This window comes from Monodelphis domestica, chromosome 7, assembly GCF_027887165.1.
Source record: "Monodelphis domestica isolate mMonDom1 chromosome 7, mMonDom1.pri, whole genome shotgun sequence".
Classification (NCBI taxonomy): Eukaryota; Metazoa; Chordata; class Mammalia; order Didelphimorphia; family Didelphidae; genus Monodelphis; species Monodelphis domestica.
In genome coordinates this window covers 168,269,367-168,413,545 of record NC_077233.1, presented here as the reverse complement: position 1 = coordinate 168,413,545, position 144,179 = coordinate 168,269,367, and the positions used below count along the sequence as shown (strand labels likewise).

The 144,179-nt window shown below is 40.3% G+C and overlaps 1 protein-coding gene across 1 annotated transcript; it reads left to right on the top strand.

Annotated features, from left to right (window-relative positions):
• The first annotated feature begins 38,135 nt into the window (after window positions 1–38,135).
• On the top strand, window positions 38,136–135,638 carry GOLM1 (golgi membrane protein 1). Its single transcript, XM_001378946.4, has 11 exons — window positions 38,136–38,899; window positions 79,957–80,106; window positions 82,030–82,209; window positions 107,815–107,869; window positions 112,404–112,506; window positions 119,176–119,305; window positions 121,915–122,062; window positions 123,274–123,552; window positions 127,114–127,224; window positions 131,939–132,065; window positions 132,770–135,638. Exons 2-10 carry the CDS (start codon window positions 79,978–79,980, stop codon window positions 132,019–132,021), a joined length of 1,218 nt encoding a protein of 405 aa, XP_001378983.2. The 5' UTR covers window positions 38,136–38,899; window positions 79,957–79,977; the 3' UTR covers window positions 132,022–132,065; window positions 132,770–135,638.
• Window positions 135,639–144,179: the final 8,541 nt, after the last annotated feature.

Here is a 144,179-nt window from a genome sequence, read left to right as displayed (position 1 = left end):
TTTCCCTTCTCAGAGGAGTCCTAACCACAGGAAAGATGGTGGCATGAGTCTAGACGCCTGCATAGCATTCTGGAAGGGAAAAGGGGAGACAGAGACAGAGACAGACAGAAACAGAAACAGAGAGACACAGATAGACAGAGACAGAGGGAGGGAGAGGGAGAGAGAGAGAGACAGAGAGAGAGAGACAGAGAGAGAGAGAGAGAGAGAGAGAGAGAGAGAGAGAGAGAGAGAGAGAGAGAGAGAGAGAGAGAGAGAGAGAGAGAGAGGATGAGAGAAAAGAGTTAAATTGTTTGGGAGCATGAGTCCTTTATGTGTTTTCTATATTTGCAATGGAGTGAAATAAAGGCTGTCGTATGCCTGATATACATCATCACTTCGAGCGACTGTCTGCGATATGGGATCCAGGAAGTTCTCCTTGAGGGTACTCTCTCATTTGTCTTTGCATCATAAGGGCCTCACAAAGTACCTGGCACACAGCTGACACAATATATGCTTGTGTGTTGAGAAACTGATCTGTGTAGACCTAGGCATGGGCTATATACACGTTGTGTTTGGAGATTTCTCAGAGGCAATATTGGTAGGAGAGAATGATTTGGAGAGGAGGAGGGAATTGCCGCCCAGATCCAATGCAGATCTTGGGCTGCTGGACCATGGATTCCATTGTTTGTTGATTTTGTTGGTGGGCACACTTTACTGAGCTCCTAAGAAGCTTGCAGGAGTTGGGGGAGGGGGACTGCTAATTGAAGCATCTCCTTAGACTTGGAGGGGACCTTCTAATTAGTTGTAAAGCATCTAGCAAGTCATTTCAGTCTCTAAACTTAAGTGACTCTATGGAGAGTGTAGGGTTTGGAGTGAGAAAGACACCTTCCTGAGTTCAAATGTGACCTCAGACGTTAGCTGTGTGACCTTGGGCAAGTCACTTAACCCTATTTACCTCAGTTTCCTCATCTGTAAAATGAACTGGAGTAGGAAATGGCAAACCACTTCAGTATCTTTGTCAAGGAAATCCCAATCAGGGTCATGAAGATTCTGAACCAACAACAAACAAACAAAACTCAGTTTCCTCATTTGCAAAATAAGGGGCAGGAGAGGAGTAAGACTAATGATCTTCAAGATCCCTTCCATAGCCAGAGCCATAATGCCATGTCCTTAGGGATCATTTTTTAGAACCCCCAATTCCAGTGGATGTTGCCTGAAAAGGAGCCTGATGATTATGCCATTAAATGAGAGCCCAAAGGATGACTAAGTTGTCTTTGCATCTAGTGACAACGAGAGTAAACACTTCTCCTCTGAGACACCAAACAGGGCCCAGCAAATAAAGGCCAACAGCAAAACCATAAATCATGTATTTAACAAAGCAATTTCTTCAGGCTAGACATTGCAGGCTTGCATCCGCACGGATGGTTAAGCCTTACAACCAAACCACTGGCTTCCTGCAAAGCGTGGCAGGCAGCTTCCGAGTCCCAGTGCAAGAAGTCACAGCCTGCTTCCTCCGCCCAGGTGGCCGCAGGTGAGGGGACTCTAGGCAAAAAGGCGCGCACAGGGTGATGGCACCTGGCAGCGACAGCCCACCGCCAACACTCCAGCCTGGAGGAGGCCACCAGTGAGCTGTGGTTGTTATGGAGACAGGCCGTGTTCCCCATGAATGAACAGCTGCTCCAATCCGTCAATGCATAGAGAAGGGTTGCTGGAGTCAGTCCGTGGGGGCAGCCCCGGCTTTACACAAAGGCAGCCATACAAAATCCTCCCACAGTGAGTAGGGGAGAGAGAACAAGGGAAGAGGCTGGGGCTGGTGGAAGAGCGCTTTGTACTAATATTTGCAAAACAGCGAGCTTGGTTACCGGATAAAGGAGAGAGCGCTGGAAGAGACTTGAAAATCCAGCTCCCTCTCTGACAGATGGCAAAACGGAGAAACAGAGAAGGGAAAAGACGTACCCTTTGTCCCCGCTCACACTAAAGGAAGACGTTTGCGCTAAGACTTTCTCCAGGCCCCTCTTAAGTGGGGCTAAAGCAGACAGGAAGGATACAAGCAGGTTTTCTCCCCGTTCACTGGCTGTACCCTGGCTTTGCCCCAAAGTCTATAAAGACAACATCTTCTGAAGGGGATCTCAAGGGAGCAGGTTCCAGAAGAAAATCCATTTCCTACTGAACCTTGACAGCTCCAACCAGCAGAGTATGTCCTTTCCAAGCACCGGGCAGATTATTAATTATGCAGAGCCCTTCCAAAGGATCCACCTTCTCATTAATCAAAAGATATCATCGGACTCCCTCCCTTTGTCTGCCTCTCTTTTGCTTACTACCCACTGAACTACATGAGGCTGGAGCAACTCAGAAATCTTTGAATGGTGCCAGAAAGGAATTTCCTTCTTTCCCAATCCTACTCCCACTCCCAAAGTCCTGGGCGCTGCATCGGGATACAGATCTTTGTTGTTCTCTATCCTTGCCATTCATCCACCCAGTCCTTCAACTAATATTTATTGAGGGCGGATGATAAGCATGGCCCCCAATTTCTAATAGAAAGGTGGTAGATTCAAGGGGCAGAATGAGAGACTTATTTTGAACGTGGATTCTACTAGAGTTGGTTTTGCTTGACTATAATCATTATTATAAAGATTTTGTCTTTTTTCATTTTTCATTTTTTTTGTTCAATGGTGAGGAAGGGAAAAAATTTGAAATAAAAAACATATTTTGGGTACCAGTTATGTGCAAGACACTGGTGCCAGGGATTAAGTAAGATATAAAGATGAATGGAAGATGGTTCTTACTCTCAAAGAGCCTTCCAGACTTCACCAAAAATAAATTATCCTTTTGTTATTGTGGATATGTGTATACACAGAATATGATCACATAATCTCTTTGTTGATATGTGAATGCTTATTATATATCAGATGCCAACAGAATAATAATTTGAGTCTAGGTGAAGGATTAAAAAAGTACATATAGTTTTTCATATTAGGCAATATTTACACACAGTCGGTTTGGATCCCTGAATGGTATTTATGCTACCTAGAAAGGTAATTCATAATTCTGCATTGTTTGTGTCGATCAAGCCTTAAAGCTTCTGCAAGTGTTTTCAGTCCATATGACCAAATGGAAATTTGGGGGCAGTATGCTTCTGGTCATGTGGGACTGGGGGGCTAGGACTCTGTAATGATGAAGGCTTTTAACTGACTCTAAGAACAAAACTGGTGATCGTGGAATTTCTGAATCAGAACTCAGTGGGGACTCAGCCCCTCCACCTCAAAAATGAGGGAGCTGACCATCTTTCTCTCTCTTTACTTCTCAGTTTTGAAGCTCAAGGGCTGCTTTGAGCTGTTCCCTGGGTGGACAGATGGCTGCCTTCTCCCACACCAATCAATGGTGACCAGGAACACTCTCTATCTTTAGTGTTTACTTCTCTAAACTGGTGACTAAGTAATAGCCTTGAGGGGAATGCCTTCAGGCAGTGACCTTATGAGGTTTAGTGATCCATACATTCCATCAGAAGTATCTTCGGCAATCAACTAAATGGCAGGAGTAGCAGTGTCCCCCAGAGGAAGTAGTAGCTAACATTAGTAGAAATGCCTGTTGTGTAAGAGGGAAAAACAGTTCTTCAAGGTTGGTGGTAGTTTCAGGAAGTGTGACCCTGGGAGGTCTCTATGAAGGCTAGTAGAGAACTACACCTAAGAAGAACTTCATGAGGATTCCATTAAGAAAGACGACTTCCAGAGATAGGATCTGGGAGATACTCCTTTGCCACACGTGTTCTCACATATGTACCTCATCATCATCATCATTGTACTTTAAATTTAATCCCACTCTCCCCACAAACTCGATCTGTATTTGTGGGAAGGTATGTTTCAAGTTTGGGGGGAAATAATTTACAACTAGTGTTCTTGCTAGCTATTTTAGTAAATGTCTTTTCTAAAAACTAATTGAATTTACTGTCTGTTTTAAAAGAGGGAGTATACCAGTAGGGGCTCATAAGCTACAGTGTTATAAGGATAGCTACTCCCTGGATTATCCCTAGAACCTAAAGGAGCAGTCATCTCTCTGGGGATCTAAACCACCAGTATCAGAGTTAGTTGAAGGAATGAGCCCAAAGGGGGTGCTAAATTTATAATATATTTCTTTTTGTCTTATGATTGGAACTGGACTAATGGACAATAGTAACAATTTTATTAATAATTATAGGACTTGGAGGCCCCACAAATATGGGTCCCCTTATAAGCTTCCCAAAGTTTTGGCCAGGATGTGGATCAGTATCCATTCAAAATCAAGAAGCCTCATTCAATATTTTTCTTTTATGAGTCAACCAAAGGACATACTAGTTCTGAGTAGGAGAAACTGAATCAAATAGAATAGCAAAATAGGTGACTAGAAAAATCGCTCATGTACATATAAGGATTACACTCTCCCAAAGGTTCCTATACTATCAATGGGAAAGGTGACATGAGGGGAACATATATGGTCAGGGTACATACATGTCCAGAAAAATTCATGGAGAGGCATTTATGTAGGAAAATACTTATGACGGGATAGACATAGCCAGGACAGCTCATATTCTTAATGTGGTATACCCAATAGGATTACTTTTTGCTTCTTGCCCCCCAAAAGAGCTGCTGGTCTTTTGGTAATGTCATTGGACTGTGACCTCTTTTTCTGTGGAATTGGGGTCGTTTGATGATCTGTTCTTGCTGCCATGTTGTTTTCTCTTGTCTTTGGGGAGATGTTTCCTCCACTGAACCTCTCCAATGAATAACTGCTTTTCTCGGCTACCATCTATTTGTCTTCTTATTTCTCTTGGTGGCCTCTTACTCCTCTTGGCAAAAACCTTTCACATCAGAATTCTTAAGTCTATTTTAGCTCTTTCGTAATTTAGATCACAAAGTGGCAAACCCAGTCAACTAACCATTTAGAAGCATTTGAGTTAGTTCTGTGAATTGAATTCCAACGCAGCATGGCCTCTTCATTCAAACTATTATTTATGTGAGTTTTAGTCATAACACTCCTTTAATTTGTCTTATTTCTTGCTGCTAATCTGAATCTCGGTGTCTATGAATTATCTCAGGAGTTTCATTCAGCAAAACTATAAAAAACTTGGGTGGAATTGTGGAAAGGAAATCCCACTCCACCCTTCTCATGCCCCTGGTTTGCAAGGAGCAAGACCAGGAACTGTGAGAAACTGAAGGGATTAAGACAGCAAGTGGTTAATTGTGGGAACTGAATGAACCACACAAACTCCATTTTGTGACTCCATTCTGGAGCTAGCTTAGTTCCCTTTCTTTTCAATTATGGATCTAGTCCAAATTCTGTCTCATGAGAAAAGTTTATTCAATTGTGGCAATTGGGAGAAAAACTTCTTTTGTTTGAAGCTAGCCCTGTGTGGTTGGGAAACTGAACCCTGTTACCTGCTATTTAGATCCCTAACCAAGGACCTAGGCTGTGTTGACCAGAAACATGGTCAGATCTTAAGAATGATGTAAGGAGTTCCCTCATAACTGCACATCTCAAGCAACCCATATGTCTTATCTGAAAAATGGCCCCACACTGATCAATCAGTTATTGTTTCCATATTTCTTTGTTGGGGAGGAATGAGACATTTCTTTTTCTGAATTCAGGAAATTACACCTGTTCATTCTCCTCCTGGCAAATTGGAAGGTCCCTAACCTTTCCTCCAATTAAAAATTAGATTGCCTAATGTTGTATTGTTTCCTTTTAATTAATTGGTTTTATCTGATTAATTGTTTTTAATGTACAAAAGTCTCCAAAAATATTCATAGCTGCACTCTTTATGGTGGTAAAAAATTGGAAAATGAGGGGATGCCCTTTGATTGGGGAATGGCTGAACAAATTGTGGTATATGTTGGTGATGGAGTACTATTGTGCTAAAAGGAATAATGAACTGGAGGAATTCCATGGAGACTGGAACAACCTCCAGGAAGTGATGCAGAGTGAGAGGACTCTGTGGTACAATTGAATGTAATGGGCTTCTCTACTAGTAGCAATGCAATGATCCAGAACAATTCTGAGGGACTTAAGAGAAAGAACACTATCCACATCCAGAAAAGAACTGTGGGAGCAGAAACACAGAAGAAAAACATATAATTGATCATGTGGTTTGGTGGAGATATGGTTGGGGATGTAGACTAAATGATCACTCTAGTGCAAATATTAATAACATGGAAATAGGTCTTGATCAATGACACATGTAAAACCCAGTGGAATTGCGTGTTGGCTATGGGAGGGGGTGAGAAGAGGGGAAGGAAAAACATGAATCACGCTACCATGGAAAAATATTCTAAATCAATTAATTAAACAAAAATTTTCAAATAAAAAAAAAGTCTACCTACTCCTTTATGAGGAGTCTAGCCCTAAACTGAGGAAGGGACATAGTTCTGTTTTGTTAAGCAATAATAAATCTATATGGGGCAAGCTGGGTAAGCCAGGCCTAGAGATGGGAAGTCCTGGGTTCAAATCTAACCTCAGACACTTCCTAGCTGGGTGACCCTGGGCAAGTCATTTAACCTCCATTGCCTATCTCTTACCACTCTTCTGTCTTGGAACCAATTCACAGTATTGATTCTAAGATGAAAGTTAAGGGTTTTAAAAAAATAATAAATCTAAATGCTCATAAGATAAAACCTGTTTCCCCAGTCATTTCAACTTTTGCTCATTACTGAAGATCAAGAGAACTAGTGAAGAAGTAAGGTTTTTTGTTGTTTTTTTTCCCAGCAAAAAAAAATTGCTGTGGCTGTTGAAATGGAGACTTCTATCCTGCTTCTCCCACAGCAAACCAAATCACAATACTTCCTACATAATAATAATGTTTGTTGAATTGAATCAAAGTGATTAATAATGATAATTATCCTCCACTTAAGTTCTACTTCACCATCCCATTATGCTGTAAATGTGACCTGGGTTCTCAAAGGCAATGGCAGTAGAAGGCAAGGTCTGGCAGATTCTAGCAAACTAGAAAGGCTTGAAGTGCCAGCTCAGTGTCAGATTTTTTCGTCTATTGTCTAGTGATGGGTCTACCTAAGTTCAGAGATGCTCATCACTAGGTTTGCCATAGCACCTCTCTAAAGTTATGGGTTAGATCAGAGAGGCTGTGATTCACTCAGTCATTTATTCAATAGGCCTAGCTGGGTGCCATGGGACCCAGGGTTTCCCTCTGGACACCCCAAACTCCAGAAGTGTTCCAGGTCCAAAAGGGCATAGGAAATTCCTTTCTGCCCCTTGGACTTGCCCCTAGATCTTTGATCCACATAGATGTGCTTCTCCCCCTTCCACCTTGATAATTGGGTGGTATCTAATCTAATCATCCCTAGAACTGCATAGGTCATTCCTTGGGCTCTCAGGACACAAACCATCACCAGACAGCCCTTATGCCCCCAAACATTACCTCATTCCTTATCCCCCCACCCCCTACCCCCATCATGTAACCCCTGTTGTCAAGAGGGTATAAGAAGCCAAGACCTCATCTCCCCAGGGAGGCAGTTTTCCATCTGCTCCTGCCTCCCTCCACCATTTAGCCTAATTTTTCAACTTACATTCAATTTAACAAATCCCTTTTATCTTTAAGCTAACTATTGGAGTCTGTTGTCCCTGACTAAGGTCCCTGTCCTGATCCAGGAGTTTACTTCAAAGCTCTCCCACATCATTTATTTGCACAGTGGTTGGCACATAGTAGATGCTTAATAAGTGTTTGTTGACCTATTAAGCACCTGTTATCATCTACATTTACTAAGGCTTGTTGGATTGGATTTAGAAGACAAAAATGATAGTCCCTGCCCTCAAAGAAATGAAACACTGTTGTATTTATAACCAGTGAAATTACAGATGCTTAAACTCTTCAAAGATTTCTTGGAATCCTTGGTTTTCTTTATGTCTCAGGTCAAAAGGTTTAAAAACAAAACAAAACAAAACTCAACTCTATCTTGGAATCAGTACTAAGTATTTGTTCCAAGGCAGAAGAGTGTTAAGGGGTAGGCAGGGTTAAGTGACTTGCCCAGGGTCACACAGCTGGGAAGTATCTGAGGACATATTTGAACCCAGGACCTCCCATCTCCTGGTCAGGTTCTCTATCCACTGAGTCACCCAGCTGCCCCAAAAGGTACTTTCTGCAGAAAGTCTTTCCTGGTTTTCCTCCTCACCCCCAGTTACTAATGCCTTCTCCATCATTATTTTGTTCCTGCTTTGCATATATGTATATCTATGTAAGCACACATATCCATGTGTATAGTATCATTTGTACACATCCATGTTGTTTTCCATGTTAATATAAGCTCCTTGAGTGCAAGGAGTGTTTTACTTATTCTCTGTATACCTAGCACAGTACCTGGCACATACTAGATGTATAACAAATGCTGGTTGATTGATTGAATTGAATTAAAATTTCTTATACTAGGACCAGCTGGGTGGCTGAGTGGATGGAGAGCCAGGCCTAGAGATGGGAGGTTCTGAGTTTAAATCTGCCCTCAAACACTTCCCAGCTGTGTGACCTTGGACAAGTCACTTAACCCCCATTGTCCAGCCCTTCCCACTCTTCTGCCTTGGAACTGATAGTATGGATTCTAAGACAAAAGACACCGGTTTAAAAAAAAAATTCTTATTCTAGAAAAAAAAATCCTTGTCACCCAGTGATCAAATAGTGACCACTAGTTGAATATTCTCCCTTTAATTTAAAGCTTTAATGCTTTTAAAGATGAAAACCCTTCTTGGAGAGGTCAAACACTCAGCCGGTGTTCACCAGTCTTTTTCTGATGGAGAGTTTCTTTTGATTCATCTACACGTTTTATAGACTCTTTTTAAATGTTGGCTAGAAGTGAGACTTGCTATTGATGAGATGCTCACTACCATTTGGCAGTGGCCAGCTCATAAAAGGGTTGTGTGTACATGATGACAGTATCAGGAAGAGGATGGAGATAAAGGAAAAGGGAGAAGAAGAAAAGGAGAGGGGGAGGATATCCATAGCCACCTCCCTCTCTCTCTTCCTGCCTTCCAGGCGAGCCAGGATAAGCTCCCAGACTTATTCCTGCCTCTCTCAGATGCTCAGTGAGCCATGGAGTGAGGCTTGGAAAGGGGTCAGGAGCCCAGCCTAACTGGACTGGGGGAAAGAGGCGCTGCTTTGAAATGGGATTTCAGGGGATCTGTGGTTCTTTGGGGCAGATGAGATCTTAAAGCCGGTGGTTGTAGTCTATTTTAAGATCAACAGTCATGTTTGCCTTGGTTTGAACAGGAGGCATTGTGGTATAGTTGGTGAGTCAAGAAACATTTATGGAGTGGCCACTATGTGCCGGCCAAGGAGGACATTCAAAGAAAGGCAAAAAGGTACAGCTACAAACTCAGTGAAGAGAGATGGAAAGTCTTGGGTTCAAATTTGACCTCAGAAATTTCCTGGATGTGTGACTCTGGGCAAGTTGCTTATCCCTTAACACTCTGTCTTGCAACCAATACATAGTGTCAATTCTAAGACAGAAGGTAAGGGCTTTAAAAAATTGCCAACAAGGCAGCTGGATGGCTCAGTGGATTGAGAGTCAAGCTAGAGACAGGAGGTCCTGGGTTCAAATCTGGTCTCAGACACTTCCTAACTGGGTGACCTTGGGCAAGTTGCTTAACCTTCATTGCCTAGTTCTTACCAATCTTCTGTCTTGGAACTAATACACAGTATTGATTCTAAGATGGAAGATAAGGGTAAGGGTTTAAAAAAAAATTGCCCAGCCCTTAACCTTCTTTTTCCTTGCAATCAGTATTTAGCATCAATTCTAAGACAGAAGGTGAGAGCTTAAAAAAAATTCCCTGGGCCTTAACCCTCTTTTTCCTTGCAATCAGTATTTAGCATCAATTCTAAGGCAGAAGGTGAGAGCTTAAAAAAAATTAGACAGAGGCAGCTAGATAGTTCAGTAAATAGAGAGCCAGGCCTGGAGACAGAAGGTCCTAAGTTCAAATCTACCCTCAGACACTTCCTAACTGTGTGACCCTGGAAAGGTCATTTTACCTCCATTGCCTAGCCCTACCATTCTTCTGTCTTGGAACCAATACACAATATTGATTCTAAGAGAGGAGGTAAGGATTTTTTTAAAAAAGGGTAAAAGATAGTCTCATTCCTTGCCCAGCTCATCATCTAATGGGGAAGAAAACACACAAACAACTTTGTACAAAGAAGCTAGATAGAAGATAAATAGGAAATCTCTAACCAAGGAAAGTGCTGGAATTGAGAGGGATTGGGATGGTAGAAATTCCATTCAATTTGTCAAAGATTTATTTTACGCTAACTCTGCAAGGCCCTGCCATGGTCAGGATACAAAAAATGAAGTAATTCTTGCCTTCAAGTAGCTTATATTCAAGAGAGAGGAATATAGCACAATAGAGTAAATGTTCGGCAATCTGAGGCGAGAGGGTACTATTTTTGTCCATTGGGTTGACAGCTCTGGTCCTGAGCCTAACCTCAGGATTGTGTGGTAACCAGGCTCTACTAGCAGCTGGCCAGAATGGTCCAACCTTGCGTTAAGGTGACACCAAAAAAAGAAGATGTTCTGGTGCTCAGTCAATTTCTTGACAAAGAGGAATTTGAAGATCTGCATTCTTATTCTGACCCTGCTGCTTACCAGCTGTGTAGTAAGCCTCTATGAATCTCTATTCCATTATCCCTAAAATGGGGGCTGAAAATACTTGTCACACACACTTCATTGTGTGAGGATCAAAGGATATACTGAATATATAGCTCATTGTCCTCTCATCCTATCATCTCTATTACTTGTTTGCTTCTAGAACTGTAATGAGAAGAGACAGAGAAAGAGTCAGAGAGAGAGGAAAGAGGGACAGAGACAGAGAGGCAGAGGGAGACAGAAACAGAGATAGAGAGCAAAGCAGTGTCTTTTTCTCTCTAACCTAATTTATCTGGACTATTGGCCAATTTCCAAGCTTTACTCCATGGCTCACTGAGTAGAGCACACCCTCTGAGAGAGGCAGGAATAAGTCTGGGAGTTTATCCTGACTCACCTGGAAGGCAGGAAGAGAGAGAGGGAGGTGGCTATGGATATCCCCCCTCCCTGTCTCCTTTTCTTCTTCTCCCTTTTCTTTTATCTCCATCCTCTTCCTGAGTGTCTCTATGATACTGTCATCATGTACACACAACCCTTTTATAAGCTGGCCACTGCCAAATGGTAGTGAGCCTCTTATCAATAGTAAGTCTCATTTATAGCCAACATTTTATTTTATTTGACTTTTTTTTCAAATTTTTCTTTTTTTATTTGAAAATTTTTATTTAATTAATTGATTTAGAATATTTTTCCATGGTTACATGATTCATGTTCTTTCCCTCCCCTCCTCCCACCCCCCTCCTGTAGCCAATGAGCAGTTCCACTGGATTTTACATGTCATTGAACAAGACCTATCTCCATATTATTAATATCTGCAATAGAGCGATCATTTAGAGTCTACATCCCCAATCATATCCCCATCGAACCATGTGATCAAGCAGTTGTTTTTCTTCTGTGTTTCTACTCCCACAGTTCTTCCTCTGAATGTGGATGGTGTTCTTTCTCATAGGTCCCTCTGAATTGTCCTGGATCATTGCACTGCTGCTAGTAAAGAAGTCCATTACATTTGATTGTGCCACAGTATATCCGTCTCTGTGTACAATGTTCTCCTAGTTCTGCTCCTTTCACTCTGCATCAATTCCTGGAGGTCATTCTAGTTCACATGGAATTCCTCCAATTCATTATTTCTTTTTAGCACAATAGTGTTCCATCACCAACATATACCACAATTTGTCCAGCCATTTCCCAATTGAAGGGCATCCCCTCATTTTCTAATTTTTTGCCACCACAAAGAACACAGTATAGCCAATATTTTAAAATTATTTTGTCAGCTCTAAAAATTTAGATCAAGCAAAAGAGAGGGAAAGGAGAAAGAGAGAAATGGGGAAGAAGAGAAGAGACAGAAAGAGAGGAGGGGGAGTAAGGGAAGAGAGAGAGAAAGATGGAAAGAAAGAGGAGAGAGAGAGAGTAGGGGTATGGGAGGGAGTGAGGGAGGCAGGAAGGAAGGGAGAAAAGGAGGAGAAACAGAAAGAGACTGACAGAGCAATTTCTGATGTTCCTCACTGAAAAATGGTGATCATCCCTCCCTCCTCATCTGGGTTTCAGTGGGCCTTATGGTCAAGGCAGAATTTATACAATAGAACAAAGAAATGTTATCTCTCTGCTTTACATTATGCTCTTTTTGCTTCTTCCTTCCTTCCTTTAACCTTGTTATTTTGCATTTTTTAGAAAGAAGAAAAAAAAGAAAAAGAAAGATGGGAGGCAGGAGCAAAATGGATAATTGAGAACCACGTGGAAAGGGATGGACAACACCATAATCAATTTTAGGGAGCAGCAACTGTTGTCCAGTAGCTTCCATGACTACTGCATGCTATGAAGAGGGAGGGAGGGGACTCTGACAAAGCTTGGAGAACTTCCAAAGTAGATCTGGCAACCTGGATTCCTAAAGAGCAGAGATCCAAAGTTGCTGAGATTGCGGCTGTTATGAACTGTGTTCAGCTGGTGAGTTTGGGGAATCTGATTTCTCTTTGTAGTTCATAATCCTGAGGCAGGGATTCTCTCCATGCCTCTTCAGAGATAAGGGTTTGTGTAGTTGGGATTTCTCCCAACATAAGGACCTGGTGGGAAACAGAAAGGAGATGATTGGGAGTACCAGTGTCTCCAAAGGAATGTTTGGCCCAATTCCTTTTTCACTTTATACTTTGTATAATTAAATATGTCATCAGAGCAGTCTATGTGTTATTCTATGAAAGCATTTAGAAATAACCTGAAAGAGGGGAATCTCCTACAGAGTAAAAGGACCAGAGCTAGACGTAGAGAGCAGATTTCACATTTTATTGTTGAGCAATATCCCATTTCATCTCAGACTACACAGGAGACCATCCAACAAGGTATTAATTGCAGCTGCCTCAGTGCCCCATTTCTGTGGATCTGCAAGTTGGGGAATCAGTCTAAGTGTTTTCAGGCTAAGAACTCTCTTGTGGCTAGAAGGCATACCCTAAATCCATTAGGGAAGAGACATCTCTGGCACTTTGAAAAATAGAGTAACTGACAAACTATAGACTGGCAGTGTAAGTAGATTAGTACCTGATAGGCAATTTGGATATTGCACTCACTTAACCAAACTCTCTTGCTAAATAATTAACACAGAGACACTCTGTTTTCTCATAGACTTAAGGAAGGCAGAACCAGAATGGAAGTTCCACAACTGGGAGGCCCCAAAGAGACTAGTGACACCTCCATAAGACTTAGAAAAGTGTAACGTGGTATACACATGTAAGGGATTAGCTAAAGACTGTAGTAAGTAAGTTTTGATAAGGAAGAAGGAGAAAGTAAGTGGGAGCCAAGTGCCAGAAGGAAGAAGACATCTCTGAGTGCTTCATAAATTTGCCTGAAATAAGGTAGGTTTTAAAAACAGTTGTTAACTAAGTTTGTCTTAGCATGACGGCTTTAAAAATACCTACTTAAGATTGCTCCTTTCGTTTGATGTAAGTCAAATAAATGTGAATTTAAGTGCTTACTGTGTGCCAAGCACTGGGCTGGGCTCTGGGGATACAAAGAAAAGATCAAATACTTCCTGCCCTCAGAAAGCTTACACTTCTCTGCTGGCAGAGACACCAAGCAAACAGCTGTGTACAAACAAGATATATACATACTAAATTGGAAAGAATATCAGAGAATAATAGAAATAGTATACGATGATCAACTGTGAAGGACTAAACCATTATCAGCAAAACAAGATCCCAAGATAACCTCAAGGGACTCATGCTAAACAATGCTATCCACAGCCAAAGAAGGAACTGTTGGAATCTGATAGGTATGCCATCTTTCTTGTATCTTTTGTCATGATATGGGAAATATGGAAATGTATATTGCAAGAAAGCACTGGTATAAACTACAACCGACCATTTACCACCTGGGGATGGAGGGGAAGAGAGAGGGAGAGAATCTGAATCACAAAATGTAAAAAATAATTATAAAAATTAGTTTTACATGTAATTTTTAAAAAGTCTACAAGGAAAAAAGAAAAAACAAATAATATCAGAGAGAAAGGTATTAAGGAAGACCAGGAGAGGTTTCTTGCAGAAGGTGGAATTTGGGGTGAGATTTGAAGAAAGCCAGGAGGTAGAGGAGGAGGGAGAGCATTCCAGGCAGAAGCAACAGCCATTGAAAATTCATGAATGTAGGAGCTAGAGTGTCCCTGGTGAGGAAAGCAAGAAGACCAGTGTCACAGAATTCTGGAAGACATGATAGAGGGTAAAAAAGTTTTTGTTTGTTTTTTTTTTATGTCTTTTTAAAAAATTTTAATTTAATTTTTTTGGTTACAATACTCACTTTATTTCCCTCCCTCACCTCCACTCATCCTTCCTTCAGCGATGCGCAATTTCATTGGGTATTACATGTGTTCTTGATCAGAATCTATTTCCATGTTGGTGTTTACACAAGGATATTCATTTAGAGTCTACATCCCCAACCATATCCCTTCAACCCATGCATTCAAGCAGTTATTTTTCTTTGGTGTTTTTACTCCCACAGTGTTTCCTCTGAATGTGGATAGTGGTTTTTCTCATAGATTCTAGAGGGTAAAATTTAAGAAGACTGAAAAAGAGCCAAAAGATGAAGGGCTTTAAAAGCCAAACAGAAGATTTTATACTTGATCCTGCGAACATAATACTAGGTAGTTAGTTGATGCAGTAGATAGAGCACCTGGCCTGAAGTCAGGAAGATCTGAATTCAAATTCCACCTCCCATTTACTAGCTGTGTGTCCCTGGGTCAGTCACTGTTTGCCTCAGGCTCCTCACCTGTAAAATGAGCTGGAGAAGGAAACCATTCCAGTATCTTTGCCAAGAAAACCCCAAATGGGGTTATGAAGAGTTGGAAATGACTGAATAACAACAACAATATAATATTAGTTTAAATGTGCAGAGTTATCACCTTCTGAAGAGACAAAAATACTACTACAAAGAACAGTTTAATTTACCCTTATCCTTGCTTCCATTATCCAAGTTGTGGGACAACTTTAACATCATGGAATTGCCATTTTTTTCTGTCTTCTAATGACTATAATACTATGATTCTGAGATTGTCTAGGAAACACGCACACAACTATACACAAATTTTACTAAACAAAACCTGGGGCAACATGACCACAATAAAATACAGCATCAAAGTCAGTACAATCATGGAATAAAATTGACTCCTTCCTCTTATCTTTCTGCACTCTACCCTTCCAATAAGGTTCAGCTCCTCTAAGAACACTCAACCAGGGGATACAAGTACTTGCTTTCTGATGTTATAGTCATGACACTGTCTACAGGAAAGTTTCTTTTATGCCTTCATGAAAACATTGTGTTTTTCCCTCTGTGTTTTAATCATTCTGAAAGCCTCAGACTTGGAATTTGTAGACTCGTGGGGTTTAGACTAAGAAGGGACTGTAAAGATCACTCTGGGCCAACCTCTACAGTTTACAAGTAAAGAGCCCAAGAACTTCAATTAATCCTTGCATAAGGTCATGGAAGCTCGGTGTATCCAAACTGGGATGGGAATCCAGTTTCCCAGAGTCTCATTTGATATACCAGTGCAATTACAGAAAGCCTGCAATTCTTGATAGGAGCAATCAATCAGAGATATGAACTGGGTTATGAATAAAGCCTTACACATACCTATTGAATCAATCAAAGACTTTATTCTGGGGGGGGGGGCAAGTCTTGATTTAGTAGTCTTTAAAAGATATTAGATAAAGTGGAGTGATATTGCATGGGAAGTTCCTTTGGATTGTTTAAGGATATTTGGTCATGCCCTGAGATTAAATAAAATAGAAAAACATTCCAGAACCAGAGATGAGAGTATCTGGCAGGTTAGGGTTAGAAGCCTTCTAGTCAAGCCCCTGAGAAGGAATCACTTGGGAGAGGGGAGAGAAGAACACTTGGCTTTGACCCTAGTCTTGTTCCTTTCCCACTGATCCTGAGCAGGAGGAGCATTCTGTGAGCCTCCAAGAGTCCAGAGGATTTTGAGCTTCTTATTGACTTTCTCAGTGTCCTCAGACTAGCTGATGGCAAAGTCTGTATTGGAACCAATGACAGGGGAACAGAGCGGATTTGAGTAGGGAAGGTAGCTTCAAGGCTCTATAAGGAACAGAGCAAAAAAAAGGTTACAACATACCTAATGGGAACACTTTGAGGTCCTCACCAAAAAGACTTCTAGAAACTGAATTTGTTTTCATTCATTCATTCATTATTCATTCATTTCTTTGTTTGTGTATTTATTCATTTATTGCCATGACAGCTAAGCTTGAGCTGGTTTTCCCTGAGGATTTGTTTGTATTTATAGGACATATTTGGGGGTGGGGTTTTGTACCAATTAGACCATGGTAAAAAATACCCATTTCTAGAAGTTAATTAAGTCTGTGAAGTGAGCAGAACAAGAACAATTTATACAATGATATTAGTATTTTAAAAATGAACAATTTTTAAAGACTTGAGAACTGATCAATTAAATGATTGATCATAATCCCAGAAGACTGATAAAAGATAATGTTACCAATTTCATGACAGAGAGATGATGGACTAATGTGCAGAATAAGAAATAAATTCTTGGATGTGATCAGTGTAGGAATTTATTTTGCTTGACTATGTTTAAATGAGATTTCTTTTTCTTTCTTTCTTTCTTTCTTTCTTTCTTTCTTTCTTTCTTTCTTTCTTTCTTTCTTTCTTTCTTTCTTTCTTTCTTTCTTTCTTTCTTTCTTTCTTTCTTTCTTTCTTTCTTTCTTTCTTTCTTTCTTTCTTTCTTTCTTTCTTTCTTTCTTTCTTTCTCTCTCTCTCTCTCTCTCTCTCTCTCTCTCTCTCTCTCTCTCTCTCTCTCTCTCTCTCTCTTTCTTTCTTCCTGCCTTCCTGCCTTCCTGCCTTCCTTCCTTCACATGTATAAAGGGGACTCATATTGCTTGCTTTCTCAATGGAATAGGAGAGACTGGAGGCAGTGAGAGAATTTGGAATTCAAATTTTAAAAAATAAATATATTTTTAAAAAGCTAATTAATATTTCTAAAGGGCTTTAAAAGAATGCATACCTTTTGATCCAGCAATACCATTACTAGGTCTGTACCCCAAGAGATTAAAAAAATGGGAATGGACCTGTCTATGCAAAAATATTTATTGCTGCGCTTTTTGTAGTGGCAAAAAATTGGAAACTGAGGGGATGTCCCTCTTTTGGGGAATGACTGAACAAATTATGGCATATGATGGTGATGGAATGTGCTGTAAGGAATGATGAACTGAATGACTTCAGAAAGAGCTGGAAAGAAGGACAGCTCAGTGGATTGAGAGCCAGGCCTAGAGATGGGAGGTCCTGGGTTCAAATATGACCTCAGACACTTCCTAGCTGAGTGACTGGGCAGATCACCTAACCCCCATTGCCTAGCCCTTACCACTCTTCTGCCTTAGAACCAATATACAGTATTGATTCTAAGATGGAAGGTAAGGGTTTAAACATTTTTTTAAAAAGAAAAAGAGCTGAAAAGACCTATATGAACTGATGTGGAGTGAAATAAGCAGAACAGGAGAACATTATATAGTAACTGAAACATTGTCAGACAATTGAATGTGATAGACTTTGCTACTAAAGGCAATACAATGATCCAGGACAATTCTGAGGGACTTGTGAAAAGGACGCTATCAACATCTAGAGAAAGACCTGTGGGAGTAGAGATGCAAAAGAAAATATGTGCTTTATCACTTGTTTATTTGGGTATATGACTTGGGTTTTGGTTTTAAAAGATTATTGCAAAAATGAATTATATGGAAAGAGATTTTGAGTAATAATACATGTATGACAGTGGAACTGCTTGTCAGCTCTGGGAGTGGGGAGGGAGGAGGGGCGGGAGACAACAAGAATCATGTAACCTTGGAAAACTGTAAATTATGTGTAAATTTATTACTGGAATAAAATGAAAAAATTTAAAAATAAAAATAAAAAAGCTTATTAAGTCTGATTGGCTAAAATCACTGATATTCATTGTGGAAAAACACAATAATGGAAGTTTGTGAGCTAAACTACTAGAAAACCATCCCCCAATTCTCTGAAGACTAATCTTTAGATTTTGAGGGGACAAGCAGAAGCTAAACTCTGATCTATTCCTCCAAGTGGGGATTGGGAGAATAGCTCCAGGGGAGATGCCAACAACGTCATGCTACTCAAAATCTATCATTTACCAAATCACAATCATACTGACCCTTGGTTCTGAGTTCCTTGTCCTTAACCCCCAGTATGTTCTTTTTGCTATATGGAGATTTCTGAGGGCTCAGAACTATGCAACTCAGATATAGGATTGGTAAGGGTGATTTTTTTACCCAGGACTGTTTTCAGAGATAGATTATTCTGTAGAGATGGTTCTAGGACCTAACATACTCAGCCTTGTCAGCTAACTACAGAGCCCATTTTTGCTCTGTGCGCCCGATTCCTCATTTTTCCCATGCTCCTACAAATCAAGGTACATTCTTGGGGTGAACCCAAATAAGAGAGATCTGTTCTCAAAGTTGCCCATTCTGGTGATTCAGACCTGGAAACATCCACAAATACATTGACTTTATTCTTGTTTAGTTGTTTTTCAGTTGTTCCCAATTCTTCATGACCTCATTTGGGATTTTCTTGGCAGAGATACTAGGGTAGTTTGCTATTTCCTTTCCTGGTTCATTTTACAGATGAGGAAACTGAGGCAATCAGGGTTAAGTGACTTGCTCAGGGTCACACTGCTAGTAAGTATCTGAGGCCAGATTTGAACTCAGGAATATGAGTCTTTCTGACTCCAGACACTCCACTGTGCCACCCAACTGCCCACACTGAAAAGCTACTATGAATCTCTTTAAGCATAATCTAATATTCTCTCCATAATCCATTATTCCTTATTCCATATCCATAAGGACAAATTTCCTAACTATTCTTACTCCACTGATTGCCAGAGTCAGAAGAATATCCTGAGTATAATAGCTCTTTGTGACTTGGTTACACGAATTGCTACCTCTTCAGAATTTGTCTAAAAGATTTCTGCAGAGGCAGGGAGGTGACTCAGTGGATTAGAGAGCTGGGGAGGGGAGGTCCTGGGTTCATATCTACCCTCAAATACTTTCTAGCTGTGTGACCCTGGGCAAGTCACTTAACCCCAATTGCCTAGTCTGCCTTGGAGTCAATACTTGGTATCAATTCCAAGCTAGAAGGTAAGGATTTTAAAAAAATGATTACTGCAGCAATCCTGCTATTAAAAATGCAGCAAAGTCCCTGAATAAAATGATTTATCCTACCTTGGATCCAGCAAAAGACCATGTTCTTTTCCAAGACGTTTAGTTCTTTTATGAGCAGTAGATGGAAATTCACATTTTAGCAGAAAGCATGGAAGTTAAGCATCTGTTTAATACTAAACTATAAAAGGGCCATTTAAAAACATCTTCTGCCAATTGTGACTCTCATGAGATTAGGGTATTCCTTGATTTGCAGTCACAGAGCATCACTGGGAGAATACTGATGTTAAAAAAAAGAAAAGAAGATGGGCTTTGCAGCAGTGAGCAGCTTGGGATCATTGTGCACCCGGTGCAATTTCTCAAACACCATCCAGCCCAGAATCTTCCTTCTAGTTGCTAGCTAATCCTGGTAGGGCTGGCTCTTTTTTTTTTTTGCGTCAATGGGCTGTCCATCCAGGAGAATATCGGAGCCTGAGCAAAAAGGCTTTTTCACTGTTTGGTGTCTTCTGTGTATGTGACTGGACTAATTTTCTTTGTGTAATGATGGGCCTCACCAAGGAAGCCCCGCAGTGTTCCAGGGCTTGAGGTAATTAGAATAATGCCCTCAAAAAGGCAAGAGTATCTATAAAACCTTTTGGTCAACAGGGAATCCTTCTATTTGGGTTCTGAGCCGGGCATCCCCCATGAACTGGCCAAATACTTTAGGTATACTTTTCTCTTGCAGTTTCGTTCATGTTCAGTGATCATATAAAGTTATCTGTGGTCTCCTCAGACATGGGATCTTTCAAAGCCTTAAATCGTGCATGGGACTACTACCTTTTAGTTCTCAAAAATGGGAAAATGTTCATCGCTTTCTCAGCCTCCGTTACAAGTGAAGCATAAACAGGGCTAGACCTTCATGTGGCATTCTGTTTATTACTACAAAATCTCCTAGAAATCCCTGAAGCATCCAACTAAGGAAACTCAAAGGGAAGAAAATGCTAATTAGAAGTTCAAAGAAATAAAAACACGAACATCTTGACATAGTATTCCCTGGCATCAATGTAAAACATTCATTTAAAAAAAGGTGGGGGGTGTGAGCAATCTCATCTCTAGCTCTGATCTTGCTATATGTGATAAGAGCCCAGATCCATCAGCTAATAGAATTGATGCTTAGGGATCACCATTTCCATTTTTGCCCCAAACAACCAGTCCTTTGGCCCCTTCTACCAAGGTTTTAGCTTCATAGTCAGCTTTGTGTTTCTGTATGATTTTGTTTGCAAGTGTTGTTGCTCAGTAGTTTCGGTTGTGTCCAGCTCTTCTTGACCCCATTTGGCGTGTTCTTGGCAACAATACTGGAGTGGTTAGCAATTTCCTTCTCCAGTTCATTTTATCGATGAGGAAACTGAGGCAAACAGAGTTAAGTGACTTGCCCAGGATCACACAGCCAGTAAGCGTCTGAGTTTATATTTGAACTCAGGTCTTCCTGACTCCAGGATAGGTGCTCTATCCATTGTGCCATCTTGCTGCCCCAGTTCACAAGTAGGATATTTCTTATATAGCTTGCTATTATCTTCTAGATTAGCTTCTAGAATATCTGCCACCTCTGACTTTCCATGAAGCTTTTTATTTGTCATGTAATCAATCAGGAAGAGTGTATGCTTCCTTCTTTTTACTGTGTACTTAGTAACCACATATATCTATTCTCTATTTTTCATTATAGACTAACATTTCAATGCAAGGTTCTGGTCAGACTGTGTCTCTCACCAAAGAGAGATTTCACACAAAATAGAATCATCCAGAATGGCTGATGGGTCCATAAATATAGCCCCTGCACCTCAAAGGGGTTTTATCTTTTCCTATTTTCCTGCTTATCTAATCTGCTCATGATTGATGTGTTTAAGAGTGTCTGGGGTTTGCTTATCCCAAACAGTACACTTATAAATTCCCTTCTGAGCACAAAAAAAGATGCTATTCCCATCCAACATGGGGTATTCAGAATTAGCCTATAGTTCTGGGTATGCCTGGTTGCTTTATTTCTCAGGACCAGAAGGATATTGGTGGCAGAGAAGTAGATTAGTAACACATCTTTATAGCCTTTTCATTTTTGTGTATTTATTTCTTTTAACCCATACCTTCCATCTTAGATTCAATACTGTGTATTGGTTCCAAAGCAGTAGAGCAGTAAGGGCTAGGCAGTGGGGGTTAAGTGACTTGCCCAGGGTCACACAGCTGGGAAGTGTCTGAGACCAGATCTGAAACCCGGGACCTCCCATCTCTAAGCCTGGCAAGCTGTCCCCTTCTAAATCCTTTTTAATATGTGTTTGTACCACCAGGAGTTTGCCTAGTGAGATCAATGGAATACAGATAGGGTTGTCTCTCTTCCTCCAAATCCCATACTAGAATGGTTCAACCCACAATATTGGCACAGGAGTTATACCTTCTTAGCTTGATCTTCCCTCCATACCTCACCCCTGGCTAACATGCAGATGGGTTTGAAACTATCTCAGGGCTGCATTACATTTTTCAATTCATCCTCTGTCCATGTCGCTGTTTTGCTGAAATTGGTGAGTTGGGAAACATAGTTTGATCGCTTTAAAGCTTTCAAATCCACCCAATATCTTCGTGCACTCCTTGCACAATCACTTTGTGAGTTCATTTCTATGCCAGTCAGCTTAGATAGCCTTGGTAGCTACTTGTCTTTTCCTGGGGCTGTGAGATATCACTTGAGAAGCAGATGTTCCCTGTTGTCGTTGAACTCAGTTTTCCAAGTGAGATGCCAGCTGAGATACCAGGGTACCTCCAACAAAGAGCTGATGGAGGAAGGTGGGTGAGGGAATGGGATGGGGCAGCGTATCCTTCAGCCGACTGCTTTGTGGATATTGATCTGGCATCATTTGCTGAACAACTTGATTTCTATTCTGCATCTGGTATTTAACACCCCCCCCCCCAACCAAAGATGTTGCTATTTGCCATGTTTACTCCATGGTCTTCCATGCAGTCAGCCACTACTATTATTTCCCTGAGTTGAGCATTGTTTTTTGAGATCCACAAACATAGTTCAAGGGAACATTATATTCTTAATACAAGAGAGTGGGTGTGTGACAGATTTTTGAAAGGTCACTAGGAAAACCTGCTTGTCAGTGACTGACAGCATTCTCTAGCTTTCTCTTGATCCATAAAATAGTGCATGGGAAAAGCTTGTGGAGTTGTGAAAGGAGGGGTGGGCCACCAATAGCCAAGAGTTTTCTAGTTATCTTTTTTTCCCCTAGAAGCAAGATGGTCTATCATATTTTCTGTAGCTATGGACCTGACTTTCTCTTTTTTATTGAAACATTTTATTTAATTAATTAATTTAGAATATTTTCCCATGGTTACATGATTCATGTTCTTTCCCTCCCCTCTCCTCACCATGGCCAACAAGCAATTCCACTGGGTTTTACATGTGTCATTGATCAAGTCCTATTTCCATATTATTGACATTTGCACTAGGGTGATCGTTTAGAGTCTACATCCCCAATCATATCCCCATCAAACCATGTGATCAAAAGGTTGTTTTTCTTCTGTGTTTCTACTCCCACAGTTCTTCCTCTGGATGTGGATAGTGTTCTTTCTCATAAGTCCCTCAGAATTACCCTGGATCACTGCATTGCTGCTAGTAGAGAAGTCTATTACATTTGATTGTGCCACAGTGTGTCAGTCTTTGTGTACAATGTTCTCCTGGTTCTGCTCCTTTCACTCTGCATCACTTCCTGGAGGTTGTTCCAGTCCCCATGGAATTTCTCCACTTCATTATTCCTTTGAGCATAATAGTGTTCCATCACCAACATATACCACAATGTGTCCAGCCATTCCCCAATTGAAGGGCATCCCCTCATTTTCCAATTTTTTGCCACCACAAAGAACACAGCTATGAATATTCTTGTACAAGTCTTTTTCCTTGTTATCTCTTTGGGGTACAAACGCAGCAGTGCTATGGCTGGATCAAAGGGCAGACAATCTTTTATCACCCTTTGGGCATAGTTCCAAATTGCTCTCCAGAATGGTTGGATCAATTCATAACTCCACCAGCAATGCATTAGTGTATGGACCTGACTTTCTATGAAGTAAGGTGTGACTGCTGTGGACTCTTTGGATTGATTCCATTCTCCCTAAGATGCTCAGAACAAATTCTGTCCTCTAAAGAGCACTCTCCTTTTTAAAAAATCTGTTTAAATACCAACGCCATTTAAATCTACATAATATGAGGAACAAGTGATTAAACAGAGAGCACTATGACATTATCATCATCATCACCATAGATACTCTTTATACAAGCTTTAAGATTGACAAAATGCTTTATCTACATTATATCATTGACTCAAAAACCCTGTGAGATAGGTGCTATTATTATCCTCATTTTATGGAAGGGAAAATGAGGGGTGAAAAGAAGATAAGTGACTTGTCTAGGGTGACATAGGTAGGCAGTGTCTAAATTCAAACTCGGGTCCAAGTCTAATCCTCTGTCCATGATGCCACCCCATAGTCTTTAAGAGTCAGGAAGATCTGAATTAAATTCTGCCTCTGACACATGACAGCTGTGTGACCACCAACTATCAATGCACCTCTCTAATCAATCAACAAAGATTTCTTTAAAACCAACTGAGGAAGCAAAGTAAAGGAAATACTTTTTTTAAAATTTCAATAAATATGTTAATAATATGAATAGCCAGGAACTAGAGACACAAAACCAAAAATAAAATAACCCTCAATTTCACGGGGCTTACAATTTAGCCAAGAGATACGACCTGTATATTTCTAGGAATACACAAAATAGGTAAGATGATGCTGAGAGGAAGGCACAAGCTTCAGGAGGTGGGGAGGCAATCATGAGAGCTTCCTGTAGAAGGTGGAATTTGAGCTGAATCCTGAAGGAACCTGGATTGTAAGAAGCAGAGGTGAATAGGAAGTCTATTCTAGGCTTGGACTGGAGTCTGGGGATGGGGTACCCGGATGGGGTGGAAAGCGGTGCATCTTTCCAAGCAGAAACAAAGAATACTTTCCTTCCCAAACCTCTCTGGCAAACTGCATCCCTTAGCACAGGCATGCAGTAGTCGTTCTGCTCTCCGCTCTGCAGTTGTCTTAATCACAGCACACAAAACACCCTTGGGCAGCTCACGTTCCAATTGGAAAGATATGTTGGGGCCAGATTGTTAAGCCTTTTCAACGCCAGCGGAGTTGATACTAGATCCGACAGGTAAGAAGGAGCCGATGGAGTTCACTGAGTAGGGCATGATATGGAGTTTAGGCAAATCACTTTGGCAATTGATAGAATTAATAAGTTAAAAGACTCTAAATATCTCACAGGACTATACGTTATGGACAAGTTGCCGGGCGACATCCATTTAAGGAATTCTCTTTACCGGTCTGGGCCAAAAAATGATTAGCCGGGGCTTTAGCTCCAAAATATCCCCAGGCTATGTAAAAGAGGATGCCTTCATTGCATTGAAAATGGAACTAGTTCTTGCTATTTTATAAATAAAGAACAAGCTGCAAGGCAAAACTTGATTCACCGTGCCATGGTTCGTATTTCATGCTTTTAATTGACATGCCAAACAGTGCCGTTGGTTGGCACCCAGTGCGCTGTATCGGATCTACCAAGGAGGTGCTGCTGGGCTGCCCTTAAATTCAATCACTGAAAATCTAATCTCGCCTTGGAATACTTTCAAGAACGAAATTTCCATTCCAGGTTTCAAAATAACTGCATTGTGTGGCTTCCAGAGCAGAGCAGAGCAGAGCAGAGGATGGGATTTGGGAGGCTGCAGCTCAATCCCAAGGCATTTATAACTAGTGAAATCCTGGAGGAAGGAGGGAGGAGGAAGGAGGTGGAAAGACAGTCTCCCACACGCAGATATTTCTTTTCAGTGGAGTGTTATTTTCTATCCCGCCAAAAACAGACAAACAAACAAAAACCAGCTCCAGAAAAACTTGTCTCTCCCTCCGAGAGCTAACTGATAAGTCTCAGGGACACTAGAAGGTTGTAGAATTCTTTTAATATAAATCTTCCCTTAAGATTCCTGAAATTCTCACTTGGAACTTCATTCCTCCCTTTGAAGGTTTTAATTGCTAGAATAGCCTTATTGCTGGAGGTGAGGCAGTCAGGTAAACACTTGTTAATCATTTATATTTACTTATTTATTTTTAAAACCCTTACCTTTCTGAACTCTAAGCCAGGCCAGTGGGGACTCCCTTCTCTGGGCTCCCTAGCTGCCTCTCCTTTTTATCTTGAATGAAGTTCCTGAGAATAAGTTTTGTTGAAAGAAAAAGGGAGAGGAGAGACTGTGAAGCTAGGAGTCCCCCCTGGGTTAGTGAATGACATCAACCTATTGTTCTTGATCTAGGATCTCCCCAATTCTACTAGCAGAACAGCACCTCTCCCTTTGGGAGAATACTGAAACTTGTAGCTTTGTGTTTTGGGTCAGCAATTCAGAAGGAAGGAAAGGTATTATTCCTTTCATTTTCCTGGTAGGAGCTATAGAAGAGGAAGACCAGTGGTCCATCAAGCCTATCTGGTACTGTTGTTATAGCTGCACTTAGGGGTGGGAGGATGTGGGTAATCTCCAGTTATGTCATTGACAGGAATCACTATGTAAAAGAAACTGGGGAGATAGGAAGGATCCAAGAGGCCACCAGTTTCAGAGGCACCAAAGTTGGTAGCCAGATGGAGTATAGTAGTAGAAGTCTCTCGGTAACCGAGGATGACGATTGTCTTTGTGCATTTATGTGCACAAAGACACTTGTGGCGTGAAGATTTGAGTGGAAAAGTCGATGCACAGAGACAGTCCCACTCTCTCGGCGTTGGAAGCCTGGGTCCAGTGGCACGAAAAGTCGTTACACCTGGAGACTTCCTCAGCTGCATTGGATGGCTGTGTTGTCCTTTGTGCTCCATCATGCCCTGAGCACTCCACAGTGCTTTGCTGTGTCGCCATCTCAGCCGTTGAAACTTGTTGTTGGTTTCTTCCACCTGTTCCGCCGAAACAGTCTTCACATGCTGGGTGAGCAAAGCCCTGGTTCACCAGGGGTCCACGACTACCCGATGGCTACCCTCACAAGGTTTGGCCGGCCTGTCGAAGCCGTTCCCCGGGGTGTGCCGCTGCCACATGCTAGCAGCTACTGGGAGCCACAAGTGAGAGCTGGGTATCAGGTGGGGGTCAGAGGCTGGAGAGCTGCCCTAGGAGGGCACGACAAGCCCTCCATACCAGAGATACTACCCCTCCCTGAGCACCCCATACACCCCTAGATGGAGTATGAGAAGACCCAAAGGGCACAAGTGCTAAGAGGAGTCAAGTTGGAGGGGGAATACATAGATTTTAATGGGTAGAAATTAGTGGTCTGTAGTTCATGAAAACCTATACCATGACCATTCACAATGGATTGTGAGCCATTGACTGTTCAAGCTCCTGTGATCTACAGGGAACTTATCTGCTGCTGCTGCTGAGAAAGGATGCAATAATAGGGTAAGGAACAGAACAGTGGACTTGATCCAAGTTGGTTCAAGTCTTGCCTCTGACACTTGTGTGATATGGGGAAATTCATTTAAGACTCAGTACTCTGGGCAACTTTCTGTTACTATAAATAATAGTAAATAATAAATAAATAAATAAAATAGACCATTTGCAAATGCGTATAAGTGGAAAGAGATTCCTCATCACTGGACATTCCCTATACCAATGAGGTCCTTCATTGGTTTGGGGAAGATGGTCTAACACTGAAGGTGAAGGAAAGGTAATGCTAGCAAGGTAGGGAAAAGAAGGATGACCAAAGTCACTTGTCCCATATAAATTGTCAACTTTGGGACTGGTATTTTGATCTTACCTTAAACATTTCTCTTTGGTTCTCTTGGCTGATTTGAAGAGTCTTTAGGTTGGTAACCTTGGATTTTTATTAGTGACTCAGAGCAAAATTTAAAAGAATCTAAAACCAACTCTGAAAATAAAATTTATTTAGTTGTAGAACATTAAAACCCTAATATATATCATACAGAATATAATATAACATCATTCAAACTTTTTCCAGTTCACAAAAAAGTTAGTGTCCCTGTGATAGAGTAGATAAGAAATTCTAATTGTACTTTAACCCCTGCTAGCCCTTAAAAAATTTTTTTTTAAACCCTTACCCCTTGTCTTAGAATCAATACTATGTATTGATATTTGAACCTAGGATCTCTTGTTTCTGGGCCTGGGGCCTGGCTCTCTATCCACTGAGCTACCCAGCTGTCCCCATTACTTTCTAGGTTATTAAGCAATATGTGTAATAGCTAAATGAATGGAGATAAGGCAGCTCCTATCCCTCCTTCCTTCTCTTCTTTCCTTCCTTTTTCCTTCTTCATTTCTTTTTCTCTTTCTCCTCTTCCCTTTCTCCTTTCCTCCCTTCTTTCTTCCTTCTCTCCCTTCTATTCCTTCTTTTCTCCTCCCCTTCCTTCTTTCCATTCCTTCCTTCTTTCCATTCCTTCCTTCCTTCCTTCCTTTCTTCCTTCCTTCCTTCCTTCCTTCCTTCCTTCCTTCCTTCCTTCCTTCCTTCCTTCCTTCCTTCCTTCCTTCCTTCCTTCCTTCCTTCCTTCCTTCCTTCCTTCCTTCCTTCCTTCCTCCCTCCCTCCCTCCCCCCTCCTTCCTTCTTTGCTTTCTTTGAGTGAGGTCAAATCCAGTCCATGTCAGTCAATCACCGAACATTTATCAAATGTTTACCATTTGTTAGGTATTGTGACAAGCATTGGAGTTACAATGAAAGGCAGAAATAGTCTCTGTACTCAAGAAGTCCACATTTTAATGAAAGAGATGGCATGACATGTGAATAACTATGTATGTACATATGTACAGAGTGGATGGAAAATTAGCTCAGAAGAGAAAGAACTAGAACCTGGGGATTGGAAAAGATCACAGAAAGTGGGATTTAAGTTAAATCTTTTTTTTTTAAACTGGTAGGAACTATTTTAGGAAGATTTGAATTTTATTTTTTTCTTAATTACACATAATAAAAAAAATTAACATCCATTATAATTTTTTTGAGAGGACAGCTAAGTGACTCAGTGGATAGAGAGTGAGGCCTGGGCAGGGAAGGTCCTCAGTTCAAATCTGGCTTCACACCACTTCCTAGTTGTGTGATCCTGGGCAAGTCACTTACCCCCCCCCCCCATTACCTAGCCCTTCCCTCTCTTCTGCCTTTAAGACAGAAGGTGGGGGTTTAAATAAGATGGAGTTTCAAATTTTCTCCCTTCCTTTGTCTTCTCCTCCCTCCTTGAGAAAGCAAGAAATTTGATTTAGATTATACATATGGAATCATGCAAAACAATTCCACATTAGCCATGCTTCAAAAGAAAACACAGACCAAAAGAAAAAACAAAACAACCCAGACTAAATAAAGTAAGAAAAATAACGAATGCTTCAATCTGCATATCGATTCCATTAGCTCTTTCTCTGGAGGAGGTTAACATTTTTTCATCATAAGCACTTCTGAACTGTCTTGGATTATTGTATTGCTGAGAACAGCTAGATTTAAGCTGAGTCTTGAAGAAAGTTAGAGAAATAGGTGGCTATGAGAAGGGAGAACATTCTAGCGTGTAAGAGAGCCAGTGCAAGGACACAGAGATGGGCAATGAAGGCTTCTGCCTGAGAAACAGCTCGTAAGCCATATGGCTGGATGATGTGGAGGGAAGTGAAGAACAAGAAAATTGGTAAGGTAGGAAGATGTGACCCTGAGTTTTCAGAGGCTAGTCCAATGGGGCACAAGCTGGGACAGATCCCACTGGTATGGAGTGGCTCCAAACACAAGCACAAGCCCAAGGGAACATATAGTGACTGTTTGAGAACCAGCCTAGTTGACCTTTATGTTAAACCTTTACCTTCTGTCTTGGGTTGATATTTAGTATTCATTCCAAGGCTAAATAGTGGTAAGGGTTAAGTAAATGAGGTTAAGTGACTTGTCCAAGATCACTCAGCTAGGAAGTATCTGAGACCACATTTGAACCCAGGACCTCCCATTTCCAAGCCTGGCTCTTAAACTGATTTCTGAGAGGTTCACACCAAGTTTGCTTCAGGGTGAGGAGCAATTCTTAAAGACCATTTATCAAGGCATTTGTGCCCATGGTTGTCAGGGGGAGCTACCACCTCAGAAAAATAATACATCCTAGAAGTATTGAAATCTTTCTCCCATTCTGTCCCACCTTTGCCTCTTTAGTTGTTGTTGTTGTTTTGAAATGGACAGACAAAGACTAGAAAGGAGTAGATTTCTCAGTTATTTGGTGGAGGAGTAAGAAAAGTCATTTATGCTTTTTGACAGAAATTTTTAAAAAAGTTTTTATAGTTTTTATAAAGATAGTTTTCAGAGTCCTTTCACATCCATTGTTTTTGCTCACTCATTTCAGTCATGTTCAACTCTTCATGACCTTTCTTTGGGGTTTTCTTGGCAAAGATACTGGTGATTAGCCATTTCCTTCTCTAACTCATTTTACAGATGAGGAATAGAGATAAACAGCGTTAAATTACTGGCCCAGGGTCACAAAGTTAGTAAGTTTCTGAGTCCACATTTAAATTCAGGAAGATGAATCTTCCTGACTATCAGTCTGGCACACTATCCACTGTGCCACCCATCTGCCCATTATTTTATTTGAAATCTCTATGAAGTAGACAGAGCAGATATGGCTGCTGACATTTTACAAATGAATAAACTGGAGAAGGAAGGAAGGAGAGAAGAAGGATGGTAGGAAAGGAGGGGGGAAGGAAGGAGGAAGGGAGGGGGGGAAGGAAGGAAGGAAAAAAGGAGGAAGGGAGGGGGGAAGGAAAAAAGGAAAAAAAGGAGGAAGGGAGGGGGAAGGAAAAAAGGAAGGAAGGAAGGAAAAAAGAAGGAAGGAAGGGAGGCAAGGAGGGAGGAAGGAAAGGAGGGAGGTGAGTAAAGAAGTATTTATTAAGTGTTTACTATGTGCCAAGCATACTAATACCAGCAAAAAGAAAGCTCTTTGTCCTCGAAGCACATGATTTTAATGGGAAAAGGCAACATATGATCGAGAACTAAAAAGCAATGGCTAGTGTGGGGTGAGAGGCAGAGATGATGGTACTCTGCATGATATGGCTTTGGATTCAGGAGGTCAAGAATAGGACCAAGAGGGAAATGAAGTCTGGTTTGGGTCTCTCCACAAAATAGAGGTCCTATGAAGAATTCACCATTGGGAGAAGGGGGTAGGCCATGTAGGAGGACATTTCTGGTTGAGAAGGTTACAGGAATAATTGAATGTTCCAGGATGAACAAGTTCTAAGGAAAGGTCCAGGATAAGGCAGCAACAAAGGCATTATTTGACCTGGAAGTCAGGAACACAGTGAGGAGACCCTCTGTGATTCAGAGAGGTTAAGTTACTTGCCTAAGGTCACACAGCTTATACCAGGCAAGTCCAGGACTAGGATCCAGATCTTCTGATTGCTACAACAATTCCCTTTACTCATGAAGTTCCTGTTTTCCTTACACTACAACCAGATTATACAAAGCTGCCAGACTATTAAAAAAACCCAACAGAATGACCCCAAATCTATGGCACCCTTCCCTAGTTCTAAATAAATGTAAATACAAAATGGTAATAACTTTATTGGGTACTCACAAAAATTCCAAATTGGGTCACATCGCTTTTCAAGACTTTTCCCAAGAAAGGAAAAATAGAATTAAGTAGCTAAGGGCAGATGGGTGGCATAGTAGATAGAAAGGCAAGCTTGGAAACTGGAGATCCTGGGTTCAAATGTGACCTCAGACAATTCACCCCAACTCTCTATCCCTTGCTGCTTTTCTGTCTTTGTATCAATTCTAAGGCAGAAGGTCAAGGTTAGAGACAGACAGACAGACAGACAGACAGAGGGAGAGACAGACAGACAGAGGGAGGGAGAGAGAGAGAGAGAGAAATAGAGAGAGAGAGAGAGACAGACAGACAGACAGACAGACAGACAGACAGACAGACAGACAGACAGACAGAGAGACAGACAGAGACAGAGAGGAGAACTAATTCTACCTGTCTAGGAACTGGGCATACCAACCTTTTATATGTGGTACCTAAGAATTAATTTCTTAGCTACCAACTAATTGGACACTGATAAATGAGAGAAACTAATAGAGTTGTACCTAGAGGCAAATTAGATGGAAGTTATGGTTCATCAGTCTGCAAATGCAAAACTTAACTAAAAACATGAAGGAATAATTATTAAGAGTGTTGGTTTACTGTTCTGTCCAAATCTCCTGAACCCTGTCATTTTAGGGCAAAAGGCTTAGAGACTAGAAGCATTCCACAGAGGTAAGCTATTCCTGCCAGAATTTTCCATCTTCTAAATATTTGGTTTCAACCCTGTTATTAAATATCAGGCACTGAAATGATTACTTTTAAATATTAAAAAAAAACATTAAAATAGTGATGTTTGCTGTTACTTTATAACCTCGAGTTTGTAGTTTCAGGTTTTTAAAATAAAATATTCTATACTTTTCTTGTAATTACGGTATACTGGCATCAAGTACTGGTAGGTGTCTTAGTCACATGGATTGAGACATATTTTGCAGGAAATTCAGATTGGGGTGGGTCATTTCTATTTTGCTTAAGTCTTTATCAACTCCGTTTGAGAGATTTTCAAGTAGGAATTTTCCACTTTTTAGGTCTTTAAAAAACCTCTTTTAACTTCAGTCTTAGTATCAGTTCTAAGACAGAAGAAGAAGCAATGGCTATGCCTTGCTCAGAGCTACATAGTTAGGAAGTATCTGAGGTCAATTTGAACCCAGGTCCTCCTGACAACCCCAGGACTGGTGGTGTATCCACTGTGTAACCTAGCTGCTCCTTAAGTAATGTTTAAAGACCTTAAATTGTAGGCAATTTAAAAATATTATTAATTCTCACAAATTCCTTTTAAGCAGGTTTACAAGTAGGTATCACCCACTTTTTAAGAAGCTCCTTTTGACCTTAAATTGCAGACTATCAGTTGTACAATAAGTGTAGATTGGTATTGATGGAGGGAATTTCCTCACTAAGAATTTCTTACATCACCAATTCACCAAAAAAAAAAAGATTTAAAAGTAACTATTAAGACAGTTAAATATTAGAACAGTTTATAAAGAAATAATTACCTAGAACCATTTGGCACTCTTCCTATTAATATCTTTCAATCAGTCAGTCAGTCAGTCATTAAGTGCTTATGATATGCCAAGTAGTGTACTAAATGCTGGGAATACAAAGGAAGGTGACCAAGGGACCTGCTCCCTTAACTGTTAGCATCTATTCTGATCCTAATCTCTTACATTTTTGTTGTCATTCAGTCATTTATGTCACATCCGACTCTTCAAGACCTCATTTGAGGTTTTCTTGGCAATGATACTGTAGTGGTTTTCTGTTTCCTCCTCCAGCTCATTTCACAGATGAGGAAAGTGAGGCAAACAAAGTTAAGTGATTTACCCAGAGTCACCCATCTAGTAAATGTCCGAGGCCAGGTTTGAACTCAGGAAGATGAGTCTTCCTGATTTCAGGCCCAGTTTTCTATCCACTGTGCCACCTAGTTGCTTCAGTCTCATAAATAAAACTGATTAAACTTTGCTTTTGTAACTCACTTTCTTGCTCTCATTTTTCCTTTCTGAATATGGAGCCAAACATTCACTTCAAATAACTGGCCTTTGGATGCTTGACATCAAAGCCTCTCTGAATCTCCTTATCTCTCAGAGGCCTAGAAAGCTTTCTCCAACTTCAAACTACTGCAAAGGAAAATGGTGGTTTGCCTTTCTAATTCTCATTTCTCAGAACATCTGATATCCCTTTCCACAACAGAAGCTGAAAGAGAATGAGCCAGTGAGCAAGAGTTCCTTATTGATGTCACTAAGAGCTAAAAACATCATAAATTCTCCACTAAACTTACTTTATAAATAATGGGTCCCGTGATGAATGCAGAATGTTAATACTAGACTCAGGAGAGCAATCATTTTGCCTTAGATCAGTAGTGTTAAACTCAAATAGAAATGTGGTCTGTACATAAGGATCTCTACTGGCGCCATATTGATTTAGTTTTGAACTGTAATGTTATTTATGTTTCACCGTATTTTTATTTATTTTGTAAATACTTTCCAATTATATTTTAATCTGTTTCTGCTTGAATTGGGAGTGTTTCTACAGCAAAGGGCCTGGGACATATTTGACACCTGCCTTACATCAGGGGGGCCCTGAGCTAAATGGCTTCCAGAAAGCAGGACAAAAGATAATTGGATAATCAGGAATAATCTGAAATACTCTTAGGAAGAAAACCAGAAATGAAGAGATTATTTGCATTTTGAACATCCCAAACAACAGAAAGGCAGTAGTGAATAAATTAGGTAAGGGCAGCAACAGCAACAGAGAGCAGAAAGACATCAATAAGAGAGTTCTTTCTAAGTGTATACAGAGACAGGAGTGAGGGCAGGAATCTGGTAGACTTGACATTGAAGAGAGGGACAGGACAGAACCTGGTGAAACCCAGATACAGGTGAATCTTCTGAGAACATATTACTACATGGTAGGACAAATATAAGGGAGAGAGCGGGACAGGGATATAGATCAGATCAAGGGTTAGCAGTAAGGGGAAGATGACTTCTGGAACTTAGACCAAGAAGAGCTTAAAGTCAAGTGGGAGGAAAGATCAAAAAGGGAAGGGAAAGGAGAGAGACCTTATTTGGAAGTTCCACTAATGAATGCTCCTGTGGGTAAAGAGAGATGGTGAAGGAAGATGAGGACCTTATGCAGAATGAGAACTGGGGGGGGGGGGGTTGGAGCTTGAAAAGTAGGACAAAAGATGGATGTTGGACAATGAGGAATAATGTGAAATATTTTAAAGAAGAAAACCAGAAATGAGGAGATTATTTGCATTTTGAACAACCCAAACAACAGAAAGGCAGGATAATAAAATAATAAAAAGGATAATAAAAAGGCAGGAGTGAATAAATTAGTATTCTTGTCCTTAGAAGGGGAAAGCTGGAACCTTTAGGGACAACTGGCACCTGGAGTAGTTGGACACAGGGAGGAGATTTCTAGGCAAAATTTTAGGCAAATGACAACAAGAGAGGGTATAGATGAGTGGTGGGCCATATAACAGAGACGTGGTGGGGAAGGACACAGTAGAGAAGAGGAATCCATGATGCAAATCCTACAAAGGCAGTGGCAGAAAGCAAATAGAGGAAGCCTAGAATGGAAACCTTGGAAATTTTTATTGCACCATAAATACAAAGAAAAGAAAGAGACCAGATAATTATAGGACTCATGAATCAGAATGAAAGTCTAGAATAAACAGAAATAGAAGATGAATAATGTAGGGACTGAAAGATAATCCTTTTTGGAAAGTGGAGCAAAAAACCTGAATTTTCAAATTCCAATTCCAAATAAAGAGAAGAAAGCCAATATGAACAGGGTCACCTCAAAAAAAAAAGATTAAAGTAATGGAACATAATATTGTGTTTACAGCAGAAGGCAGATATTGAAACTGAAAAGTTTCAATACCAACACTGATGTATTGAGGATAAGGATGGAAATGGAACAAAATATATAAAAATTAATAAATATATAATACCCAAATAGACAAATGGTTATTGGATAGGAACAATTTTCAAAAGAATTGCAAAATATTTACAATCACATGAAAAAATGTTCCAAATCACTAATAAAAAGAGAAATGCCAATCAAATCAACTCTTGAGATTCTGCCTCACAACTGAAAAATTAGTGAAAATGACAAAAAAAAATGGCAAGTCGATGATGGAGGGGTTGTAGAAAGATAGGCACACCAATACATTATTGGTGGAGTTTTGATGTAGTACAAATATTTTGGAAAGCAATTTGGAATTATGCAAATAAAATGATCAAAATGTCCATACCCTTTGAACTAAAGACTCCATCCCTGGGCTTATACCCTAAGGAAGTTATCAATAAGAAAAAAAATCCCCATGTACTCCCAAATATTTATATCAGCACTTTTTTGACACCTAATAATTAGAAGCAAAGTTGATGCCTATCAATTGGGTAATGGCTAAACAAATTGTGGTATATGACTGTAATGGAATTTTACTATGCTATAAGAATCAAAGAATGTGATGAATACAGAAAAACATGGAAAGAGCTATATGAATTGGTGCAGAATGAAAAACAGAGCCAAGAAAGCAATATATGCAATGATTACAACAATGTAAATTGAAAAAGCACATAAAAAATCAAAAGTAAATAAAAGAAAATTATAAAGATAAAGCAGGACTCAAAGGAAGTAATGGAGGCGGGAGGTCTATAGATGTTTTTAGACTTTTTCAATGTATTGGTTTTCTCTTCTCTCACCCTCCCAAAATACTATTTGTCATCTTGGATATGATTAATCTCAAAATGGGGCAGGAGATATATGAGATTCTATGGTAAAGTAAGAAAAAATCAATAAACACATTTTTAAAAAGAAAAGAAAGTGCTGTCAAGATTGGGGGTTCCCATACACATGTATGCCTTTTCCTTCCCTGGCACTTTGTTCCCACTTAAGTGCAATCTAGCATCTATAGTATCTGGCATTCTACCAGAGGTAGTTAATTCTTCTTAAAAGCACTCAGGATCACAAGGCTTCAAATTATAAAATGTTTTTATTTACATAAAAAATACAGAGAAAGGTACTCCCTCCTTTGTGGGCTACTTACTATTCCCCAGAGACCTCTATATTCTCTATGATTTATAGTATTGCACTGGAGGGAGAGGGGTAAGGCTACTGGTGACTTTTTTCACAATGGTATTCCCATCCAAGATCCTTTTGTACCACATTGTTCTCCTCTAGTCTGAACACAATTTACCTTCGGTCCATGTTCTCTGGGGCTCCATTCTCTCCAGCAGATGGTGCTCATTATTTTATCTCTAGGAGACCAGCTCTGAAGTAGCTAGCTTGGGGTTTTGGTCCTTTCATGTCTGCAGGTCACATTCCCTCCAGCCTTTTGCAACCTTGGTGGTTTATACCATATACATGTATATGTGTGTAAATGTAAGTCTGTGCACATAAACCCACTTGAGTTCCATAGCCTCACTCACCACATAAAGGGTCTTTGGGTGGTCTTAGTTTAAATGACTATTTTCCAAAACCTCCATGAACTGAGAAATGAGCAGAACCAGAATATCATACTCAGAGACTGTAATATTGTGGGATGATCAAATGTAATTGACTTTGCTGCTAATAGCAATGCAAGGATCCAGGACAATTCTGAGGGACTTATGAGAAAGAATGCTATCCACATCTAGAGGAAGTGTGATTTATTACTTGTTTATATGGGTCTATGATTTGGGGTTTTGGTTTTATAGGATTGCTCTTTTACAAAAATTAATAATATGGAAATAGGTTCAAGTGATTATATATATATATAACCCAGTGGAATTGCTTGTCAATTCCAGGATGGGGAAGGGATGAGGGGAGGGAGGAAACATGAATTATGGAACCATGGAAAAAATGTTTAAATTAAAAAAAATTTTAATGAATATTTTCCACTTCTGAGTAGGTTCATGATCATTTATCTTAATGAATTGATATTTGATAGCAATGATATGATATTGATGTTTGATAACAATGCTATGATAATGAAATGATAATTCATGTTCATAATATCAGTGCTTCCTGCTAGTATCAGCACCAATACCTTCCACTGAATCTTGGGGTTAAGGAAACTAGCATGCTTTCTTAAGTTTCTTTTCATCTCCCATCTTCCTTTAGAGCAAATGGGCTAGATTATGCAGATTATCTTCAGCTGATTCTCCAATGCTATTAAAAAAAAAAAAGAATTGGCTAAGTGGCTCTGGCTATTTGCCCCAAGAGTAAAGATTTATGTTCTTAATACAGACAGATCCAAGGGTCACAAGAACAACTTCTAGGTGAACTGAAATACTCCCTGTTTTGCCAAACTGAATCCATTAACTAGAAACAGAGATGGTGCTGGCATGATTCATAATTCAGGATGGATATGACCTTTATGGTTCCTTCCAGTTCTGAAATTCTATTGTTCTAAGATTTAAATATTTTTAAAAGAATCAACTTAAACCTAGTGTTCCCATTCAGGATTTTTATATTTTAAATAACTGTTTTAAATCAAAGACTGCGATATGCTAGACAGGAATACATTAGGCACAAGTCCCGGGCAAATTTGTGACTAGTTCGTCTTTGGAAATCCAGGGGTATTTCTTCTACCCTTTCCTTTTCATTTGTGCTTTGAGGCACTAGGTATCCACCTTCCTGTCTGGGGGACTGATCTGAAGATGAGGCTTTCATTTAGCCTGAAGAATTGAGTTACTTCTCCCAGGGGCATTTGCATATTAAGACTTATCTCTCATTTTGGAACAAGACTTTGTCCAGAATTAAAAGAATGTTAGGCATCAGGAAGCAGGTAGTGAAGGTATTTTGATTTTCCCCAACAAGGGCTTCTGAAATCCCAACAAAAGTCAAAGACGAGGCCTTAAGTCCAGGGCAAGCTTATGGAGGCAGAGGGCTCCTCTTTAATTTGAAAGGACCGTGTAATGCAAAGGCTGTTTGGATGGCAGTGTGCCATTTCCAGAAAATACAGCTTAGCCTAACAGCTTGAGAGAAAACAGCAGTGCAAAATTAACACCAACTGGTGATGCCTTGGGGGGAAATCTTGCTAAGTGTAAAAACCCTCCAACCTGCACTCCCCCCCCCCCCCCCCCCTTTCTTTCTCTCTCAGGACTTTTATTGAAGGTAGGGATAGGGCTGCTAAGGAAGCAATGCTCAGGAGGGGAGGGTTTGCGTGTAGTCTATAATTAAGGGGCCCTTTCTATAGGGTCAAGGTCACTCTGACCATAGCTCTGTGAAAGTACTCCCCCTCCCCGCCTTTTTACCCCAATTTTGCTGCCCTAGCGGTGATGCAATCAAATTCCTAAGGACTAGGTGCAATCAGATTCCGCTGGATCCAGAGGTGGAGGCTGGGGGCTGGGAAGGAAGGAAGGGAGGGGCTCAGCTTGGCACAGGATGGGTGGGTGAGAAACTTGTTTTTCCGGAAGAGGGTCTGCGCTCTTGCAGAGCTGCAGAGGGGGTGACCGACCGAGCTGGAAGGAGAAAGGGGGCTACACCAGCAGCAGAGCACGCGCGGGTTCTTGGCTGCAGCCCCTGGCCGCAGCGCGTCCCGTTCTTCTCGCGCCGCCCCCCTCCCTCACCTCGGCCCTCTCAGTGATAGCTCTCCCCCGACACCTCTCACTTACTCCCCTCCCCCTCCTCATTGCCCTGCCCAGTCCAGCTAGCTGAGCTGAGCTGCGCTTGCGGTTGCGGCTTGGGCGCAAAGCTTTGCAGCCCTTTTTCTCCCCGCTCCACCTTTCCCTCTCCAGGCTGCAGACGCGTCCGGCCAGCTGCGCGGTTCAGCCCCGGAGGGCGGAGATTTTGCTTCTGGCGGCAGCAGCTGGGCTGGGGTTTGAGTCAAAGGGCGCAGGCTCCCTCCGGGGTGGACCGACAGGGGAGGGGGTGGCCGCTGAGCTCTAGAGACTAAGCTAGGGCGTAGAGGAAGAGGAGGAGGAAGGTTTGCAGGAGAACGAAGAGGTCGTGGAGCTGGGGGCGGGGAAGGTACAGCTGCGGAGGCCCGCAGAGCTCTAGCTCTGGAGTGAGAGGGCCCGAGGAGCTACGATCCACCCGATCCAAGAGGGAAGAAGGTGAGTCCGAGGAGTAGTACTAGCCGGTTTCCTGGGCGCCCTCTGCCCTTCCCTCCTTCCTTGCCTTTGCTCATTCCCCTTCTTTCCTTCTCTTCCTCTCCCTTTCCTCTACTGGAGTAACTTAGACCTGAGAAGAAGCTCTACGCTCCTTTCCTTTGGGGACTCCCCGCGCTGTTCGCCTCCCCTCTTCCAATTCAGCCCCCTCCCCCCTTCCCTCGTGTATTTCTGTCTTTTACAGGCTTCTTGTTGTCTTTTCTGCTTTGTTTTCTTTTCATTTGAGTTACGGGATCCATGCCCGGGTTTTACGATTGGGAATAGCCTTCACTTCACTTCTGTGCCTTATGCTGGGGTTTTAGATTAATATCACTGGAAGAAGAGATTGCTTGCCGTCTTGGTGCCCCTCCTCCCCTGCCGTATCCCGTTTCCATTTCCCCCTGGAGGGGTCTGGCGTTCTCGTGGTAATGTTTTTTTGTTTGTTTTTCCTCTTGTTCCTCATTAGCATGCTTGAGGTTTACGAATTCTTTTACGTTCTTGGGACCCGTCATGCATATTAATGTCAAAAAATAAAATACATCCTCTTTCGGAAAATGAACCTGTTCCTGGTCTAATTGTGTACGTCTGTGAGCTCAGCTGATCTAGGAAGGTGGGAGAAGACCGAGTTATTCACTTCTTCCTGTATCCCTTAAGCTGGCTGTCTTCATTTTCTCTCTATGGTATCACCGGGCCGGGGTTGAGTCGGGGCAGGCACCCTTGGGGAAGATGAACGTGGGCCGTCCGCTGGCACCTTGCTGGCTGCGAGGCTGCCTCCTTGTCCCGCCTGCCCCCGGGGTCTCCCTTAAGCTAATCTCCAGAAAAAGGAGGTAGCATTTCTCCGAGGAAACCGAATGGGTTACACCATCTGGAAAGCACGGTGGATGGTGTTGGGGTCAGGCAAAACTTTAGCGCTGCTGAAGTGGAAACCTTCCTCTAACGGCACTTTTTTTTTTCCTGGAACGCGTCGTAAAGTGTCCAGTGTTACAATGACTTAATAGCGAACGTGTGATAGAGCCAAGGGTTTTAATAAAAACTATCTTCATTGACGTTATTGGTGGCGTTATCTTGGTTTCGCCGGGAAGCGGAAAGCCTGCTTTTACAAAGCTTCATTACAATTTTCAGTTCGAGAAAACCTCTTTCTGGGGCTTTATCCTTGGAGAATGCCCCTGTTGTCCTGGGAGGATTCCCTTTTAACTTAAAGGAAAGTTAACGTCAAAGAAAACAGAAGAGGTCGTGGGTGAACCCCGGAAAGGTCCACAGAATATTCAGCAGCTTCATTTGGAGTTCTAGTACTTAGTTTAAGCATCCCAGGTGGGTACCAATTTAGGCCTCTGCCATGTGTGGGAAGTAGATAGCATGCCAAAGCCTTAAGTTAGGAAGACTCAACTTCCTGAGTTCAAATCTAGGCTTAGACTTGTAAGAACTGTGTGACCCTGGGCAAGTCAGTTAGCCCTGTTTGTTTCAGTTTCCTCCTCTGTAAAATGAACTGGAGAAGGAAATGGCAAACTGCTCCAATAGCTTTGCCAAGAAAGTGCCCAATGGGGCCATGAAGAGTGGGGCACGACTAAACCTATTTCTGAACTTTTCCAAACTGCTGTCCTTAGAGATATACCCAGGCAATGGTTATCCTTTTGATTCTTTCACAGAATCATCATCCATGCTCTTCTACCTGGTCTTATTTTTTTTTAAAATCCTTTCTGTCATAGAATTAATTAGATTGGTTCCAAGGCAGAAGAGTAATAAGGGCTAGGCAGTTGGGATTAGGTGACTGGTTTAGGCACACAACTAGGAAGTAAATTGCCAAGGCCAGATTTGAACTGAAGACCTTCTGTCTCCAGTTCTGACTCTATCCACTGAACTACCTAGCCCTCCCAATTTATTTTATTTTCTTATAATTAATTAATTTTTCATGTTTTCTCCCTCTTTCCCCTCCTGGGATTGACAAACAATTCCACTGTAACCCTCCCAATTGATATGACTCTTATATACAGTAATTCTTGGCTTCAGCAAAGAGATACATTGAATGGTGAAATATCATGGTTAAAAAGTAGATACAGGGAGGGCAGCTGAATGGCTCAGTGGATTGAGAGCCAGACCTAAAGACTGGAGGTCCTGGGTTCAAATGTGGCCTCAGACACTTCCTAGCTGTGTGACCCTGGGCAAGTCACTTAACCCCCATTGCCTATCCCTTACTGTTCTTCTTTCAAACCAATACACAATATTGATTCTAAGATGGAAGATAAGGATTAAAAAAAAAGTACAGAAGTTTTAAAACAATTTTGAATTTTTGTGAAGAGTATTGGGTCCTTGCTAGGTACCTACATTTTGCTTAAAGGAATGAGAGATTATTTACAAGGCAAAAAAAAAGTCATGGGGAAGGGTTGTCCTTATAATATTGCAAGGGATATAGAGCAAAAGCGATATATACATTTTCATTTGACCCCTTATCTGTAAGACTGGTATAAAAAAATAACAATCCCCTTGAAGCCGGTACAAGAAAGGCTTTGACAGCCTTAAAGCATGATATAACTGTTAGGTGCAATAATTTTTATTATTTTTCTCATTATCTTATATGCAATGGAATTCAAATAGAAATTAATCTGGAACAGACTACTATTCTATAGGCCGTTTTTTGGGGTTTGTTTAATGCTTGCATTAGTGCAGAGGTGAATAAAATGGTTGCTTTTTGTAATTGAATAAAATTGTTGGCATATAAGTTCATCATTGTAGGTTAATTGAAAATTATCTTTGGGGAAACCCTAGTAGCAGGCATAATGATAGAGATGAAATACCCTTCATCTTGTATACATAGAGTTTTTATTTTTTCCATTGAGCCCATGTAATTATTCTAAATAGTTTTTATAATTTTAAACTTAAACTCCAAATAAAATGGGCATTCCATTCCAATATTCAGCATGGCAATATCTATTGAAAATGTTTTTAGATTTTTGTATGGGTCACTGTTATGCTCAATAAATATCGTTATGCCCATAGTATATAACAAAAGAAAAGAGCTATCTATACTTAAAGGTATATCTCTGTGATGTAAAACTTGCATTTCTTTAAATACACAGAGTTCAATTTGTGACTTTCAAGGCTGGCCTATGTGTCTGTGATTCTTCCTGGTCTTCCTTCTGTTCTGAGCATTTAAAAGGAGGTGCTTCAGGAGCAGCTAGGTGGCTCAGTGGATAGAGAACTAGGCTTGGAAATGGAAGGTCCTGGGTTCAAATGTGACCTCATACATTTCCTCCCTGAGCAAGATACTTAACCCAAACTGCCTAGCCATTACTACTCTTCTGCCTTGGAACCAATACTTAATATTGATTCTAAGACAGAAGAGAAGGGTTAAAAAAAAAAGGAAATGCTTCAATCCCCTCTCTGTCTTCCCTCTCTTCTCCCCTTCTCTCCTTCTTTTCCTTCCTCTCTCACTTCCTTCAGTCATTTCTTCCCTACTGTCCCACTCCCTCTTTGGGGAAAAAAAAAGAAAAATTAAAACAAAGCCCTTGTAAAAATATGCCTAGTAAACAAAACAGTGCTCTACATTGGCCCTATCTAAAAATGTGAGTCTCTGCATCTTAGGTCCGTGTTCTTTCTGTCAGGCAGTGTGTAGCAAGCTTCATCATCAATCTTTCATTCCCCTCAGCCTGGAGGTTATACATATTTAGTGTGGTAACATCTATTAAAATGTTTTTAGATTTTTTGGGGGGGTCACTTATGCCCAGTTGATTATGGGCACACTATTCAGGGATGATGCTCTGGTGCTAATACAGTTTATTTGTTGAATTCTCTTTTGAGATTTGTCTTTGCAGCACGGGGGTTTGTCATTTGTTGGTTTATAAAAGAATGTGAGCTAGTATATTGTTTTTATTCCTCTTATTCTTTGATGGAGTTCAAATAAAAATGGTTCTGGGAAAGGTCGTTATCCTGCTATTATTCTTTTGTAGTTAATGGTCTGCATACTGTTGCACAGATGGATACAATAACTACTTTTCTACAATTGAATGGAAGTATTGGGACATGAAGGCTCACTGAAAAGCATCTTTGGGACAAATCCAGGAGTAGACAGTAGGACAAGAAGGATATATGCCTCTCAGATTCTATTTTTAGGGGTTTTCATGTCTTTTGCACCGCTTGATATTTTGAAAAGCTTTTGTTCTATATAGTAGTGTGGAGATTATGATGATTGTTATCTATTCATTCTTGATATATATTAATATTCTTGAGTTTTTATAGTTCAGTATTATGCCTAGGTAAGTGTGGGCAACAGTTCTGTCTATGACAGTGGTCTGGTCAAATTCAAGCTAATTGTTTGATTTTCAGGGTTATTTTTGAAGTCTGTATTTGTGAAATGGGGATTTGTTGCCCATTAGTTTATGCAAGAAAGGCAGCTTCTGATGCAAGTTGATAGCTTCCAGGTCATGTATTGCTAGGGGTAGTTAGTGGCTCAGAGTGCTGCTCTACGCTGGAGAGAGGGTTGGCAGCCACTTGGGTTTGACTTCCCCTCAAGCCATTCCTCAAACCTCTTTCCCTTTAGGAGTAGCTTTCCCCTTCAACCAAGCCCAGGAAGATATCTGTGGCCCAGGCTCAGTGCCAGCCTAGCCCGTCATAGCCCTCCCAGCCACGCTTGATTCATTGTCCAGAGGGACCCAGTTAAGTATTCTTTCTGCCTTGGGAAGTTGTAAAAATGAATCACAACTTGATAATTCTGGGTCCCGAGCTAGAGATAGTGCTCTCACCAAGAGGGCTTTAGATCTCTGCTCCCAAGGAGCTCTCTCCCAACTCCAGATTTGAAGGACTTCCCTAAATTGGGGAAATGAGTAATTGACAGCATTTGTCAAAATTGAAGATTTAAAAGAAAAAGTGAATGTTTTAAACAAACTTTTTAAGAAATGTACTCTCCTGTGCTGAAGAGGGTTTGCCTAGGAGGAAGAGGGGCAAAGCGCGGCCTTTGCTGTAGTCCAAAGGAGCTTCAGTGATTATCCATCCTTACATTCTTTAATCACGTTATCAGAATTGTGCAATACTGGGATCCCTTTCCCCCAAGCCCTGTAGTGGTTTACTGGCTCCTGTGTGCTCTTTCTCTCCTAGATTCTCTGTATCTTTTCTTCTTAGAATCCCCTAAAATGGTAGGACTTAGCCCCATTAAACTCAGAGTCTGTGCAAAACTCTGGGGGGGTGAAAGAGGGGGTCGAATGGGGGCATCCCAATCTCCTTGGAGACTCCTAGGCAGGAGTCCTACATAGGTATTTCATAAGTGCTAAATTTTTGCAACTTGTAGTAATATGTTGCAGTTTTTGCCATTTCCTGGCATAATCTGCATTGATCAGTACTGTAAGTCTGGGCTCCCAAATTTAATCTAGCTCTAATGTCTAATGTCACTAGCCTAATTCTGAATTGCTTTCATATAACTGCTGTTTCCATTTAAAAAATCTGTGTGACAGCTTATTAAGGGTTTCTTTCACGTATTATTGGATGAGTTTATGTGAATATCATGCATGGGAAGGTCTTTTGATTAATGATAATATTCATGAGGGCTTCTTTCACGTATTATTGGATAAGTATGTGAATATCATGCATGGGAGTAGCTTGAAGGTCTCTTGGTTAATAACAATATAATATTATTAATTATTAAGGATAATGTTATCCTCAGGCAAATCCTGTGAAGTATGAACTACAAGCATTATCCCCATTTTACAGATGAGAAACAGAATTGAGAGGAGGTTAAGTAGAATGTAAATTCTTAGAAGACAGAGATTTTTTTCATTTTTGTTTTTGCATCCCAAGTAGCTAAAAAACTGCTTAGAGCATAGTAGAAGCTTAATAAATCCTTGTTGAATTAAAGTAAGAGACTTGCCTGTGGTTAAGTGTCAGTGGTAGGAATTGAACCAAAGACTTAATGTCTCCAAGAACAGTGCACCCTTTAGGATATCATGCCATCTCTCTAATATTGTTCATAACAATTTAAAATGCTGCCTGTTGTCTATAATTTCACTTTTATGCCAAGTCTGTAGTAGCTGATTTCATAGTATAGTTAGCATTTATTTAGTGCTAGAATGTTTGCAAAGCGCTTTTCAAATGTTAACTCATTCGATCCTTACAACAACCCTGTGAAATGGGTGCTGTTGTATCCCCATTTTATAGCTGAAGAAACCAGGAAGGCATTTAAGTGGTTTGTTCAGGTAACTCAGGTTACTCTATGGTAAGTGTTTGAGGTAGGATTTGAATGAATATCTTTCTGATTCTGAATCCCAGACTTTGTTCCACTGTTTAATATCATTGTGCCTACTTTTTTCATTAACATCATAACCCTTCCCTACTTGAAATTTTGTAATCTGGTTGTGATGGAAGGCTTCACACCTTACTAGGATCTGCTAGAGATTGTTATTCCCTTGACATAGCCCTCAAGAATCCATGGTTTCCTTCAAGTCAAGATGTGACTTGTTGTTGGAGTAGGGTTTAATTCATTTCTAAGAGAGAAAGTTTATATTTAGAGCAAATAACCGATATTTTGTAGGAAAATTGGCAGAACCAAGAAAATCATGAAATTAATTGATCATGTTTGATAAATGGTTTGGGGTCTGAAGACCAGACTAAAGTCCTGGCTCGCCAACATTTAATAACTTTTGACCTTAGACTAGTGATTTCTCTTTCCAGTGCCTCATCTATTAAAGGAGAGGGTTGTATTAATTTCTCAAGCTGTGCTGCATGGAGTCCTGAAACACTTCAGTTTTTAAAAAATGAGCCTTATAAGGCATTTCATTACAAATATTAATTTTAGAGACTTTTACTATAAGTCTTCTGCCAAAGTTTTGTTTAAACCCAAGGGTTCTACCATTGGAAAAGGTTGAGAAACTTTGTATTAATTGATCTCTAAGGTCCCCTTAATTGATAACATTCTATGAGTCTGGCTCAATTTTTATTTAATTTTTAGATGATTAAAAAATCATATAGTTTGTATAGTATATGCCCCATTTCTGTCATTATCATTTTGGGCAAGTCTTGATAATCTTAGTTTCCTCATCTGTAAAGTGAGAAGATGGGACTAAACATTCTTTAAGAACCATTTCTGAGTTAGCAATTACATTAGGCTTTTTCCTTTAACAATCACAAATACAAATAAAAAGGAATAAATTTCCAAATAAAATCTTAAGATCAAAACTCTTTACAATTTTATTGGGAAAATGTTAGTAGTAACCACATCTGATTCATTGTGTCCTGTCTGAATTCCTTTGGATACTTAGAAAATTTTTTACCTTTTTTATATGATCCTGGTCAACATTAATAATCACAGAATGATAGAACTGGAAAGAGGTCAGTGCCCTTATTTTAGGGGCCCAGTGCAGAAACCCAGGGAAGAGAAGTGACTTGCCCAAGGTCACATGGCAAACAAGCAGTAGAGTCAGAGCTCAAACTCAGGTCTTCTGAGTTTTGACTCCAAGTCCAATTCTCCATTCATTAGATTATGTTATATTGTTATTCTGGTGGACATTGCTTTGCATTACTTTGCATAGAGGCAGCAAGATGGTTAAGTGGATAGGATGCTGGGCTTGGAAGTAGGAAAAATTGAATTCAAATTCTGCCTCAGACTCTTGGCTTAGCCACTTAACTGCTTCCTGCCTTAGTTTCCTCATCTGTCAAATGGTGTTAAGAATAACAGCACTTAGCCCTCCTACCCCTGTTATCGTGAGGATAAATTCAGATAATATTCATAAAAAGCTTTATAAAACCATAACCTGTTATATATAAATGATAGATTTTGTTTCTTTTCAGAGGGTTCTATTATTGAAATTTTACAATGTAAGAACTTTCCATTGTTATATAAAGGTGTCATCATTTATTTAGCTATTTCCTTTTAATAAATTGTTTTCAGTTTTTCTCTATTGCAAACAGAACAGTTATGAATATTTTAATTATTTTATTTTTTTTTGTAAAATAACATCCTTAAGAGAGAGTCTCAGAAATGTCATCTCTGGATCAAAGGGGTATAATCAAGCTTTTTTTGCTGGATTTCCTTCCTCCAAATGTAGATGAGAACTACGAATATATATAGTAATATATAATCTAATGTATAGTTATATTTGTGTAGTCTTACCTATGAATTCCACTAACATAGTCTTATCAAAAAAATGTCAATTTTAGCACTACCTTTAATTTACTTTATAAGTGGTAATTAATATGTATTTCCACCTTCAAAAGAGTTATGTCTTTCGTCACTTCCCTGTTGGGAAATAAGTATTATTCTTATGGGTATATACATTTTTAATAGGCTCTGGATTTTAGATTTGTATTAAGTATTTTTACAGCTACTTTTCCCCAATTTGTTTTTATTCTTTTTTGTTTTGTGGACATTTGGTTTGCAAAACCCATCAGTTGGGGCCCAAGTAATTGCGTTTGGTATATGCTAGGGGCCCTATGTTTACAAATATAGATGTGGGTTAGTGCCTGCTGTCCAGGAGCTTACATTCTTGGGAGAAGAAAGCAGTGGAGTTATTAGCATATATACAAAACAAAGCCATAGTGATTGGGGGAGTGGGGATCCCCCACATGGAGACTTGAAAATTCTTTTTAAGGAGTGGTATTTAATTTCACTTGAAACTTGAAGATTTTTTAAATTATGAAAAAAATTTAGAACATTGATTCAGTTTGAATTAATATTTTAAAATGTGAGATGTGAATCAACTTATTTTTCTCTAGTGGCTATCCAACTTGCCCAGCAGTTCGTGTTAATGATTTCTTTCCCTGACTCATTTTTACAAATGTGTTAAGTGACACATTTTCCCAGGAGCCATATTTGAATAGAATGATTGGATCTATAGCTAATATAAATAACTAAAACATATACTTTATAAAAGATATAGTTGGGGTGTGCTGGAGCCAGCTCAAACTGGCTCTTAAGAGCCATTTTTTGAGAGTTAATTTTTCAGTATGAGCGTTTACATCTTGGAAATCAGCAGACTCTACAAATCAGTGCTTGATTTCTTGTTTTGTTGATCTAATGGATTTAATCAAGTGATGGAGAAAATGTTAATAATGCAAATTAAACTTTAAAATGTTTTCTTTGCACATTTCCCACATCCTACCAGCAAATGTTAAACATTAACTAGGAAAATATTTGCCATAACTAAATAAGAGTTGTATCAAAGCTTTCCTTTGTGTTAGTCGTAGGAGTAAAAGTCAAAATGGGAAATCTATATTGGATTAATTACATGGAAATCTCTTTGGTAATATTGGCATAAAACTACAGTGGATGCTGCTGAAAAAGATTCTTATTGCAGGATTGATAAAAGATATAAAATATCTGAGACTGTGGGACATAGAAAGGAAGGAATCTTCTCACCTTTGGACGTTTGCACATGCTGGCCCTTCTTTCTGGAACAGAATCCCTTCTCATCTTGAACTCTTACACTCCCTATCTTTCCCTTAAAGAAAAACTGAGGGTGTCATTAATTTCCTGTAATCTTATCTCAATTTTATTTAATTTTTACATGATTAAAAATTATAAAGTTAGCAGTATCTCTTGTTCCTAACTTTGTAATCTTTTAAGTTACATATAATTTATTCAAAGAAAGGAAATTGCTAAATAAATGATGGCATACTTATGTAATGGAAAGCTATTACTTTGTAAAGTTTCAATAATAGAGCCCTCTGAAAAGAAACAAAGGCATTTTGAATTGGTATTCATTTCAGTTTTATTCATTTTTCCTTTATTCTCCCCTTAAATAGGGTATTGAGATTAGAATGTTGCATTGAAGTCAGGGCAATAGTTAAAAAAAGCTGTCCTATTTTTTTCTGGCAAACTGAACAAGTTTTCTTCATGGTTATAATCTTTGGTGAACCCTGCTTCCCATTTATGAAAACATGTTAAGAAAAAAACCTCATTTTTCTACATAAAAGGCTTTTCCCCCATTACATAAACCATCACACAGTTTGGAAGTGTTGTTTAGTTCCTCAGGACTTCTTTCCCTTTTTAAATTTTTTTAAATAAAAGATGGTTTCTGGAGTAGAGGAGGTGTGTGTGTGTGGATATATTTGTAAATGAAGGGGATATAAAAACAAAAAAATCAATAAAAATAATTTTATTTCTGGAAATTTTTCCTGTGGTTATGATTTTTCCACAAGAGGTTTTGTCTACTTTTAGAAAGAAAAAGCATGTAAATCTCTTTTGTGAAACATCCATTTTTTTTAAAGGGCAATCTTGTTAGAGTGTTCCATTTTTTAATCTTTATAAAGGGATATCAAAACAAGCAGGTTACATTTTTAAAAAAGGAAGTTAGTAGTTCTAAAAAGAGCAACTTAGAACTATTATCTAAATATGCCATCAAATATTTTTTTGTTTTGTTTTGGATCAGGAAGGGGCCTTACCTTCTTCAATTGTCTTTAGTAGTGCTAGAATCATGCAGCCTTGTTTTTAATAATGCTCATGTTAGAGGTGTGGTAGAGAAGAAGAGGGAGTTTGGATTTAGACAGAAAGGATGTCTCGGTTGGACTGTTCCACCTTCTTCAAAGGGTTGTTTTTTTTAGATCAAAATAATGTCATTAGATCACAGATCTATATTGAAAGGGACTTTAGAGTTCCTCTGTTTTTGTGTCTTGTAGACCCCTTTGGCAATCTGGTTAAGCCTATCGCCCTTTTCTCAAAGTAATCTTAAATTGTTTTTCTTTTTAAAAGTTTTTTCAATTATTTGTAGAAACAATTTTTTTCTAACATTTTGTGATCCAGATTCTCTCTCTGCCTTTCTTCCCTTCCTTCTCTCTGAGATGGTAAATAGTCTAATATTGGTTATATCAGTGCCGTTATACAATACACATTTCTATATTCCTCATGCTGTGAAAGAAGATGCACATTGCACATATAAGAAAAAACGCATGAAGGAAATATAGAGAAAAATGGCATTTTGATTTGCATTCAGAATCTGGGCACATTAATACAACTGGTCAGTTCCATCAGCCTAATCCAGTTAATCAGTTGAGCAGAGAAGAAGCTCCTTCAGAGCAGATAATCAGAGGAGCAAGAATAAAGCCAGTAAGGAGGTGGAAAGAAGGGAAAAAATGAGTAAACAACAACAACAAAGAAATTACAATCAACACCTTCTATTCAGGTAATGAATAAAGAACAAATAGAATAGAGGAGGACCAAGGAACACCAAGCAAAAACTTGGGAACTCCAGCGAATTGGACTCGGGCTCTAGAAGAATTCAAAACACAATTCAAAAAACTATTGAGATGTTGAAGAAAATTTGGAAAAGAACTTAAAATAGATCATCTGGAAACAGAGGCACATGAACGAAAACAAGAAAATAGTGTCCTGAAAGCCAGAATTGACCAGCTTGAAAAGAAGGCAAAGAAAGTAAAAGATAAAAGCAATGACCTACAAAGAAAAATAGATCAAAAGGAAAAGGAGGATCAAAAATTCAGGGATGAAATTTAGTCTTTAAAAATTTTAAATTGAACAATTAGAAGCAAATGACTTTGCAAGGCAGCAAGAATCTATAAAACAAAAAAATTAAAAAATTGAGGAAAAATAAGAAACACCTCATTGATAAAACAACAGACATGGAAAATAGATCTAGGAGAGACAACTTAAGAATTATTGGACTATCTGAAAATCATGACCAAAGAAAAAGCCTGGACATCATTCTATTGGAAATTATCTAGAGAGATTGTGCCTTGCCCAAGGTTATACAGGTAGTAGGCATCAAAAGCAAGTTTTGAGCTCAGATCCTCAGTACCAAGACTCTTTTTTTCATACAATTTAAGCTATAAGACCTGCTAAATGTCATCAATGCCTTAATGATTTCCTAAGTGGAACAGAATTATAATGCCATAATGGTTTATTGGAATAGAAAACTTTTTTTAATCCTTTTTTTAAAATCCCTAACTTTCTGCATTAGAATCAATACTGTGTATTGCTTCCAAGACAGAAGAGCAGTGAGGGCTAGGCAGTGGGGATAAATGACTTGCCCAGGGTCACACAGCTGGGAAGTGTTTTGAGGCCAGATTTGAACCTAGGACCTCTCCTCTGTAGACCTGGCTCTAAATCCACTGAGCTACCCAGCTGTTCCCCCACCCCCCACCACCCCCTGAAAAAACTTTTTTAAAACTAGATTTCTCTTATTGTCATAGGAACTCTTGAACTTTGGCCTAAAATTGATTACTCTTATAATTTTAAATCTGGACCTTGGATCATTAACATGATGCTTTCCCACAAGTATTAATCAGGAAGGACCTATATTACTGACTTACACTTATTTAAATTCGAATCTTTTTTGTTGTCTGAAATCCTTTTTGAATGTTAATTTACAAGAGGGGAAAAAAACTTAAAATGATGATTTGATGTTAAAATTAAATTTGTTTAGTTGAAAGTTACTTTAAATAAGTGTTCAAGGGTTACTCTCTATCTTTTAAAATCTTTGTCTCTTCTCTCTCTAAAACTTTGTACATGGTTGGTACATAATAAGTGTTTTTTGATATAAAGGAGAATTGGGGATTTCTTTCAGGGAACTTTCCTGCTTCATTCCTCCAGCTAAAAGCATTTGCCTGGATTTTCCTTAGCTTTTATCATATTTTGTACACATATTGAACCTAGTTACCCAAGAAGGGGTAAATGGGAATCAGTTTGGAAAGGGAAGCATCCCTGAGAATCAGAGTAGGATGAGCTTGGGAATACCCTTGCATTTCAGCCTGGACGAAATAGGGAAACAACAATAATAAGTAATTTCACAAGAATTAAAAACCTTCACATGTCTGAAAGGAACAACCCCCTACTCCCCATATTTTACCTCTTAGCAGCAAGTGCCCCATTGGCTTTCCATTTCATCAGGAAATATACAGAGATGATCAGAAGGACCACAGGGAGTGGTAGATTGCCACATGTCTCCCAGGAAGAATGGTTGGATGGATTTGGTCATGGCTCCAGAATTGAAGAGAAGGGAGGTAGGACAGAAGATAGTCTTCACTTCACTCATTACTCTCTAGCTATCTAGGATCTTTCTGGAATAGAGGACCAGGAGAGGCAGACCCTAATGAGAGGAGGTAGTGTTGGTGGTGTCCAGGACCAAAGAGTCAGAGATAAAAAGATGAAACCATCTAGGCATAGTCTCTTGCCTGATCAACAAGGGGCTGGAAAGATTGAGAGTAGCAAGGAGATCTCATTTCCCACCTTTTATCACTCTAGTGCATTTGGGAGGAAGCTTTGAATTTTCCAAGTCTTTGGACCTATATAGGAGACTCAATTTCCTTTGAATAAATTCTGAGAAAAAGAAGTGAAATTCTTCCCTCTGAGTTCTTTGACTATACCTTGTTAACTATGAATGAAACATTTGAAATCTTGTTTGTTGTTTGGGTGGGAAAAGGGAGATTAGTTTGCAAATAACTGAGCTGTAACAGATTAAATATCACACTAGGCTAGATCCTGTAATTCACCTGAGCACACAATTATTTAACCACGAATGACATTTTTTGCTTCCTGGTTAGGTGGCAAACCTTAGGTCTGGGATGGAGAACTGATGGCACATTTGCCAAAGATGGCCTGTAGGGGAGCTTGGCCCCACCCCTGATCACAGGAGGTGGGGCACTTGAGCCTCTGTCTACCTTTGAGGTGGAGCTCAGCCCTGGCTTCACAACTGGGAACCCGGCCCTGCCCCTGAATGGTGTGGGTGGCACTTGAGCCCCTCCTTCCACTGCCAGGGTGGCAGCTGAGCAGGACCCAGTCCCGGAACATTGGGGGGAGGGCGAGGGGGAGGGACATTCTAGATTCCCTCCACCTTAGAGGCGGAGCCTGAGCTGTGTACAACACATTCCAAGCAAGTCAATTTCTGAGAGGTCCTTTCAGCCTGAAGAGCCTTCTGGCAGGGATCTGGGACCAAGATGTGCTTGGTCCTAGGAGCAGCCTAGCTAAGTTTGGAGAGGCTTCTCACCAGAAGTCTGGCCATCAGCTGATGAAGTTTTATGGTCTTTCCATGCCAAGAAAGACCTTTATTGAAGGTCAGAAAGAGTTTTTGTAGCAGTAGAAACCTCGAGTCCTGGAAGTAGTGGAGAATCTCTGTGTGTTCAGGGCACTGCGCCCAGAGAGAAATAAAACAGTGAATGGATAAGAGGAAATATCTACAAATCCTCCTGGAGTAGACCATTAAAATTCTGTAGTTTATAAACCGTTGGGATCCATCAAATTTAAATAGAGCACATTTATATCCTTTTAAAAAGCCGACATCTATTTCTCTTGATATAACTTTTGTCACTTCTTTTTTAAAAATAGCTACGGTTTTATTGCTGTCAGAAGTGAGCCAATTTCTTTTGGGAGGTAATTCATTCTCCCTCGAAGGTTTTGAGAAGTGTTGCTCAACATTTGATTTTTCTTTGTTCCTACAGCTGCCTGGTGAGGCAGGATTGTTTCTACTATGGTTGTCTGTTGTCAAATGAGGATGATCCCAGTCTTTGAACTGTTTGCCTGAATGTGTGTGGCTTTAAAAAAAATACAGTATAGAGGCAGTTAGGTGACTCAGTAGATAAGAGAGCCAGGCCTCGAGAAGGGAGGTCCTGGCTTTAAATTTGGCCTCAGATACTTCCTAGCTGTGTGACCCTGGGCAAGTCAGTTAACCCCCATTGCCTAGCCCTTACCACTCTTCTGACTTAGAACCAATATGTAGTTTTGATTCTAAGACAGGAAGGTAAGGGATTTTTTCCTTTATTTTTTTAAAGGTATAGTATAGACTAAGCAAAAGGAATATAAATCAAAATTATAATGAACTGGATTATTTCTTTTTTATTTGATATAAGTTTATTGAATGGAATGGAATTGGAAGCTCACAACTCACAAGGACACCTAGGAATAACTGGATCATTCTTATTGGAGTCAGAGGAGAGGGTTGCTTCAAAAGAAACAAAAATGAGATATGTGGTTAATTTTTTTAAAAAACACAATAAAGATTAAACAGATTTGCCAAATAAGCAACTGCATACAACAGCTTAATTCCATATTCAAGAAATAAACAAACATGTATTAAGTGCCCACCATGTTCCCAGCTCTGTGCTAGGATCCAAATACAAAGAATAAAACAATGAAACAAGCTTAAGAAGACCCTCCCCTTCCCCCCCATATTTGGATGGGATCAATATAGAAGTTTATTTTGCCAATTGCTTATTTATTATAAGGACTTTTAGTTTAGTTTTTTTTATGATATGTGTGGAGAGAGGATAAGGGGGAGAAAAATGCTTGATAATTGCAAAATTGCAAATTGAGAAATATGAGTAATGTAAAAAAAATTCAATAAAAGTTGGAAAAAAAAGACAATTTCCTAAACATAGGGGAGATATGACAATGAATGAATAAGAGGAGGTGTATACTCTTATGGAGTGACCCATATTAAATATAGTTATCTATCTGTAGGCCACCCTCTTCCTTTTTCTGAAATATTAATTTAAGACTTAGTTGCTTAACAGAGGCATTCACAGACTTGGCATGAAAAGGAAAGGCCCTCAGACTAGAAGTGGGGGTTAAGTGATTTGCCCAAGGCCACACAGCTAGGAGGTTTCTGAGGTCAAATTTGAACACAGGCCTTCCTGCCCCTTGGCCTGGCTCTCGATCCATTGAGCCATTTAGCTTGCTTACTATGTATTTCTTATGTGAACATACATAGGCACTTTATGAGTTTTTTAAGGCTTATCAGAGTTATCAGCATCACTACTCTTGTCTTATGGGCCTACTATTAATAACTAAATAGCATTCATGAAACAAAAGAGAAGCAAGAACTCAGGACAAAGACTGCTGTGGGAGCTAATGTTTGGTGCAAAGCAATGTAATGACTCACACTTAAGCTTCTCAGAACAAGAATGAGCATGATTGGGCAAACTGCTGTGAGACTTTCTGCTGCTTGGGAACATGGTGTGGATTTAGTGCAGAATTAAAAATGTTTATTTTATGTATTTTTTTACCTTCAATTTTTTGATTGTCAATTATGTATACCTGAATTCATGTGTGTTGTTTGTGTAAAACAAAGTCCCCCTGTATATCGTTTGCCATATATCTCAGAGTAATCAAGGAGAGAAAAAAGGACCCATGCATACAAAAATATCACTTTGCAAAGGTTTGCAGAGAATTAGAAACAAAGTGCATAATACCTATCAACTGGGGAGTGGCTAAGTACATTATGGCTAATGACAGTAATGGAATATTATCCATATTATATATTTGTAGAGATTATTATGTATAATGGAATTATATTAGTATCATAAGAAATGAATAAAAGGATGAATTAAGAAAAATTGGATTTGAAGACATGAAATAATGCAAAGTGAACCAAGTAGAACCAGAAAAAACATTTGTAGATTTCAATAATCTAAAGGAAAGCAACTTTGAACAACTGGCCAATGAGGTAACAATCACAACTCTAGAAGACTGATGATAAATCATTCTTTGTAGCTTCTGGCAGAGAGATGATGAAATAGAGGTGCAGAATGAGATGCATTTTCAGACATAACCAATGTATGATTATACTATATTTGTTACAAAGGAAAGATTTTTATTTTGAGGGGATGGAGAAAAGGACATCCATGAAACATGAAAAAACAGAAAAGAGCAAAAGCAGATTCAGAAAGGGGAAAATTAGAAAAGTTTTGTTACTGTTATGTTAAATGTAATATATGTTTTAAAAGCTACATAACAGAAGCTCAATTTTACATATAATCCTCTTTTATCTCTTCTTTGTATTATGAAATGTCCAGGTTTGTTAATGTTTTAAGTTCATTCAAAAAGAAAAAAAGAAAATAGGATTTTGTCACTGAGAAAAAATCTTTTAGTAGTTAAAAAAAAAAATTCAAAGGCTCTTCATGTGCTTCCTTATCATTGTTAACAGACCATTATCACTAGCAGCTTAAATAGTTTTATTAATATAATTGGGCCTTACAGACCTAAAAAGCTCCTTATTGTTATAATTCATATTCTGATTTTTTAAAAAATCCTCCATACAACCTATAATTCAAGAAGGTAACTATTTTAAAAAATGATTTTTAATTTACTTTTAACATTCATTTAAAACAATTGAATTCTGAATTCTCTTCATCCCTCTGACCCCCTCCGCTCCCCATTGAAAAGGCATATAGTATATCAATTATTCATATGAAATCAGGCACAAAATTTCCATATTAGCCATGTTGTAAAAAAAAAGGCAGGAAAAATAAAAGTGGAAAAATTATACTTTAATCCACTCTAGTTCTCTCTCTGGAGGAGGGTGACATTTTTTATTACGAGTCCTTCAGAATTGTATCATTTTATTGATCAGATTAGCTAAATCTTTCACAGTTGATCATCATTACAATATTACTGTTCCTGTATACAATGTTTCTCAGGTTCTGCTCACTTCCCATTGGAGTTATGTAAATCTCTCCAGGTTTTTGTGAAAGCATCTTGCTTGTCATTTTTTAGAGTACAGTAGTTTTCCATCACAATCCTCTACCACAACTTCTTGTTCAACCATTCCCCAGCTGATAGGCATCCCCTCAATTTCCAGTTCTTGGTCACCACAGAGAGAGTTGCTATAAATATTTTAGAACATAACAGGGCCCTTTCCTTTTCCTTTGATCTAACAAGAGAACTTTGAACCAAAACACTTAATTACTTTCATTTCAGGAAAGCTGGGAACCATAGTGACTCAGTTTCTATTGGTGCTTTATCTGACTAATGTCCAGAAGGTTAAATGTGGCATGTTCAAATATAAGGAGAAAAATTTATTTTTAAGCCCCAACGAAATGATATTTGAATTCCCATTCTTGTGGGAGAATGGATAGCATTTTAAAACTAAAATGGGAAGGAAAAGGAGAATTACCTAAGTTTCTAATAGCTGAGAAGTGTGGTTCTGGGTTCATTGCCAAGAGATTTCATGAATCTTGAACATTTCCTATCTATTTCTCAAGGACAGACCCTGAACTAAAGTCAAAAGGCAAAAGTTAATGTAACCCATAGTTTCTAATACTTTTCCCTTTTTTTTTATTTGGGTCCTCTTTTCTGGGCAATTATTTCCAGCTACAGAATTGATCCTGGGTCTTAAAAGATATATCTAGGTAAAAAAAAAAAAAAAATATATATATATATATATACTTTGACCTTTGATTATACCAGGGCTGCTGAGTGTAATGTATATGTGCATATTGTGGGACTTTCCAAATATTGAATAGATTTTTTGCTTTGACTTCTGTAAAGAGATGCATTCCTGGCCCTACTGCAGAATGTGGTTCTTTGTGTCTTGGAGGCAGCTGTAACATAATGGATAGGATGTTGGACTTAGGTGTTGGGTTCAAATTCAGACTCTGAAAATTAGCAGCTTTGTGACCCTGATCTGATACTTATCAATCATTGTGGAGAGGGCAAAGACCCACAAGGACAGCCAAAATGCTCTAATGGAATCCATGTGATGCTAGAAGTAGGGGAGACCCTATGGTGAAATGATGAGGGAGATGCCCAGGACAGGAGGGTGTAGATGAATTGTGATTTGCATCATTGGAGGGAGCATCCAAATGGATGAGCTCACCATCAATTTGAGTAGTGCTAGCCTCATCACTTAATCTTTTTGTGCTTCAGATAACTCCTGAGGACTTAGCTGTGTATAATTGAAAATGTTACCCTAAAAAAGAACTACATATCCTGAGAGCCCACTGACTTCCTGTCATTTCATACTTCCTGTAGACAGGGAATAAATATCCAGGGGGCAGTCCTACTCCTCATCTCTTTGGCTTTCAGCCAGTGGTGATGATGGTAAGGTGGGGATTTTGAAACGGCTAATCAGCCATGGGCATGTGGTTTTTATTTTGTACCCTCTTTATTCCTCGATTTCCAATGGTCATTCAATAAACCTCCTAAAATATAATATTTTTTATTATTTGAGATTTTATTTTAATTTTTACAGCTGTTAAGGTATCTGGAGGGAATTTCCATCTGGGAGTCCCTAGTGTAATCGCAGATGTTTCATCTATGCCACATGGAACAAGTTCTTTTTTAGAGCATGCTCATTCAATGGCAGTGAGGGTTTTTTTTTTTTATGTTTTAAGTAAACATTTCCCCCCCTTAAATTGGATCAGGAATCTTAAGAATTTCAAAAATATTCAAGGGGGTAAAATACATGAATGCTTATAATGTCAGCTTTACTGAGGCCCCTGATTTTTTTTTTAATTCAGAAATATTTTATTTTCCCAATTATGTGTAATAATCATTTTCAACATTGACTTTCCAAAATTATAAGATCCAAACTGTCTCCTTCCCTTCCTTCCTTCCCCTCACTCAGAGATGGTAAGCAATTTGATTTGGAAAAAAAATGGGCTATACATGTATTATCATGCAAAACACACTTCCATATTGGTCATTGTTGTAAGAGCACACTCATACAAAACCAAAACCTAAGATAAAACTGTAAGTATGCTGATGTGTAAATACACAAAGATAGAATGCTTTGATCCACATCCATCTGACTCCCCAACAGTTCTTTGTCTGGAGGTGGGTAGCATTCCCCATCATAAGTTGGGGTCCTCGATATAGAGTTTTTCCAAATTCTTTCCTGTGCATTAAGACTTTCTCTGCATATTCTCTGGGTGGACATTTATTCTTAGTAGGACCTTATCTAAAATGATTATTTTGTTAGTAAACAACATCCTTTATAGCATCCATTAAAAAAAATCAATTCCAATCTGTTCCTTTTTGTCTTTGAAGTCTAAATTGTAACATAGCCACAATTCTAGTCAGTTCTATTTAATCTGATGGGGTGCCTGTTTTACGTGATGTGAGGGATGTGCTCATCTTAACCTAAAATTGTGTTAGATGTGTGTTTCGGTATACAGTTAAGACAGTAGCTTATTGTTCATTTGACCCAAACTGTAGCAAAATTGTGTTTACTTAAGGAGCATGTACTGGATTTGTACCAGTTTTGAAAGCACACTTTGTACATAGGAGTGTGTGTGTGTGTGTGTGTGTGTGTGTGTGTGTGTGTGTAATGGGGTGTTCAGGAGCTATAATTTTTTCAGTTCTGAGAGCCAGCCTAGAAACTCCCTCTCTGAAGTAGCTGAGCAACTCATTTGTAATTTATAGTCTAAGAGCTGCTTGGGGGACACTGAGAGTTTGAGTGATTTTCCTGGGATCAGATCAAGTCAACCAGCATTTGTTGAGTGCCTACTAAATAGCAGGTGGGATTTTAGCTGTGATGTGAAGTAAATTAGGGAAGCCAGGAGGCAGAGGGAAGGGAAGGAGTTGTAGGCATGGAGGACAGCAAGAGAAATTGCATGGTGTCTGAAAATGGAGTATTTGTGTGTGTAAGGAAGAAGCTTGGTGTCACTGAATTGTCAAAAAGATGGAGGGGAATAAGATGCAAAAAAGACTGGAAAGAGATAAAGGACTAGGTTATGAAGGGATCTAAGCCTAGAGGATTTTATAGTTTAGTAAATAGGAGGTTGACGTGGTTACATCTACATTTTAAGATTAATTACAAAAATGAGTGGAGAATGAACTGGAATGGAGAGAAATTTGAGGCAGGCAGACCCATCAGCAGACTACTGCAATTGTCCAGGAACAAAGGGATGAGGACCTGCACCAGGGTGGTGGCGTTGTCAGAAGAGAGAAGGAGGTGGGTATATGAATTGGATGAGATGAAGATAATCAGTCAGTAAACATTTATTAAGTGCCTACTATGTGCTGGGCACTGTGCTAAGTGTTGGTGATATAAAAAGAGGCAAAAGATAGACTTTGTCCTCAAGGAGTTCACAGTCTATTAGGGTAGATAATAAACATATATGTATATAATATCTATGTATACACATGCACACAAAGCAGGTCAAATGTAGGATAAATAGGGAATAATTAGCAGAGAGAAGACACTAGAATTAAGAAGCGTTGGGGAAGGTTTCCCTTAGAAGATAGGATTTTAGTTGGTACTTAAAGGAAGCCAGAGACATCCCTAGTTGGAGAGGAGGAAGAAGAGCATTCCAGGCTTAGAAGACAACAAGAGAAAATGCCCAGCACTGAGAGATGGAGCATCTTGTTTATGGAACAGCCAGGTGGCCAGGGTCACTGGATTGAAGAATGGTGTCAGAGATTGAGGTGTAAAAAGACTGGAAAAGGAAGAAAGGTTCTAGGTTAGGAAGGGCTCTGGATGCCAAGTGGAGCATTTTGTCTTGAGTTCTAGAGGCAATAGGAAGCCAGTGGAGTTCAGTGAGTAAGGAAATTACATGATCAGACTTACTTTCTAGGAAGTTCTCTTTAGTCACAGAACAGAGTATGGGTTGGAGTTGGGGAGACAGCCAGACTCACCAGCTCATGGGTGAGGTGATGAGGGCTTGCACTAGAGTGCTGGCAGTATCAGAGGAGAGAAAAGGGGTGTATTGGAGAGATATTGCAAAAGGGAAATTTATAGACCTTGGCAACAAATTGGATATGGGGTGAGAGGTGAAAGATAGTGAGGGGTCCAGGATGGCATCTAGGTTTTGAGCTTGGGTGATTGGGAGAATGGTGGTGCACTCTACAGTAATAGGGAAATTTGGAATGAGGGAAGACTTTGGGGAAAAGATGAGTTTAATTTAAAATATGTTGAGTTTTAGATATCTGACAGGCATTTGGAGATTATAGGCAATACTCACCACGAAGAGTTGGAATATGGAAACTTTTGTGAATTGTCTTAGTAACTAACCCTTTTCTGACTCAGTGAAATCTTTATAATACATGGATAGTAGGTATTGAAGTTGTGAGAACCTTTCATGCACACAGTTGGGAGAGTACAAAGTTAAGCAGTGTTTGTTCCTCAAATATTTAGTATTTTATAGTAGAATATTATACTATTTTGAGTGTAAATTTCCTTTTCACCTTGTTACTAAACTTTGTCTTGGGTTTACCTTTTTGTATCTTTGTATCAGTCTATGTGAAGGAAAAAAAATAAAGGAAAGAAAGTAGAGATTAAAAAATAAAGCCAGAAACTAGAACTAGCAAGATATATATGGAGTTTCTCTCTCTCTCTCTCTCTCTCTCTCTCTCATAAGCTCCCTTCTATAGTAAATAAAAAATATATTTAAAATCATTTTATTGCCTTTTATTCCATAGCAAAGTAATTTCCTCTAACCCCAGTCCCTTACTTGTAACAAAAATAATAAAAAAACGATTTTTATAAAAAGGTCTCAAGGCAGCTATATTCACAATACCAGAGTGTATTAAATCTATACTTTCACTTTTTTCAGTGATTTCAAGTTAATAGGCCTGGAAGAGCTACCTTTTTAGGGAACTGAAAAAACTTTTCAAGTATTATTGTGCAAAACATTGTGTTGAATGGAAGGGAAAAAGAGATAGGCAAACATACCATTTTTTTTTTAAAGGGGAAGAAGATAGAGCCTTCAAATGATAAGCCAGTTTTTGTTGTTGTCCAGCCATTCAGTTGTGTCTGACTCTTTGTGGCCCTAAGGACCATAACACACCAGGTTCTTTTACCCTCTATTCTTTTTTTTTAACCCTCATCATCTTGAAATCAATACTGTGTATTGGTTCCAAGTCAGAAGAGTGGTAAGGGCTAGGCAATGGGGGTTAAGTGACTTGCCCAGGGTCACACAGCTGGGAAGTGTCTGAGGCCAGATTTGAATCTAGGACCTTCTGTCTCTAGGCCTGGCTCTCAATCCACTGAGCTACCCAGCTGCCCTCCCCAGTACTGTATTTTGAAGTCTGTCCAGGTTCATGTTCATTGCTTCCATGACATTATCCATCTCATTCTTTGCTACCTCCTTCTCCCCCCCCCCCCATCAGTCTTTTCTAAAATGACTCCTATTTTATCATTATGTGATCAAAGTATTTGAATTTCAGCTTCCTTCCTACAAATATGCTGAATTAATTTCTTTAAATATTGATTGATTTGATCTCTCTGCTATCCTAGGAAATCTAAGAAGTCTTCTCCAGTACCACAGTTGGAATGCAGCAGTTCTGTGGTGCTCAGCTTTTAATCCAACTCTCACTGCCGTACATTACTACTGGAAAAATGATAACTTTGAATCTATATAGTCTTTTGTCATCAAGGTGATGCCTCTGCCTTTTAGTATGCTGTTCAGATTGGCTATAGATTTCCTTCCAAGGAGCAAACGTTTTCCATTTCAGTCACCTTCTACAGTGACCTTTTGAGCCCAACAATACAAAATCTGACATGTTTCCAATTTTTTCTCCCTGTTTTCCAAGAAGAGATGGAACTATTTGCCATGATCTTAGCTTTTTTTAATGTTAAGCTTCAAGCCAACTTTTACACTCTCCTCTTTCACCCTCATTAAAAGGCTTTTTAACTGTGGGAGTAGAAACACAGAAGAAAAACAACTGCTTGATCACCTGGCTTGATGGGGATATGATTGAGGATGTAGACTCTAAATGATCACCCTAGTGTAGATATCAGTGATAGGGAAATGGATCAATGACACATGTAAAACTCAATGGAATTATGAGTCGGCTACGGTGGAGGGGGGCAGGAGGAGGGGAAGGAAAGAACATGAATCATTTATCCATGGAAAAATATTCTAAATTAATTAATTAAATAAAAATTTTTCAGTTAAAAAATTAAATAAAAAGCTTCATAGTTCTTCCCTTTCTGCCATCAGAGTAGTACAGTCTACATATCTGAGATTGTTGATATTGCTCAGCAACCTTAATTATTCTGGCTTTTGATTCATCCAGTTTAGCATTTTTCATGACGTATTCTGCATGTGAGTTAAATAAATAAGGTGACAGCATACAGCTTTGTCATATTCTTTTCCCAGTCTTAAACCATTCAGTTGTTCCATGTTCAGTTCTAACTGTTGCTTCTTGACCCACATCCAGGCTCCTCAGGGGACCTGTGAGATTTTCTGGCACTTCTATCTCTTTGAAGACTTGCCACATTTAGTTGTGATCCACACAGCCAAAGGTATTCGTTTAGTCAGTGAAGCAGAAGTAGATGTTTTTCTGGAACTCCATTGCTTCCTCCATGATGCAGTGAAGGTTGACAATTTGCTCGCTAGTTCCTTTGCCTCTTCAAAAACCAGTCTGCACTTCTGGTTATTCTTAGTTCACCTGTTGCTGAAGCCTAATTTGCAGTTGTAAGCATAACCTTGATGGTGTGTGAAATGAGCACAGTTGTTTGGTAATTCTTTGGCATTGCCTGTCTTTAGGATTAGGACATAACCTGATCTTTTCCACTCCAGTGGTAACTATTGAGTTTTTCAAATTGGCTGGCATATTGAGGGCAGCACTTTAATGGCATCATTTTTTAGGATTTTAAAAAGCTCTGCTAGGAATTCAGTCACTGTCATCAGGTGTAACACTAACTTGTGTATTAGTTATGCTTCCTAGGATGTCTGGCTCCAGAACAGTAACCACATCATCATGGTTATCAGTGATTTTAAGATCCTTCTTGTATAATTCTTTTGTATGTTCTTGTCACTTCTTCATCTCTTCTACTTCTGTCCCTATCATTTTTGTTTTTTATCCTGTTCATTTTTGCATGAAACATTTCCTAGATATTTTCATTTTCTTGAAGCGAGTTTGCCTTTCCCATTCTATTATTTTCTTCTATTTCATTGCATTGTTCATTTAAGAAAAGCTTTTTATCTCTCTTTGCTATTCTCTAGAATTCTGTATTTAATTGGATTTATTTTTCCCTTTTTCTTTACCTTTGGCTTTTCTTTTTTTCTTCAGCTATTTTGGAAAGTGTCATTAGATAGCCATTTTGTTTTCTTGCTTTTCTTTTTGATTGGGATTTTTTTTTTTTTTGGTGCTGCCCTTTGTACAATATCCTGAACCTCTATCCATAGTTCTTCAGGCACTCTTATTAGACCTAATCCCTTAAATCTATTCATTACCTCTATATTATATTCATAAGGGATTTTTTTTTAGGTTGTACCTCTATGGTCTAATGGTTTCCCCTATTTTCTTCAATTAAAATCTGAATTTTGCGATAAGAAGCTGATGTTTCTGAGCCACAGTCAGATCCAGATCATGTTTTAACTTTGGGTGTAAACTATATTTAATCAGATTTTGATATTGACCATCTGGTGATGTCATGTGTAGAGTTGCCTTTTAAGCTGTTGAAAAAGTGTGTTTGCCATGACCAGAGAGTCGATGATCTTTTTATTTTATTTGTTTGTTTATCTCTCTCTCTCTCTCTCTCTCTCTCTCTCTCTCTCTCTCTCTCTCTCTCTCTCTCTCTCTCTCTCTATTTTTTAAGAACCTTACCTTCCAACTTGGAATCAACACTGTGTATTGGTTTCAAGGCAGAAGAGTGGTAAGGGCTAGACAATGGGGGTCAAGTGACTTGCCCAGGGTCACACAGCTGGGAAGTGTCTGAGGCCACAGTTGAACCCAGGACCTCCTGTCTCTAGGCCTGACTCTCAATCTACTGAGCTACCCAGTTGCCCCCTCAATGATATTTTTTTAAAAAACCCTTACCTTCTGCCTTAGAATCAATGCTATGTATTGGTTCCAAGGCAGAAGAGTGGTAAGGGTTAGGCAAAGGGGGTTAAGTGACTTGCCCAGGGCCATGCAACTAGGAAGTGCATGAGTCTGGATGTGAACCCAGGACCTCTGATCTCCAGGCTTGGCTCTGTATCCTCTAAGCTACTTAACTGCTCATCCTGCCTCCCCCACCAGTTTACTTTTGATTTCCTACATTAGCATTCCAGTTCCCTGTGGTGAATATAACTTTTTTTTTTGTTCTATTTCTATATGCTGTAAGTCTTCATAGAATCTAGCAACTTTGTCCTCTGTGGCATCAGGGGTTAGGACATAAACTGTATTACTGTGATGTTGAATGGTTTGCTTTGGATTTGAACAGATTTTATTCTGTCATTTTTGAGATAATACCCCAGTATGGCTTTTCCCACCCTTTCTTCTAAGGGATCCTTGTCTACAGTAACATATATAATGATCACCTGCATTAAATCCCCCTCATTCCCATCCATTTGCATTCATCGACGCCCAATATGTTGACGCTGAAACTTTCCATCTCCTGATGGACCACACCCAGATGACTTTGGCTCAGAGATCTTACATCCCAGGTTCTTTACGGCATTGGAACTTCCTTTCACCACCAGACACATCCACATCTGAGCTTCCTTTTGTCTCTGGCCCAGCTGCTTCATTCGTCCTGGCACTGCCACTGAAACGCTGGGTGTCTTCTCTCTGGAGGAGCTCGTTTTCTCTGATGTATCTCTTTTTTTGGTGCCATTCCTAAAGGTTCTCTGGGCAAAGGTACTGGAATAGTTTGCCATTTCCTTCTCTGGCGGATACCATTTTTCCAGAATTCTCCACCGGGATCTATCTTGGGTAACCCCACTCATCGTTTCATTGAACTACACTGCACCTTCTGCCACGACGAGGCCGTGATCTTGTAGGGGATAAGCCAGTTCTCTTAACATAAATCCATGGAGAAAATGTTGACTGTGTGAAAAGGATGATCATTTTCATCAAGAATAAGTCATGTTTGCATCATGTCTGTTTCAGCAGAGTGGCAAACCATGTCTATTCCTGTCCTTAGGTGACTGCTGGTAAAGCAAACCTCTAGGCAGGTAGATGGTGGATTGTAGGTATGGAATGAAGGGTACATTCCCAAACATAGTCCATATATTGTTTTTTTAAACTATGTTTATTAGTTACAAGGGTGGGCATTATACAGAGACAAGAAAGGAATCATTGGGAAATGTTCTTGATAGATAAAAAATAAAAAGAACATTAATAAAATGGGATAAAAGAATGTCATGCTAGAGTAACCTAATTTCATTTTTTGATGGGGTCATTAGGCTGGTAAATAAGGCATTCCTATGAATTTCTCTGTCTATGAGTTTATCGCTGTATCACCCGAGACCTATTTTATCCTGGAGCGTGTCCCACTAAGGAGTATTTAGTCAAAATAAAATTTTCCCAATTAGCTAACTGACCTAACTAAGCTTAGCCCAGTCACCAGACATTTCTGGCTATGTATAAGCCTTATTTCACCATGTTATGAAATGGTCCATTAGTCTGAACTCCTGAATTTCTGATCATATGGCCAGAAGCTTGAAAAAGCTTTGCCCTGGGTTTACTAGGCTTTCAATGAGGTATTTGACTTGTTCTTCCAGAAAAGATGGAGAGATGCTGGCTAGATCAGAAGTTCAGTTAAAAGGATATATAAATTGGTTCATTGCTGGCCCCAGAGAATGGTGCCTCTTGGTGCTGTCCCAGAGTTTTATTGGGGCTCTTTTATCACATGAAAGCAATAAGCAGCATGATTATCAGATTTGCAAAAAACAGGAAGGTGGGAGCGGAGGGGTCGCGGGAATATGGGAATGGCAGTCTTGGAATTGTGGTAGGAACACTGTTTAAGCTGAAGTCAATCCAGGTCAGCAATGGGTAAGCCATTCTGGAGTGAAAGCCAGAAGCTCCTGAGGACCCGGGATCCAGGGGTCTGGGCAGAAGAACAGTGAGCTAAAATCGGGACCAAAGATTCAGGGTGGCAGAAAATGAATGCAGAGCGCCATGAAGAAGAACCTTAGAGGATGGGGGAAGGGAAAGGCCTTCCTCCCCATCTCTCACTTCCCATCCCTTCTTATTCATACCATGAGTGCCCTAAGGCAGACCCTGGTCCCCTCTCACCAGGACCATGTACTATCCCGTTGACTGGACTCCAGTCTTTTCCCCTCTCCAGTCCTCATTCACCGAGATTGCCAAAGAGATATTATTAAAGGTTGGCATGACCCTACTCAAGAAATGCCAGTGTTTCCCCATTGCCTCTAGCGTAAAATACATACCCCTCTGTTGGATAGAGATCTGGTTCTGGCCTTTCTTTCCAGATTGCACATCAGGTCTCTCGTGTGTTCTATCCATACTCCATTCAGACTGACCCGAGCTGTCCCCTCTCTCTGGGATGTGGCCTCTTTTTAATTTAATTTTTTTATCTCTTCTGCTTCCTGGCACCCATTGCTCCATTCAAGTCCATGGTACCTCTTTCAAGAAGTTGTTGTTGTTGGGTTTTTTTTTTTAGTACCTTTTACTACTATGTATTTGTTCTTTTTATTAATTTGTAAAACAGGGCTCATCATAACAGTGCCTCTCTCCCAGTGTTGTTGTGGAGATCAAATGATGTCAGAGTAGGTCACACACACACACACACACACACACACACACACACACACACACACACACACACGTCCTTTATCCATCTTCCTTATCTTTGTCTTCTCTTTTTTCTCACTTCTGTATTTATGCCACCAGACCCTTGCACAATGCCCGCCTCATTTAATAGTTTAATAAATGCATTTGGACCAATTGCCTTTTCTTGTTTGTGTATTTGCGTGGCAGACTCAAAGGATTTGGGGGACTTGAAGGAAGTTGAGGCATTTCAGACCCACAGAGCCCTTTGTAATTTACTGAAATATACTTCTCCCTTGAAATATTTTGACACAGAATGCAGGTTTAAAATCAGGAAATGACAAATTGAAAGGGACTTTCTAACTCTTTAAGTCTTTTTTTTTTAAAAATAAACCCTTATCTTCCATCTTGGAATCAATACTGTGTATTGATTGTATTATTCCATTATTCCATTATTAGTTCCATTATTGATTGGTTCCAAGGCAGAAGAGTGGTAAGTGTTAAGGGCTAGGCAATGAGGGTTAAGTGACATGCCCAGGGTCACACAGCTGGGAAGTGTCTGAGGCCAGATTTTTGAACCAAGGATCTCCCATCTCTAGGCCTGACTCTCAATCCACTGAGCTACCCAGCTGCCCCCTATAACTCTTAAGTCTTGAGCTAAGGATTTCAATCTAACTAGAAGGAAGAAAACAAGCATTTATTTTTAAATAATTTAAATTTAAATAAATAAAATTCAAATAAATAAGCCTTTTGTCTTAGAATGAATAAGAAGTATCCCTTCTAAGGAAGAAGAGCAGTAAGGGCTGGGCAGTTGAGATTAGTGATTTACCCAAGGTCACACAGTTAGGGAGTGTGTGAGTTCAGATTTGATCCCAGGACCTTCCATCTCCAGGCCTGCCTCTCTAACCACTGAGCCCCCTAGCTGCCCCTAAAACAAGTATTTATTGAACACCTACTTACTTTATTCCAGGTGCTGTGCTAATCGCTTTTCAAATATTATCTTATTTAATCTTTATAATCCCTAATTGAAAGTTGAAGAAAACAAAGCAGTTAGAAGACTTTAATTTGTCCAGATAAGAGGTAAAGAGGCTGGTTTTGAATTTAGATTTTTGTGACTTTCAGTTTGGTACTCTTAGCTCCTTGGAGGTAAAAAGCCTGACTAAACTATAATTAGCTAATTGGTCCTTGCTCCAAAGAATCTAGTCCTTGGGGCTAAAATTCTAGGAGCCTCCAGGATAATCTTTCCTCTTGAAGAAAAAGGCAAAACCAAAAGACAAGGTAGAACTACTATGGTAATATGGCTGTTGGCTGATTAAGTAAAAGAAGGAATGCCAACAGAATGAGAACCTTCTTAAGTTTTAGAACTGTTTATTTTAATTCATCGTATCCAAGCAGACTCTACTTTCATCTTGTCATCTGCCCTTTCATATTTGGGGAACTTTGGCAGGAACAGTAGTCCTGAAAGAAATAGAATAGTAATTGCAAAGTGGATCAGAATATTTGGTTTGATTATGAAGCCTGCTTAAGTTTAAACATGCTTTAGTATTTTTTTAATCAAGAAAGGAATATTTAATAATTGTAGATAATAAATATTTTAGAATTTTTGATTATACATTCAAGATATCCAAAATTAGTCCAAAATGTTCAGACAGTGAAGTGATCTGATGAACTAAAATGTCTAATTCGTGGAGTGTTGGTCAGAAATCCCCATTCCAAAAAAAAATCTTTCTGTGTTGAGTTCTTGGATTGGCGTAATATGTAATATCTAGGCGATTGCACCTAGCATTTTGGCTAACATGACAGTTATGGAAAGTAATGAATGCTGGAGGGGATGTGGCAAAGTAGGGACATTAATTCATTGCTGATGGAGCTGTGAACTGATCCAACCATTCTGGAGGGCAATTTGGAACTATGCCCAAAGGGCGACAAAAGAATATCTACCCTTTGATCCAGCCATAGCACTGCTGGGTCTGTACCCCAAAGAGATAATGGACAAAAAGACTTGTACAAAAATATTCATAGCTGCGCTCTTTGTGGTGGCCAAAAATTGGAAAACGAGGGGATGCCCATCGATTGGGGAATGGCTGAACAAATTGTGGTATATGTTGGTGATGGAATATTATTGTGCAAAAAGGAATAATAAAGTGGAGGAGTTCCATGGAGACTGGAACGACCTCCAGGAAGTGATGCAGAGCGAGAGGAGCAGAACCAGGAGAACATTGTACACAGAGACAAACACACTGTGGTATAATCGAACGTAATGGACTTCTCCATTAGTGGCAGTGTAATGTCCCTGCACAATCTGCAGGGATCAAGGAGAAAAAACACTGTCCATAAGCAGAGGACAAACTGAGGGAGTAGAAACACCGAGGAAAAGCAACTGCCTGACTACAATGGCTGAGGGGACATGACAGAGGAGAGACTCTAAACGAACACTCTAATGCAAATGCTAACAACATGGCAATGGGTTCGAGTCAAGAACACATGTGATACCAGTGGAATCACGCGTTGGCCACGGGGGGTGGGAGGGAGGAAAAGAAAATGATCTTTGTCTTTAATGAAAAATGCATGGAAATGATCAAATAAAATACTATAAAATTAAAAAAAAATATCTAGGCGATTGTAGACAACAGGTTTATTTGTAACAGTGCTTCATTTCCATTATTTATTGTTTATCTAGTTTTGTATTATTTGTTGTATTCCCAAGGATTTGTTGTGGTCTGTATTTGCATTTGGAAATTTGTTGCCTTTTAGGTTATGAAAGATAATGAGATTCCGTTTTCTCAACTATAAAATGGGAATAATAAAACATCTACCTCTCAGGGTTGTGATAAAGGATCAAATGAAATAATTGGAAAGTGTTTAGCACAGTCTATATAGAATTATTTTCTATTATTATTATCATCATTAACGTGGCATCTGATTTGTTACTTAAATATTTTGATGGCTGTATTTCATTATAATTGGTTTCCTTTGTGCTCCTCTGGTAGATTTTATTTTGTGCATTTAAAAACATTTGGAGAAGGATTCTATAGATTTTACTTGGCTGACAAAGCAGGGGTCCAGAACACAGAAAAGATTGAGAATACCAGTTCTTTTGTATGATTTTAGCCATAGGGTCTTGAGATATTTGGTGAGATAGTACACGGTTTCTACTGTTTCTTTCTGTAAATTAGTATTGATTGATGAATCAGACACCTATAATTTCTGTAATCTTGAATTTCTTTCATAATCCCTTCTTTTTCCTATACAAATCTGTACGAGTCAGCTGTTTTTTCAGTTCCTTCTTTGTCTATTTTTGTTTGAGCTCATGTGGATGTACCACAGAAAGGACCTTTTGATTTCATTGGTAGATCTTAGCTGCTTCATGGGCTCCATCTGGAGGAAAGCCACTTTCCTTCAAATATGAGAAATCCAGTGCTCTGTAGCCTTTTTCTCCTTACTGCTTTTTAGTCAACCCTAATTGCTCCAAAGATAAATTCTGTGAGTTGAGACTTTTTAAAAAAGCAAATGTCTAAGAATTCTTTTCTTTTTGATGTGGAAATATTAACCTTTTTCTAGCTGCTTTGGGGTGATGTTTTGCTAATATTGTATGAGTTTTTTTCAGGTATTATGTAAGTCTGTTAGTAGCCATTTTATAATTTTAAAATGTCTTAAGATAAGTATCACACAGGAATTAATTGCTTTGAATGTTTTTCCTGCTGACGTTTGATTTTAGGATGTTAGTAAATCTTCTGAAATGCCTCAGTGATAGCTTTGTGCCTAATTAATATTTATTATTATTGACAATAATGATATATTTTGTGCTTTAGCCAAATAGGCTACTCTCCATCCCCTGTTCTTACCCTGTTCTCTCCTGTCACCATGCTTTTTCTCCTGCTGTCTCCTATGCCTGAAATAGACTCCTCCTCTACCCTTCCAGTTCTTGAAACCAGTCCTTTCCTTGAGGTCCAACTTAAGAGCTTACCCCACTGAGTTCTTCTGTGAAAGTGAGCTTCCAGGGGCTCTTCTTCTTCTTCTTAAAACCCTTACCTTCTGTCTTAGAATTAATACTGTGTATTGGTTCCAAGGCAGAAGAGCAGTAAGGGCTAGGCAGTGGGGGTTTAAGTGACTTGCCCAGGGTCACACAGCTGAGAAGTATCTGAGGTCATATTTGAACCTAGGACCTCCCATCTCTAGGCCTGGCTTTCCATCCACTGAGCCACTCAGCGTCACTCTCCTTATTGTTCTTTTACCTTGAATTCAATATATAGTACTAATTCCAAGACAAAGAGTAAGAATTTAAAAGAAAAAAAGTGAACGTCTTCCTCAAATCTTCCATAATACATTGCTTGGTTTTCTCTTTTGCACTTAATTCACTTCTCCATTTAACATTTGAATTTATATACATCTTCCTTCTCTGTTAGCTTGTAAATTACTTGAGATTGAGTCTGTGTGGTATTGATTTTTGTCTCTCTCAGGAATAGCACAGTACCTTCCATATAGTCAGTATTTAATAAACGGTTGTTAGAATAGAATTGTCAGGTAATAAATATGTACCTGTCAATTATATAACATTTTTGTCAAAGAAAGAGGTAGAAAAAGATTATACCTGTTATCTTGAGTTAACAATAATAACTAGCATTTATATAGTGCCAGACACTGATCTAAGTGCTTTACAGAGATCGAATTTGATTTTCACAACAATCCTGTGAGATAGGAGCTATTATTGTCCCCATTTTTCAGTTGAGGAAACTGAGGCAAATAGGTTGAGGGTCACACAATTATAAGTGTCTGAGAAAGCTGTCACTGATAGATTTCCAAAGATTTACTAGCTTTGAATTTGGGTCTTCTTGACTCTAGGTTCAGCCCTCTATTCAGTGAGTTGTCTGTCTGGACCCTGCCTATCTGACTCCTTCCTTTCACTTTTCTCTTATTCATACTGGGGGGAGGAACAAAGAAATTGGGAAGGTGGAGTGGATAGAGATACATAATTCACACTTGTATGGTAACAGTTATAATTAGCAAATGTGAAAAGGATGGACTCACCCATAGAACAGAAAAGGATAGCAGAGTATTTGTTTAAAAAAACAAAGAGTTAAACCACTTTGCTGAAAGTTATGAATAATGAATGTTTCATTGTGAAATACATGCACCAAATTCTATGGCATTTAAATATTTTGAGGAAAAGTTAAATATTACAAGGAGAAATAAATAATAAAACTATGATAACTTACCTCAACTTACTCCTTTCAGACCTAGATAAATCTAGCAAAAACAACAAAAAGACACAAGTTAAGGATCTGAAATACATTTTTAGAAAAGTTAGCCATGTTAGATTCCTGGAACTTAATGAATGAGAATATTACACACCTATGCTTAGTACCATGACTAACCCCCCCAAACCCCCACTATGTATTGAGGAACAAAACTCATAAATTAAAAAAGCAGAAATATTAAATATTTTATGGTCTATAATGCAATAAAATTTTATTCAATAAAAGCTGTTGAAGACATGATCAAAATTAGAGACTATATAATAATCTTAAAGAATGGAAGAATCAAGGAACAAATCATAGAACTGATAATTTCATTAAATAAAATGACAATGAAATGCTATATAAATGTTGGGGGATGCAACTTAATAAGTCCTTTGGAGTCCATTTATGTCTTTAAACAGTTGTATCAATAAAAAAGAAAAAATGTATCCACAAATTAGGCATGCAACTGAAAAAAAATTAGAAAAACAACAAATTTAGAACTCCTGGTTAAATAACAAAATAGAAAAGAAGAGAAGAAATCAACAAAATTGAAAGCAAAATTCAACTCAAGTACTGCTTTCTTTAGGAAATCTTTCCTGTTCCCCTTAGGATTTTCCCATTCAAGTTACCTTGCATCTATTTTCTATGTATTGGGTGTTTATAAAGAGAGAGAGGGGGAGAGAGAGGGAGAGGGGAGGAGAGAGAGTGGGAGAAGGGGGGAGAGAGGGAGGGGTATAGAGAGAGAAAAAGAAATGGGAGAAAGAGAGAGAGATGGAGAGAGAAGGAAAGGGGGGAGAGAGAGAGAGAGAGAGAGAGAGAGAGAGATGTATGTGTATACACACATCTATGGTCTTTCCTAATAGAATGTAAGTGCTGGAGCTGAACAATTCATGCCTTTGTGTCCCTAACTTCCAGGTCATACTTGGCACATAGGAAATGTTTAATATATATTTGTTGATTGATGTGTTCCAAGTACTTGATCTCTCTCACTCGTACTTTTTGTACACTAGAATATCTTTTAGCATTATTCTCCTTTAGCATATTCTCTGCTTTGATCATTGAATTTTAAAAAATGAATCATTCTCTTTTAGTCATGATTTCCAAGAAATGGTAGTTGAACTCTATAAATGGTAGTTGGAATCAGACAAGTCCTTTGGCTATAGTCAATCTTTTTTTGGAGAGGAGGGAAGGAGTTTCAGTTAGCAGGGCATTTATTCCTCTTCATTCCAACCTTGTTATTACAGGACTCCTTCTGTTAATGAAAAAGATGGCTTTTCATGAGACTTTGTCATCAGAAGTTTTATCATCACAACTGGAAAGAATAAAAGAGCCCAAGGATGGAAATATGCCAAGATGTGGTTTCCCTCCCTACCAGATTCCCATAGGGGACTCCCCATAGCTCCCTAACCTTCTGTACTGGGTGGGGGGCACTGAGTCACCATTCCAGTAACCCTAAATTTTTTTAGCTCTTACTGCTCTTCTGCCTTAGAACTGATACTTCTTAGCTACTTTAAGACAGAAGGCAAGGGTTAAAAAAGCAAACCATAATTGTAAAATATTTGACAAAAATACCATAAAATAGAAATAATTTCAATATAATTTTAATACTTCGTTAATGTGTCCCAGAGGGAGACTTGTATAGTGACCCCAATCTATTTGAGTTTGAAAAAACTGAATCAAATGACTTCTAAGACCTCACCTAGGGGGTAATTCTGGAATCCCATGAAGGAGTTACAACCAGAAACTCTACATTCCCTGAGGGCCAGGACTGGGGCTGGAGCAGAGAGGTCAGACTATGGAATAGTAGAGCATCAGTGCCACTGTGGGGGGAAAAATCTACTTCCAACCTGAGCTTTATTTGGCCATGTGTCTGAGGATCATTTTCTTTGTTGGAAAAGGCTTACATTATAGTTTTCAAGAACACTTTCGGTTTACAGGGAAAGAAAGGGAAACGGTTATGGAAACAATTCCTGAAAGAAGGCAGAGAACGTTAAGAAGGTAGTTATGGATTACAAGAAAAAAACGTTCCCAGAGGGAATCAGGTTTGCCCGGCATGCACTCATCTCTTTGATTTTGGCCTCCTTCTTGACCTTCATACATATTTTATACTCCTTCTCTTTGACCCAGGGGCTGTTGCTTCTGTATTTCCTCCCTCTAGCTTTCTACTTAAATAAATCTTGTGTTTGACTTCCAAAATTATTGACTTGAATCTGACTGCTTCTTTCTTGGGAAGTGGCAAAGTAGAATAGTTATTCTTAAAGTGTGTGGTCTGGGGGTTCCAGAGACCATTTTAGGGGGTCTAAAAGCAAAAAAAACCCCTCTTTTCATAATAATATAAATATATTTTAATTTCTACTATAATAATTATCAGTAAATATAATACACATTAACAAAGAGACCTTTTGGGGGTCCTCAATCATTTTTTAAACCTTTACCTTGTATCTTAGACTTGATTCTGGGGCAGAAGAATCCTCAGGGCTAGGCAGTTAGGGTTAAGTGACTTGCTGAGGGTCACACAGCTAGGAAATGTCTGAGGGCATATTTGAACTCACCTTATATTTCCTGGCCTGCCTATCTATCCGCTGAGCTACCTAGCTGCCCCTCCTCAATGATTTTTAAGAACATAAAGGGATCTTGAGGGGAAAAGTTTAAGAACCACTAGTGTATAGAGAGAATCCTCTTGATTTTGACTCAAAAGACCTGGATTCAAATCCCACCTCTTGATTATAAGCTGTGGGACCACAGGCAAGCTGCTTAAAATTTCTGGACCTCAGTTTCATCATTTGTTAAATGAGAGTATTGAATGAGATAGTTTCTAAAGTTCCTTCAAACTATAAATCTGTGATTATTTTTGCATGGTTGCTAAAAGTCCTAATCAATTTAACACATTTTCCATTCAGCGGATAGAATACCAGGCTTGGAGTCAGGAAGATCTGAGTTCAGATCTGGCAGCAGATACTTACTATCCATGTAATCCTGGGTATGTCACTTGCCTTGGTTTCCTCATCTATAGAATGGGGATAATAATAGCATCTACCTCCTAGTTACATAGTAAGCACCATGTGTTAGATGTTATTATTTATGTACTCATATTCTTTTATGCTGTTTCATTTTAAATTTAGTGAACTATCAGAATAGAGTGAAGGAAATGGTATCTAGATACAAAAAACATGGTGCTTTTGGATGTGATCTTCCTTGGAAAAAAATTTTTTTTTAATTTCCCAGGTGCTTTTGGAATAATTGTACACTGTTCAGGTCTCAAGGAAAGATAAATCCATAGGCAATGACTGATGTTTTTAAAAGACCTATATATTGTTTGGGAAACAAGGAAAATGATTGGAAAGAGTTCTTAAAAGGATAATCAGATTATCTTTATATGTGTGTTGTCTTATGAAGAAAGTCTCTTTGAGTAGCTAAAGCATATTGAGATGTGATGAAGTCATAGCTTCTATGGAAAGTTGGTATCTAGAGAAAAGTGGCATTATACTGTTATATCTTTCTTATAACAACATTTACAATGAAAATAATTGTTTTTTTAGCATAGATTTTGATTTTACAAATTCCGTCTCAAAAATTCCTGGGCTAAATGAGATATAAGGCCTTCATTAAAATGTTCCTGGGAACAGACAGACACTAAATGTTGAAACTCAGTAATTTCCGTATGCTTTTAAATTAACGTAGGAAGTTTTTTTTTTTTTTTAAACCCTCACCTTCCGTCTTGGAGTCAATACTGTGTATTGGCTCCAAGGCAGAAGAGCGGTAAGGACTAGGCAATGGGGGTTAAGTGATTTGCCCAGGGTCACACAGCTGGGAAGTGTCTGAGGCCAGATTTGAACCTAGGACCTCCCATCTCTAGGCCTGGCTCTCAATCCACTGAGCCACCCAGCTGCCCCCAGGAAGTTTTTATAAGTGGGAAATTAACTCAGCAGCTCTCATTTTCCTCCGGTTAAGTTATCACTAAAAGTGTAAAAGGCTTAGAAGGTAGGAACTGAGACCGAGTAAAGGGCTTGCAAGAAATGAGAAAACATCAGAAAGAAGAGAATAGTGAGACCTTTGAGTCATTAGCAGATAATGTGACTTGTTTCAAGAAGTTCTGAAGAAAGGTACTTTTGGTAGGATGGCATAAGATATCTAGCCAGAAGATAGGATTAGGAATAGGACTGAACGTGTGATTTAATGGGATAGGGAACTCCAGGAAGAAGAAATTCCTAATAACGACATAGGTTGGCATATTATATCTCTGCTACTTTTAGTTTGAGAGTAACCCAGAGCACTAAGGGGTTGGGTGACTTGACTAGTGACACACAGTCAGTACTCATCCCTCCATTTGAACTCTTTGCTCAGCCTTGCTCGCTAATCATTGCATTGCTTCTTTGGATAACTAACTGAAAAGTCCTTCACAAAAATCAAGCCTATAAGACATATGACTGGATTATTTTAGATGCAAACTAAATATTATTGACAATCATTAATAGTTGATAACTGGACATTGAATTAGGTCTATCTATCCATCTATTTATCTATTTATCTATCATCTGTCTGTCCATTTATCCATCTATCCATCCACCTATTTATCCATCCATTCATCTCTGTCTGTCTGTCTGTCTGTCTGTCTGTCTATCTATCCCATCCATTTATTCATCCATCCATCCACCCACTTTTTTTATCCATCTATCCATCTGTCTGTCTATCTATCTAACTATATCTATATGACCCATTGCTAGTCATTTAATCTTTCAACCCTTTCCTCATTTGGAGAATTGGGATAACAGTACCTGTCCCATTGGGTTGTTGTAAGGTTCAAATGAGATGATGCATATAAAAATATTTTTAAAATATTAAAGCATTATATAAATATCAGCTCTTAGTATAATTAATTGCTAATGAAATGCTTTAATGGATACTATCAATAACCAGCCATAATGGCTTATTAATTTTGGAAGGAACTGTTAAGTATATTTACAGAATAAGTAACTGAAGTCCATACCAGGCTTACCATTTGTCATCAGAATTGCAGATATATTGGTATACTTACAAATCCTTGAAGACTTTCTTGATCATGTATTTTAAGATAGCCTTATATTATTTAGTAGTAGTCTCTCGGTAACCGAGGATGACGATTGTCTTTGTGCGTTTTTGTGCACAAAGACACTTGTGCATGAAGATTTAAGTGGAAAAGTCGATGCACAGAGATAGTCCCACTCTCTTGGCGTTGGAAGCCTGGGTCCATTGGCAAGAAAAGTCGTTACACCTGGAGACTTCCTCAGCTGCATTGGGTGGCCGTGTTGTCCTTTGTGCTCCAACACGCCCTGAGCACTCCACAATGCCTTGCTGTATCGCCATCTCAGCCGTTGAACCTTCTTGTTGGTTTCTTCCGCCTGTTCCACCGAAGCAGTCTTCACATGCTGGGTGAGCAAAGCCCTGGTTCACCAGGGGTCGACGACCCGATGGCTACCCTCACAAGGTTTAGCCGGCCTGTCGAAGCCGTTGCCCGGGGTGTGGCCGCTGCCACATGCTAGCAGCTTCTGGGAGCCACAAGTGAGAGCTGGGTGTCAGGTGGGGGTCAGAGGCTGCCCTAGGAGAGCACAACAAGCCCTCCATACCAAAGATATTACTCCTCCCTGAGCACCCCATTTAACTGTACATATTCTGTATCCTCCAGGAGAATGTGAGCTTCTTGAGGGCAGGCAATGTTTTGTTTTTTTTTTTTCTTTGTATCTCTAGGACAGTGCTTGGAACTTAATTTTTTTTAAAATCCTTACCTTTTGTCTTAGTATCAGTTCTAAGACAGAATTTCAGCAAGGGTTAGGCAATCAGGGTAAAGTGACTTGCCCAGGATCATACAACTAGGACATATCTGAGGCCAGTTTTGAAGCCAGATTCTTTCATCTCTAGGCCTGGCCACGCTGTGCTACCTCTTAATAAATGTTTCTTGAACTTAGCAACATTCAGTAATATAATGATCCAGGACAAATCTGAGAGACTTATGACAAAGAATGTTGTCTACTTCCAGAGAAAGATTTGTTGGAGTAGAAATGCAGTGAAACTATATGCTTTTTCATTTATTTGGGTATATGTTTTGGAATTTTGGTTTTATAAGATCATTCATTTACAAAATGGACAATATGGAAATATGTTTTGCATGATAATACATGTGTAACCCAGAAAAGAAAAAAATTTAAAATAAAAAGAAATAAATGTTTCTTGAATGGAATCAAATTCTCATGCCAAGTAATTCTGAAATTGCTTTATGTAGACATTCTTCTTTTTTTATTTTTATTTTTTCCATTTGAATTAGACATTCTTCTTAAACCAACATTCCTTCACCCTTTCCCTCTCTCCCTCTTTCCTTTCCTTTCCTTTCCTTTCCTTTCCTTTCCTTTCCTTTCCTTTCCTTTCCTTTCCTTTCCTTTCCTTTCCTTTCCTTTCCTTTCCTTTCCTTTCCTTTCCTTTCCTTTCCTTTCCTTTCCTTTCCTTTCCTTTCCTTTCCTTTCCTTTCCTTTCTTCTCCTCTCCTTTTTTCTTTCCTTTTCTTTTTTCTTTCTTTTTCTTGCCTCTTCTTGCTTTTCCCTTTTGTTTTCTTTCCCTTCTTTCCCATCCCTTCCTCACTCTCCCTCCCCCACTCCCCTGCTAAAGTGACCATTGCCACTATGATTTGATTCTTTCTCAAACTCTGTTTCAAACTCAAATTAAGGTACACATACACACAAGCACAGTCTTCAATAGAGAGTATAATGAATGTTAACGCTCCTATTTAGCTTGGCAGGGACTGAATACAGCCTAGTGGTTAAAGGGCATAATCAGACCCAGAATGCCTTGATTCTCTCTGCTTCTTGTACAAAACACTTTTCCTATGATCTCAGCCAAGTCCCCTACCTTCCCTTTCCGCAATTATGCCTTCTGAATGACAGGACTGTTGCTATGAGCAGGACTTGTTCTTTACAAAGTTTTTTGAGATTGACTGATGAAAAGCCTTATCTAAGCAATAACGTAGCATGATTTTCACTTTGAGATTCCCATGTTGCCTTTGTACAGTAACAGTCTGGTTCCTTCTCTTGCTTTGAGAAATGTTGCAAGCAAGCATCATTAATAAATAAGGCTTGTTAGTGGATATACTTTGTCCTATATGTATAAAGAACCAAGTCACGAATGTTTTACTGGGGAGTAGGGAGAATTTTATTCCTTCCAGGTCTATAACTGATATATATCAGTTAAATATAATATATGATATAAATATTATATACTATAATTATATGTTATAATATGTATACACAATATATTCTATTGCTATACATACATAGTATATTATATAACAATATAACATAAATAATGTTACATTAATAAATTATATATTCTCTATATTTAGAATATGTATACATGTATATATAAATAAATTAATGAAAAATATATAATTTTTATATATATAGGAATAAGTAGATCCTAGATATGATAGCAGCCTTACTGCTGTGTTTACATTCTCCTCTACCTCTCTGCTTCCCCAAGTCCTTTGTGGTTCCTGGAGAAAATGTCAGACTTTAAAAAAGTGGAAATGTGACACATCTGCTGAGGCAAAGCTTCTCTGGCTTATATGAACATTGCAGAGCAAAGTCTTCTGTTAAGCTTGGTGACATTTAAAATATTAGTGTAATTTAATTCCCTGTTGATAATGATTTGTATATATTTTTTAATCCTTAGGTTTGTGCACCTGATTTTGAGATGATGGGACTAGGAAATGGACGTCGGGGGATGAAGTCACCACCCCTCCTGGTAGCTGCTTTATTAGCTTGTGTTATTGTCTTGGGTTTCAATTACTGGATTGCAAGTTCCCGTAGTGTCAACCTCCAGGTAGGATTCTTGGACTTTTCTTGGGAGGCCATAAAAAGCGTGTAATTGCAAGAGATATGTTTGCCTTGATATGTTTAACAGGCTTTGCTCTCTAAGCTCCAGCTTTTTCTTTGTCAGGTTAGAAAGGAGCTTTAATGGCTTGTAAAAAATTCTGTTGCGGTGCCAAACCTTTTCCTCTGTCCCCTACTGGGTTCAGTTTTGACTCTGTCTGTCTAGACCCCTCCCGTCTTCTCTCTTAACACACGGTTTGTGTCACACTTGCTTTCAAGCCAAGCCACCCTGAGCACTTTTCCAGGAGAAGCATATGTTTTGTCCAACCATCCCAGCCCACTGTGAGTCTTCCCCAATTTTTTTCCCCCTTACTGTCCTTTCCCGCCACTTGGCAGTTCTTTAGAGAGCCATGTTAAGTGGATACTGGCAAGAGTGATTGCCAAGCTGTTTTGAATATAAGCCAGTCCCAACTTTGCATCTTTTCCTAGCTTTAAAGCAGTCTTTGGTTTTTGATTCTGAATAGAAATTGAGAAGTTATTTTGGAATTATTTGGAATGGCACATATATGTAAATATATATTAGCACATTATGCATAAATATGTAACATTTATTTCTGACATGTATTTACATGTCTAAATATAGGTAGATGCACAAGTATATACATATATTACACATATATATTTAACTTTTTTATTAGAAACTGTTAAACTTCAATAAAAACAACCAGTCATTTGACAATTTTTGCATGTAGATTAATTTTAACACAGAATCATAACACTTTCCTAATCTTTTCCTCAAAATCACCATCAAAATTCCTTGTTTATTTTTATTCACTTAAAAATTTTTTATTTCTCTTTATGTGATAATGGCTAACATTTATAAAGTGCTTATTATGTGCTAGGCTCTGTGCACTAGACACTAGGCACAAATATCAAATCACTTGAATCTCATAATAGTCCTGGGAGGTATGTGTTATCATCATCCCCATTTTCCAATTATGGAAACTGAAGCAGATGGAGGGTAAGTGATTTGTCCAGGGCCACCCAACTAGTAAGTTTGGGGATAGAATTGTACTCAGGTCTTCTTGACTGTAGGACCAGTGCTTTATCCATTGGGCTTTCTAGCTGATTAGATTCTAGTTAGTGCTTATTTCATACCTCTGGTTCTGTTTTTTTCCCCTTTAATTTTATGCTATTTCATTAAAGATTACCCTCTTTTTAAAAATTTCTCCTATTTGTTATCCTTAATCACATTATAAATACGCCATCACATTAGTGTGTCACAATTTGTTTTGTCCTCTCCTCCCCTCCATTTTTCTATATTTTTCAGCCCCAAACCTCTTAATACAAATGATATTTAGGTAGTTAGATCACTACTGCACTGTTCTATTGCCTTTTATATTACATTTTTTTGCTCAGTGTCACTTTCTTTTCATGCATATGTTCTGAGTTAACAAGTTATTTGTTGCTGTAAATGTGACTTGTACGCTACTGTTTCCCAGTGTGTCTCTATAGACTATATCTACCCCCATTAACAGTGTCTTCTCCTAGGAGCTCTTCCTCCGGATGCAGAAGCCCCTGGGAGAGATGAGTTTCTGATCTCCTGAGCCCAGAATGCACTTTTCTGTAAAAGAACCATTATAAAGAGTAGTTTGGAGGAGATGAAACGAGCCTCTCCCCATTACACTTGAGTTACATTTTGGGTTAGACAGGGGTGGGATGACCTGGAAACCTATGCGTTTGTTTTCTATGGGAAAAGGCATTCTGAGTTCCAGATTAGAGCTCAGTTATAAAGAGGAGCCGGTATATTACTAGTGATTCATGGGCTGTCTCTGTTAAGTAGTTAGGTCAAGTTTACTTCTCTTACATGACCATTATAGCTGAATAATCCTGGTCCACTGCGTTTACCCATGATGTTTTGTTTTCCATTTAGACTCAGATCTTGGAGCTGGAAGGAAGAGTCCGAAGGGCAGCAGCAGAGAGAGGTGCCGTGGAATTAAAAAAGAATGAGTTTCAAGGAGAATTAGAAAAACAGCGGGAGCAGCTGGACAAAATCCAATCCAGACACAACTTTCAGATGGAGAATGTCAATAAGATGTACCAGGATGAAAAGGCAAGACCTGTTCTTCCTACCTTCTCCCCCCATCCCTTCCAGTGAAGCTCCCCTCCTCCTCTCTCTGTACCTCCCCTCACCCCCCTCACTTTACCACTGCTCTAAAAAATGTGGGGAGTAGAAGAGGGCATTTGCAAACTTAATTTGACTTCTTGTCTTGGTGTAGATTTTTTTTTTTAAATATATTTTATTTGATCATTTCCAAGCATTATTCGTTAAAGACATAGATCATTTTCTTTTCCTCCCCCCACCCCCCATAGCCGATGCATAAATCCACTGGGAATTAGATGTTTTCTTGATTTGAACCCATTGCTTTGTTGATAATATTTGCATTAGAGTGTTCATTTAGAGTCTCTCCTCTGTCATGTCCCCTCAACCGCTGTATTCAGGCAGTTGCTTTTCCTCGGTGTTTCCACTCCCATAGTTTATCCTTTGCTTATGAATAGTGTTTTTTTCTCCTGGATCCCTGCAAATTGTTCAGAGACATTACACCGCCACTAATGGAGAAGTCCATTACATTCGATTATACCACAGTGTATCAGTCTCTGTGTACAATGTTCTCCTGGTTCTGCTCCTCTCGCTCTGCATCACTTCCTGGAGGTCGTTCCATTCTCCATGGAACTCCTCCACTTTATTATTCCTTTTAGCACAATAGTATTCCATCACCAACATATACCACAATTTGCTCAGCCATTCCCCAATTGATGGGCATCCCCTCGTTTTCCAGTTTTTGGCCACCACAAAGAGCGCAGCTATGAATATTTTTGTACAAGTCATTTTGTCCATTATCTCTTTGGGGTACAGACCCAAAATTTTTTGGAAGTTCAATGGGTATGGCACTAAATAGATAAATGAGTTTGGGTAGGATGGTCATTTTTATTATATTGGCTCGTCCTACCCATGAGCAGTTAATATTCTTCCAATTGCTGGTCTAGTTTTAGTTGTGTGGAGAGTGTTTTGTAGTTGTGTTCATAAAGTTCCTGTGTTTGTCTCGGGAGATAGATTCCTAAGTATTTTATTTTGTCTAAGGTGATTTTGAATGGGATTTCTCTTTCTAGTTCTTGCTGCTGAGCTGTGTTGGAAATATATAGAAATGCTGATGACTTGTGTGGGTTTATTTTGTATCCTGCAATTTTGCTAAAGTTGAACTGTTGGTAATATTGATAGGTGAAAGGGTGTGTACAATTTAGTACTTTTAGGACATTGTTCCAAATTGTTTTCTAGAATCACTGGACCAATTAACAGTTTTACCAACAATGTGTTAGTGTGCCTGTGTTTTCAGAGCCCCTCCAACAATTATAATTTTTGCCAATCTAATATTTACAAAGTGTCAAGTCAGAGTTGTTTTCATTTGTATTTCTCTATTTTAGTGATTTGTAGTATTTTTTTATATAATTGTTGATAGTTCAAATTTCTTCCTTTAAAAACTCCCTGCACATATCCTTTTGCCATTTATTGATTGGGAAATCATAATTCTATTTTATTTTTTAAGTCCTCACCTTTTGTCTTAGAATCAATACTAAGTACCAATTCCAATGTAGAAGAGTAAGGGTTAGGCAATTAGAGTTAAGTGACTTACCTAGGGCCACCCTGCTGAGAAGTGTTTGAAGCCTTATATGAACCCTGGAGCTCCCTTCTCCAAGCCTGGCTCTCTCCACTGAGCAACCCAGCTGCCCCCTCTCCAATATATTCCTTTACACAGTTGCTAAATTAATACTTACAAGATATAGTTCTTATCGTGCTTCCTTTCTCTCTCCCCTAAAGAAAAAGTAAAAAAAGAAACTTCCTTGATTCTCTCTGTTGCCTCTAGAATAATCTAAACTCCTCAGCCTGACGTGTCAAGCTTTCCATTACTTGACTCATCTACCTTTTCAGACTTATCTCATTATTTCCGTTGACATACTTTGAGCCAGGCCAGACTATTTATTCCCCAGACTGGGGAGTGGAGTTCCTACCTCCCATCTCCATGCATTTCCTTCTGTTCTCCAACCTTAGAATACACTTCCTCCTCTCTTCTGCCTGGTGGAATTTTTATCTGGCATGCAGCCTTCACTTCTGTGTTATACCCAATGGAAAATCTTTTCTTATATCCTCTCCCTTCTCCCAAGTTGCCTTTCTTGCAAGGACTTAAAAACAAAACAAAACCCTCATCTTTTGTCTTAGAATTGATCCATTCCAAGACAGAAGAGCAATAAAAGTTAGACAGTGGGGGTTCCATGACTTGCCCAGGGTCACCCAGCTAGGAAGTATCTGAGGCCAATTTGAGCCCAGGTCCTCCTGTCTCTGGGCCAGGCTCTCTATTCCCTGTGCCACCTAGTTGCCCCACTTGGGGATTTTCAAAGAATTTTTTCCTTTCATGGATCTGTTGTCCAATATATCCCACAAACGTTTTTCATCGTCTTCCCCCTCCTCCCTTTTAACCTATGAGGAAACTTTGGGATCTGAGAGGATGTGTCAACTACTTGCTTATCATTACTAAACTGGCGGGTGCTCCACCCAGGTAAGGGTTTAAAGGGGACTTCGTGACTCCAAGGCTGGCACTCTTTCCTTGAAAGCCTACTTGAATGGAGGTGGTCAGCCACATCCTACTCCACCCTGAAGTTCCCAGTTCCTAGATTGAGTGCCCGGAGGATTTTAGAGGTTGTCCCTCCTGCTCTGCGCTCTCGCCCCCTGTTTGTCTTGTAGATGAGGAACACAGAGAGCCAGGGAGGTTCAGTGACTTGCCCAAAGTTACACAGACAGTGAGTGGCACCACCAGGATCCCAAACTCACTTCCAGTCTAAGGATTCCCTTCCAGGCCCAGTGTTTTGTGTGGTGTCTCCTACCTTCTGCACACAAACAGTGGACCATGCTTTGTTGGGGCTGACTCAGGGGCACAGGCAGGAAGCACACAAGGCTTTAGTTGTCTGGAATTATTTGACACAGGAGCAGCTAGGTGGAACAGTGGGAGAGAGTGCCAGATCTGAAGTAATTTTTTCTGTTTCTCTGTGAAGTGTCCCTCTCCCTCCCTCCCTCCCTCCCTCCCTCCCTCCCTCCCTCCCTCCTTCCCTCCCTTCCTCCCTTCCTCCCTTCGAATTGGGAGCCAAGCTTAGAAATGGGTGCTCCTGGGTTCAAACCTCTTTCTGGTTTGAATTTCCTTGCTCTGTGATCCTGGGCAAGTCATTTAGCATCCACTGCTTAGCCCTTACTGCTCTGCTGCTTTGGGACCAATACATAATATTGATTCTAAGATGGAGGGTAAGAGTTTTAAAAAAATAAATACCTTTTGTCATGACTAACACAAAGCTGAGAATGATCTTAAGATAATTTTAATTCAGTTGACTCCAATTCTTTTGATTCAAAAGCAGAAGGTAAGGGTTTAAATTAAGTTTATTTATTTAATTGATTAATTTAGAATATTTTTCCAAGGTTACATGATTCATGTTCTTTCCCTCCCCCCCTCCCATTCCCCTCCCATAACCAACTAGCCATTCCACTGGGTTTTACATGTGTCATTGATCAAAACCTGTTTCCATATTATTAATGTTTGCAAGAGTGATTATTTAGAGTCTACATCCCCAATCATATCCCCATTGACCCATGTAATCAAGCAGTTGTTTTTCTTCTGTGTTTCTGCTCCCACAGTTCTTTCTCTGAATGTGGATAGCATCTTTCTCATAAGTCCCTCAGAATTGTCTTGGATCATTGCATTGCCACTAATGGAGAAGTCCATTATGTTCTATTGTACCACAATGTCTCAGTCTCTGTGTACAATGTTCTCCTGGTTCTGCTCCTCTCGCTCTGCATCACTTCCTGGAGGTCGTTCCAGTCTCCATGGAATTCCTCCAGTTCATTATTCCTTTCAGCACAATAGTATTCCATCACCAACATATACCACAACTTGTTCAGCCATTCTCCAATTGAATGGCATCCCCTCATTTTCCGATTTTTTTGCCACCACAAACAGCACAGCTATGAATATTCTTGCACAAGTCTTTTTCCTTATTATCTCTTTGGGGTACAAATCCAGCAGTGCTATAGCTGGGTCAAAGGGCAGATAGTAGAATGTAAGGATTTAAAAAAAAGATAATGTGTTCAGTTTTAATCTTGGTAAGTTTGAAGATGTCTCTAGAACATCCAGTTTGAAATTATTCAGTAGGCAAATTAGTCATATGGATTTAGAACTCAACAAAGAGGCTAAGACTTGATAGAGATATAGAAACATGGAGAGATGAGCTAATTAATGACACAGGGTTAAAACAGCATATGTGTATGCTCAATTTATAGGTTGGCTTTCTTGAAATAAAATGGGTTTTGGGGCACCTGGGTGACACAGTGGATAGAACACTGGGCTTGGAGAACCTTTCCCCATCTGGTTACTAGAAGAGAAAGCAAGGTTTCTAAACAATAAATAAATAAAGTACTGTGCCAACTTTAAGATGCTATATAAACCACCACCATCATCATGTGCCCAGCACACTGCTAGGATTCACACTGGAAGGGATATCCAAAAGAAGGACAAGATGAAGTTGCTTACCCTTCAGGCACTTGTCTATTTTGGGAGACAAAGCATAAGAAACTATCTGAGCACAGTTAAATATTAAACTGTAGGTGTAATATTAACTTAGGAAATGGAGGGATGAATATGGTCTGGAAGATTGGAGAATACTTTATGGAGGGTTATAAGAGTGTATGTGTGTGTTTGTGTGTAAAATATATGTGTGTATAGACACATACCCAAATGATATAGATTTTTATATATATATGTATATATATATATGTTTATAGATCTAGATCTAGACCTAAATTTATTTAGAAATCTTTTTAGACATGTATATGTCTCAATATAGAGCTAGTTTGTTCAGGAAAAATATAGAAAAAAAATTCTATATTATCTTGAAAAGGAAAGAAGTTATTTTGAGGAGCCTGATACTCTCTCTGTGTGTGTCTCTCTCTCTCTCTCTCTCTCTCTCACTGTTTCTCTCTCTCCCTCTCTCCCTCTTCCTCCTTCTCTCTCTCTGTCTTTCTCACTCTGTCTCTTTGTTTCTCTGCCTTTCTCTCTGCCTGTCTGTCTCTCTGTCTTTCTGTGTGTGTCTCTCTCTCCCACCCTCTCTCTCCTTCTCTCCCTTTCTCTTCTCCTCTCTCTCTCTCTTCTCCCCTCCCTCTCTCTCTCTCTCTCTCTCTCCCTCCCTCCCTCTTTCTCCTTCTCTCTCTGTCTCTCTGTTTCTCTACCTTTCTCTCTGCCTGTCTGTCTCTGTCTCTCCCCCCCCTTTCCTTTCCCTTTCCCTCGAACCCCCCTTCTTTCTGTCTTAGTAAAAACTCTTAAGACAGAAGGGCAAGGACTAGGCAAATGAGGTTAAGTGACTTGCCTAGGGTCACACAGCTAGGAAGATCCTGATCTCTTTTAAACCCACTTGTGGATTGTGGAGAATTTGCCAATCTCTAAGACAAAGTTTTCTAGTGCTAGCCATAGACTCTCCCAAGCCCTTTTTTGGCCTCCTTCCATGTTCTACTTCTGTAATAGAAAAAATGGCATAGCTCAGAGCATCATACTGTTCTTTATATAAGATTGGGAAAGAAGCATTTAGCTGTTGCTATTAATGATCAAGTTAGAATGTTTTTACTTTTTTGTTAAGGGGGTGGGGGGGAATGGGCTAGAGTGCTTGGGATCAGGGACTACCAAGCTTCAGAGTCCATAGTCTTCTTTTCTGCTCACATGTATCTAATTATCTTTTGTTCCATCTACACTGTGCCTGTCAATTTGGGGTCTTAATCTTCCTTATCTATCAGAACCCTCTGGGTAAGCGAGACAAGCCCTTTCTGGGCTGCTGCGTTCTTTAGTGGACCAGGACCCCTTGGCAGTAATATTTTGATAAAAGATATTCACATGGTTGCTGTTGTCGTGCATGTTATTTTTGTGATTCTGCTTACTTCATTTTATATCAATTCTTACACCTCTTTTTCTGCTCCTCTGAATTTTTCATATTTATTATTTTTTACAGCATATAGAATGTGATATTACATTCATATACCAGAATTTACCTCATTTATGGTGCCTCATACCGCTGTTCCTCAATTGATACTTATTTACTTTGTTCCAGCTTTTTGCTACCCCCCAAATGCTGCTATAAATATTTTGACATATATATGGAGCTTTATTATTATTATTATTATTATTATAAACCCTTACCTTCCATCTTAGAATCAATACTGTGATTGGTTTTGAGGCAGAAGAGCAGTAAGGGCTAGGCAATGGGGGTTAATTAAGTGACTTGCCCAGGGTCACCCAGCTGGGAAGCATCTCTGAGGTTACATTTGAACCCAGGATCTCTCATCTCTGGGCCTGGCTCTCCATCCACTGAGCCACTCAGCTGCCTTCAAGTGGAGCTTTTATTTTTGACACTAACCCCTTTGAAGTATATGCCTCTCTGCACTGAAGGGCATGGACCTTTTACTTCTTTAGTATACTTCTAAATGTCTTTCCTGAATAAAGGTGAAAGCTCAGGGTTGTTTTAGATTGCATTTCCCTAATGATGAGTGATTTGTAGCCATCTTTCCTATCACTATTAATGATTTGTCATCCTTCAAGTAAAGACTTTCTTGAAGAAAGTTTCTAGAAAAACTACTGAAACTACCAGGAGGACTCAAGACCCCCCAGTTATCTTGAGTGGCTCCCCAGGGGTGGGGGGGTGGGGGGGTGGAGACATTTGTTATGGATGCAACCAAATCACTTCCTACTCCATCCTGGCTTGTGAAACCAACATCCTGTCTATTACCGCTAATGGGTCTTTGGTGGAGACCTGAACCCGGCAGCTTAGGAGTTTTGGTTTTTCTTCCTGACTTCGATTTTTGGCCTTAGTTTCTTCTCTCTTAAAATGAAAGGCTTGGGCTTGATCCTTTCCAGAGTGCTTCCAGCTTTCCATCTTTGAGCCTGTGATCCACTGAGAAGGAACCATGACAGTGTTCCCATTTGCTTATCATTTGTCTAGGGTTGAAGAATCTCAAGGCGGTTCACATTCCAGGAGGGGGTAACATCCACTGCCCCTTCCTACCTGTTTTAAGTTTATCTACCAGCGTTTTGCCTCCACCATCTATAACCAGAATATTTCCATCTGACTCTTAACTCAGCCTTTACCCTCTCCCTGTGGCGCTTCCCTCCTAAATCTATCTTCTGTGTCCTCCCCTTCCTTTCCCATCCTGCGGGAAGTCAGTGGGCATGAAGTGACTTGCCCAGGGTCATACAGCTAGGAAGTAGCCGAGGCCAGATTTAAAACCAGAGCTTCCCATCTCTACAGCTGGCTCGTCGCCCCTCCAACAAAACCCTCTTTTTAGACTTCTTTTTTTCCTTCAAAATTTCAACCTTCCTCTAGTGCATGCAGCATGAGCCAATCATTGAGTGATCTTTAAGAACAGAGGACAGACACAAATAGGCTGACTTTAGGATAGTTGCTGGAGTGTGTGTTGTGTGCTCTTGTAGGCAAGGATTTGTCCAACCCCTTAAAACCCTGGAGGTTTAGAGGAAAATAATTCTGGATTTAGCCGTAGTTCAAATTCTTGCTCTGCAGCTTACCAGTGAGACCTTTCTGTGGCCAAATGTCTTCATCTGTAGAGAGTGATTTTCCTGCCTAGAGGAGTTCCAGCTCCATCAAGGGGCGGTGACTAGAGAGGATTTCGGAGTTCAGGGGAAATTATGATTGAGGAAGCTGGATGGTTTTCTTATCCCTCCTAAGTCAGCCAGTCAAGCAAAAAGTTTTTTTTTATTAAGAGCTTGCTATGGAGTCAAATCCAGCCTCAGACACTTAGTAGGAATAGGGAACGTGTATGACCCTGGACACATCATTGAACATTTAACCTCAGGGCTTAGCGCAGTGCCTGGCACATAGTAGGACTTAATAAATATTTATTGATTGACTGTTTTACTCCGTCTCATCAACTATATAATGGGAATAGCAGACTTGCCCTGCGGAGTTTTTACGAGGATCAAATGAAGTCATGTGTTAGTAAAGTGCTTAGTGCAATGCCTGCCCCAGGGTGGCTGTTGTAGGAATCCTTATTCCTTCTCTACTACCCTCCATTGCTCCCTCTCTCCCAGAAAAGGTCTCCACTAGGGTTTGGGCTAAATGTCTGCAGGGCATCCCTGCCAGCTCTGAGATGCCGATAAGCATTTATCTAGCTGTCTACCTAGCACAGTTTAACTCCTTATCCTCCCCTTTTGGAGAGGGAAAACGAGTGAATTTCCCACTAAGAAGAGAACATAGGAAAATGTGCTTTGTGGAGGATAGAGGTTGGGGCGAGGAGCTCAGCACCTTTTAATTTCAGAATCCTTCAGCGAGAACACATCGCTGTCCAGTCTGAATAGCCACATCTGACCGGTGCACTCCATCCTTTTATTTAAGGTAAAGAGAAGGGCTGGAACAGTCACACTGGGAAATAAGGTTATAGGAGAGGTTGAGATTCTCATTCCTCCTCCCCCCACCCACTTCCTGCTTCCTTCAATTGATTTCAACAGCTATCCAGAGTTGGTAAATTGACAGCAGCTTTCAACACTCTATAATAGAAAGGTAGTGAGTTGGGATAGGGTAGAGGGAATTTAGGGTTTCGCTATCTACCATAAAATTCAATATAAAGAAGTAAGGTTGAGTTGTCTTTAAGGGGATATTGTTAATGATTTGAAAAGATCCCAAGAACTATGCTCCAAATCTTTCAAGGAGAAACCAATAGTCAGAAGTTCAGGGTAAGACTTCTCTGACAGCTTCTTCCTCAGAGTCTCAAGGAAGAAGTGAGAAATCAGTTTCCCAGTGCTAGTTTATTCAAACTGCCTTCTTCCTGGCCACATTCTTCTTTGGAATCTTCTTGATGGACATATCTTCAAGCTTCCATTCCTTGCATCTGTTTGCAAGTCTTTCTGTAGTAGTAATCAATTCTTCACAACCCACAGGATGGGGTGGTAGGGACGGGACAGACTTTTGTCCATTAAAAAACAATCAAATAAGACAAATTAATTAAAGGGAAACAGTGCCATACTGGGTAATCTGATTGCCAGTCTGAGGAAAGATTAGGGACTTTGCAAGTTGGGAGGGGAAGAATGAAGAGGTGCAATTCCCTGAATTCAGGAAAAGAGACATATATATCAATATGGCCCTTGGTTAAACAGCAGGTACAGGTGAGCCAGTTTCCCAGCCATGCAGGTCTAGGTTCAAACAATGCAATAAGGTTTTCCCATAATTTCCATGACTGAATAAACTTTTCTCATAGAAAAGAATTTGGTCAGGCCTATAACAGAATAGGAAGGGAACCAAACTAGCTCTAGAATTGAGTCATAAATGATAGAGTCTCTATGGTTCCCTTACTTTCTACAGTGAGCCCCTTGCTCTCCTAATCCCTTCAGTTTCTCAATAGAGGTCACTTTTTCTTCCATTGAATTTTCTAACACACTTTCACATTGTGACCTATTTTTCAATCCTCACCTTTTTGTAGTTTTTGGTATTATTAAACCCCATCTCGTAATAATAATAGCTTTTATATCTCTAGCATTTTATAACTTATAAAACATTTTCTTTGCTATGACTCTGAGAGGTAGCTTTTGCAAAGATTATCGTCTCCATTTTGCAGATGAAGATGACACTGGAATGGTTTGCTATTTCCTCCTCTAGGCCATTTTACAGATGAAGAAACTGAGGCATACAGGGTTAAGTGACTTGTCCAAGGTCATATAGCTAATATGTCTAAGGGTGGATTTGATCTCAGGCCTTCCTAAATCCAAGCCCAGTGCTCTAGCCATTGTACCCCCTAAGTTAGTTAGGGTGGCGTCTAAGCCCTTCAGATTTGTTAAGTGTCTAATGGCCATTTTTATTGTTCAGTCCTGTCTAACTCTTCATAATCCCATTTTGAGTCATCCCAATACTTGACATTTATTCTGTATAAACTTTGCTTTTGTTTACATTGTTCCACTCCCTCACCCCAGTAGAATGTAAATAAAATGTCTTTCTGTTTAGGTGCCCAACATATAATAGATGTTTAATAAGTACTAGCTTAATTTCTGTTTTTTTATTTTGCTAATAGGTTTAGGAATTAAAGGCCATTTTGCATTTTACCTCAAATTATTTAGGATCCTAAGAATTTATGCATGGAAAAAGGATCTTAGAGGTTTCTTAGTTTTAGCCTCTCATTTCATAGATGACAAAACTGAGGCCCCCAAATTGAAGTGCCTTGGCCAAACTCATATGGTTAAAGCAGGCAACTGAGTCAAGATTCAAACTCAGGTCTTCTGATTTCAATTTCAGTACTCATAATAGCCTATAATAATAATTATTTTCTAAAAAACTTTACCTTCTGTCATAGTATCAGTTCTAAAACAAAAGAATGGCAAGGACTAGATAGTGGAGGATAGGGAACTTGTCCAAGGGTTACCCTGCTGGAAAGTGTCCGAGGTCAAATTTGAACCCAGGACTCTTATCTCCAGTCCTGGATCTCTCTCCACTGAACCACCCAGCTGCCCCTGTTACATCTTTTTTTTTTTTTAAGCATATATTATGAGAGAATACAGTTAAATAACTACATGACTCGCTTGCCTTTCCATGGCCCACAAGTGTAGACTTTTTGCAGATGTCCTCTTTGATGCTCGGGGTATGCTTTCTCTTTCCTTTGGTTCTCTCTAGTCTTTTTAGCTCTGTTCTTAGACTGAGAGTCAGTGAGGTCAGAATAAAAATAGAGAAAAACACATAGCTTTCCCACCTGGTTAAAGCCTTGATTTTACTTGGAAGCTTCCTTCAGATTACTGATAACACGGGTGGATGCTAGCCTGCCCTGAGAAATTCTCTCACAACACAATAAACACGAGAAGTTGGTGAGCTAACAATGCATTCCTGTGTTACCTGCATTAATCCTCTCCTCTGAACCCAGGTTTAATAAACCCTACATAATCCCTTGTGCTTAGACTTCATTTTAGTGATACAAAACTGGTTTTCCTCACAGAGATGTTTCTTTTGTACCTTAAACAAATTTCTCAAGTGCCATAGTGTCAAACTCAAGATAGAAACAGTTTCTTGTGGCCCCAGGTGGACTTAGAAAGCTACAAATTAACATTATCTGGAGTGGAGTATATTTTTTATTTATTTTGTTAAGCATTTCCCAATGACACCTACCCCCACTTTTTTAAAAACTCTTACCTTCCTTCCTAGAATCAATACTGTGTATTGGTTCCAAGACAGAAGAGTGGACAAGGCTGGGCAATTTGGGTTAAGTGACTTGCCCTGGGTCACACAGTTAGGAAGTATCTGAGGCAAGATCTGAACCTGGGATTTCCCATCTCTAGACTTGGCTGTCAGTCCACTGAGCCACCCAGGTGTCCCTGCAATTATACTTTTAATAAAACTGTACCAAAATTTAATAAATTAATCAATGAATAACCTACTAAATAAATAAATAATTTAGTGAAATTTAATTTGAAACTTCATAAAATTTAATGAATAAATTTAGTAAAAATACACTTTTAACAAAACCTTACCTTTTGTCTTAGAATCCATACTAAGTATTAGTTCTGTGTAATTAGGATTTTGTATCCCAGGACTACATTTCCCAGAATCCTACTTTCATCCTCACATTATGTCCTTAAGTTTTATAGATAAAGTTTCTGTAACCACACCCCTTCCCCTCACTCTTCTCCTGCTTTCTGAGTCTGGTAAACTTGTCTTTATTCAGGCTGTACTTTTCCTCTACTTCAAGTGATTATTAGTAAATCTTATAAAATATAATACTTGGAGTTATTGGCTATTAATTTTAATTTCACATTTCTAAGGCAGAAGAGTGGTAAGGGCTAGGTGCCCAAAGTCACAGAGCGAGGAAGTGTCTAAGCTCGGAGTTGAACCCAGGACTTCCCATCTCTAGGCCTGGCTCTCTAGCCACTTAGCTGTCCTTCCCAATTCCATTTTAATCCGATCGGGTCCACAATTTGGGAGTTTCGGTGGGGCGCGTTGGATGCCTTTGCACCAGAAATTCCCGTAGTTGCTAGTCTTTGGTAATCTATGTGACTTACAAAAGAGAACAGTCTCTAGACAGAGAGATGATTAGATCCAAGAGGATTCTAACATTAGTGCTGTTGCATTCAATTGAGAGAAGGAAGAAAAAAAAAAGAGTATCTCCCATCTGAGTCTAGTCGCATTAAGGCACGAGATGAAGTCATGGTGCCTCCTGAGACCTCCCTTTGCTTTTCTGGGAGGTTCTGGCAGGAAAAGTGGGCTGGCTTGCTAAGGTTACTCACTAGTGGTATTAGTTCACTTTTATTGAACATCTCAACCTTCTCCCTGTGAAGGAGACAGAGCACTCGCCATGAAGGCATATAATTGAAACCTCAGGAAGAGAAGAGACGGGATCCCAAATAGCCCGGACCCTGCTTTCACTTTTCTTTCTTTCCTTCTTTCTGACCCCTTTTCAGCTGCTTCTGTCTAGGTGGGGAGTTGCTAAAAATAGCCAAGGGCTGCCATTTATTTTTAATCTTAAAATCATCAGCTGTGTATTTTTGGTCTTTTTGTTATTTGAGATGTGTTCACATGCCTGCAGGCCTTTCAGAATTAAATCCTTCTGGTAAGGTCAGAGCTGCAGACCTCGAGAGAATGTAAATAGGAACCTTTTAGGAGAGAAAATGAAAATGCAGCACTTTGCTGGTGGGCTAGTTTGAGTATACAGGACATATTTATTGTAGAATAACTTTGCCCATATTTTCCAAATTCTCTTTAAAAGGATTTTTTAATTGATTTCTTTTGTTTTTATATCTTCATTTCCAAATATATCTCTCCATCCTCCTCTTACTAAGAGAGGCATCTCATATGAGAAAGAATAAACAAAAGGAAAAGGAAAAGATGTAGACAGTTTAGCAAAAAACAAATCACTTAAGTATAATGGTTTAGATAATATTCTCATAGTGCTCAATTGTAAGATTTTGTACTTGACTAAAAAGTCCTTTGAGAGTAATGGTTGGTATTTTAACTTACGTTTAGTGAGAAGTTTACAGGAACGTATGGATAGGAAGTGTTCAGGTGGATAAAGCCACAGAGGAATGTGATGAAAGATTTACCAATGAAAGTTTGGCTCCCCAAAGGACTCTTCATAGTGCCTATAGCTTAGCAAGAACTTGAAGAAAGACCCTTTAAATCAGAGGTATTGGGGGTAGCTGGGTAGCTCCGTGGATAGAGAGCCAGGCCTAGAGACTGGAGATCCTGGGTTCAAATCTGGCCTTAGACCTTTTCTAGCTGTGCGACCCTGGGCAAATCACTTAACCCCCATTGCCTAGCCCTTACCACTCTTCTGCCTTGGAACCAATACATAATATTGATTCTAAGGTGAAAGGTAAGGGTTTAAAAAAAATTAAAAAATAAAAACCAGAGGTGTCAAACGCAAGTAAAAATGGGGAGCCACTAAACTGTACCTAAAGATCACCACAAATGAAAATTTAATCTATGTTTTATTGTATTTTTATTTATTTTGTTAAATCTTTCCCAATTCCATTTAAAAAACAAAACAAAACACTTCACCCTATATCTTAGAATCTCTTCTAAGTATTGGTTAGAAGACAGAAGAACAGGTAATTGGAGTTGTCATTGTCTCAGTCACACAGCAAGGAAGTGTCTGAGGTCAAATTCGTACCCAGGACCTCCTTTCTTTAGGCCTGGCTCTCCATCCACTGAGCCACCTACCTGCTCTTCCCAATCATATTTTAATCAATTTGGTGGCACTGGAGTGTCTTACTGTAGCATGTCTACACTTCTACTTTAAATCAAACTATTTCATTAATTCAGGAAATTTTCAAATTCCCAAAGAGCAAACTTAGAGTGAGGATGATTCTATCTTTGCTCAGGCTAGTGTTTGTCATCCATCCCTGATGGGGGATACCGTACATCTATAATGAATAGAGTGGGCAAGCTAGAAAATGGGAAAAGTTTTAAAAAGTCTCATCTTCCACACAGATCTTTTTTTCACTTTTATCTGAAATACTGTGAACTTTTGGAGCTTTCTCAAAAGCACAAACCCTCATCGCAAAGCCCAACCACTCACATTTGAATGAATTGTTTGCCATAGAACTGGCAATGGAGAACTGAGTGTATTTCATTGGACAGGCGACTTGTGGTAATGGACAGGATATTCAAGTTGAAGGGTGGAGACTAGGTATAATTCCTGCCTCTGACACTTGCTGTGGGTGTGACTGTGAGTGAGTTATTTTATTTCTCTTGGTCTTGGCTTCCTTATCTGTAAAATGGGGATGATACTATTTATATTGCCTACCTCACTTGAGCATATGTGGTATAAGTGTGCTGCTATCCTGTTTTATTGTGAGAAAATTCATTCTAAATATCATCCTTCTGGGTTGAATGAATTTTTAATAGTTTTGGGGTCATTCTTGTCAGAGCCCCCAAAATAGTTTCATAAATGTTGTTTAGTTGCTTTTTTGGAGGTGGAAAGGAGTGGAATGATTTTTGCCTAGCACACTTTAGTTACTTATCCAAACATATTTCTTAAGCATAATTTTTCTCTATGAAGGAAGTAATAGTTCTTTAATCTTTCTCTTCCTTTCTTCCTTCCTTCCTTCCTTCCTTCCTTCCTTCCTTCCTTCCTTCCTTCCTTCCTTCCTTCCTTCCTTCCTTCCTTCCTTTCTTCCTTTCTTTCTTCTCTTACATTTAAAAGAATAAGGTTTTTAAATATGTTTGGAAAAGGAAGGGGGATAAGTCCTATAGACAAGAGGCCTTTCCTGAATTGGAATCCTTTGTTAGAGGGTATAGATTTGTAATTTTCTACCATTTTTATATAAAGCCAGTGTTTGTGTGTACCTCTTACTAGTTGTTGTAGCTAGTGTACTCATATTCCTCAAAGAGCTATGATTTCTTTAGGATAGGCACTCTTTCCACTGATTCGTAGACATTTAGCCTTCATGAGTTGCTATGGCTGAAAAACAAAAACAAAAAAATAACCCAAGACATTCTGTAGCCAATCTTGATGATCCCTGGATGACAAGCCAGTAGAATCATAGAGTTTGAGTTGTAAGGAACCTCAGAGGTTATCTAGTTCAAACTCTTCATTTTATAGATTAGGAAACTGAGGCCCAGGGAGGTTAAGTGAAATGCCTCAAATTACACAGGTAGTGCCAGAGGCTGCCTCCTTTACTAAGATATTTCCAGTTTTGCCTCCTTCTTCAAAGCTGATCATTTCTCTTCTTTCTCCTTAATTGGGTAGGACCTGCCAATGTATTTCCTTGGTAGTATAAACATTCTTTTTTGTACTTGGAGTCACAAAGACCTGAATTCTCATCTTAACCAAGACACCAACTCTGTGATTCTCAGTAGGTCATGTACCTCCCTTTGACTCAGTTTTCTCATCTGTAAAATGAAGATGATAATAGCATTTATCTCAGAGGGTTATTGTGAGGATCAAATGATGTCATGTGTAACATGCTTTGTAAGCCTTAAAACTCTATAAATGCTACTCTTATCATTAGTGATCACCATGTCATTATTAGCTCTTAGAAGGGAACTTTAGTGGAAGTGTGTGTGTGGGGAGAGAGAGAGAGAGAGGGAGAGGCAGAGAGGGAGAGAGGGAGGGAGAGAGGGAGAGAGGGAGGGAGAGAGAGAGAATGTAATGGGGAAGTGGAAGGAGGGAAAATGAGAAGAAGAGAGCTTGAGGAAAGAGGAAAAAGCCAGAGGGGAAGAATGAAAGGGAGAGAGAAGGAATATGTGGGGAGAGGAAAGATATATAAAAAAAGAGAAAATCAGAGAAAGGAAGAAAGAGGGGAAAAGAAAGAAGGAGAGAGAGAGAGAGAGACAGAGAGAGGGAGGGAGAGAGACAGAGAGAGAGAGAGACAGAGAGAGAGCACACTAGTCTCAGAGCGAGGAAGTCCTACTTCTTATACCCACTAGATGTGTGACTTTGGGAAGTCACTGACTTCTTAAGATTATCAGCAACTTTCTAAGACTTTAAATTACACAGAAAGTGCTGGCCTGTATTGGTGTAAGATATTCGCCTCACTTGGAATTTCCTATATTTGAAATTCCAAGTCTAGACCCTAACACTACCCATCTCAGAGTTATCTTTGACTATGGTATGCAAAGTGTACCTTTTGGTTACAGTTTAAGGATACTATTGGGGTATCAGCAAAGGATAAATCTAAATAGAATCTCAGGACAGAAGTAACCTGTAATTAAAATTCCAGACTTAGGTGGAGCCTCTCAAATATTTGCCAGCTGTGCAGGCATTTTCTGATTTTCTCCTCGGGGCAAAGGAGCAGGGAGGACCTGCTATATTTTATGTCCTCTGTCACATCTTCATTACACATGTGGCTGGTGACCTGATACCCACTTTTGCCCATAACTTCGTTTTGTTGCCCAGCAGTCTGTGAACATCGTCTGCCTGTACAGATTTTTGTCCACGTTGAGTTTATCCTCACTGCTGAACCTCTGTATGTGTGATGTGCTGAACCCTGGATAAGTCCTTTATCTGTTCTGGACCTTAGTTTCATGATCTCATCCATAAAATGAGGGGCTTGGATTAGAGTTTATATCCGTGACTACTTTAATGCAAAAATGAGCAGAGGAGAGTAGTGAAAAGTATGTTAGATCTGTGACTTCTTGAAAAGAGGAGAGTTGGGGGGCAGCCAGGTTCGAGCCAGGCCTGGAGAATGGGAGGTCCTGAGTTTAAATTTGGCCTCAGATACTTTCTAGCTCTAGGACCCTGGGCAAGTCACTTAACCCCCATTGCCTAGCCTTTACAGCCCTTCTCTAAGATGGGAGGTAAGAGTTTATTTATTTTTTTAAAACCTTACCTTCTGTTTTATAATCAGTATTGTGTATTGGTTCTAAGGCAGAAGAATGGTAAGGGCTAGGCAATGGGGGTTAAGTGACTTGCCCAGGGTCACACAGCTGGGAAGTGTCTGAGGCCAGATTTGAACCCAGGACTTCCCGTCTCTAGGCCTGGCTCTCCATCCACTGAGCCACCCAGTTGTCCCTAGAAAGTAAGAGTTTAGAAAAAAAATTTTTTTAAAGAAAAGAGAGGAGATAGGAAATCAAAGGGCAACTAGGTGGTGCAGTGGATAGAGTCCTGGGCCTGGAATCAGGAAGGCCCATTTTCTTGAGTACAAGTCTGGCCTCAGACACTTACTAACGCTATGATTTTGGGCAAGCCATTTAACCCTGGTTGTCTCAGTTCCTCATCTGCAAAACGAGCTGGAGAAGGAAGTGGTCAATTGCTGTAGTATCTTTGCCAAGAGAACCCCAAACGGGGTCACAGAGAGTTGGACGTGCCTGAAAGCAGTTAAATAAAGGGAAGCCAAGAGCAGCTTGGGCTTAGAATATGAGCTTTTGGCAAATTTTGCAGATCTGGGCTTTGAAGGGACCATTAGAATGGTATGATCCTGGATGCAGAGCTGAAGCAGAGTCCCTGTGCCATCTAGTCCAGCTCCTTCATTTCTACAAGTGAGGAAGATGAGTCACCAAGTCCCTCGGGGAATGAGGGTCTGAAGTAGTGGACTGCAGTCACTCTCCACTCCACCCCCCCACTCCCGCCATGCCGAATAGGTGGTGTAAGACAGCAAAAAAATGGGATAGGTCGGTGGAACTGATCGTTGGCTAGGGAAGGTGGGAGGGAGGAAGGGAAGGAAAAAACATGAGTCATGTAAGCATGGGAAAATATCCTAAACTAACAAAATAAATAAACAACCAAATAAATGAATGAATGAATAAATAAATAAATGAAACCATATATATCTTTTTTTATTTTAATTTTTTTTAAAGAATGGGATAGGGCAATGAACTTACAGAAATCTTGAGCCTTGATTCAGCCAGATTTTTCTGAGAATCTTTGTTGGGCCTTCTTTTGGAAGAAGGCCTGTGACAGCACAATGTTGGAGGCAGGGATCGCGCTGTGGCGGGTCAGTCCAATATGAGAGATTGGGCACTAATGGCCCTTGAGGACGTGTCACATGGAGGTGTATTTTAGAGATGAAACCGGAGGGAAGACAACAACTACAAGAAAAATGGGGGGGGGGGTCTATCCACAGAAGAAACCTGGTAGAGTGGAAAAGAGCATTGTATTTGGAAGGTTTTAGTTTCAGCCCTGCCATTGATGACCTGTAAACTGGGTGGGCAAGTTGGTTCACCTCATGGATCCTTTTTCTTCCTTAAAATGAAGGGTTTTCAGTGAAATTACTTATTGGCTACAGGAGAGAGGTGGGAGGAGGGGAGGGAAAGAATAGGATTCATTTATCTATGGAAAAATATTCTAAATTAATTAATTAAATAAACTTTTTAAAAAATAAAGGGTTTTTCCTCGCTGATTTCTAAGATTCTGTCCAGTTTTAATAATAGGATCCATCCCCCCCCAGACACATCTCTTGTATCCAGATCTTTCTCTCGATTCCCACTATTAACATCCTCCTGGATTATTGTAGTAACTTCCTCAGAGACCTGTTTGCCCTTTTGTGTTTGCTGTTCCCCTTTCTATCACTGCTATAGATCTAATCTTTCTCTCAGTCATTCCATTCTGCTACAGTCTCTGATCCATCTCTCTTTGTGTGATACTTTGTTTTGCACATTGATTCATTGATGTGGTTCAATCATATCTGCTCTTTCTGACCTCATTTGGGGTTTTCTTGGCAAAGATACTGAAGCAGTTTGCCATTTCCTTCTCCAGCTCATTTTACAGAGGAGGAAACTGAGGCAAGCAGGGTGAAGGGACTGCCTGGTGTCCTGTGGCTAGGAAGTATCTGAGGACAGATTGGAACTAGTGTCCTCCTGATTGTATCCCCTGGACCACAGTGCCTATGGATAATGCACCTCCAATGCATTCTTCTGTATTATGCTTCCCTGTGTATGTTTCACAGCCCTGGGATTGTTTATGAAATCCACGAGGGCAGGGCTGATAGCTGCCCCCAGAAACTAGCACATGCTGAATGCTGAATAACCGATAGCGGAATCAAACTTAATTTAAAGGGAAACCTGTGGTTTTTTAAAAATTATTTTAACAACAAATTTGTACATAAGAAAACCGTAAGTTTGTAATAAATTATCGCCTCTTCCTCATTGTTATGATCATTATTATCACAGTTACTTTTCAACAAAGTAAAATTAAAAAATGAACAAACAAAAAAATGCATTTGCTCCAAATTCCTTCCTGAATCTATTGTGGAGAGCATTGTGTTTGAAGTGGAATTAGACATCATGAAGACTTGTAGGGGTAAAGCAGTCGTCTTCAGCTTGGCCATCCTGAATCGGCATAATCAGTTTAATACAAAGAAGGTAGCTGGGATATTTGAAAGTAATGTGATGGCGGCCTTTTTATTTTTTATGAATAACAACAATGATATTTATATAATGTTTTAAAGCTAATAAAGTATTTTAAAAAAATTAAACCTTAACATTCGTCTTAGAATCAATACTGAGTATTTGTTCCTAGGGAGAATAGCAGTAAGGGCTATTGAAGTGAAGTGACTTGCCCAGGGTCATAAAGCTAGGAAGTGTCTGAGGTCAAATTTGAACCCAGGACCTCCTGACTCTAGGCCTGGCTTTCTGTGCACAGAGCCATCTAGTTGTCCCCTTGATAAAGTACTAGCACTTTCAGGAAATTTATTTGAGGGGCAGCTAGGTAATCTAGTGGAGAAAGTGCCAGGCCTGGAGTCAGGAGGACCTGAGTTCAAATCCAACCTTAGCTCTGTGACCTTCACCTCAATTGCCCAGCCCTTCTGCCTCAGAACTGATATTTAGCATTAATTCTAGGATGAAGACTAAGGTTTAATTTTTTTAAAAATACTTTATGAACTTTAAAATATCACATAAGGGTTTAAAAAAATGACTCGAGCCTCACAACAATCAAGATATAATAGATATTTTTGTTCCCATTTTACAGATGAGAACAAGTTGAAGAGATGAAGTAAGATGCCTATGGTTAATGTGGCAAAGCAGATGTCAGAGGCATGAAGTGAACTTGGGTCTTCTGGACTCCAAGTCCGGCACCCTCTCTGTTACTCCCTTTTCCTTCTCTTGATGTTCTTTTCTTTTTAGAAAGATTACACACATATATTCTCGCATGTCTGTGAATCTATATCTGTGTGTTTACGTTTAAGAGAAAAGAGGAGGGGAAGCTAAAACTAACTTTCTGCCCTTTAATATCTTTAGATGTTATCCACAATCATGAGGCTCATTTCTTTCTCCAGTGGATCTCCTGTTAGTATTGGGATAGTTAAAAAAAAAAATCCTTGCTCCAAAGGATCCTGTTTTTCAAAACCACGTTTGCAAAATCTCCTCCGTTTCATTTCCTGTGTCTACACTACGCCGATGGTTTGAGCTTTGTCTTATGTGCCATTCAACAGTTTCGCTTTACAACTAGACTGATTCTGAGCCCTTTTTCTTTAAAGACGCGCTGAGCTGCCAGGGAGGCTGACGTGATCTTTTTAAGACTGAAGTCACAAAACATTTTGACCACTAATTAATTTTGCCATTAGCAAAAGAGAAGACTTGTATTAATGAAAATGCTCTGTCCAAGGCCCCAAAAGTTCATTGGTAAATTGAAATGTTATGGCATTAGGCCCAGAAGGGACCTTAAACATCTTCTAGATTGTCCTACCTTTTCAGAGAAACGGAGGTCCAGTGGGATGTGGCCTTAGACAAGTCACTTCCATGTTATGCCCATTGGGAAGACAGGAAAATGGGTTCCAGTGGGGATGGGGGGGGGGGAAGGGCACACCACAAGGGTGTGAGCTTAACAATCTAGGTTTGATTTCTGGGTCTCTCCCTTTATTACCTGCATGATCTCAGATAAGTGACTGAACCTCTCCAGACCTCAATTTCCTTATCTATAAAAGGAAGGAATTAGACAGACTTCCAAGAACCTTTGCCAGCTCTAAATTCAAGATCCTCAATGGCACATGTAAAACCCAGTGGAATTGCTTGTTGGCTACAGGAGGGGGGTGGGAGGAGGAGAGGGAAAAAATAGGAATTGGAATCATGGAAAAATATTCTAAATTAATTCATTCAAATAAATAAACTTTAAAACAAAAGGAAAATGGGGGGAAAATAAATTTAAGATCCAGTGATCCCAAGTGACTCATCTGACATCCTAAAGCTGGGCTCTGTACTTAATGAAGTCTTAATGACTGACTGCACCAGGGTCCTGCTGGATGAAGCACCCCCAACTTGCCCAGCCAACTCATTCAACCTATTGAGAAGATAAGAACAGCCAGCTTTCTGTCCCAGCTGTTGCAGAACTGCTAAGTCCTGACATCTGGCTTCTCTTCCCGTGCTCCTGAGTATCAGTGGAGAAAGTCATGAAATTGAGCTGATTCCACTTAAAATAATGAACAAACTAACTAATTAATTAATAAAATAGCTAGACTCACCCTGCTATTCCCTAGACGTTGTTCAGTCTTTTTAGTTGTGTCTGACTCTTCCTGACCCTATTTGGGGTTTTCTTGGCAGAGATACTAGAATAATTTGCCATTTCCTTTTCCAGCTCATTTTACAGATGAGGAAACTGAGGCCAACAGGGTTAAGTGACTTGTCCAGAGTCACTTAGCTAATACACGTCTGAGGCCAGATTTGAACTCATGAGTCTTCCTGACTCCACGCCCCAAGTTCTGTTTACTGTGCCACCTACCTAGCTACTCACCAGATATCCTCCACTGGCACTGACTCCTGTTTTCGTTCCCTCCCAGGGAACCTAAACCTAATCCTCCGTCTTCAGCTTCCCAACTGTATCCTAAGCCCGACACAAAGGAAATGAATCTGGCCTTCCAATTTATTTGCCTCCGATGTTTTCTAACTCTGTGATCTCTGGGAAAATCATGCAGTTGCTGTTTGCCTCAGTTTCCTCAACTGTAAAGTAGGGATAATAATAGTTCCTATTGTCCAGAGTTGTGCAAGATCAATTGAGATGATGTTTGTAAAGCATGTGGCCCAAAAGATATTTAATAAGTGCATGTCCTTTCTCTTTCCCTTCACCCTCATAAAATGAGGTTAGTTGTATGATCTTTAAAGGCCCCTCTCATTCTCAAATCCCATGATGCTGTGAGTCTTGCATTAAAAAGGATTTTGTATTTTTACATTAATAGAAGAATAGTTCTAGTATTGGTAGACATGTGGCTTTGCGAGTGATTGATTGACTTTACTGGCAGGTTGCAGAACCTGTAAATTCATGGCTTTGCCCCAACCCTAAGCAGATCATTAACCTCTTATTGAGGAACTTCTCTGCAAACTCCACTCCTTCTTCCTGCTTTTCAAGGCTACCATCCTTTGCTCTGGCCACATTTTCCACCCTTGGAAATCTCAAACTTGTACTTAATCAGATCAATTTGACACGGACTTCTACCCTCGAATCCTTTGCACACGCTTGCCCGCTTCCTGTGGACTGTTTTCCAAACTCCAACCCGATTTGTTTTCTATCTTTCTTGAAAGCACAGGGCTTTTTAAAATTCTTTTTTTTTTTGTCCCAAATTCTCTCCTTCTCCCTCTTCCAGTGAGAAGGCAAGAAAAAGCAGAACTTGTTACATATATATGGATGTGTGTATATATATGTACATATATATAGTCATTCAAAACAAATTTGTGAATTAACCATGTTCTTCCCCATCCCAGAAAAAGGAAAGAAAGACAAAGGAGAAAAAATATGTTTCCATTTATATTCTTGAGTCTTTCAGTTCTCTCTCTGGAGGTGGATAGCGTGTTTCATCATGGATAACCATGTTTATTTTCATCATTCGCTTTCTCTGTACAAGTAGGTTTACCAGAGAAAATAGAAGTGTAGATTAAATCTCATCTGGCTCCTTACTACTACATGCCAGTTGGTTCATCTTTTCTTGATTGTCTCACTGTTGCATTCCCTATACTAATGGCTATTCCAAGCCTTTTCTTCTCAAGCCACCAACATCACCATCTCCCCTTTCCTCTCAGGAGAGACCTTTGCAGCATATTTCATTGAAACAATGGGCAGCTAGATGGTCTCTCTGCTCCCCAGGTCCATGCTTCAAAATCTGTTAGTGTTCGGGGGGTGTACTCCATGGGAAGACCTTACTGGTGGAATGGATGCATGAAAACGGTTCATTCCAAAGGCCAGCGAAGGTGTCAGAAGCGGGCACTGTGAAGCATGGAAAGGTTGGTCAGATGAGGAAGATCTTCGGCTTCATCCTGTGCCATCACTAGTCATCCTGACGTTTGTTTTGCTGCTGACCTTTGATGACCAGAAGAGAGAGTGAGGCTGATGATGTTGTGTAACTGCCTCACATAAATCCACTTCCTATGCACGGCACGACATAACACGTTGTGATGCCATTGGTCTTCTTTGGAAGCGAAGGATGTCACTGCCAGACACCGTGGCAGGATACAAAGACCTAAACAGAACAGTTCTGCCCTCAAGAAGATTATATTTTATAAGAGAGAGACAACATATACATAGAAAAGTATATAGGGGGCTGCTGGGTGACTCAGTGGATGGAGAGCCAGGCCCAGAGGTGGGAGATTCCTGAGTTCAAATCTGGTCTCAGACACTTCCTGGCTCTGTGACCCTGGACAAGTCACTTAACCCCCATTGCCTAGCCCTTACCACTCGTCTGTGTAAAGATTAAAATTTAGGGGAGATGGGGAGACTGAGGCATCTGAGGCAGAAATTAGTTTCTCTCTGCAAGGAGTATTATATTTTTTAGAGGTTTATTAAAGGTTAAAGATTAAAGAATATACAAGTAAGAAACATGTGCCTAGGCCAGAGGCCTAGACAAAATAACCTCACATCACACAAGAGACCGCCTGCTCCAAAACGGAAGTCCAAAAAGAGCCAAGAGAGCGAGACTCAAAAGCCTTTGAATCAGCTTAAATACCTTCTCAATCTCGGCCCAGGTGAGATTACAAGGCATTCTGGGGAAGTGGAGCAAAGGCTCGTGGGGATTGTAGTCCTGTATTCGAGTCTATTTTTTACATCTGTCTTGAAACTGATTCCTTGGGAAAACGAGGCATGTAAATCTGAGAGATTTCTACATGCCCATTTTCCATTGGAATCACAGGGGGAATTGTGTAATTAGAATTTTGTACCCCAGGACTCCATTTCCCAGAATCCCACTTTTGTCCTCATGTTTCATCCTTATGTTTTGGAGATAAAGTTTCTGTAACCCTGCCCTCTCCCTCTTCTGCTAATGTGGTCGGGAAAACTTCTCTTTACTCAGGCTTTTACTTTTGTCTTTTTATTTCCTCCACTTCAAGTGATTATTAGTAAATCTTATAAATATAATACTTGGAGTTATCGGATATTAATTTAAATCTTATAGAACGAATACACAGAATTGATTCTAATATGGAAGGTAAGGGTTTATTTTGAAAAAGAAAAAAAAGGCACATATAAAAGATAGAGTTAGAAAGTTATCCATAGAGGGGAAGGAATTTGCAGTTACTGACCCAGACAAATATAAAATGCCTCAAAGCCCCACATTGCCTCTCCATCACCCAGTTAGTCAACCATCCAGGCTCGGAAAGATTGTAATCTTTTGAATCAGCAAATCCGTGGTTTACCCATCGTCCCTGGTCCTTCCTGCTTTACTTTTGTTTAGAACAGTTCAAACCTTTTCCAAGGGCCAAAGAGAATAGATTTAGAGCTGGGAGAGACGTTGCAAATGAGTTCAGCCTCTCATTTCACACATGACGAAACTGAAGCCCTGAGAAGCTAATGAGCCAGGTGGCACAGACATCCGTGTCGGACCTGGCGTCAGGAAGAACGGAGTTCAAACTCTGACTTGGCCACTTACTCGATGAATGACCCCAGGCTTAGTCCCTAGTGGGCAAGTTGCAAAACTGCTGACTGCTTCGGTTTTTCATCTGTAAAAGAGAAGAAGAAGAAGACTAATAAAAATAAAATAAGCATAAGAACGGCATCTATCTCACAAAAGGAGGCGTTAAGACAACCTGCGTTCAGATCTAGTTTCAGCCACTCACTGTGTGATCCTGGGCAAATCTCTTAGCCTTATTGCCTTCATTTGCTGGAGAAGGAAATGGCAAACAACTGCAGTATCTTTGCCAAGTGGCAAATGTCATGGGTTTTCTTGGCAAAGATACTGGGAAAGCTCACAAAATTGGTGTAGAGATCAAATGAGATATCATACGAAAAGTGCCTTATAAGCCTTGATGTTCTTTCTCAGTGGCCAGGATTTATGTCCCTTTGTGTAACTTGTGCTCCTATTGAGCAATCCTGGCTAATCTGTGTTTACAAGAACTCAGCAGACCCGTCACTCCTGCTTTTTATTTGTGAATGGGGGCAGGCGTGTGGGTTTTCATGGTGAGCTTGAGCTTGCTTTGAGCTCCAATGTCAGGGGAGGATCTATTTCCCCTTTTCTCAGGTTACCACAATGGCAGGTGGAAACTGGGTCCCCACATTCCTGACCCCCCAACCCCCTTTCCTGTAGATACTGCCTTCATTTTCATTCATTCAGTTCCCTACTTGGATATGAGCCTAGTTCTGGTAACAGATGCTTTGTGGATGACTTTGGGGGAACTTGGGGAGGGGGCTGTTGATTACTGGTAGAAGTGAATGTCTTCTCCATTTCTAAAGTTCAATGCTTTCTTTTCTTTAAAGTTACTGCAGGGGAGAATTTTCATGTTGGTTTTATCTTCTTTTCAGGCACTTTTAGTAAATAACATCACCGAAAGTGAGAAACTCATCAGGAACCTGAAAGGTACCCATTTCTTCTACCTTTTGCCACTCATTCTAGAGCCAGAATGAAGGCTATTCAACTAAGACCAGCCTTTCTGCTTGTGATTTTGGGGGAGTATTAGTACTGCCAAAGGACTTGGATTTGGGGGGTGGGTGGGGGAACAGCCCTTACTTAAAACATTCTGCCTTAGTTAAACTTCAAAAATACCTAAAAAGAAAAGCGATCCTCCCTATCAAAGAGATTTGTAGCATCATATACAATCTTCCTTTTTTTGGTTCTCCTATATATACAGGATATGAAATGCCCATTTTATTTGATATTCAAGCTCACAATTAAAAAAGAAAAAAATGATCTGTCGTTTTGACCCCCAGAAATCATCCAGATGCATCAGAAATTCTAGTGTTTTAGCCAATAGAAACTGAGATGAATCCAATCAGTTAGCATTACTATTAAAATATGTAGTTTGAATTTCTAGTTGTTTAACCACTGGCAAATCACATACTCTCAGGGTCTCTGTTTTATCATTTATGGAAGGAAAGAGTTAGGTGATGGCCTCTTAAGTCCCCTTTCAGGGCTGAATCAATGACTCGTGATCTTATGTGAGAAGAAATTGAAAATCATAAGCTGGAGAGGCATGCCCAACCCTTATTGTGATACTTTGGCTGCAATGTTTCTAATCAATAAAATTAATTATTATTTGGACTAGTCTGAGCTATTATACATGTTTATATGTGTATTAATAATATTAATTATTATTTGGACTAGTTCGAACTATTGTAAATGTTTATACATTTATGGCAGCAAGACAAAGTTTGTTATCCAGATAACCTGATTGTAGGTTTGGAAAATATGGCCACTATATGTATTGTGTTAATTTTTATGAATTAACAATGAAAATAAGAATTGCTTTTCCTTTCACTTATTAGCTGTGACCTGGAGCAAGTCACTTAACTTCTCTGTGACTTCTTTTCCTCATCTGTGCAGTTAAGAGGGCTGGATTCAGAGGTCTTTAAGTTTCCTTGTAGCTCTAAATCTGTTACGGATGTGACTCTTCCACCTTTTTTTGGCTTTTTAATCAGTTTGTTTGAAGTGGAATATCCTGAATACAAATCCTCTTCCTTTTTATTCCACAAGAGTTTTGGGGGTTTTTTTTAGACCCATCTCTTTGTTCCTTAAATTAAATTCTTCAATTTGTGATTAATTTTTCTCACGACACTTAAATTTTTGCCACTGAGTGCTCCTCATCTGAGGGACAGAGCAGTGGGCCCAGAGTCAGGAAGACTTGAGTTCAAATCCAACCTTACACACTTACTAGCCGTGTGACTTGGGGCAAGTCTCTTAATCCAGTTTGCCTTAATTTTCTCACCTATAGAATGAACTAGAGAAGGAAATGGCAATTTTTTCCAGTACCTTTACCAAGAAAACCCCAAATGAGGTCATGAAGATTTGGACACAGCTGAGATGACGGAACAACAAAAACTCTTCATTTAACTTTAGAAATTTAGAGCTGGACGAGATCATAGAGATTTTGAGTTCATGGCTCTAGAACAGAAGGGACCTCAAGAAGCCATCTAGTTCAACTCTCCCGTTTTACAGATGAGAAAACTGAGTCAAGGGTAATTAAGTGACTTACCCAGACAGAAAGCATCAAAGATAGGATTGACCCCTAGTTCTTTGAATCCAGAGCATATAGTTCAACCTGCCAGGGCCACTGGTCCAAGAATTCTAAGAACTCATAATTGTGTAGAAGTATGGCGGAAAGCTATTGAAGTGAGACCCAGAAGACCCGGTTTCTTGCCCCTCGTCTTTCCCTAATTAGCCATAGGACCTGGGATGAGTCAGTTCGTTTCTCTAGGCCTTTGTTCTCCCTATAAATGGAGGACATTGGGCCCGTTGGCCTCTCGGGTCCCTTCCTGCTCTTATACTCTTCAGTCTGGAGGCCAGGACTCCGTGGGCTGCGCCGGTTAAAAATCTCTCTATCTTTGTATTTCCCAAGATCACCGAAGTGCCTCGTCTATAGGAGGCCTTTAGAAAATGTATGGGGTCATCCGTTGAGAGCCGGATGGGCTTTAGGGTCATAAAATCCAACTCCCTCACCACAGAGGAGGAAACAGGGCCAGAGACATCAGGCCTTCCTGAGGCAGAGCACGGAGCCTTTCCCTGTGCCCTCCATAGGCTGGTGTATTGCTCCTCCCCTTTTTTCCCATGGTGCAACGGGGCTCTTTTCTGCAGAGCTGTCCTGATAAGCAAAGTCTCCAGAGAATGGGAGGACAGGACCAATTTCCTTAAGGGAAACATGCCCACTTCTAGATAAGATTGTTGGGCGAATGATTGCTAACACAAAGCCAGAAAAGAACTTGGATTTAAACAAGCAGAGACAACAAAGAGCACATGGAGCCTGCTCTCTCTCTGTGGAGACTTGGTGCTTGTCTGGCACCATAATAATAAGATAGCAGCAGCAGCAGCAGCAACAAAACAACGCCTGTTGTTCCTTTAAGGTTTGCAGAGGCCTCTCTCTACACTCTCTTTGTGAGGGTTTGCTTTTGTTGGGCAGTGAATTGTCATGTTCAACTCTTTGTGACCCCATTTTGGTTTTTCTTGGCAAAGCGAGTGGAGTGGTTTGCCATTTCCTTCTCCAGCTCCTTTTATAGATGGGGAAGTTGAAGGCAAACAGGATGGAGAGACTTGCCCAAGGTCACACAGCTAGGAAGTGTCTGATGCCAAATTTGAACTCACATCTTCTTGATTCTAAGCCTAGTACTCTATCCATTGCGCCACCTAGTTGTCCTGTTTTTTTTTCTTTAGTTTAGATTCTTTTCTTTCTTTCTTTTTAGTTTAATTAATTAAGAATATTTTTCCATAGTTATACACATTGTGTTCTTTCCCTCTCCTCCTCCCACCCCCCTCCCATCACCAACAAGCAGTTCCACTGGTTTTTACATGTGTCATTGATTGAGACCTATTTCCATATTATTAATATTTGCAGTAGTGATCAATTAAAGTCAACATCCCCAATCCTATCCCCATCAAACCATGTACTTTTATTTTTGATAAAGCACACCGAATCTCAAATCTTTTTTAAAATTATTAATTAATTAATTAAGAATATTTTTCCATAGGTCTTGACACACGTAAAACCCAGTGGAATTGCTTGTTGGCTATGAGAGAGGGGTGGGAGGAAGGGAGGGAAAGTATTCTAAGTTAATTAATTAAATAAACATTTTCAATTAAAAAAAAGAAATTAAAAAAAGAATATTTTTCCATGGTGACATGATTCCTGTTCTTTCCTTCCCCCCTCCCAGCGCTGATGAGCAATTCTACTGGGTTATACATGTATCATTGTTCAAAACCCATTTCCATGTTATTAATATGGAAGTTAACTTGGAATGATTAATTCCATATTCCACATTAATTCCATAATTCCAATTAAAATGATTCACATGGAAATTACTATGGAAAAATCAGTCAAAATTCTCAATCATATATTTTAAGGTAGCTTCTAATGAGAGAAATACTGAATAACTGCATCTAATCTGAATAACTACATCTAATTTTTTTTTTAACCTTAATTACAATACACCTACCAATATGTACTAGAAGAAAGAGGAGAAAAAAAGTTACTACACTAGTATCAGGACAGCACGCTTACAAGATAGCCATTTTATACATTATTAACAGACAATGGTCAACAAAGAATCATCTATGAGGTGACAGGGAATGAAGAGAAAACAAATGGTAGTACAGTACATCCTCAACATGGACAAAATATTAATAAAAAATTCCCTGGCACAGACATTGACTCACAGGGAATTGACTTCCTTTTTTTACTGTTTTTTTTGTTGGTTTTTGGTGTGTGTGTGTGTGTGTGTGTGTGTGTGTGTGTGTGTGTTTAAAGAACCATCTACTTTTACTGTTATTACTTGATCTAGTCTCAATATTTAAAAAGGGTCCAGCATTTTATACTTAACCTGGTTGTTCCAAAATAAGAAAGAACCCCATTATTCCCATTTTACAGATGAGGAAAGAAAGAGCTTAAGTGACTCGCCTCGCATCATATTGCTCTTAAGAGTTTGGATTCAAGCTTTGCTCTTCTTAATTCCAAGTCCAGTGCTTTATCCGAATACCTCGATAGCTGCCCCAGATCCATTTCAGGTGTGCACTGAGCAGCCTGCGATGGGGAGGGAGTGCGGGATCTAGATTCTAAGATCCAATCTCCCTTTCTCTTAGCCTTTGAAGTCTCTTTGCCTCTGGAGTTTCTGCTTTCCATCTGGCAGGAGAACTCGAGATCTTTCCAGAAGAGGATCTGAATAAAAAGGAGGTGCAGGATTCCACCCTCCTGGAGCAGGGATCCTTAGGATGAAATGTCACCCCGAGAGACGGCTGGGGTGACCGTTGCCTGCCTGACCTCCTTTTTCTGGCTGTCTTTCTTGCTTACAATTTCTCTCTTAAATCTCCCATCCACATACCTTGCGCTTAGAATTTTGCTCTTTCCTTTGCTTGTGCCCTTGCCTGTTTGTCACCTTTTAGTGATCACTGTTCTTCGTTTTTGGCACAGAACATCTGAAAGACTTGCAGAAGAACTATGGCAAGCTCCAGCAGGACATACTTCAGTTTCAGAAGAACCAGACCAACCTGGAGCGGAAATTCTCCTATGATCTGTAAGTGTGTTTCTCAGAGGCGAGCACGATTGTGGTTGGAAAGCCAGAAACCATTTGGGAAAAATCACAGGATGTAGGAGGAAAAGTCTGCCTGGACTTATCACCCTTTTTTGGCACCCCTTTAATCAGGGGGTGCTGTCAACTTATTTTGTGTGTGTGTTTTTAAACTCTTACTTTCTTTCCTAGTAACAACTTCAGGACAGAAGGGCAACAACTGAGCAAATGAGTTTAAGTGACTTACCTAAGGTCATACAGGTAGGATGTTTCTGAGGCCACACTTGAACCCAGGTCCTTCTAATGCTCTTCCTGGGTCTCTATTCACTGTGCCACCCAGCTGCCCCCATGAACTTTTTTTTTTAAACCCTTACCTTCTGTCTTAGAATCAATACTGTACGGAGAAAGCAAACTTCCTCTGCCTCAATTTTCTTTTCTGTAATGGGGATAATAGCACCTACTTCTTGTTATAAGGATCAAATGAGTTAACATATGCAAAGTACTTTCCAAAACTTAAAGTCTTTTAAAAATGTTAGCCTTTGTTCTTAAAGATACATAGCCTTTCATTGTTTAAAGCCACAACTCTTAAATCACAAAAAAGTCCCATTTTGATCAGAACAAATCTTTTTTTGAAGATATTTTATTTTCTCAAGTACATATAATAACAATTTTCCACATACATTTTCTGGAGTTATAGGATCCAAATGTCTCCCTCCTCCCTGCACCCTCCCAGAGATGGTAAGCAATTTGACCTAGGTGCTACATGTATTACCATGCAAAACACATTTCCATATATTGTTCATTGTTGTAAGAGAGTACTCCTATTAAAGCAAGGGAATACTCATATAAAAGCAAAAACCCCAAAATAAAAACACAAATAAACTAAAGTGAAAAATACTATGCTTTGATCTGCATTCCAACTCCAACAGTTCTTTTTCTGGAGGTGAAAAGCATTCTTTGTTATAAGTTTCTCAGAATTGTCCCAGATCATTTAAACATTTTTTTAAAATCTTTTTATCTTTACAAAACACTTCTTCCTTTTTCCTAAAAATGGCATGGGGAAGAGGGAAGGCACAGCTGGGTAGCTCAGTGAATGGAGAGCCAGGCCTAGAGATGGGAGGTCCTGGGTTCAAATGTGGCCTCAGACACTTCCCAGCTGTGTGACCCTGGGCAAGTCACTTGGCCCCCATTGCCTGGCCCTTACCACTTTGCTGCCTTGGAGCCAATATGCAGTATTGATTCCAAGAGAGAAGGTAAAGGTTTATTTTTTTTTAAATAATTAAAAAAACAAAATAAAAAAACCAAAACGGAGTAAGAATGGAATAGAATAAAGTTTGACTGATTTTGAGACAAAAAATGTAGCTGTTGTTCACAGTAGATCACCATACAGTATTTATCTTACTGTGTACAATGTTCTCCTGGTTCTGCTTATTTCACTCGATCAGAGCAAATCTTAACCCATCAATGGGTTGGAGAAAACTTGTCTGGTAGAAAAGGAATGAGGTTGCAGTCTTTAAATCGATAAAGCCATGTCTTCCATTAGTACCTTTTATATTTAAATATGAGGCACCCGTGTCTTCCCTGAGTCACCACACTTGGATTGTATACAAATGGTCTTTGGTTTTATAAATTCCCTCTCTGTGTGTGTCTGTTTCTCACCACACCCATACCCTTTATTTAGAACTCAGACTAGGTCTGTGCAAGAAAAGTAGCCTATAAATGTAGAGGCCAAGAACTAATGTGCCCCCTTCATGTGAAGCCTTCGGGCCTTTGCTCCGTTTCTCCCACACCGAGAGGAAATCAACCGAGTGTATTTCAGGGTGTGTTTGACGATGCTGCCTGATGGTGAACCGACCGCGCAGCAACCTTTACGTTTTCTACGGATCACCATTTAGGCCGCTTTTCCAAAACGTCTGTCGAACCTGTCCTAGAAGAATGGCCGTCGCTAGTGGTTTTTAGAGGTAGCTAGGCCACCACAGTGATAGACCTGGATTCGAATCCAGCCTCAGACACTCACTAGCTGGGTCTCCCTGGGCCGGTGCCTTCGCCTCTGCCTGCCTCCCTTTCCTCATCTGAAAAAAATGAGGATAAAAATTATACACGAAGATCCAGTGACCACGTATTTGCAAACCTTCAGACGTCACGTAAATGCTGGCTATCATTATTAGCTGGCTGTTGCTGTTCTGCAAAGGTTGCCGCGTTCGTTCCTTTTAGGAGAAAAAGGGGTCTCTGGGCCTTTAGGAAACAAATCCACTAAAAATCCGTGGAGCTATTTTTAGGGACCCGCATGAGGGACTCCTCAGAGTTGGCCCACTAGAACACAGAAAACTGGCGGCCTCGGTGGCCAGTTTCATCCAAATGCCTTCTTTAATTCTAGGGTTTGTTTCCCTTTGGAAAATGTGAAGTTCAAGAATGGTTTTATAGCCGTTTAACACCTGGCCATCATTGGTATAGTGCTTCGGGGTTTTGTAAATTATTTTATATGTATATTATTATTTTATATACATTTTATATGTTAACTTCATTTTGTATATTGATATTATATATATTAACTTATTTGACTTTCATGAGAACCCTGAGAGGTTCCCCATTTTATAGGGGGGGAACCTGAGGCATGGGAATGTTAAATGATTTGCCCAGGATCACCTAGCTAGTAAGCCTCCCAGGCAGGATTCAAACTCAGCTCTTCCTGAATTCAAGTTCAGCACTCTGCTTACTTTGTCTCTTAGCTTCTAGGCTTCTGGTCTGGAGCTATTAGAAACATTATTGGGATGGGGGGTGGGGAGAGGTGCAGCTGTGTGGCTCTGTGATTAGAGAGCCAGGCCCAGAGACGGGATGTTCCAAGTTCAAATCTGGTCTCAGACACTTCCTAGAAGTGTGACCTTGGGCAAGTCACTTCACCCCCATTGCCTAGCCCTTACTGCTCTTCTGCCTTGGAACCAAAACACAGTATTGATTCTAAGATGGAAGGTCAGAATTAAAAAAAAAAGAAAAAGAAAAGAAAAAAGAAACCTTATTGGGTAAAAATCTGAAGTGAAATGGAATTGGATGTATCTGGTACATTTTGATATGTGAAGGTTTCTCTTTGTGAGGGTGGTTGATCAAAGTGAACTTTAATCATGTTTATTCAATTATTATACAAATACCTACAAGTAGAAAGTTCGTGTATTAAATACTGATCTCATTTCTCTTATCAGACTCTGGCCTCTGAGGGAAGATCTTTAGGAATTTCTCAAGTTCTTAAAGCACTTCCATAATATGTATTGAGGTAGCCTTGAAAATGGTTCAGTGAAAATGATTGTGTGCCAGACTGAGCAGGGGAGCGAGTAGTCAGATGACCTCCAGGACCAGTTTGTCTGTGAGCTGGGAAAAGAAGGCATCATCTATGAATACAGCACAGAGAACAGACACCACCAAGTGATTCCCCAAGATCACTAGCTAAACACTACTTAGACAGAACGAGGTCTCTGCTCTAAAAACTTGGGTTTCTAGGTCACTGGGCGTGACTTATTTTAGAACATAATGAATTTTAGTCTATGAAATTGCTACAAACTTAACATCATTTAATAGTTTCAGACACATAGACTGACCTACCTTATGTGTTGTCTCCACATGAGGTGCCTGCAGGCAAGAGAAAAACAGAAATGTGTTGAAGAAAAATTGATTTAAATGATAAATTTAATAATGTAATAAAAAGTACACAAATATACAGGATAAAAAATATTACATAAACCGTAGCATTTCCTAAGTTTGAACAGATGGATGAACAAACAAAAAAAATTTGGTTCTCAAACATTTTCAAGTCTGTCTGAAGCTTTACAACCTTTGGCTTTGTTTTCTGCTTCTCTCCCTTCCCTTCTCTTCTTAGTTCTTGTTTTCTTGCCTTCATAGAGCATCATGAGTTTTGACAGGCAGGTAATTCTCGGATCATGACATGCTTATTAGTTTTGGAAATTTTTAGTTCAATTTTTCTGATTTTCTTTTCCTTGGGAAATTTATAGTGGTCTTTATTACTCCTTCTTGGTCAGTGATTTGTACTCTTATTCTGGAAGCTTGCATTTCCCCCTTCTTCCTGCTATAGAGTCCTGGACCTATGAAAGCAACACCCAAGTTCAAAGTACTCTTTGGCTCACTATCTATTCAAACCTCTAGCTTCAGCCTCTATCCACTGTTTTCTCTCATATACCAAACCAGATCTGACATGAAATAATCAGTAAAAGATTTTTTTAATAAAACAGAATAGCAAGACAATTAGCAAGGAAAAATTCCTTCATACACACAGGACACATTCTACCACAGATCCCCATGCTGCTAAGTAGAAGAAAGAATACCTCTAGCCTTGGACCCCTCATGTGCCTAGAGTTGCTCTTCTGACACCTCTCTCTGACTCCACCACTGCCTCTTGATGCTCTGCCACAGAGGAAGCTAGGCCGCTTCTTCCATTGTTTCTACTGTCTGTTGGTAATGTTTCTCTGGTCTACTGCTGTTGGTATCTGTTGTATTTTCACAGAACTACATCTGTAAAGGCAGTTTCCTCCTCTCCAGCTCTTTTGCTACCCAGTCTTTGCTACCCAGTCTTAGGTCGGCTCCAACTGTTTTTGAATCAGTCAGAGTTGTCTCTAGTCATCACAGCCAGAGTTCCTCCAATTAAATCCCTTCCTTCCTTCCTTCCTTCCTTCCTTCCTTCCTTCCTTCCTTCCTTCCTTCCTTCCTTCCTTCCTTCCTTCCTTCCTGCCTTCCTGCCTTCCTGCCTTCCTGCCTTCCTGCCTTCCTGCCTTCCTTCCTGCCTTCCTTCCTGCCTTTCTGCCTTCCTACCGTCCTGCCTGCTGTTCCTCCCCTTCCTTCTCCTCCCTTTCTTCCTTCTCTTCCTTCTCTGCTTTCTTCTAGTGAGGCCAAATCCAATCCATGTCAGTCAGTCACCAAACATTTATCAAGTGTTTACCATATATTAGGCACTATAATAAGCATTGGAGTTTGAAAGGGGAAAAAAGGGTAAATTTATAAAAAAGTTGGACTGGATTATACTTAAAACAGGGTCTCCAGGAATTTAATTTATTCCAAAGAGATTTATTTACAAAATATAGAAAGAGTAAAGTAAGAAAAACAGAGATGATAGGATAAGATATCTAGCCTAAGCACTAAGTAATTTACTCCTGACCCCTGGCTCAAACACGGCAGGGAGAGTTAGCCGAGGACCTGGGGAAGTCTCTCTCAAAAGGTAGGTCTCTCCTGAGGCTAGTTTTTTCAGAAAATCCAGGAAAGGAGTCAGCTTTTTCACTCACTACGTGTCAGTCCAAAGGAAGAGATTTAAGAACAATCTCACCAGAAGCAGGGTCTCAGGTCCATTCAGCAGATTCTTCTCCAGTTTCAACTCCAAAGGATGAAGAACTCCCTCTCACAGAAAGTTCAACTCCAAGTAAAAATTCCACTCAGGAAGTTGTTGATCGCTTTTAAAGATACTTTCTTTTGCATCACTTCCTGTGCCTTCCCCTAATTTTACATCTACCAATCACAGTTGACGCTTTGCTTTAAGACTGCCCAGGGGCAGTCAGTTAAATTCTGATTCATCACCCACTATTGCACTTGTGGGTCCGCTAAATGATTAAGTGGGATGTTTGCACTTTTGGTGATTAGATCTAGAAATGGGCAGGGGAGTTAATTTAGTTTTCACAATCAGGGAAGAGTTAATTAATTTCATTTTCACAATTGGGGAGAGTTAAATTTAATCTTCACAAGTTTCAAAGAAAGGCCAAGCAGATTATCCTAGTGCTCTACTTAACAATATTGAAGAAGCTGGAAATCTTTGTTGTTTTGTGCCTGTAGCTTCATCTGAATTGCCAAACCCTTTTGGAGTTATGTTCCTATGGAGTATCTAGGTGTAACAGATCTTGGATTCTTAATTGTCTGTGTTTCTGTATATTTTTATTTATACTTTACTGGGTTTGGCTACTTTGGGGACATTTTGATTTCCTGTGTTTTAAGGTTCGGGTTCTTTTGTTTTTTTTTCCTAAAGTTTCTAAAATGTAATTCTGGAAATTGCTGCATCACAATCCAGATAGGTATCTAATCATTTGGATAATTTGGTGACTTCTTTGAACCTCTCCCCATTTTTGGTACTGTGTAAAGTTGTTAAATAACTTTTCCATTATTTCCTTCCCTCTCTCTCTGTTTTTTTGCCATTATTTACTTCTAGCTTGATTTCTTCCTGTGATTTTTCTTGGGTTTATTATTTGTGTCTTATTGGACTTATGGTTTTCCTTATTAGTACCAATTCTTGATCAGATTCTTTAAGTGTGTTGTTTATCTCTCTGAGGCTATATCTTGCTGCATCTTCCATGGTTTCTTTTTTCCTTTTTTCATACTTTTAGTACTTAAGCTTATTTAGTTGCTCTGTAGCACTTTTAATAGGATTGGTGCACTCTCTTTTTTTTCTTTTAAAGCTTTTTACTTGGGCTGTGTTTGTGTGTTCCAGATATTTCCCTTTACTGTATTTATTTATTTTTGTGGCTTATGTGAGAAGTTGCTTGCCTCCCAGGTTGCTCTCATGCCATCTTGGTTAATATGTTTTTGAGGTAGATTTCATAGTTGTAATAGAGAAATTCATAAGATCTTCTAATGCTGTTCTTTAATGATAGAATTTTGTGTGCTTTTCTTTTGATTTATTTTCCCCTAAAGGAGCCAGTGCATCAACCAAATGAAAGAGTTGAAGGAACAGTGTGAAGAAAGGATAGAAGAAGTCACTAAAAAAGGAAATGAAGCGACAGCGTCCAGAAACCTCAGCGAAAAAAATAATCAAAACATCCAGGTAAATCAGAGGTTCATCTGTCCTGATTTTGATCAGTCCTTTTTTTCTTAATGTTTTCTTCCTTTTGCTTTTAGTTCTCTGCTTTCCTGTTAATTACAGTAGTCTTGGCCTTTCCCTTTCCTGAGTGATTGGCAGATCCCAAACTATTCTGGTTAACTCAGTCCACTAGAACTGGTCCCTAGAACAAGGGAGCCCAGCTCTGTTTCTTCCATTGGACAAGTACAATATTATGTGTGCAGCATAGTGTAATGGAAGGAGCTCTGGATTTGGAATCAGAGGACCTGAGTTCAGCTCCCAGTCTGGCTCCTTTGGACAAGTCACTTCATTTAATCAACAAACTTTTTATTAAGTTTTTTGTGTTCCAGGCACTACTGTGCTAAGTGCTGGGAATATGGAGAAAAGCAGAAGACCATCACTGCTTTCAAGGAGCACATAGTTTAGTGGGGGAGACAATATTCAAACAACAATGTGCACCTAAGATACATAGAGGAAAAATGAGAGATTATCAGCAAAAGGAAAACACCAGCATTAAGGAGGATTAGGAAAGGCTTCCTGTGGAAGTGGAATCTTGTCTGGGTTTTGAAGGAAGCCAGAGGAAGCAGGAGGAAAAGATGAGGAGGGAAAGCATTTGAGGCATGGAAGTCAGTGAAACTGTACAAAGAGGAGAAATCCAACAGGCACTTGTTGATATGAGACTGGAGGTCTCTGCAGAAAAGTCCCAGAGTTTGACTGTTCTGGGATTCCGTTTCTTCATCTTTAAAAGAAATGCACCCGATAGTTTGATATTATATATGAGTTTAGCCTATTAGTGAGCGAAGGGCTATGCTGAGAGCAAAACTGAGGTGTGAGGTTTGGGGACAGGAATAAAGCTTCAAAGGCATAGCATGTTGCAAGAAGATAACGATGTTCAGCAAGAAATTGATTCATTTAAAATGTAAAATTTTTCTTTGGTTGGTTAATCCTTCCATCAAATCCAAGCCATCCAAATCTCAGTGCCCGAGGGCATCTGATGGCTTAGTGGATAGAGAGCCAGGCTCAGAGATGGGAGTTCCTGAGTCACTTCCCAGCTGTGTGATCCTGGCAAGCCACCCAACCGTACCTCTCTGCTGCTGCCTTAGAACCAATACCTAGTATTGATTTCTCTAAGAGAGAAAGGGCTTAAAAAAAAAAAGTCTAACTGCCTGGAGTGACCTGAGTTTTATCTAGCACCAAAGGTCTCCAGGTTTTTAGTGTAGTTGGATTTTTCCTTCCTCTGTGATTTTATATGTTCATAGAACTCGAGCTGGAAGGGACCTGAGAAGCCATCTAGTCCAACTCTTCCTTTTTACAGAGGAGAAAACTGAGGCCCAGGAAAATGAAGTGACCTGCCCTTAGGTAGGAAGCATCAGAGATGAAATTTGAACTTCTATCCTCCAAATCTAAAATCAGAGCTCCTCCCACCCTACTATGCAGCTGTGGTTGATCGTTATCATTCTCTTTGAGTTTCTGGCCCCCAAACATGGTATAGCTTGACCTATAAAATATAATTGGAGATTTTTCTGTATCTCAATTGGGAAGCCATTCCTTTATTTTATTTTTATTTATTTTTATATTAATGTTATTTATTTTATATCTTTACTTTAATTTATTTTATATATTTATTTTGGTTTTTTTGTGGTTAAGTAGAAAAGATTTTTTGCTTAACTCATTTTTCACCCCATAGGAAGGTGACAAGTCTTAAAAAACAAGAATAACAACCAAAAGACTATTGAAGACTGGTCAATTCCAGTACAAATCAAATCCTGTAATAACCTATCTAGTGTCATTTTTGTTTTTGTGCTGTTGAAATTGTTGTATTGAGTATATTTTGAAATGTGTGGACTATTTTTCATGTGACAAGAAGGGTTTTTGTTATACAAATTATACTTATTTAGAGAGCTTGCTATCTAACAGGACTCACAAGTTAATACCATTCAGTCCTTTGGAGGCATTAGATTTCAAGCTAGTCTTTCCATTTCTGAAGGACTTTGTTGTTCTTGATTCTTTTTTCGAACCCTTACCTTCAGTCTTGGAATCAATAAGACAGAAGGGCAGTAAGGGCTAGGCAATGGGGGTCAAGTGACTTGTCCAGGGTCACACAGCTGGGATGGGTCTGAGACCAGATTTGAACCCAGGACCTCCTGTCTCTGGGCCTGGCTCTCCATCCACTGAGCTACCAGCTGCCCCCAATTGTTCTTGATTCTTGATAACTCCTGTTGTTCTTGCTGTACAGTTTTATATTAAAGTTGCCATGTGATAGACCCTTAGACTATTAGTTATGAAAGGGACCTTAAATGTAATTTAACCCCTCCCAAAAGCATGAATCCCTTTTACAGTTTTCTTGAAGATTCAAAGGATGGAGAACCAGCCGCTGGTGCCTTCTCACCCACATTGTCTTGTATTTACTTTGCATTTGTTCTGTTTTTGCTTATGTGCATACATATTGTTTCCCCATTAGATGTGATGACAGAGATTATTTAGTTCTGTCTTTGCATCCTTTACACCACAGGCACAATGCCTGGTACGCCGTCTGAGTTTAATAAATGATTATTGGTTAATTGAGGCAATTTATGTGACTGTGGGTGTTTCAGCAAGCTGCCACCAATCCGCTGGAGCCCAAACCACAAGAATCGGAAGCGAAGGAGGTAGTCATGAAGCAGGAGAAAGAAAATATAGTTCCTGATGGGCCCACGTCTTCTGAGAAGACCTCCTACGTGGTGAGGAAAGAAGAAAAAAGAGGTAAATCGGATCTCGGCAATTAGGGCTCCTAACCCTGTTCTGTTAAAAACAAACATAAATCCCCAGCATCTAAGGGGAAAGAAACAAGGGCATAGTTGGAGCACGGAGGCTCTTGTCTCCATAGTTTACAGCGTGGTTTTGTTTTTTCACTTCTTCCCGTAAGTCAGCAGTACAAAGCAGCCACTTATTCTTGGAACAGTTGCCTTAGATGGATTAAGAGCTGGTTGTTTCTGTACCAGAGGACCAATATGAACGGAGAAGACCTTGGGCATTCTTCCCGTTAGAAGGCAGACGAGTGCCAGTGAGGGTCGCAGAGGTTAAGGAGGCTGCTTTGGTGGGGTCCGTGGCTATCATAAAGGGATTTGTGACAAGCAGTGGATAAAAAATACCTAGAAATAGAAGAAGACTTGAAGTTGCTCCAGAGGCAAATAAACAGAATTGGGCAGATGGCATATATGATGGAGGACCACAAGAGCGTAGGGAGAAAGAGCGAGAAGTGAAATTGAACTCTGTGGAATGATAATGACCAAACATGGCTAGAGAGAAGAGTCCAGAAAATGCATTTCTCTCCTTGCTAGACATGGGAGACTGCGGATGTGGAACATCATGTATACTTTCAGATTCCCTCCATAAGTGGGTTAGTTGTGCCATACTCCCTCCTCCTCTCCACTCCAGTCTTTTTTTTTTTATTGTTTGTTATGAAAGATAGTTCACTATGTAGGGGAGGAAAAAGGAATACATTCAGAGGTGAGTGTGATAAAAGAATGTACAAATAAAAATGTAAAATTAAAAAATTAATGAAGCCATTAGAAAAATGAACATGGGCATTCTCTTCCCTAGAACGGACTCATTTTTAGGTGGCCACCCTCTGGTAGTTCCCAGATTTATTTTCTCAGTTACAAATGATTGGAGAAAAAAAGAACAAGATATAAAACTAAGAGGCTCACCCTTGTCCCTGCTTGTGGACGAGTTACTCTAAGCAGTGGAGACCAAACAGTTCTCCAACACTATCAAAATCCAAGTTTTAGAAAAGGCTGTGACTCATCTACTTTTTCCTCTCCTTCTGACCATGCTAAAAGATCAAACCTAATGATCTAAAGAGTTCCCTACCCTGAGCTCACTGGGAAAGCGGTGGAAGTTGGAGGACGTAGGGGTTGCCTGTCAGGATTTGCCATCATTTGTCTCTTAAGCCAACTGTGTTCTTCCTACAGAGGAGACCAATGACATCTTGACTCCCATCCAAGAGGAGGCCCACAGTGAGAACCAGGGAGGAGAGCTTCTACCTCCAGAGCCAGGCAGAGAGCAGAACACTTATGAAAAAGGAAAGGAAAAAGAGAGCACTGAACTCAAAGAATCTGTCCAGACACAGAAGGGACCAGGCGGCCCTGGAGAATTCAGCCAGGAGAATCATGACGCTGAGGAGCCAGAGAGGGATGAACTTGTCATTAGGGAAGATGAACAGCCTGGCGAGCTGGATGGTGCTAATGACGGTAAATAAAGAAGCTTTTCTTGGCAAGACAAAGCTTGGCATCTCTTCACCCTGGTATCCCTTCATTCTCTTCCTTATGGAAATGGGTTCTATGGATTTTGAAGAGCATGTAAGATAAAGGAAGGAAAGAAGGGTGGATTGGTGGCTAGATGAATGGGTGGGTGGATGGATGGATAGATGGATAGATGGGTGGGTAGATGGGTGGGTAGATGGGTGGATGGATGGATGAATGAATGGATGGATAGATGGATGGATGGATGGATGGATGGATGGATGGATGGATGGATAGGTGGGTGGATTTCTTGAGTGTTTTACTTTGTGCTAAGCAGTGTACTAGGTGTTGGGCTACAAATACAAACCAAAAAGACAGATAGGAACTTTCATTCAATTGGAGAAGACAAGGAAGAAAGAGTTGAAAAGGGACCTGAAAATATATATAGTAATATAGCTATAAATATTTTGTACAAATAGATCCTTTTTCCTTTTTTAATTCTCTCTTTGGGATAGACACCCAGTTGTGGTATTATAGGATCATCCAAAGCTATGCATACCTTGATATCCCTTTGGGCATAGTTCCCTCCAGAATGGTTCAATCAGTTCACAGCTCCACCAGCAATGCATTAGTGTCCCAATTTTGCCACATCCCCTCCAGCATTTATTACTTTCCTTTCCTGTTATATTGGCTAATTGGATAGGTGTGAGGTGGTACCTCAGTGTTGTTTTAATTTGCATTTCTCTAATCAAGATTGATTTAGAACTTTTTTTCATAGGACTATTGATAGCTTTGATTTCTTCATCTGAAAATTGCTTGTTTATATCCTTTGACCATTTGTCACCAATTTACTCTTTCTTCAAGACTTTTCTTAATAATATAGGTAATGTGTCTCCATGAAGTTTTCTCTCATTTCCATCAATCCTCTTGCCCTCCCACACTCCTAGAAACGTGAATGGATACTTTTTCAACATCTTACACATTTCAAGATGCCTATTTACTCTCTGCTTTTCTTAAACATTTTAGGAGCTCTTTTGAATTCTTCCTTCCCTTCCCAAAGTGTTATATAGTGGGAGATCCATTGATGAGCCTTTCTGAGCTTAGCTAGGTCAGTCTAAACGGATACTGCCTCTCCTTGGGCCCATGCCAGGAGGCTCTCTGGGTTGGTAGGATGGACCAGACCTTACAGTTCACTGGGATGATTGGAGAAGATGTGATCACCACTATGCCTTAGAGCTAGATGGGGGGAATTTTTTTGAGTTTTTTGTGCTTTCATTTTGTGCATTATGTAAATGTGCAAATGCTGTAGATGAACAATGAACAGGGCCCAGAATTGAATAGAACAGAAAGAGAGAGGAGTCTCGATTGCTTTTGGTGATCCCTGATGGCTCTTTGACACACAGATCCATCTTTCTTAAGATACATTTTTCTCTGATGATTGCATAGGGTTATACGTTGTAGAATGTCAAAAATTCTGAAGAATCAGAATTGCAGGTGACCCAGAGGGCAATGGTAAAACACATGGTGAGCAGAAGTAGGCGTTTAGATATTATTGTAGGATTTATTTAAATTAATGTCCAACAGTCGAAGAATTATATTTTATGATGTTTATTAATAATAACTTGAAGTAGAAGAAATAAAAAAGAAATAGAAATAAAATAAAAAATAAAATAAATAGAAATAAAATAGAAATAAAATAAAAAAACTTAATTATTTAACAAAATTGAGACCACGTGACTAAGTTCTCCTTGCCTGTTTAAAAAGCCCACTCCACCAAAGCTGAGACAGGAAGAGAAGAGAGCAAGAGGCGGGGCTACACCAAATTTATATCCTCTCTATGTCAGCATGTAATGTGAGAAGGAACATGGGATGCTGGGAATCGTAGTTTTTAGGGTAACAGATTCTAATTACACATTTTGAGTGATAACCTCATTTAAGAAGTGACGTAAAAGTCACTTCCCAGGAAATGCATCATTCTAGAAGAGGAGATTGTCTAGCAAGAGGATGGGACAGCTGCATGCTGCCGTGGGACCCCCAAATATTGGGAAGCCCCAAGGGTGTTAGGTAGAAACTCTGTGGATAGTTTATGGGAAGAAATGGTAAATGATTAGACAGAATAAGAAGGGCATGGATGGCTTGCTGGGGGGATTACACAGACCCAATGAAACAAATTTAAAGAAGATGAAGGAATCAGAATGTGCTCATTTAACTGGGCTTTATTCAGCTCTTATTTCTGGATGCTGCTTTTATTATCCCTTCTCTTGCAGAAGGAGCAATACTCACTTTTGAAAGATATCATTCCAGATAGCTCAGTACTTTGTCCTTTAACAAAAATACAACCTCCAGGCCCTTTCCTTATTAACTTTTATTTGGAGTCAGTGGGAATTATTCCCCCCCTTTTTTTTAACCCTTACCATCCCATCTTAGACTGCAATGCTACGTATTGGTTACAAGGTAGAAGTGCAGCAAGGGCTAGGCAATGGGAAATGAGTGACTTGCCCAGGGTTGCATAGCTAGGGAGAGTTTGAGGCCAGATTTGAATTTAGAACCTCTTGTCGCTGGGCCTGGCTGCCTATCTGCTGAGCTGCCTAGTCACCCTGGAAGTATTCCCAAAGAGTGGCAACTACTGATCAGAAATATACTATTTTGTAAAGAAAGTTTAGCTGATTTTCCATGTAAGCTTATTTCCCCCTTAAAAAGATTTCTAGTTAATTTCTGGATGGGGTCTTTTAAAACTATCTCTCAAAAGTCATGAAACAAGACTTTTACTTAAAGGGAATTACAAATTCAGGTTAAAAGCTAAATAGGCTTATACATATGTAATAGGTACTAAACATTCTCATACAGGGTGTCCCAAAAGTAATAGTGCCACTAAAAGCTTTTAATAACAGAAAATTGCAGTTAGACTTTTTGGGTAGCCTGCCTATGGATCATCGCAGGTTACAGTTATTAGAGCATTAGCAAGAAGAACTTGGTTTTACAAGATTATTCAATTGGTAGTTTTTATTTCTTAGTGTTCTATTTATAGGCAGTACATCATGCTATTCCTAAAACACAGTTCTGACTCAATTAGCATGCTGCTCACCAGGCAGGCAACAGGCTGTTTATTCATTCACGTATTTGCTTTTTTTAAAATGTTAACTTCCGTCTTGGAGTCAATACTGTGTATTGGCTCCAAGGCAGAAGAGTGGTAAGGGCTAGGCAATGGGGGTCAAGTGACTTGCCCAGGGTCACACAGCTGGGAAGTGTCTCAGGCTAGATTTGAACCTAGGACCTCCTGTCTCTAGGCCTGGCTCTCAATCCACTGAGCCCCCCCTTTAAATATATCTTTATATGCACATAAGCTCGCAGATCTCTTAATTGGAAAGTGTTTCAGAATACTCTTATCAAATTCCTTCCTTTTACAGAAGAGGAAACCATAGAAGGGCTAAATGATTTGCTCAGAGTGATGCTGGTAGTCGTCGTCCATGGCAGAACTCTGGCCCTACGATTCTGGATGGAGCAGGAAAGTCCAAAACTTCTCCACTGAATCAGAGTTGGTTTTGATGATTGCTTTCATTACCTTTTCAGGAGTAAACCAACCCAAACTGGAGATAAATGAAGATTACAACAATGATGAAAACGAGGCTGAGTCTGAAAGAGACAAGCAGGCCGCTCTCACGGGCAACGATAACCTAAATGGCAAGTATGGGGAAGGGGAGGCGATCTGTCCTCATTTTACCCCTCGTTAGTGGATGGTGGGGCCACTTCCATCCAAATCGTGATCTCAGCAGGCTTACACTTTGGGGGAGTACCTTCTCTTCACCAGAAGGCTTGGCAAAGGCCAGTGACATTTAAAAAGTCAATTCATATGGATAATCCTTTTTACATTGCCAAGATTTCTCCCTTTATCTTGCTGCTCTCCCCTCCTAAAGTCATATTTTATAATAGTTTTAAAAAAAGAAAGAAAAGAAAAAGGGGGGGGGAATTCTGTAAAATCAATTAAAAAAAACATTGGGGAAAGAACGGACATTTCTTCCATCTTCTGTGCCTGTGGAGCCCGACCCCTGAAAAGGTCGAGGGGAGACAGAGTAATTTCTCCTAACTCTTATCTTTAATTTGGGCCTTCAGTAGTAGCTAGTTCTTTATAGCTTTGCAATATTCACTTTGAATTCTCTTGTATTTCTTTCCATTTATGCTGTTGAACTGATAAGTTAAAAAAAATTGGAGAGGGGGCAGCAATGAGAACCAAGTTTCATGGCAAACTCAAGCATATGCTCAGGGATTCAATTCTGTGCTAAGGTTGTTTGTCATTATAGATAGATTTATCCAAGGAATTTACCCTGCTTACTCCATGAAAGTGCTCCTAAGGACAGCCGGGGAACGTGCTCTTTGGGGTTTGTCCTTGGTTTCCTCCCTTCCCCTCTCCTCCTCCTTGTTCCTGCTTCATTTGGTGATCTCATTACCTGCTCTGGGTTGATAAGCGTCAGATCTGCCCATTCTGCCCTCGCCTCTGCTCCAACCACTACACGTCAGTTTCCAGGTGCCTTTCGGACGCCTGGTTGTCCCGTAGACATCCCCCTCCTCAATCTACTCCAGTGGTGGTTTCCCTTAACTCCAGGATCAAATACACAATCCTCTCCTGATCAGAGCCCTCCTGATCCAGCCCCCCGACCCCTCACTTGCCAGGCCTCCTGGGGGTTCTTGGACAAGATACTCCATCTGTAGGCTCTGGGCTCTTTCTCTGCTTTCCCCCTTCACCTTTTCTTTGCCTGTTGCTCTTTCTGGCTTCCTTCCAGTTCCAAGGAAAACCTCCCCTTCTCCAGGAAGCCCTTCATAGCCCCTCTTTGTTCTAGAGCCTTTTTTCTGTTATTTGTTTCCTCTCTATCTTCTAGAGAGCTCATTTGTTCCTATTTGTCTGTTTGTTGTCTCCATGAGGCTGTAAGCTCCTTGAGGGCAGAGACCACCTTTTGTCTCTTTTTGTGTCCCCGGTCCATGGTACCTGACACATAGTAAGTGCTTCATCGATGTTGAACCACTGACCGTGAGGCTGTTGGAATTCCCTCAGAGATAATTCACGCCTTGCAGCATTTCATTTGTTGATGTCATAGTGATTTCCAGTTGTGATGGCTTTTTTTTTTCCTATTAAGAAAGTCCGGCCCTTAAAAAAATACACTAATAGGAGAAAAAGATGTCTAATATTTAATATTTTTATTAATTTATTATGTATACTATATAACCAATCTATTAATAAATTAATAAAATATTAGACTTAACCTACATGGTGTCCCAAGAGAAAGACGACTTGACTGGGAGTCAGAAGTTGGAGACGCGGTCCGAACCCTGGATGGGCTCCATAAGGCTAGCCCCTCTGTGAAATGAGGAGGCAAGGTTGTGGGGAGGCTCAGCAGGAAGAATCGGTGTGATGATGTCTTCCAAAAAGCAGACAGACAAAAGGCCACATCTCTAGTTTCATGGGTGGAGGGGACTCTCTCTGGAGTTAGCAGGCGGGGCCCCTGGGAGGCTGCGAAAGTGGGGTGTGGAGCCAGGTTTTCTTGGCCCCGGGGCTGAAGAGAACTAAAGGATAAAAGGGAGAGACCCAGACACCGAGAGAGTCACCAGAGAGGGAGGCTCCTTCAGGGCGCTCACGCCCATGGTAGCCGAGCCGGACTCTCCTCAGACAGTCTCTTGGCCTGCAGACAAGGTGTAACCCTGAGCCTGCCCAACATCTCGCCTTTGGGCTGGCTGACTTGAACAACATGAGATAGAATAGGAATAAATAAATGGAATAGAGATAAAAGCCCATAGTTGGGAGAGCCGCAGCCGAGGTTTTGGCAGATCCAGGCAGGGCGTCCTCCGCTTTAGGCCTTCGTGAGCATCTTATTGCTGGGGGAAGGGAGTAACGCTCTGGGAGGAGCTACATCAAAGTGTTCACTGCCTGTGGCGGGGGTGGGACGGGGGAGAGGGAGCCCGTCTGGATCCTGAAGTGGGAGAAGCCGAAGATGCCCCTGCGCGGCGCTGAGAAACGGATCCGCTCATTCACTGGAGAGTAAGAAGGGCGCATCAGAAGGTCCGCCGTGTAGCGGAGCAGCTCTCAGTCTCCTCTCTGGAATGGCTCGCGGAACACGAGGAGGGCTGGGGAAGCCGCGGAGGGGGCCGGGGAAGCCGCGGAGGGGGCCGGGGAAGACGAACGAGGGACGTGTGGCCTGAAGCCTCGTAGCGTGCGGAGGACTTGCGTGGGATGGGGATGAGCGACCGCCTGTGTGGCTCCACAGGGCAGAGCTGGGAGCACTGGGTGGAAGCTGCAAAGACGACGTTCTAGGGGTGACGGAAAGAAAACCTTGCAGACCGTTAGAGCTGTTCTGGAGATGGGCTGCCTCCCGAGGATTCCCCCCAGCAGGAGGCTTCAGGAAAAGGCTAACTGACCCTACATTGGGATATTGTAAAGGGAAAATGCTGGCGCCCAAGGTCCTGGGTTCAGATTCTGCTCCGGACGCTTTGCATTGGCTCGACCTTGGGCCATTCGCTCACCTTCCTTGAGCCTCCCTCTCCTTATCTGGGAAACGAGGGGTCGAGACTGCGTCCTTTCTGGCTTTAAAGCTGTGCCTCTCGCTTGAGACTCTGGGGTGCATCTGACGGCCTGACGTTGGCCCTTTCCAACTCTCACACTGTGCCTTGGTGTTGCGTGATGAGCGTTATTTTACGGATTATACAATAACCATAAACAGAGCATGTTCTCTGTTCCCAGACGGTATGGTTGTCCATCTGCTTCTCCCTGCCTTATGCTTTGAATCAACGTACATAAAACTAAACCGCTCCTCCTTCCGTGATGCTGAGGAAGCTGAAATCGAGGCAGCTCCTGCCTTTCCTTGGCCAGGGAATGGATGGGCTGGGAGCCTCCTATTCACCGCCCAATCAACCTACTCCCTTCCCGACCCCGCCATGCCAGGACTCAGGAGAGCGTCCCCGCCGGAGCCGGGACCCAGCGCTGTGTCTATCAGCGTCACTGCCCAAGAGGTCTTGAATCTCTTTAAATGGGAGCCAGCAGCCGTTTCATGGCTTCCTTCAGAAGGGCTCTGAAACTTCCTGCTGAGAGCTGCCACTTGCGCGCTGCTGGCCTTTATTTGCTCTGAGGCTGAGAAACAGATACAGAGGAGGCAGAAGAAAAAACAAAATCTCTTTTAATTCTATTTATTTGCTCATTTATTTGTTTATTTGCTTATTCATTCATTTATTTGTTTTAAAGAGAAGATTCTTGGTGGGAGAAATATGCTGACCATCAAGGAAAGCTGTATTTGATCACCTGTTGTAGTATTTTTTTTAGATCCTTACCTTCCATCTTAGAACCTATGTATTGGCTCCAGGGCAGAAGAGTGGTAAGGGCTAGGCAATGGGGGTCAAGTGACTTGCCCAGGGTCACACAGCTGGGAAGTGTCTGAGGACAGATTTGAATCTAGGACCTCCCATCTCCATGCCTGGCTCTCCATCCACTGAGCTACCCAGCTGCCTCCCCCACCCCCACTATAACTTTTATAGAATTCATTTGTGAATCCATCTGACCCTGGGGATTTTTTCATAGAAAGTCCCTTGATGGCTTGTTCAATTTGTTTTTCTGAGATGGGATTATTTAAGTATTCTATTTCTTCCTTTATTAATGTAGGCAACTTATAATTTTGCAAATATTCACCCATTTCACCTAGATTGTCCTATTTATTGCTATATAATTGAGCAAAATAGTTCTTAATCATTACCTGAATTTCCTCTTCATCAGCAGTGAGATCATTCTTTTCATCTTTGATATGTTCATTTGATTCTCTCTCTCTTTTTTTAATTAGATTAATCACAGTCAATAACTTTTAGAGAGACTTGGATAAAGTCCTTTTTGTGGCCAGTATAATTAGGGAATTTTGGATTCCTTTTTGGAGAGCCCTGGCCCACTGGTCTAAGGTTAGATTCACAATGAATAGAGATGTAGGTGCATCACGGACGTACCTTTCATCTTTGCCAGGCCTGGGTGTTTCCAGTCCCAAACGCCATACTTCCGATAGGATCTGACTAACGCACAGGAGAACAATCAGCACATTGGATAGCACAGTGTTGACCCTGGTGCAATGCACCCAGAACGTGCCTATTCTGGATATGAGACGGTCATAATTAGTGCATGATACCTGTTTTGACTTGTTGGTTCTGTCTTAATAGTCCATCCTTAATCAATAATCATACCACTCGCTATAATGTTGGGAAAATGGAATAATCTGCTTTCTAATATGGTTTGTAGGAACTCATAAAAATGCTAAAATGTAATATTATAACAATATATGATAAAATACAATATAAAATATCATAATGGTAAAAAGACATATTGCTTATGCAGGTTACCAAAAATATTAACATGGGGAATTCCTCTTCCTTTCAGAACCAGATGCTAAAGAGCAGAACAAAGACAACATCCGCGAAAATGTAGTTGAAGAAGATGAAAAGAAGAATCTGACACTGTGAATCCAGGGTTCAAGGGAAAGCTTACAACCATGGACCATTCCTAAGTATGAAACTAAGCGTGCCCTGGGAGATCCGTGTTGGGGAACTTTAATATGAAGATGATGCCAACAATAGGGGGGAAATGAGAATGTCAGACGTTCAGACAAGGTTTGGGTTGGTTTGGTTTTTTTCCCTCCCTGGAATCAGCTTCAGGGTTTCTAAACAGGTAGAGATTTTTAGAAAGGAAAAAACAGACCACTTTTTCTTAATTGGAAAAATGGACAATCCATGAAAAGACGATCCTTGAAATACCTCCTCGTTCACGTATGATTTTTAATGTGGCTTCATGGCTCCAGCTATTCTGAAAAATTATTCAAAATTGTAAGTAAGAGCAACATTCCCTCTGCTCTCTAGGTAGGCCCCTCAGCTTGGTTTTTCCTTTTTTGGCGTGGATTCCCTTTTTCCTTTTGCTGCTCGCTGTGCCACTCTGAAAGCTGTTCTCCAGGGGAACCATGTCACTATTGGCACCAGGCTAGATCACTGGCTCTCCTGCTTTGGCACAGACACTCCTTGGTATTTCTGACAATCAGAATAGCCCTTCAATACTGACTGTTAATACACAAAACATTACTAGCAACACGTTTAAGCAAGACTAAATGGAAAGTTCTTGTTCTGGGTGTGTGCTGTGTGCATTTTAATTTTAAAAGGATTCCTTTTCTAACACTTTTTAAATGATGTAACTTACCGCGGACGTGTACTTCCTTTCCAGTTAGGGACTTCTCTGGCGAGTCAATATTATGAACAAAGGAGGAATGTGATTAACCAAAACCCAACTGGAATCTGAGCATTAATGTCACACGGCCATTTCTGTAGCTCAGAACACACAGATGGAAATATAGCATGGTTACTAATTTACTCTGCTCTTCAAGTGACTCCGTGCCTACTTGGGTTAAAACAAAATTAATTGAAGATATACTGTGTTGGAGATTTGGGAAAGCTTGGAGAGAAAGGAGAAAAGGAACAATGAGGTTTGTTTGTTTTTTGTCCTACATTTTACACATTTGCTTGTAAGGAGAAATTAAAAAAAAAAACAAAATGTCTATGTAACAATTTCATCTGACCTGAATAATTTAATTAGGTGATGTTTATTTTGAAAATGAATTCTTTTTCTGCTGTTTAATAGTTAAAATGACTTGTTATAACACAGACTGTGAATATAGGTGACAGGTAGGATGTCTTTGCTTAATTTTTAAAGGAAAGAGTCATCCATCACAACTGTCCATGAAATTACTTTTTTGAATGCAAATTTTCATAATTAGGAATAAATCTGATTACTATAGGAAAATAGAGAAAATAAAGTTTACCTTTAAGATGTAGTTATAAACCTTAGGTTTAGAATTGGAAAAGGGGCTTAGGAATCCTTTCATCCATCTCCCTAATTTTAAACCCAAGCAGATGGAAGCTTCTTAAGGTTAAATAGCCTTTCCAAGCTCACACAGAGCTAAACAATGACGCAGGTCTCGCGATTGGCCACCCAGCATTCTTTTCCTTATGCTGCACAGCATTTGTAAGGGTAAATATCACAGAGAGAAACCAAGACTTGCCTTTGCATGCCACAAGGACTTTCTCGCTTAGTTTTATATCTCCTTCTTTAGTCGGTTACCGTGACAAACCACTTCTTTAAAGCAGGAGCCTCTGTTAGAAAGCACTTCAACAATTTCACGGTGACTTCTTGTGGCCAGAAACTTCCATCTGTTGGCACTGAGTCTTGGGGTGATGAGTATCTTTGGACTTTGCTGGCAAGGCGGGTCCTTAGAGAATGACTGTAACTAGCCATGGATTCTGCCTGTAATAATGAAAATTATGAGGCTTCTAGTAGCTTTATAACTTTATTAAATCAAAGTAGTTTTAGTAGTAAAGAGAGGGAAAGATAGGAAGTAGGTAGAGAGTCACTTAGATTCCTAATCTATTGACCACCATGATGGATTGAAGCTAAACTCTGACAAGGGTTCTTCAGCTCTCCACGATCCAGCCAGAAGACCTCCACAGGCTCCTGGGTCTCCCCTTATAAGCTCTTCTCCACCCACTAGCTCTCCCACATCACATCTCAGGAACCAATCATAGTTTCTTAATTTGCCTGGGCTGCAGAGGTGGGCAGTGAATCAGTTTCCTGTCTCGTTTGTTCCTTGGTTTTTTAACTTCCTTCCTCTGAGGGCTTATTTATACCTGAATTACTCAGTGATCTTTGATCCCCAGGTCACTAAGAGATGATGTTAAACAAAGCGACATAATGGTGAGAAAAATTCCCTTCTAACAGACCTATTAGCATAACTTGTCAGAACTTGCACCCTGCTGGCATAGCTTTGGAGAACCCATGTTCACCTTCCTGCCATGACCAAAAAAAAAAAAAATCTGGGCCTTCAGGACAACTGGTGGGGAAGAAAAAAAGGCTTTATAAAAAATAAAGCCTTGCCTAAATTCTTCTCTGTGTCCTTTGGTAACCCGCTAAGAGAGATTGTATATAGAGTCTCCTCTCTGAGATTCTGCCAAATGGCTTATCCTGTTCTTACTCCTGCAGTGATACATTCAAGAATTGAGAAATAAAATCAACCATTGTCCATGCATCTACTCAAACTATTTTAGCAGCCCATGAAAGAACCTGACCTACCATCAGAAAGACAGTTCACTTCACATGGTTTTTCCCTTGGGCCAAGTCATCCACATTGAGTTTTTGCCCTCTAGTGGCCATTGGCACCAAGGCATGAGGCAGCAAGTCTGCTGCAGTTAATCTGAGCTGTGGCTCCTGAAGAATTATCCTCAGGAATGTCAAACCGGCATTCCGTCCCTGATTTTAGGCTCAGCCCCAGGTGCTCACCCACTAAGGAAGGACTCAAAGTAGCCAAGAAACTGCTTGTTCAAGCATTCTGTCGGTCATAGAAATTGTTCTCCTTTACTAAAGTTTAAAGAACTTGATTTCCCCCCAAATCACTTATATTAGCCTCAAATAATACAAAGGCATCAGGAATGTAGATGATCTTTTCACAAAAGAGAATTTTAGGCTAGTTTTTCCCTACAATTTCAGTCATATGCTCTGACTCATTAAGCAACTGCTTTTGAAGAGATACTGTTAATTGTTTTCTTGTGTCCAGTACATTAACTGTACCTTTTTGTGCGTGTGTGTGTGTGTGTGTGTGGGGGGGTGTGGGTGTGGGTGTGTGTGAGGAGGGTAGGAAGAGGGCAGAAGATTACCCTTTGAAGTAAATCACCAGCTTACCACTATTCCACATTTTGAAGGAAGAATTGCTTTTGTGTGACGGCCTCTTTTTTTTAATGGTTATTTGTACAACTTGTAGTAATTGATCTTTGTTAAACATTTGCTTATAGTAGAATCTGGAATGGCAAAATTACACTGTGAAGAACTTTGAAAATCATGGGTCATGGAGGGTAGATTAGATCCAATCCTACAGCTTTGTATTTGGCTTAGATTAGTTTGTATTCTGAAGTAGAGAAAGAGATTATAATGTTTACCAAACTTGGAAAAACTTGTCTAACACTTGTTTGAAATGTTTGTTTTGAAATCGTTTGATTAACTTTAGAAAAATATTTAATACTTTAAAATAAAAACAAATTATGTTCTATGCATGGGTTAATGCATTATTTTACTCTGCTAAACAGTTGCAGAAGGTTAGTGTCTCTTTAATGGTATATTCAGTCATTATATACGACTTTGGTTTGACATTCGTGTGCCATCACAATTGGCCATCATGTTACTCTCAAAATTGTCATGCTCGTCTGCTTCCTTCTGTTCTCTCTAATGCTTAAAAACAAAGAAAGTTTCTGTGGCTCTATTTTCTGTGGTGCCACAGTTACCAATTGCTCCTTTCCCCATCCTCCAATTAAAGAACAGGATTAAAAAAAACCCACCTTATAGCAAAAAAAGATAGTCAAGAAAACAAATGCACACAGTGGCCATGTCCAAAAATGCTCGTCTTTTTCAGCACCTTGAATCTGTCCATCACCTCTATTAAGAGATGAAAAGCATGCTTTATCTGAGATCTTCTAGAGATGTGGCTGGTCATTGCATTGATTAGCATTCTTGAGTCTTTCAACATTTTTCTTTACAATGTAGTTTAGTCTGGTTCAACTTACTTCACCGCACCTCAGGTCCTCCTTCCCAGGATTCTCTGAAATAGTCTTTTTCATCATTTATTATTATGCAATATTTCCATTACATTCAACTATTATGCAATTGATGAGCATGTCTTTAGGTTGCTCTTTTCCCTCCTCAATCGGGGGAGTTTATTTTGCTTGTGACCATTTTCTTCCTGGTATTATCCTTCCTCTTAACTGTTCCTCCTTATCCCCACTTGTCCTACTGAGTGTGATATTTTTGAGTTTGCTATTTTCCCACATTAAACTATTTGTGCATTTTGTTCAATTGTCCTTTATCTGGTTTAGATATGAGTGGAGTTTAACTGCTGTCTTTTTCCTCTGTTCTTCCATGTTTGCATACTTTTGTCTCATGTTCCCCAATTTTGAGAAGCAGCCGTTTCTACCTTCCTCCTATCTTTGTTAGTATATTCCGCTTCCCTTCTTTTTTGCTCTCTTAAGGTCTTCAGAACAATCTGCTCCATTACTTTCTTATTTAATTCTCCCAATACCCTTTGAAGACATTGAGGTTCTAAAGGGACACTTGCTTTTTCTCTCCCCATTAAAATAGTTGCACAACATCAGTCTCTTCCATTTGCCTTTTTAGGTTTTCTTGACTTATGTTTGTCAGAGTTCCTATTCAAATCCAGTCTTTTCATCAGGAATGCTTCAAAGTTCTATTCCATTAAAAGTCTATTTTTCTTCCTTAGGATTATATGTTCAGTTGCAGGGAAAATTGTTGAAAGCCCGTCTTTTACTTTTTTGGAACACTGTATTTCCAACTTTCCTTTTATTTAAAGTCTGAGTTACAAGGTCTTGTGTGATCCTGATACACCATGGTGATATTCTTTCTAGATTCTTGCAATATGTTTGTTTGCTTTTTTTTTAAACCTTACTTTCTGTCTTCAATACTGTGTTCCTAGGCAGAAGAGTGGTAAGAGCTAGGCAATGAGGGTTAAGTGACTTGCCCAGAGTCACATAGCATGGAAGTATCTGAGGCCAGATTTAAATAGGACCTCCTGTTTTTAGGTCGCTGAGCCACCTAGCTGCCTCCAACTCACAATATTTTTTTATTTGATGTAGAAGCAACTCCAGACATAGCTAACTATGACATTCCTGGAACTTTGGGGAATTTCTTTTAGGATATGGATTCTATCTTCATTTTGCTCTAAGCTATCTAGGTAGTTTTCATTTATGATTTCTTTAAATGTAGTACCACCTGGCAAAGGTTCATCCAGCTTTTCCTGAAAGACCTCCAATTCATTATGCCAGGACTCATTTCCTTTTCCTTTCTTCCTTGCTTTCATATCTTGCTTCATTTCTTATAGGAATTCATATAGTCCTTGCCAATCTTTTTTTTCTTTTTTACTACATGTAGTTGTTATGGTGATAGATACTCTTGCCTTCCTGAATGGATTTCTTGAGACCTACAATAATTTTTTATAGTAGTCAGGTTTTTTAATCCCTTACCTTCCATCTTGGAATCAATACTGTGTATTGGCTCCAAGGCAGAAGAGGGGTAAGGTCTAGGCAATGGAGATCAAGTGACTTGCCCAGGGTCACACAGCTGGGAAGTGTCTGAGGCCAGATTTGAACCCAGGACCTCCTGTCTCTAGGCCTGGCTCTTAATCCACTCAGCCACCCAGCTGCCCTGTTGGTTTTATTTTGTTGATGGTCTCCTGCCTTAGACCGTAAATGCAGGCTTGATGCCGGAGCTGGTGTGGTGGTCAGGAGCTGGTGTGGTGGTCATCGCTGCTTGGTTTCTGTCATTCTCTGGCTCGCTGGTGCTGGGCTTAGCTTCTCTGGCCGCCCCCTTTCTTACTGATCGCCCCCTTTCTTACTGATCGTTGGTCGGTGCGGGATTCGTTGGGCAGTTCGGCGTCGCTGAAGTCACTTCCTGAAGAGTTTGGATTCCTCCATCATGACTGGGGCTCGAGTCATTTTTAGTTTGTGGCTGGAAAAGGCGAGGAGGAAGTGGATCTGCCAGAAGCCCCAGAGAGCACCCTTTTTTTCAAGGCAGAGTGGGCAGATGAAAGCGCCTGCAGGCGGTGCTGAGGCAGCCTTAGCGCAGGGCCAGACAGGGAAGAGGAGCGCCCCCTCCCCGGGCCTGTGGCAGAGAGAGGGAGGCTGAGGCTGCCTCCCCAGGCCCATCCCTGGAAAGGGGAGGCGGGAGGCCGCCACCCTGGGAGAGCGCTCAAGCGCGCCAGCCCTCTTCCAGAGGGAACAAAGAACAGCTACCCAAACCACTAGGCAGGAGGGCGAGCCGTCTCCGGGGCTTTGGAATTGGCTGAGGTCCCCCCCCCCAAGGTGGTTAAAGTGCAGCTCCGACCTTTCTTTCTCAGGGTGACTTCAGTAGCGACGCGTGGGTGAAGAGCCAGGCCTGAGAGGGTCCAAACGCGGCCTGGGACGCTGGCTGGCTGGGTGACCCTGGGCAAGTCCCCTCCGCCCCGGCCTAGCCCTTACAGACTTCTCTTCCACCTTAGGAACAGTATTTAGTGGCCGTCCGTAAAAGGCAGGAGCGGTTTTAAGAAACAAAGCCTCAGGACCACGAAGCGCCGGGAGATCACTAGAGCTCTGCCTTTATACACGCTTGCCCGAGGAAGCCTTCTGCCCTTCTGCTTAAGCACGGGCTTCCGGGGGGGAGGGGCTGACAAATCGCCCCGAGCTCCGGTGGGTGGATTGTTTCTGCCCCCTTTTCTAAAGGAGTCCGGGGTCCACTCTGGAAGTGGTAGATCCGCCGCAGGTCCCGCCTAGGAGCCAGGCACTGGGGCAAGCGCGGGGCGATAGGAAAGAGGCGAAAAGAGCCCCGGCTCCCAGGAGGTGTGAAATCTAAAGGGAAGGAAGCAGAAAGGCTGAGGATGGAGGAGCCCAGAGGAGGCGAGCAGGAGGAGAAAGCAAGAGGTGGCTGGCCAGCGGGCCCTCCCGAGGTGGGCATTCGGGCTTCCTCTGTCTTCCAGAGATGAAGGGCCAGGACCACGACGAGGTTCCTGGGGGCCCCGGCGAAGGAAGGCAGCAGGGCGGGGGGGAGAGAAACCGAGGGGAAACACCCCAACCCCATCTCGATGGGCTGCATTAATGACAATTTTTGCTCATTTTGTTAGCACAGGGTTGCCCCGCACCCTTTCCTAATGTGGCTCTTCTCCTTGGGTAAAGTGATGGATTCGGCTACATGGATGTTCAGGGGTTCTGCTTCACCTCTCCGGGGCAGGATCTTGGGTTCACCTGGACCAGGCTATCACTTCATTTCCTCTGCTTAAGGCCCCGTCCATGTGCTTGTGGCCTTTACATCAATTTTTAAAGGAAATATGTGGTCCCATCAGCATAATGATCTCTAAAAAGCCACGAGTAGAAAAAGTCGAGAGAATCAACACGTTAAAAAAAATATACTACAAACAAGACCAAGAGGAAGCTGAAAAGCAGACTGTAAGCAAGTTGGTCTTGTTACTGCTGTGCCGAGTTTGATAGGCTTTGAAACAACCACACAACAAGCTATTCCGTGCAGTCTTCTCTTCTCTTCTCTTCTTTGTATTTTGAAAAAGATGATAAAAATAGTCAACCTACAGGCTGCATAGGACGTATTTGACTGGTAGGTACTCTCAAATCCCGTTTTTGTCTGCCCGGAGACCTCATGCGCTCCTGCCTAGAGGAATTACTTACTTCTCCCGTCTGCTTCCTCTGCTTCTGCTCCGGTGCTGCTGCAGAGCTGGAAAAAGCCATGGAACCATCTTGGCTGGATCCACAAAGAATCCGATGTCGGCTGGCTCCTCTGTGCAGCAGGGGTGATCTTTTCATTCCTCACGACTCACCGATAGCTCTCCCTCCCCAAAGCAGCTCTTGTAAACCTCTCCCGGCTCCCACACCACCTCTTACCCTCCATCTTCACCACTGGAGACCGAGTCAAGAAATCAAGGAAATGGAAGCCATTGGCTGCGAGCTCTTGTTCTCTTCTCCACGTCCTGTGTGATGCAGAGGTAACCCATAATCCCGTCTCCTCCTGTCCAGCCCATTGTCTCCCCCGTCCCTGCCCCGGACTCCTCTGCTGCCTACCAACCTGCCCAGTCTTCCCCTCGCTTTCAGTGCCCTCCCTAGAACCTCTCTTCCCTTGTTCACTTAGGAAGAAAAGCTGACTATTTGTTTCTACTTCTCCGGCTCACTTGGCGGCCCTTTGCAATACCGTTCGCCACTCCATCCATCAAAGGGTTCCAAGAATCGGCAACATGACCAACACGTCCCACCTGCGTTTCTCCACTTTCCTCCTTGACCTTTGCTACATGAGACGCTGCGCTCTCCATTCTCTTCTTCCCTTTGTGGCTGCTCCTCAGTTTCCTTTTCAGGTTTCTCCTCTGTATCACGTCCTCCGAGGGGACTCTGGGGCTTTGTTCTGGGACATCTTTTCTCCCTTTTTCTCATCTCTGGTGATGTCTCATCAGTACGTTTGGCCTTGGACTCTCCTGCCTTCCAACCCCATATCACCAGCTCCCTATTGGTCCTTCGGAAGGGGTACTGCAGAGGCATCTCCAAGTCAGCAGGCCCAAGACGGCACTTCTCTTGCCTTCCGCTCCATCTCGGACAAGGTTTCTGTCAGGAGAGGACCGTCTTCCCCCTCTCCGGGTGCGCAGCCAGTGCCCGGCTCTTGCTCCCTTTGCACACCGGTCTGTGGCCACATCTTCTTATCTATCGTCCTCTCTGCTCGTGAGATGGCCGCTAGTTCGGTCTCTCGTCACCTCTTGCCTAGACTATTGCTGTAAACATTTAATGAGTCTCCTCGCGTGGTCTCTTCCCACTTCTAAGCCAGACTCCTAAATCCCAGGTTTGACTGCTCTAGCAGCTCCCTGTAACCTTTAGCATGAAAACACACTCCTCCTCCCTTTGGCATTTAAACCCTTCACAACGTGACTCCCGCCTGCCTTTTCACCCTCATTACAGTTTGGCTGCCTTGCCCTTCCTAAAGCTCGGTGCTCCGTCGTCTCTAGGGACTCCCATTTGGAAGTTCTCTCCACTGACGTATCTCCAGCCATGAACAGCTGCCTACCGGGCAGGTCGCACAGCCTCTCCTTTCACAAGTCTGCCAAAGTGTGTCAAGGAGCACTTGGTGTGTCAGAGCTTCCAAAGGGCCACATGTGACTTACCCAAGATCATACATGACCACTTAAAATAGTCCAGAATGATTTCAAATGTATGCCTTCTTTTTCCTCATTTTTTCCCGACATTTGAGAGGTACCTACGTTAGTAGTTCTTACTGAAAGGACCGTAGAGCAGTGAAGTGTCACAGAACTGCTCCGTATTGGAGGCCTCGCCAAATGATAGGGCAGCCAGGCGGTGTGCTGGGTAGAACATTGGCTTTGCAATTAGGAAGACCTGAGCTCAACGGTGGCTTCAGATATTTATTAGTTGAGTGGCCCTGGGCAAGTCACTTAACCCCCTTTGCCTCAGTTCCTCATCTGCAAAATGAACTGGAGAAGGAAATGGCAAACCACTCAAGTACTTTGTAAGGAAAACCACAAATGGGATCAGTCAGACACAACTGGAAAACAACTAAGAACTTGCTGTTTACCTGCCATCCCACACTAAGTGACCAGCCTAATTTCTCTTATGATTTATTTCCTAAATGATATATTTTACTCCTGTTCTTCAGGGTTCCTCATTGGCTAACATTTTCAGCCAGTTTATACTCAGCCTGCTCCTCTCCATCTCCCCCTTTGTGATCATTTTTAATTTTTCAGACTTCTGTATTCCATTTCATTGAATTTTTCAGACTTCTGTATTCCATTTCATTGGCGTACAACAGGGGTAAAATACCATTATTGAGGAGATGGCCATTTCCTGGTGAAACTGGGCGTCATTAGCTCTGCCACTTTTTGAAGACAATAGTCCATCCTCTTCTCTTTAATTCTCCCTTATTAGCCCACATTATCCCTATCGACGGACAAGTTGCTATAGATTGTCCATGCCGCTGCATGCTGTAATCTGAGCCGCACTCATGCTTGTTACTTAGTCTTTCCTGTAAGAATGGTCAGGCCAAAGCCTTTGGTTGATTATGGCTCTTTTCCAGTCTTTGCAGTGCCGGCACAATGTCGTCTGGATTTAGGACCATCCCCAGCAAAACTGCAACTCAGAATTTTGTTACATCTCCTCCGTAACGGGCAGACGTCTTTGGCAGATGCCATGTCTCCCAGGTTTATGCCTTCCCAGGGGAGAGTCAGAAAACAGCCCTGTTTCAGCTTCCAGTGAATTTTGATGGGAACCACCTTGTTGCAGAGGGTTAAGTTGGCATTTTTGTCAAATGAATTGAATGCTTTTTTCAAATAGAGCTACTAAGTGGGTTCTGCCCCTTCCTGTGTGATAATGGGCATGTAATTGAACTTCTTTGGGCCTTTTTTCCCCCCATCTAGAAAATGCAGTGGCTGGAATAAATGGTCTCTTAAGGTCTATTCTAGCTCTAGACATGATCCCTGTGATAAAGATAAATGGGGAAAAGGACAGCATACATGATATCTATAATTTTATACATGTTTAACCAATCTAAGTCATCTGCCATAGAAAGGATTATAGGGTCTGAGCTTCCAAAGAGTCTAAAAAGCACCTGAAACAGATCACATTTGACTTACCCAAGGTCACACATTACAATTTAAAATAGTTCAGAATTATTTCAAATTCATGCCATCTTGTTCCTCATTCTTCTTTTAGTTTTTTACTAATTCTGATCTTTGTTCTGATTGAGAGTGGACCAACCAGAGTGGATTCAGCAATGACTCCCACATCAATGACTTCTTTTCCTGTTTGTTGAATTAGTCAAATTAAAAAAAGTCTGATTTGGTGCTTACATATCCAGCACCTACCAGTTCCTTTCTACAACCCCCTATTATACAGTACTATGTTGTGGATTACCTCATAATGATACTTCAACAGATTCATGGTTTTTAAGAGTCTGCTCCCTCAGGCCCAGTTACAGTAAGATGTCTGATGCAAAGGAACACTTAAGAGCCTAAGGGTTCATATAAGCAATTCCTTTAATTAAAAAAAAAGAGACATCCAACAAATCTGCAGTTAAAAAGGCAGTCAATTGATAATGTAAAAAGTCTGATAAAGTCAGTCAGTAAAAGTCACTGATAAGGAGGTTCCTTGGGGTCTTGGAAGTTCCTTCATCAAAATACTACTGACCAAAGGACCCAGAGCTGCATCCATCCATCCATCCCAGATAAGTCTAATCCAATCTTACCTCTCCCATCCAGACCCTTCCTTTCTATGCAACTCTTGTTCAAAAATCCTTCTGAAAGCATCTTTCCAGCATACTGGAGGCCTTTTTCTAGCTAAGAAGTTCCCACTTAGTGGTTCAGAAACCCATGTTTGAGCTTCCTGAATTAAGTTGTAACTTTTACTTCTGATCCATAATGGCTGTGACCCTGGGCAAGTCATTCCTTCCCTCCCCCAGCAACTTGGATGGTAACTTGTAGAGGAGATGCTGCTGTGCATTGGTAGAGGGAGTTTCTTTGTTGAGAATTTCCTGCACCACAGGCCACAGATCCAAAAAAACCCCCTAAATGATGAAATAATAGTCCACCATCCTGCTTAGAACTTTTGAGTACTAAAAGCATATTGTGGAAACTTGAGGGGCCAAAGATGAGCCCCTTTATAGTTAAAAAATAATCTTGCTAGTCCCATTGTTGTTATTTAGGGATGCATAGCCTCTTTGCCCCCAGGCATAATTTCAATACAGCTGAAGATAAGACTTGGCCTCTGTCTGAACTATCTTCTGGTTAGTTTGAACTTGAGCCCTCCCTCCATCATAGTTTCTTAAGAGTCTGAAGGCTGAATGCCTGTGAGGGGAGGAGACCATCAGTGATTTACAGTTCAAAGATGGGGTTATGTCCCATAGCTAAAAATGACATCACTGGAGATGGGTTCTTCACATGTACTGGTCATTTAGAAGTCAGGAGTTCATTTGGCAGAGGCTGTACACATGGCCAAAGAAGGGTGGCATGGACATCATGCCAAAGAAGATCACCTTAGCCTTAGCCAGAGAGTGGGAG

Bases quoted from the DNA above. Each gene is read 5' to 3' on its own strand.
- GOLM1 (XM_001378946.4), top strand. From the start codon at position 79,978: ATGATGGGACTAGGAAATGGACGTCGGGGGATGAAGTCACCACCCCTC. The intron at 82,210-107,814 runs GCAAGACCTGTT...TCTTCTTTTCAG, and splicing joins AGATGTACCAGGATGAAAAG to GCACTTTTAGTAAATAACAT. The intron at 122,063-123,273 runs GTAAATCGGATC...TTCTTCCTACAG, and splicing joins GAGGAAAGAAGAAAAAAGAG to AGGAGACCAATGACATCTTG.